Source organism: Polyodon spathula, chromosome 11 (assembly GCF_017654505.1).
Source record: "Polyodon spathula isolate WHYD16114869_AA chromosome 11, ASM1765450v1, whole genome shotgun sequence".
In the NCBI taxonomy this organism is placed as follows: domain Eukaryota; kingdom Metazoa; phylum Chordata; class Actinopteri; order Acipenseriformes; family Polyodontidae; genus Polyodon; species Polyodon spathula.
The window spans coordinates 23,201,193-23,340,165 of NC_054544.1; the positions used below are offsets into that span (position 1 = coordinate 23,201,193).

The 138,973-nt window shown below is 38.0% G+C and overlaps 1 protein-coding gene across 1 annotated transcript; it reads right to left on the minus strand.

The window, feature by feature from the left end:
- Window positions 1-7,426: 7,426 nt before the first annotated feature.
- On the minus strand, window positions 7,427-118,218 carry LOC121323590 (aryl hydrocarbon receptor-like). The gene is made up of 11 exons (XM_041264730.1): window positions 117,715-118,218; window positions 92,994-93,181; window positions 29,547-29,668; window positions 26,527-26,616; window positions 20,343-20,463; window positions 15,103-15,248; window positions 14,663-14,865; window positions 14,234-14,343; window positions 13,872-14,013; window positions 11,665-13,618; window positions 7,427-8,805 (listed from the first exon to the last, which is right to left on the minus strand). The coding sequence occupies exons 1-11, from the start codon at window positions 117,771-117,773 to the stop codon at window positions 8,695-8,697; spliced, it is 3,246 nt and encodes a 1,081-aa protein (XP_041120664.1). The 5' UTR covers window positions 117,774-118,218; the 3' UTR covers window positions 7,427-8,694.
- Window positions 118,219-138,973: the final 20,755 nt, after the last annotated feature.

A 138,973-nucleotide genomic window follows, 5' to 3' on the forward strand; every position in this document is an offset into this window, starting at 1 on the left:
TGTCAGTCACCCAGGTCAACCCTGCTTTATCAAAACAGTGTGAAATTGCGTACACGACCTGCATGACACCAGGTCCTCACCCGGGTAGACCATGCCAGTGTCAAAGGGGCTTTAGATGGGTCGTATAGCCTCCTATCATTAGTAAACTTTCTTATGTTCTTATATTCTTGCACTCTTTTCCATGCTGTACTTCCTGTTGTAGGAACACATCCAGCACATGTGAGTAGCTTCTGGATGTTTGAGACTTGTTTGAGAAAACAATTTTGAACTTTTATTTTTTTTTAGCCAATGACTCTTCCTGAACACATTTTTTGAAATATGTAATTCTCTCCAGAACCCCCCCCCCCCCCCAAAAAAATACATTCTAAATATATGCCATATATTTTCTTTAACAGAACCTGAGCCCCCAGAAAGTAGGCTCATTTCAAGAGACGCATCCTTTAAAGAAAATTATTTTAACATGGTTGGCAAATGTTTTAGTCAGTGAAAATATAATCAATCAGTAAACTCTTGCTAATCCAAAGCAGTTGGTACAAGATTGCGATTTTGTAATTTGTCTAAGGTTTGTTTGATGTTTTCGTAACTATATTTCATCCATAATAAGTAAGAGCCGTTGAGAGTGAGCTGTAAACATATTAGGAATTATGATATGAAGGTTTATTTCTGCAGTTTCATTAGATAGATTGTATTGTGGCAGAGCGGTTTGGATTATAGGTTGGATTAGCAAGAAAGTCCATTGTTATAAAGGTGTAGCATGGTAGAGTCTGGGAACAAGCATTTTAGCCACTATCCAATAGATACACTTGCCGATATGCAGCTTTAAACCTCATCCGATCTCATCCTCAGGGGTCAGAAATGGAAATGATAAAAAGAAACTAAAATCCAATGACAAACATTTTGACTAGAAATAATTTTTTCAATGCCTTGGGGTCAGAATCCATACTGGATTGGTGCATTATAAAATAACTGAAAAAGCTAGGTGTGAAATCTGGTGGCCTCCTGTGGAAGTTTTCTTTCACTTGATCCACTGGCTACTTCACAGCTAACCCAGTGATGACGCAACACATTTCAAACACCAGAACAGATGCTTTCGCACATACAGCGCATTTAGCTAAACCCCTTCCTAAATTGGAAGTTCATAAACATCTTTTATTCACAAACTTGCTACATTTAATAGGCAAAACTTTGGTATAAAGACTCCACCTGCTTGGTGCCATGCTGTTGGTACAACCTGTTTTTCCCATGAACTCCATTAGGCCCTCGAGATGATGACACCCTTGCTTTTTTCACAGCATGCTCTACTTCTTTCCACTTAGGTGCACAGTCCTCCATTTGGTATTCTGGTGGATTGATAGGTGGGATGTCGGAAGGAATTGACATAGGATCCTGCCTTTTTGAATCTATCGGTGTTGCCTCCAAATATCTCTCCAGCTCAAACTCTAGGGGTATTTTTCTCTTTAATTTCTTTGAAGCCTTGGGCGGGTGTCTCCAGCATTCTGTTTACCTTTGTAAACACAGAGCTGGATACTGCTGACAAGGGTAGCTAGCCCTTGCCAGCCCCAATGGGGTCTCTTTCCTACTATCAGCTGTCTCTCCATGTTGTCACAAGGTCTTTCCCTTGTTGCCAGCTGCACTATTCACAGCAGTTACTGGACGTATCCAGATCTTCATGATTTCCATTACATGAGCGTAGATGTTAAAACTTCATGCTGATTTGAACTCAGCTCTTGCCAAGATAAGCACCAACTAAGATGTAGCTTTACATTAAACTAATGTGACCATTTGTGTTTCTTTCCATCTGATGATGCAAATATCCTTCTTCCTGGTGTTGATGGCTGAAGTGTAATGCAGGCTCCAGGGATCAGCTTATTTTGCCTCCCCTGGACATCAGCACACACAATGGCTGCGATGCTGTCTCCGGGGATCAACCACAATGCAGTCTCCCAGCGCATCAGCATGACAACCATCTGGCTTGAGCTAAGTAGTGTACATCTATGGGGTCTTCAAGTAGGCACCTCCCATTCTCTGTGTTTCGTCGACTAGCCCTGACAAAAACTTTGATCAAAACTGACCTGGAGAATCGTTTCCTTAACAATATCAATCCAACCTCTGTGCAACCTCTGTGCAAGTGCTAACAGTTGCTCTCGAGCACCGATTTAAAAAGCTTAAGTTTCTTTCTGATGTTCAAAAAAAAAAAAAAAAAAAAAGAGAAAATTGAGTCAAGATTACATGCATGCAACCCAGAGCTGGTAAATACTGCTCTACCTGGGATTTCAGGTGCTGTTTTGGATTTGAGAAGTGAGGCAACATCGACATTGTTCTGTCAGCAACACTGACGCAATTACCACAGAAAAGACCCGCCGTGGCCAACAGAAAGCAAAACACGACTACAGCAGTTTATTTGAGGACGTAGATGAGGAACCGTACACCGTGGACGACCGATCTGAGTACAGTATTTTTTTGCAAGAACCCAAACTATCTGTCACAGAAGACCCGCTTTTCTGTGTCCCAATTTGCAAGGGTAATGTTATGCATACCGGTAACATTGACTCCGTCAGAGATGGTTTTCCGTTACAAAGAAGCAGGCCGTCTAAGTGCAGAAGTCGTGGATGTAATTCAGTTTCTTAAAAAAAACTTCTTTATTGGTTGGTATTTGTTAAGTACGAAAAGGCCTGAAGTACTGTCGTAATGTCAATAGTATATGCAAGTGTTTTTTTGTTGTTGTTTTTCAGATTTTTTTAGTATCTTTCCACTTAAAATAACTTTTTTCATTTAATGGCTTTTTCAAAATTTCCAAACGAATATCTGAATGAATGTTCTGAATGAAACATGTTCGTCCCACCACTAAGCATAAGTAATCATAATAGCGATATTAACATATCACATTGATCAGGAGAGTATCCTGAAAAGGTGTGAATAGAGTTAATAAACACTGCGGTTTTATTGGCCACAGGATTATAATGAATGGCATTTTTGGTACGCTAAATTCTAAGACTATATTTCCATTGGAATTACTGCTTTGATTTTTGCTTTGTGATGATATGTTGGTGTATGTATGTAAACATTAGGGGTGCTGAATAGTAGAACACAGGTTCAAATGTATGTAACTTGAATTACATGATCGGTTTGTATTTGACCTTCTGTTTAATCTGAATTGCTGAATCTGTTGGCTGGTTCCACAGACCCCGGTTAGCACTAATCTTGAGCTACCAATAGTAACGTTACCCTTGGTAAAATGGTCCAGGATTAATCACAAGTCATTGAAGCTAACAAAATAATTTAATAAATCTTCTGTCGTGCATTTATATAAGCTACATAGGTCTCAACTGTGCAGTTTTGAAAGAAACACATGTTGTAGCAAACATGGATTTCAGTGTATAAACATGATAAAAGGTTCCACACCAGGTTAAATCTCTGTTTGCCATCTTTGCTTTCAGGTAGTCTTGCACTCCCATTGTCATTTCATATATAAACTAAAAAGGTCCCCAAGCCATTAAACACCTTCTTTCCTGTCATTCTCCAATTGACTGACATGCTTTGCAGCTGTGGCCCTGAAATAAGAGTTTAATGACTTAGGAAGTAAAGCAGTAGCAGCAAATTGAAACCTTCTTTAGCCCAGTACAGTACCAGATTTCATCTTCTAAAATGAAAGTGTTTGCTGTAACATTTGTTTCTTTCAAAACTGCACATTTGAGACCTTTGCAGAGAGCATCGTTTGGTGCAATGACTGTGTCTGACACCTAAGGTTGCAAAAAATAAGTGTTACCATCTTCACCTGGTTTGTAAAGAAATTGGGGTATTCTGTTAAATGAAATGTATTAATCCATCTTCACTCATTTGTTTTCCATGCACATTCCAAAGTTGCATCAAACTTGCTACCACATTTCCACAACACAGAAGCATATGAAATTATTTATTAAAAACATCTTTAATAATATCAGGACGAAACATTACGTGACATTAAAGAGCAAAACTACAGTTTTTTTTTTTTTTTTTTTTAATAGATCAAATAAAGCAAAAAGCTACAAAACATTTTTCTTTTCTTTTCCTTTATAAAGCAAGCAGATGAATATGCAGTGTGCTGAAAACTACTAAATAATCAGATAAGTGCAGGGCAATAACAATTTAACTGCTAAGTGCCAAAAAAAGAAAATATTAATAAAAAACATTTAAAAAAACCAAAACAATAATAAGCTGTACATAATACATGGATAATGAATTTCAATGAGGAGACCCTGGATACCCAAAGAGAAACAAACTAAAAGACCAAATCAAATATCCTTCAGCAGCTAACAGTGTTTGGTTGAAGCCAGACCAGATGGATGAATTGAATTGAACTTATATTGCAAAATTATAAAGATAATCACTGTCATGAATGGTAGGTTGTGGTGGTATCACAAGTGTTATTTTCAGTGGGTGGCACACAAATATTACATTAGTAAGGACAATGAACCCTTATAAGAGTTTATTACAGTAAAATCACAGCAACGTGTAATAAAGAGCAGTTAGCATGGTAAAGCACAAGCAAGCTTTGTAAATTACAGTGAGGTACATGTATGGTAAAGCATATTAAAAAACATGGCAAACTATGGCAAATGTATAGTATAACCATGTGAAAAGCATAAGACAACGGCAAAAATACTATATATATGACATGACATGTGACATGTTTTACTCACAAGATGAATTCATTCAACACCCAAATAGATCAAATTGTATTTTTAACAGTAAGGTGTGTGATTCTATTAGTATGGAATAAAATACAATTCACTGTTCATAATCTGTGTAATAACTGGTATACATTATAAGGGCCCCTCTCTTTATTCTTAAACTCTTTTTCCTAAAGCTTCTCTTATCAGCTGTTACTGCCATGACTTCAGACATCTAGAAAATTATATCAATTTAAAATAGCTGCCTCAATGGTGTTTTCACTTAGACTGTGATAGATCCAAAATAATCAGTGACATAAGATAATATTTAAGGAAAATAACTATCGATTTATACATAAATTTGCTTATGAACACTGCCATGCACGACAGCTGCCTGCTTTCTGGCAGGGGCATTTCGTTGTGCACAGGCTCTACATACAATTCCCTGTGAATGTATCAATTATTATTTCATTTATAATATGCAAAAAAGGGTGAAAATGAAAACAATATAGGTTGAGAAAAAAGTCAATATACTCAAAGCAGCAAAAGCCAGTTCAATTCGTTTTTTTTTTCTTTTTTTTATATATATATATATATTTATTTATTGCATTTTATATTGGTACCAGATTGCGCCAGAATCTAAAGGTGTTTTAGGAAATAATAATACAGCCCTTAGAAACACTTATTATTTGGGTGTTTACATAATGCCGCAAATAATTTTTTCCCTTGTTTGAATTGGTCAAATTTGGAGTAAAATTCTGAAAATAATTACTGAATTATAACTGTTGATAATGTACATTGGTTAACATGGGCAACGGTCCAATATTAAAATCCAAAGGGATATTGATTTTTTTTACGATTGTCACGAGCATCATATTACTGTCAGAAATGCCTGCATGTTCAAACTTATATCCTTATTTTTACAAAGTTCATCCTTTTCTAGAAGTTTACCAACTTTAGTCCATGATTATCAGTAGAATGGGATTTGCTGTAATTTTTATTTTTACAATTTAATTGTCCTTTTTATGTTTTTTTGCATCTGTCTGCTATTGGAGAGACATTTCGGTATGTCCTTCCAGTTTAATAAATAAACAATTCAATAGGGTTGCTTTCATTGATACCTTTCATTAATACATTAATGCCAGTATTAAAAAAAAAATTAAAAAAATACATTAGACTGTATAAATGGTATACAATACATTGTTTTTTTTTTTACAGTTGTGGTGTAATATTTTTATATACTTTACTAATGAAAGAAAAAGGAAATTTCACCCTGGATATTAAGAAAACCAGTAAACTATACATTATATTACATCTTCAAAAACATTATTTGGGAATTAGTCTTTGCTTATTTGCATTCATGCTTTATGTACTTAATTTAAGTTAATGTTTGAATTATGAAAAAAAGGCCAAGTATAGACTTATTCCTTCAAACTATGGCAAGAAACACAACCTCTGGAAAAAATATGAAGCCAAATAGTAATACCAGTATAGTATTGCTGCAAATCTAATGTCAATATTTTATTTATTTATATTTTTTAATACAAATAAAATATCTTCAATATCTTATGACATCTTTCTTAGAGATTAAAATAAGTTATGTGGTTAAATTCCAGGTTATATCAGAATTACTGCACTGTGTAATTGTCTGTCAAAAGAACTCTGCCAGCATCAATGTTCCACAAAGTACCAGGTTATGAATCTGAACGATCTGACCCTGCATACATGTGCTGTGGAGTCTGTTCAGTTAGTCCATTAAGTAAATACCAAAATAAATGAGATTATATTGAAGTTGTTACAGAGATATGTACAACAGTGGAGAGAGAAATGGGATGGAATGATTAATGATTATTTTAAGTTGTTGTAAAATGCTTTCAGATTTACATAGAGTAATGACGCGGGCAGGGCAGCGAAAAGATTACCGCAAGATATTTTTCATTCTTATTTATAGTTTGCTTAACTTGCTATTGACTGACCAACAGGTATCAGTAATCAATCCTCCCTGAAAGCATTTGAGGCATGACTCTTCAACTCATACTGTATCCTTTCACAGGCAGTGTCTTTCTAGATATAGTAATCCGATTCTAGATTCTAGGCTTAAGTAATCCGTTCATATTTCTGGTTGTCACATTTGTTTTCACCAGCTTTTTATACGTTTAGCCCTCCCATCGTTTACATCCAATCCATTAACACTAGCCCAGGTGAATCTTCTGCTCTGTAGTGTAAAGCACTTTTTAAATAGCTGCCATTTTACATCTCTGTGTAACTGCAGAGCACAACCTTTAGCTACCTTCACAAAAAACAAAACACAACAGAGAAAACCTACAAAATATTTGCTTTGGTGTATTAGCTTTACAGGTGTTCTATAAAGTCAGTTACATTAAAAATGCAATTCCCATTTCAAAGCCCGAACTACAAATCACTGTCCAGCTAAAATCCACTGTTTGCATTACCTGTACATATACTAGCTGTCTCATTTGTGTACATTAATGGTATTCCCGGCAAAGACTATCCTGGGCCAATGATCTATGTTACAACAGATTATTAGGGTATATAATCTTATTATATAGTGTACATCTATCATTACATTGTTATAGTTTTCAAGTCGAGACTAAAAAAGCACTTTTATAAAATGGATTTCTTATCTTATTGGCTTTTAATGTAACTTTAAAATTGCTGCTTTTATTATGTGTATACTGTTATTTAAATGGGCTGATTGTGGCAGTTGTATGTGTGACATGCTACACAATTGTATTGTGGTTTGTTCTTTTTCTCTGCTATGTACTGTACAGTGCTTTGAGCTACTTTTGTATAAAAAGCACAATATAAATGCAATAAATAAATACATAAATCTGTTGTAACCTGCATTAAACTCATCTCCTCAAAAACAATACACAATAATCAATTGCTTGCTTCTTTCAAAGGGAAATGAGAACTTCATTGTCCAGCATTCTTTGCAACTCCCATCCAATCACCTTCCCATGATTCCAGCAGCCAGGAAACAAACAGCCCGACCTTCTACAGAAGCTGTGTTTTGTTAGATAATGTCAGTTCCACAGCTAGAAAAATATGATATTTAAAAATTCACATTCTTTCATAATCAAGATTTTAAAAATGCAAAGCTAAAAGCATCACTAAATTGGACGCATTGCTCTTTAAAGTTTAAAAGAAAAATTGCATTTTTTTTTTTTTAAAGAAAACATGATTTTCCCTGGTCTTTGAATCCAAGGGGTTTTGCATTTTTAATGTTTGGTCGGGGTGCCTCCTTCTTTACTGAGAGCACGTACACAAAAACACACGCTCACTCACACAACAAGAAGAAAATACCATACAATAGAGTTTCTATGGCTCAAGGGCACAGGTTAATAATTTCAATAAAATGCATACAAAATGCATAAATAGGGTGTGCTTTTTTGTATAAACAAATCAAGATGAAGAACCCACAGGATACAGTTATAATAGCATTGAGATTAATATGATTAGCTATATGGGAACAGGGGCTACATTCACATGAAATCCTGTTTTTGGGTTTCCTCCAAACTTTTCTGCAATAAAGGTCATTCTGGTGTTTGAACCCTTTGTTATTGCTAGGGTATTTTGACCCTACCATAGGTTTTACAGAACGCTGAGACGAATACATACCCTACGCGAAGCTGTTTTCATTCAGCAGAATGAGATTATAGAATTAATCCAGTCCGTTTTGAGTATGAACATCACCAAGGTCACGCCAGCATTAGTTCATCCAGCCACATTGACAAAAGATTTGTTTTCTTCAGATGGCTTTTCTTACACCAAAAACTTTAGACTATAACAAAATCAACATGCTGGACTCCTTTCAAATACTTGGAAATGACATCTAAGTATCCCTTTTGGATTTAGCAGAATTTTGTCCCCCCAAAAAAGAGAAATCTTTCTGTCCACATCAAAAAGGAAAACAACCAATAATAATAATAATTTCATAAGGCAACTGTCGATTTCAGATGGCTGTGTGCTGCTGTTTTTTGTTGTTGTTATTTTTTGTGTTCTAAAATACAGTGATACCCATCTAATAATCACAGCAGTTGGCTTGTCCAGAATGATTTGGAAAATATGTGTTTCCGTTAGGAAGTGCAGTATAGGGTAACTCTCCATTTTCTTCCATTGGATGGCCTGGTTGCTAAAGATACAAAGAAAGAAAGACAGTTGAGGGACTCACAGAAATAGTAATTTAAAGTTACAGTGTTAAACATTATCAGTAATATGCATATGAAATATAGATGTTGGTCTGAGCATGTACATAGTAGTGTCTGTATAGTATAGTGTAAGGTTATTTACTTAATACCATATTCCTTCGAACTTAAGACACCCTCAAATTTAAAGACGCAGACCAAATTTACCACCCTCAATTTGAGGAAAAAATAAAACATCAAATACATATATGCATTTAAAAATATGCCTCAATTACACATATGCAGTTTGCGGCCATCTGCTGCCAAACAGAGCATTACAGTTAGGGTTGCCATCTGTCCGGGTTTGACCTGAACAGTCCAGGAATTGGCATCTGTGTCCGGGTGGCAGAAATTAACAAGCCCGGATGCCCTAGTGTCCTGTTTTGAGTGAAACGCATAAGAAACACCAACCTTCCTTTAATATTTTCTTTGACATAACGTATAATGGGATATTTTGGCGTGGAATTTATTTTGGCTTTATTGGTGGTTTTGGTTAGATCACCAAAAGTACTTCCACCAAAAAGAATGTGGCATACAGTGAGTGATCCTGCCCTCTGACAGACTAGTATGCAGCACAGGTTAAGAAGTGCTGAACAAGGGAAAGAATGTGTCAGCTGTCAAAGTGAATATGAGAATGGCAGTGTGATTAAGCCAATTTTCTTAAAAAAAATTTAAAGCAGACTGGATATTTCCATCAATCTGGAATTGATGATGTGATCAGAAACCAAGGCAGTGTAAACTGCGCCTGCTACTGTGGTACCTGTAGGACTGTTCTTTTTATGTTAAGCAGACAGATTTAATTAAGTAAACATGCATGTGAATGTTTGAATTCCTCAGGAAGTTGGTGACGCTTATTTGAAAATGGCTGTCTGTATGTCAAGGATAATTCGAGATCGGGCAGTAACGTTTTGGTTCGTCTTTTCTCAGCAGTAAGTCACGTTACTGCTTGTGTAGTCTGGTAATCACGTCTTTTGTTGATGAATGCATACATCACTGTACTATACTTTAATTTAAGATGCAGGCTATTTTTGAGAAGCAAAAGATTGTTTGAAGTGTGTTAAATTCGGAGGAATACAGTATTATGTATTTCTTAATAGTTTATTCCATATACACATTAGGACACATGTAGTTTTATACCAATTCATATTGTAGTCATTTATTATAAAATATATTGGGAGTGCTTCTTAATATGAGTTATCTTATTGGTTACCAACATCCCAAAATATGTTGAAGTTTAAACGTTTATTCCTAGAAGTTTAAACCTTTAGTTGGGGTCCTCATGATAACATTTGTATACATTCAAGGGATTATTGGATTATATTCAAATGCAATCTGAAATGTCTAAAGGGGGCTTTGTGTTGAAGTCTGTGATGAGTTTCTGAAGTGAGGGGGTTTGAAGACTGACCCACAGGGCCTGAAGCTGTCTTTTCTGTCCCCACTGATTCTGTACAGTGATGTTCCTGCAACTGACACCGTGACATTACCACAGCCAAGGGCGTTTTTCTTTAACCTTTAAAAAATGATGGTGTAAAAAGCTTTGAAAAAGCTTTCAAAGCATTTACACCAGTCAGTAATTAAATCCTGTTTGTTTATTTTTTTTAAGGAGAAAATGTCTAGTGAATGTTACAAATTTATTTTTATAAGTAGACGATTAGTTTTAAAAGAATTAAATCACAAAGTTATTTCCTGCAATTTTTTGTATTTGTTTGTCCTCTTTCGGAATAAAATAGGGGTTATTTTACGTTCTTAAAAAATGAATCACTCCATTTTATTTTCCAAAGGTTTAAGATTCAGAAGAAAAAAAAAACAAAACACACTGCTGGCACTCTTTGAAGTGCTACATGACGTGGCTATATCCAGGGACAGAAGCCATGTGGCAGTGTCCCTGATTCCAGGATGTCTCTGGGTCCTTTGATTTGGTAAACCATAATCTCCTGATAATTAAATGGTCATTGCTGGGTTTCATCCAAAACGCACTTTTCTTTAAAATGTGATTGCTTTCATTTAATTGCTTTAATGACTGTGTTACAAATTATAGCTGTACATAAAGTTCAAAGGGCTTTGTTTCGTGTTGTCTTTACATAATTTGTTACACTGCTTTACTTCATTCATTTAAAAGAATGTTCACTTCAAAATCAGATGCTATTTGTGAACAACTCCCTGATTGCTTTTGTGATAATATTGTTTCTCATCCATTGTTTTCAAAGGGACATTTTCAAATAATGGGGCTGCTTTTCAAAGATTTATTCCTAAGCTTTTTTACTAAAGTTACAAAACTTGAGATAAGCACAATAGGGGTTTCATTTAGGCATTAATTGAAGGTTATTTCTGATCATTTGTCTACCTTTGAAAACTAATATTTTCACTTTGGTGTAAAGAATCTGTCCCAATGTTAACAGTATTAGCCAGAAATTACACTGAACAATAATTAACCTGCTCCTTAGGGCAAACAAGTTGATTTTTGTTAGTTTTGTGCTATTGCAGTTGTTTACTCTTAAAAAAGTTGCCTGTGCACATTCTACAAAACAGAGGCTCACAATGGAACCCCATCTAAACCTTACGATTTATTTATAAGAAATATGTGGGGACAGTTGGGGTCCTGTTTCGTGTAACACAAGAAGGAAGTGAACTGGGCATGAAAATCAAGTACTGTACTGCTCTTCCATCAAAGTGAGCTTTGGCACTGGAAAACCGGGTTCACCTCACCACAATCTCAGTGAAAAGTCAGGGGAAAAAAAACAATAAGGGACTCTAATGCCAACTAGAGATACCTTGCTTTTTAACATTTAACATAAGCTTTGAGTTACCGGAGTCTGCCCATTGCAGTTTATAAAGCACTGCTCCAGGAGAATCACAGGAGGAAAGCCAGGCTGGAACTGGCATGATGGAGGGCTGATGCTGATGTCTTCCTGAGCAATGACTGTAGTGCCCGCTATGGGTTCGCTAGGCTTTGTCTGGTAGTAGCAAGATGCCTGGAGGGGGCTTTGGTTGGGGGACGGCTTTATGTTACGGCAAGAAGGGGTAGAGTGTTCCATGCTGCTGAACTGCACCTTTTTCATCGGGGGAGAGGAATTGTTCTCAAACATGCAGCTGCTTGTCGAAGGGAGGCCTGCTGACCCCACAGGGGTCTGATAGACCTTGCTTATTTGTTGGGCTCCGAATCCCAACCCACATTGTTGAAACGGATTGCTCCCAGCCAACAGAGAACTTATTTGGGGGATGCTTTGAAGTCCTTGGGTTTGGCTATAAGACACTGTAGGGTGAACACCCACTTGTCTTTCCTGTTGTGGCTCGGTGGGGTACAGCTGTCCATTTTGGATCACCGTTTGTGGTTGCAACTGTTGCATTTTCTGCACTAGATCTGCTGGATGGTGGTGCTGTTTTGGTAGTTGGTTCATCATCAAAGGGTTCTGGGGCACCTGCTGAAGGTTCTGGGTGTAGTTAGTGTTGGATACGGAAGTAACCCATTGACTATCCTCGGTAGAAGCAATAGGATTCAGTAGCTGCTGTGCTGACATCAGCTGGGACTTCTGAAGTGGGCTTTGGAGAGTCAGTGGGTTGGGCTGGCTCATGTTGGCCTGAGGGTTTGGTCTTATTTGATTTTGAGAGAAGCTGCCCACGTTATTCTGGAGTATCTGTGGTTGCCCATGGTTAGACAAGCCCCGGGAGCTAACTGTGCTCTCCTGCAAGCTGTGTCCCATGTGGTTCTGTGTACAGGGTCCAGTCAGCGTCCGGTCAAACTGCAGCTGATTGTTAACATTGAGCTCAATGTTGTCTTGGGAGCTGAAGTGAATGAAGGAATTTGGGGTGTTCAGATTGGCAGACGACTGCTGTTGAAGCCTGGGCTGTATATCGTTTGAGACATTCAGTCCTATGTGGTTTTGAGGACCAGCCTGCAGAAAGCCTTGGAAGCCTGCCAGATTGGGCTTACCCATTCCAACTTGGTTAGGCTGGGTGCTTATCTGATGGGCTGATACCAACTGCTGGTTTAGATCCATCTGGGTGGCCTGAAAGGATTGCAAGGGCGGCTCCTGGAAGTCCTCTAGGGTTCGACCTTGCGACAGCTGTGAGCAAGTTTGATTGCCAAACTGGGCAATAAAGCCATTCAGAAGTTGGCCTTCAAATAAATCTGGCTGAACAACTCCCATGGAATCCATCTGGCTGGCCAGGGAGTTGATAGAAGACTGACCGTTCTCTTTGCCGTTGTTCTTGGGTTTGCATTGCTCTTTGAACAAGGCATCCTCAACATAGGAGAAGATGTCGTTATTAAGGATATCATTGAGCTCTATGGACATTTCACTGTTGTTGATATCCATCTTGAGCAAGGTTTCCTCCCAGTGCTTTAGCTCCAGCCCATCAACACCTTGGAGGTCATTTCCATTGAAAAGCTTCTCCAAAACGTCCATCATGGCCAAAGTCTCACTTTCCTGCTTGATGTTTGCATTCTGTCTGTGGCTTCCTGGAATCCACGGGTCACCCAGGACATTCACTATCATGGTGTCATCCATGGCTTTATCGAGGGAGTACTGGGGCTCGGAGGCCGCATGTGACACGTAGATGGCCTGGTCTTGCTTCAGCATGGCGCCCAGAAGAGAGTTGGGGTCGATGCTCTTCGGTTCGGCGCCCTTCTTGCTTATGGCTGGAAAGACATTAGAGAAATCCCCAGTAGAACCGGTTTCGTAAAGGACCGCCTCTCCAGTGGCGAAATGGAAGGGAAGCTGCAGTGTCCGCTGACGCAAGTGCTCCTCCCCTTCTTCGTTTCTGGAAAATATAAAAATACAGTTATTGCATGTTACAAAAATACATACTGTGCTTCTGTATTAACAGGGAGCAGTTCAGAGTGAGAAAGAGTGAGAGAGAGATTAGAAGGAGGCTATAGAAGACAAGTGAGTGTGAGCTAGTCCAAGCAGGACACAAACGGCTGCCATGCTTTAGGAAAGCTTTCACTGAATCACATTATTGTGAATGGTTTTCATGCAGAAAAAAATAATAAAAGTTGAAGGAAACTACTTACGTCAAGGCTCTTTGTCGGGCAACGATGAAATCTGGCCTTCCTCCCTTATAAATAAGGCGAGCATTTGCCTGGACCCAAACCCAGCTTCCACTCTTGGTCAGTAGTCTGAATACTGTGAGGCCGCTTTCTCCTGTTTTAATCACTGCAATACAATTAAATTAATAATTATAAAAAAGAGCTTAAATAGAATTCCATAATGCACAACTGTGGTGGTTAATTCACAATTATGTCATATTAACTGAAATTGTTACAAAAAACAAAGAATAAGCTGAAATGATTGTCTCAAGGCTCTTAAAATCTCTTAAGCATGAACCCCTTCTGTTTACAGGCCATTCAGACTGTGAGAGGAAACTTTAACGTACTTCTGACATGGTTGTCTGCACAGTGCATCATATCGGCTGCGTGAATAAACTGATACCCGGTGCCTCTCATGCAGAGCTCAGTGTCTGTGTAACCCAGGACCACCTTCCCTCTAAAAGGTGAAACAAAAAAACATTTTTAACATCAGAAAGGAAACGGAGGCTTCTTTTTACATATTGTTTGTTTCCAAATGCCTAAGCGACATAGAAACTTTTTTCTTACTTCGGTTTGATCAAAACGACCTTTGGGCATTCATATGTGCTTTCAAGTACCTAAACACATTCATGTACAAATAAATTGCAGGAATTGCCAGCAGGGGCATTCAAGATTGAGGTGAGTTTCTTTTCATTTGCATGACGTCTGCCATCACCGTGGCTGACTGTAGTAAGCACTGGAAATCAAGCATCAATATTTGAAATTAAAGAAGGTACCTTGTGTCGCATCCCATAGGTGTGAAGTCCAGCTTGTGCTTTGTCTGGAAAATGAGGGTCTTGGTCCTGATCTCCAGGATGGAAGGAGGCTGGAGGGGCGTGCCAATGGCAAACAAAGCGAGCTGAGAGGGGACCAGGGTGCCATCCTCCGACAGCTTGTTCTGCCCATGGAGAAACTTCAACCGGCCTTGGAAATTGAGTGCCTAAATAAAACAAAATGTTAACAAAACCGACCACTTGCTGACATATTTAATTAAAGGTGAATACCTTATAACTAACTTGTTTTCCATTTGAAGAGAGCTAGATTCTTAAAGATTGAAATTGTAAAAAAAAAAAAAAAAAAAAAAAAAAAAACAAACAAAAAAAAAAAATCACCCAATCAATAAAACTAAAGCTTGTAAGAAGTCCTAGGTCCCTTTGTCAGAATTAAAACCACTCACCAGAAAGCCAGAAGAGTTGTCAAGGAGACAGCGGAAGCGGCAGCAGAAGCTTCTCTCCAGGAAGGACGAGTTCTCAGGCGGAATGAGTTGGGGGTCATAGTTCACAATGTTGGAAAGCCCGGTGCTATTGCTGCCACGTTGCATGACTTCAACACAAAAAAAAACAAACATGCATTTTCATCAGGACTTTATTATGGGGTTACTGGATGGCAAATGTCTGAGTATGTGGGTAATATCAGCATCAGCAGTAAAAGGAATGAGACTGAAAGCATATGGGTGATATGACCCATACACAGGCACTCACAGTCTTATAAATCTATTATATACTGCTTTACGATTAACAAAAGTAAACAAAAAACAGCTATATTTGTTTTCCAATCATTAGCCTGCTTTATTTAGTCCATTGTCAATTTCATTGAAAAGAGGGAAAGGGTTGATGAAGAGAATACGGTCATACGTGGCTGAGGTTCATTTTTTTTCGATCATTTTTGTTGTCACAGACTCTGCAGCTGATTGGTGCCTCGGTTACAATTTTTTAAATCAGGTGATGTCAACCGTGCTGATGTAAAAACTAGGAGTGCACCGATAATCGGAAGCCTATCAGCATGGCACAGATATAAGGAAAAAAAACATAATCAGCGATCGCCAGTTTTTGTTATTTTAGCCAATAATGTACACCAGTATTCATGCTTGAATTTCTTCCAGCACAAAATGTAATGTTTGGTCAGGCGTGCTTACTATACTAATGACGCAAGAACACTGAGACAGTCATTTCCCAGTGCTGTGTGTAACATACGAGCACCCTGCAGTAAATATATAAATAAAACAGCGGTGTTTGGATATTTTTTTAAATAATGTAGACAGCAATAGGATAGCGAGTTGTGTGCAGCAGAACAGATTTGATGCTAGATTAAATTCAACAATGAACTGTGAGTAGAATATTATTCTGATGCTTTTTTTTAAAAAAAAAAAACCCTCTCTTCTTTGAATATTTAAGATTCTGGAGTGTTTGCCGGGTTGTTATATATTATTATTATTATTATTATTATTATTATTATTATTATTACACAATGTACTTGTACAGAGTACAATGTAATTTTTGTTTATTACCTTGCTTAATCTGCATTGGTTGCGGGTGTATGTGCAGCATTTTGAAGCAGGAATTGATCACTGTGCTGTCTCTTGCTGAGTAACAAATTCAAGTTTGATTGAATTTTGTAACCATAAATGTAATATTTTTGTGACTTTTTTTTTCTTTTGATTAAGTGAACAATTTAAGTTGTGCTGCAAATTCAAATTTAACAAAAGATGACATGCGTCTACTGTACAGTATAGGTCAAATTTATAATATGCAATGTTTGACAGCAAGTGTCAAATTATACAGTAAATATTTTTTTCTACAGAAGTGTTTTTACTAGTACAAATGCAAAATGTTATTTTTGTGTGACTATGTTGTAAAACATATGTATAATTTGCTGTCAAGTGCACAATTTAGTATTACGTTATTCTGAAGTAAATGCAACAAGTAAACGATACCTGTTAATTTTTGTCATAAATACAAGAAGTACACCTGTTCATGTTTTAATATGTATAATTATAAAACAATTTCAATATTAGCCCTATGTTTTGTTCTAATAGTTTACAATAGCTTACCTGCACTATCTATTATTATCGGTATCCTACCGTTATCGGCCGATAAAGGTAGATAACCATTGGCTATAGGTATCGGCCACGAAAATCTGTATCGGTGCACCCCTAGTGAAAACTGAATGGTATGAATTGGGTATCATGAATTGGGTTTCTCCCCCAGTAGGGGAGAATGGTGTGCTAACAAGGGATGAGCCTTGATGGGTCGAATGGCCTTGTCTTGTTCCCAGACATTTCCTATGTGTCACAAAACGTGCACTTTGATTGGCTGAAAGATCCTGAGCAGTTCATAATAAACATTATCGAAAAACAATTTTATGTTATGGTTATTGTATATAATATGGTAAATATTTCAATTAGAATGTTCAACAGAACGATATATAACAGCTGTTTCCTGGTACCTATGTCGTAGGTGATATGGTCTATTGCTGGACAATTGGATTGAGTTATATCTACAACACAGGAATGATTAGGAATGTTATTAAGTTATTATCATAACCCTGGTACCTGACATAGAAATGTAACCATTACTGCATGGGTATTTACCTCTTAACACTAGAACCGCCATGCGGGTCAGCTTGACCCATTTTGCATTTAAAATGTTAATTACTATTCCATTTTAAATCATATGTGTATGTCCATTTTTTACTTTTCCAAAATATATTAATTAAATATCCTGACTGCGTTTGACAGCCAGAATCACAAAAATGACAAAGTTATAAACAGTTCTACCTAGAACCGCCACATGGGTCAGATTACAATACTTGTCTTTTTTTTTAATATAACGTAAGATATTCTATTTTTTTTGTAAATGCAACAAACAAGACACACCTCCTCCTCCTAGCACACATTTTTTAAATTTTTATTTCAAGCTTGTCTTTGTTTGTAAACTGACTACGAGACAGAGATTGCTGTGATTGTGGATTTGTCAAGATGTCAACTCAGTGAAAGCCTATTGCTTATTTTTCAATGTACCTGGGAGACAACAATCCTTCATTTTGTTCCACAAATGCAACTGGGAATGTATCATAAGGAAATATTTAATCTTGAAAGTAGTCATTTTGATTGGAATACAGCATGCTGCACTCAGATGCATACAGCAAACTGAATTGACAGGTAGGATAACAACTTATGTGCCTAATATGAAACGTATGTTATATATTATTTTTTTATATTACCTTTAAAAAAAAGGTTACAGGTTACAGGTTTACAGGTTGGTATGTACCAGTTTACATGTGTTTACATAATAGTGTTCATTGGAACTGTGTCTGTGTTTACAACACAGCTCCTGGATGCAGGCAGTCAGCTGGACAAGGACTGCATGCATAGATCACAGCGTCATTCTTCCTTCAAGCACGCTGCAATCATGGCCGCAGTGACCTTGAAGGTTAATGGTTACTTTTCTATTTCAGGAACCAAGGTTGTGATAATAACCTAACGTTCCCTTTCAAGTAGAAATGTAACCATTACCACATGGGTAAGTGTACCAAAGCCATTGCAAGGCAAGATTGCAGAATGACTAGGCTGCTATATGGCTCAGATGAGAGGCTGCCTTGTGCGTTACCATATGGAACCTCAGTAACAAGTAGCTAGGGCTAAAAAACTGAGGGAGGAACTCGTCTCTATGCCTATGTTGTAAGGGTCGATTGAGAAGCCACCGTTAACACTAGTTCCAAAGACAGGGTTTTGGGGATCCACGACATTCAGTCTGTATAACCTAGTAGACGTATGGGGAGTAACCCACACTGCTGCAATGCAAATGTCCTTTACATGTGAACACTGGAATAAAGTCCACAAAGTTGTCATGCCCCTGGTGGAAAATGGGCAGTGAATTTTTCTGGAGAGGGCCAGCTCATAGGCAGTCCTGACTGTGCTATCCATTTGGACAGCCTCTGCTTAGACAAGGCTTGACCATGGGATTTAGCCCCATAGTTCAGACTTTTCGTCCTATCAACGTACTATGCCAGGGACTGCACTGGGCAGAGCGTATGGAGCTGCATTCTAGAAAAGAGGTGGACGGAAAGCCTCCAGTTCCACAGACTGGTTGACATAGAATGCCAAAATCATCTTCGGCAAAAAGGCAGGATTGGTACGGAGCATAACCTTTGTCCTGACCGCTGTAAAAATTACGTTTTTGCAATAGAGAATGCCTGCATCTCACTCACTCGCTTTGCAGAGGTGATAGCGAGCAAGAAAGCCTCTTTAAACGATAAATATTTCAGCTCAGCTGAATGTGTGGGCTTAAAATAGCTGCCAAATAGACAATGTAATTTAGTACGGAACCCCAGTAGCAAGGGGATTTCCCCTCGCCCAACAAGTCCTGTAAAAATTGCAGTATAACTGCCTTAGGACAGGTAGTGGGGTCAGACCCACGAGGCAGGCACCACGTCTGAAAGACACCCTACTTCCACCCGTACTGTGTCAATAGCCATATTTGACAGACCCAGACTGCTCAAATGCAGCCGTTCAGCTGCCAGACCCAGAGCGGCAGGCTTGATGGGTCAGGATGCCATAAAGTCCCCCGTGCCTGACTGAGCTGGTCACGGCGCTTGGGCAGTCTTCACGGCTGGCTGCTCAGGAGCTGCATGAGGGCTGAAAACCAGAGTGAGACGAGGGTCTCGTGTGCACAGAGCAAAAGCTTGTTGGACTCGCGAAAGAGACTGGGCAACCTGAGGCCGCCCTGGTGGTTGATGAAAGCCACCACTGTTTTGTTGTGTTGTCTGTACCGTTTCAGTGACTTTAGCACCGGGTCAGAACCGGACCGTACTGGGATGGTGCTGAGTAGGGTCGGTTCGGTATCGGTTCAGTAACTGTAGCACCGGGTCAGTATGGTACGGTCCTGGGTTGGTACAAGCACCACACCGATACGGCACCAGTTGGGAACCGGTACAGTACGGATTCACAGTTTCAAAGTTACCGCGGGTAGCAATGTACAGGGATGCCCACCCACTGGCAAAAACACTCAGTCAGCACCACAGGCAGGACACAAAGCCACTGCGGGACGTAACAAACAACAGGCTGTAGTGTACAATATACGCGTAATGAATATTTAAAACTATTACATCGTAAATAAAATCTGGCATATATTATGTAATTATGATTTTGCAAGCACCTTTGATATATCTTATTCTGGTTTCTGATCTTTAAGAGGTAAATATCCATGCAGTAAAGGTTACATTTCGTACTAGAAAGAGAACCAGGAAACAGAAGAATTCTTTAGTGCTGTATCTGAACAACTGCATTGCTCACAATAAAGGATGGACCAGCGAGTGTTCGAGTCCATACAAGATTTAATAATATACAGTTAGGGTTCAAAATGCCTGCCTGAGAACGAGTGGAACACTTCCAGAAGACTGACATGTGCCCTAAACTGCATTTGTATACAAGTGATTTCCTCCTATTCTGCTAATTACTGCTGCTCAGTCTTCAGCACACCACCAAAGTAAACACATGTGGAATACTAAGTGCATGGAAATGTACTGAATGGTTGTCTAACAGAATATGCTGCCGTTCTGAGTTTGCTATTGCTGTGATAGGGTGTCTGTCTGTCTCTACTGTGTGGGAAAAAGGAGCAATTCCGTCATAAAACTCACGTTCCGTGCCCTGCTCTGATTCAAATGGGTTGGGATTGAGGGCAAAATGAAGCTGGCGCCGGAACATAGCCCGGTCGTCTGTATGGATCAGCTCAAACACACTCTGATGGACCACGTCAGACTGCGGGGAGAAAACACAAGAATAACAATGGATATTAGATCGCTGTTCTACGGACTACCCTTATCAGGGTTATTTAGCATTTTTTTCCATGCTTTTCCCATGTTTTTAATGTTTTCTTTAATTCAATTTTCCATTCAGCCTGCCACCACACAGTATATGCTCTGCCTGTGTAGCAGGTATGAGTACTCACCTGAACCCTCTAATATCCTACAGCTTCAAGTGGGGTATCAAGACCTGTTGCACAGGAAATTAATCTGCAGTGTAATGGCTAGTTTTAAGAGCCCCCCTCCCCCTAGTGGTGTAGCCCAGTAACTGCAGAGAGCAGCAGATTGTATCTGACAGTTGACATGGAAACCCAGATGGAATTCAGCACTCAGCAGGGATAAGCAAACAGCTCTTCAATGTTTATACCAATTAGCTCTGTGAAGCACAGCCTGACTGAACCCAGTCTTCTCTGCAGGAAATGTCTGCCATGGAGCTACATGAATGGGTATTGAAGGACAGATTAAACCAGGGCAAAAAGTTTTGTAACAAGCAAAGTTTGCACCCTTGTATTATAATAATAATAAATAATAATAATAATAATAATAATAATAATAATAATAATAATAATAAATAGTTATGGTATACTGTTATATATGTCTGTTCAGTATTTAGGAGATTGATTCTTACAGCAGTGAGCCAGGATGTAATCACAATATAATTTCAGGGTGCCTCCGGGCAATATCAATGAATATCTTTTCCTGTGTTTATTTTATCCTCTTTTCTGTTTTCTTTTTGTTTTTTGTTTTTTAAATTTGGAATCGTCAATTATTTTTTCCCATTTCATCCCCAATTTAGAAAGCCCAATTATTTTTTATTTCAACACGGCTCAATGCTGCTACTGCCACGCTGACTTGTGAGAGATGAAGACCTAGACATGTGCCTTCCGAAACGTGTGCCATCCGTCCACTTCTTTTCACTCTGCAGACCCGCCATGCAACCACCTCAGAGCTACAATGTCGGAGGACCACGCAGCTCCGGGCAATTTACAGGCAGGTCCGAAGGCGCACGGCCAGTCTACAAGGATCACTAGTGCGCAGTGAGCCGAGGACACCCAGGTCGACCAAAGCCCTCGCCACCCGGGAGGTGCTCGGCCAATGTACGCCGCCCCCTGGGAACTCCCGTCCACAGTCGGCAGTGTGTTTGTTTCTTTTTAATCTCAATTTTTCTCACTGAAGTCACTCTACAGCTATGGCCAAAAGTTTTACATCACCTTATAGAATTAACAAATTTTGCATCATAAAGTCGAATGAAACCTGCTGAACCTGCTACATATTGAATTACATACCGCTTTGTAGTTTTCCATCTACTTCACAAAAAACTGACACAAATTGCGTTAGACTATTGAGAAATCATTTAGCAGTTTGTCACATGATGTTTAATAAAAGATCTAAATGATGCTCATAATTATTATTTTTCTTTTAATTATACTAACATTCTAGGCCATAGCTGTAGTTTCTGACTACCCTTCAGAGGACATGTCCAGTACGTCACAAATGCTTCAGATTTGTATACTAGTTGAAGTGCTCATGTAAAACTGAGGGGGGCTGTAAACTAGACAGAACAGGAAGTGTTGAGTCTATCTGGAGATCAGTCATTTGTATTCGGTATGAATCAAATAGCAACTAGTAAAATGAAATGGTTAAGGAAACCTGTGTATTAATACTACAAAAGCTCCAATATATATGATACTTTAAGCAGGAGCCCTAATTGTTTTGTTGTAAAGGAAAATAGAAAGTGCAATGTTAACTGTTGTTACTAGTTTTATGACATCCTGTTTGCAGCCAGTCTCTGCCTGTTACACATGCTAAATCACTGTGGTAATATCAGCTATGGTCAAGTTTTATAAATATAGCATTTAAGCTGGAGCAGTGCGAATTAAACTGCACATCTGCACTCCCCTTACTATTTGATGGTGTTTGCAATCATTCTCAGTGGTTGTCAGTTATTATTAAATCTGCCTTTACCTAGCTTTAGGAGAAGCCTAAGTGCCGGGACAGAACAGCCTTCCACGTTCCACTCAAATCATGTGACAACCTGGTCTTGTAACACAAGTTGTTTCTTGCCAGTTTTATTCAGTTACAATCATGTCATTCCTCTCTCAGATTTTCCTTTAATATTCTGGATATTTTGTAGTGCCATTGACAGTTACTGCCTCACTCCTTTTAAGGAATGTGTACCTTATCTTCTAGCTTTACTGTACACCTCTATACAAAGCATCCGGGCCCTGGAGACTTCCACAACAAGCCGCCCACTTCTTTTTTTGGAGTGGCAGACATTGCATGACAAATTGTAATAATGTTTTTCCTAAAGCTTTCGAATTGGGCCCCTGGTGCCAGTGCATGTTTTTCCTCGGTATTAAACTATAGGGCTTATCGCTTGGGCTGTCGGCCAAAATAGCCAGAGCTCCATTTCAGAGCCAAATAAAATTTTAGAAGCAAGCTTATGTAACGAGTGCCTCACTTTTCATCCTGCCTCAACAGGTTGTGGGTTAGGAGCCTTTCAGAGAGGCTGACATTCCATCAAACTGTCTTCAGATGGCTAAAAGGAGAAGATGGAGCACCTTGTATGGGAGAACTCTGTCGTGTTATAGTTTGCCAAGAGCAGGGAGTACCAACACATGAACAGAAAATACACACTGCTGATAAGCACAGACCCTCCTTATTAAAACATTCCAATAAAACTGTATTGCACAAATGCAGCAGCTGTATTTGATGAACTATCAACTTGCATGACAACTCTAAATTTGAATTTAGGTTTAATGTTGGTCATTTTGCCTGTGACCTTTTCCTTCTCCCACTGTTGAGTAATATAAGACAAACCCCTTAGTGTTTGTGGAAAATTCTGTTTGTATATTGAGGTTTAATGATGATGAATTCATACAATAATATCATCAGCCAAAAATATTGAAATGCAATTTCCCAGTTTGACATTATTGTTTTATGATATTATTTTTCCTTTCTGTGAGCCAACAGTTAAAAAACTTTTTTTTTATATATATATCTAATTTTGGAGTGTATCTTGCATTCATACAAACCCAATGACGAATCACACTGTTCCAAATTACACCGAAATGCAGAGCTGCATCTAAGAAAAATAATTCTCAGAAATGAAATACAAGCTTATACATGCCTTCTGTTCCATATATTAGACTAGTTACATAAACATAATGCTCCATGAATGCTTGTTGAGTGCTGTGATTATTGTACTCATGAGGATGGCAGTGTTAGTCTAGTTATCCTTATTCATGTTATATTGTAACTACAGTAGTATGAATCTCCATGGTGTATTTCTATTCATTCAGTTCTGCATTTAGGAGGATTATTTCTATCATAAAGCAAAAATCAATTTCTTTCTGATTTTATTTTTGTTTGTTTTAAATCCCTGGCATACAAGGGTAAATAAAATAACAATACAAGATCTTTTTTTTTAACTCTCCCTAAGTTTAGCTATATGGATCTCTGTCACAGCCTCAATGTAATGTTTAGGACTAACATACCCTTCCCAGCACAGGCTTTTAGAGTTAAACTTCTGTGTAACTTGAATGAATACATTTATTTACTCAAACTCCTCCATAAACCTCTTTACCAATTTGTGAAAATCAGGCCCCATGCACACACAATTGCTAAGAGACTGTAACTTTTTCCTTTCCTTCTCCTGTAAAATAAAACATATTCCATAGTGTGTGTTTAACAATACCATTCCTGTTTGTGCATTTACAATTGTGGTCAGCCTGCATCAGTGGTTCCAAGTTGGCCCACCGTAGTCGTCATAGTCCTTGGGCTAAAAGGACATTTCAGTTTCAGTTGCAGTGTGTGTGTCTGTGTTGGTGGGTGTGTCTATTTCTGTTGTGTGTCAGAAAGTGTGTCTTAAGTTATATACGCGCATCAAAAGAAACTTATCACAAAGTATATTAATGATGGACATTGACTAAATGTTTTTGGTTTCTTTTTAATCACTCGTCCTTGACAATGACACGCTTGAGTGACTATGAGTGAAGCATATGCACTTAATCACCTAATTAGTGAGACAGTTGATTGGACACTGGATATGGAGTGATTTCAACTGTTGAATTGCAAGCTTGTATAAAAACAAAAGCAAACAAAGAAAATCACAGAAAAAAAAAAACAACAATATGCCACGTCTGTCAAGAGAGCAGCACCTTCGTTGGACTAGGGCAATGTACTGTGGCTCACCGTCTTGGGTGCTCACAGCCAGCAATTTCAAACCTGGCGAGACGGTGTAACCAGACACACTCTGTCAATGACAGGCCACGAACTGGGAGCCCAAGAGTCACAATACCTGCCCAAGATTGACAGATCATTTTGCAGAATCTTCGTGACGTCAATTGTTAATCAGCACAATAAAAAGTCAGTTAGCTGCAGTTATTTACTTAGCCACAACAAGCTCCTGCAATACACGCTTACTGTATAGAATTCGCAAGCAGCATCTATGACATGTGCACAAAACAAAGTGTATTTAAATGTTATTTTAAATATAAAAACATGATTAAGAGTATACTAAGAGTGTACATACTTGAGCTTCGCTATACAGGGACGTGTGATACTCTCGTGGGTGGGTGAAGAGGTTGGATGTATTCCCACCTCTAGCTGTGTTACCCGAATCCTGCATGCTCTGCACACTAGTTTTCCATCCGCAACTACAAAGCCTTCATTTTTTTCATACCCAAAATATCCCCAGAAGGATGATTATATCCGTTTTGCAGGGGAAAGAGGTCACTTTTGTTACTTGTACGTACAAGTTTGTTTACTATCTGATTTTCATTTAAATTTTTTTGCTGGTTTATTTCAACACAGCTGTTTCCTGCGCTGAACACCACGTAGTTTAATGGGCATCACCACCGTTTTAGGAGCTGGTAGAGATGCAAACACGTGAACTACTTTTCCACATTGTGGTAAACCGTGAACTTGGTAACCATGGTATAAAAAAATGGTTGCGGTTTCAAAACCGTGGCAATCTATACCACAGTATACTGTGAAACCGGTTACTGTGACATCCCTTGAGGAAGCACTTTTTTACACAAATGGAAAGAACATTCTCCCAAATATCTAAAACACTAGGGGCATAAAAATCTAAAATAAAACATAGATTATATCCTATTAAATACAATACCCCAGGTAGAGGCAAATCATTCTCAAACCATTCATAAACATGAAATGTAGCTTGTGGTCCCTTACAGACTTAACACAGTAATATAAGACCAGTTACCATTGTCAGTGTGTCTGTGTGTGTGCATCAGTCTCTGTCTGTGTTTCTGTATGTGTCTGTCTGTCTGTGCATGTGTGTGTGTGTGTGTGTGTGTGTGTGTGTGTGTGTGTGTGTGTGTGTGTGTGTCAGCTGCTGTAAGTTTGTATGTGTTTCTGTGTGGTCAGTCTCTGTGTGTTTGTGTGTGTCAGTTTGTATGCGTTTCTGTCTCTGTCAGCCTGTATGTCTTTCTGTCTGTGTGTGTTTCCATATGTGTCAGTCTGTTTGTTTGTATGTGTCAGTTTGTGTGCGTTTCTGTTTGTCAGTCTGTGTTTCTGTGAGTGTGTGTGTGTGTAAGTTTCCTTAGTGTTCTCTTATTATTGTTATTTCAACATTCAGTCCTTCACGTTGCTTCCTGAGCAAGTAGATTTTTCTAGTTTAATTAAACGTAATTAAAGCCACAATTATATAAACTCAAAACAACAGCTTGTTTTAAACCCCTATTTTATGTATTTTAAGTTATTATTAAGCTTTGTGTCACAGATGAGACACTTTCTTTCTATAGGATTTAAACAGGATAGCTTTACACCAGATCAAAGGGACGTTTCATCTTTCACACTGACTGTTAATCCATGTGAAATACATTATTTCCTGAAAAAGAGTCAGAGCTTGTTTGTTAAATTTAAGATAGAAAGTTACAATTGATTTGCCTTTGCTTGCAATGAAGCGTGGGTACTGTAGCTAAGATGCAGAGAATCTATTTTGTTATAGCACTTCATTTGACCCTGCCCCAGCACCCAGTCTTGTGTTACTAACCTGGTGAAAGCCAAGATAGTCCTGTATGGTAGGTGACGAATAGAAAACGTATCCTTCTGCTGTGACTACCAGGACAAAGCCATTCAGAGCCTGCAAAAAAACAAAGGCACAATATGTCAGAAATCAGAACCATCATACATTTTAAATAAACGACAAACAATACATTACAATCTAAATCTAAATGCTCTCTCTATATTTTTAATGTTTTCCAATAGCTTGCATGTACAATAGGTCAGATAAAGCTTAGAATACAAAAATGTAAACTAGATACCAGCAAATAAATTACTGTGATGGAAAAAAAATAATTGTGAAACAGAAACGATGAGGTGGAGGGGCTAGTCTGTGCAGCGAGTTAATTAACTAGATTCCCAGGCTTTTCACCTCTGGAGGCCTGTGTCTGCCCTCAGAAAAGTTCCTGTGGTAAACTTGCTATAATCTGACTGCTCAGGTCACAAGCTAATGAGTTAGGTGGTATGTTTTACATTTTCATGAAATGTTTTCCTTTTTTATGAAATTGTTTATATTTGTATGCTTTTATTTGTATCAGTGTGTTTATGACTGTTTGAACAGCTTTTGTCCTGTTTGAATTATTTTGTTCATTTTAGATGTATATCTCAAGGGTTAAATTCCAGGTTAAATAAATACATTTGAAATCTGAAAAATTAAATTGCGCCCCATCAGTCTACATCAATACAATTAGCAGTCTCTGCGCCAGAGAGGCCTCAGACTGAATGGCACGCTTCTGTACAATGTGTTTAATTTTATTTGATTTCAAACATCATTTATGCATTGGTTTCCTCTACACGATTTATTTTATTAGTCATTTATCAACAAACACGAACATGGTCCTTTTTGACACTGCAGTGTTTGTTCAAATATTCAATATTCCAGCACTGGTAAATTCACAAGTACGCCAAAAAGACTGGGTCCAAAAGAGAATTTTAGAAGGGGAAAATGACTTAGGCCTATTGGTTCTCAGACATTAGACGTATTACTGAACACAAAACTTAAATCTGAAAATAAAGTAACTGTATCAATACAACGATGTCAATAAAACAGAAAGTGAGCTGGATTGGGTAAACATCCCTTGCAATTAGTGGCTCCTTTGTTCGGGTGTTAAACGTCAGCAAGTAGGAGAGAATAGCCCTTCCAGTCACGCAAAGGACCTTGTTCCCTATAAACAATGCACTTCCAGTACTGCCTGATATTAACAGGCGGTAGGGATCCTTTGACTTTGCACTGCTGCCAAAAACAACCCTACCCCTACCTCAACCCCATGATCCAACTGACACAAACACAAGAGACAGTGGCTGGACAATGCAGCACTTTCATTTCAATCACTTTATATCTTCTACAATTTTATTGTATTATGTCGCTTATCAGTTTAACTTAACATGGCAGACCTCTATACAGGCATTGCCCTCACTTAAATCCAACAAAAGAAAGACAAATCACACCGCATGCTTAAAGCAGATGGACAGTCGGATCTATGGAAAGCTGTTTAATTCTGATTGTAAAGCAACTCCTTTTCCATACATTGTACTTGTTATATAAACAAAATCCTGCATCAACGTTCATAACAGACTGCCGTTAATCAGCCTAATCCTCACTTGTGGAATAATTACACTGTTCCATGAACTGAAGTGCTTGCAACATTCATGGTGTATAGTGTATGGGTTATACTGTCAAGTCAAGTTCTTGTATTTCCATTATTCCAGCACACACAAATACCACCCACTGATAGAAAGGGTTCATTTCTTCCAATAAAAACCCTGAATCACTGACTGCCACTTGCCACCTCTGGCAAAGAACAAATGGGAAACAAACAGCACAATCATCTTACCTACCATGAAACTAAGAAACGCCATTGAAAACAGTTGAGAGACTTTAAAGTCAAACTGAAGCAGTGCGGCTCAAGGCAAGTCAGCAGCACTGGGGAGCAGTGCTGTATTGCACTACTGTATGTGTTATTAATCACAAGAAACAATTCAATATTACATTACATAGGGCTCTGTTCATTACACTTTAAAGAATGTTTTTGGAGCATGTTAAACAGTGGTTTCAATGTAGGTGGTTTAAGGTAGGGATGTTAACAGTTTACAGAGTTAAACATTTAAATGCCAAGTGTTAAACGTTTAGAAATGTGCATATACCTTTTACCATTGTCAAAAATAAGCAGGTCAAATCTACATGTTATCCTTATTGTACAGGGTCGGCTAATTGGTTTCATATTCAATATAAAATTAAATGCTGTACAGTCTTACATACATGTTGCAGTAATGTATCAAACTATGCCCAGGATCGTGTACATTGGAATGGTTTGATTTTAGGTTTTTACTTTATACCACTGTTTTTATGATAGTTTTTGTTGCCAGGACACCCTTGTGAATGAGATGTATATCTCAAGGGTTTTATCCTGCTTAAATAAATACCTAATAGTATATAAAAAATAAAGGTTATGGTTTTCTGATTGGTTCAAAATATCCAGCAAACATCATCTACTTTAGTTAAAGAAAGTTCTCAGTCTCCATGCCTTATTTTCGTGATATCTGTTATGTGTGCACTTCCTGGGACATTTCACCTCCATGTTGTGTGGGTCAAATCATGTTACTGGCTGTAAGCATGTCAGTCAATAGGGGAAGCAGCTGGTTGATTAATGATAGGATAGAATCCATGGAAGGGCTGGAAACAAATATTCCCTCCAATTGCAGAACAAACTGAAAGCATGGCTTGCAGACAGAGATTTCTGTAACCAAGTTTAGTGCCAGTTATCTGTTTACAATCAATATTTTAAAATAAAAATACATGTTTACTATAGAATGTATGCATATTTGAGACCTATATTAATTATATGGGTAAGATTCATGGAATTATTAGATACAACTACATTAAAAATGTTTAGGAAATGAAATGGAAACTAGCATGTTTGTTGTTTGCACTGGGGGTGTGACAGCAAGCCTCACTAGATTGATTTCACTGCAATTCCCAGAGGAAGGGTCCAGGCCTATTCCTGGATTTACCTGGAGCAGGAGGTCTCCTTCAGAGAAGCTGGCTCCGTTAGTCTGAGGCGCGCTCTGTCCGTTCCCTCCGAAAGTCCCTGGCTTCTCCCTGAGCCAGCCCACATTGTTCTTCTTCATGGTGGCTGCAAAAGAGAAAAGAAACAAATTTAACATCGGCACGCAAACTTGAAAGCAATATATGCAGGAATTTGGAACAGTCTGCTTTTCTTTTTTTTTTCAGAATGTTTATAGTCTTACTGCCAAGTTGTGAGATTATCTGATTTTTTTTTTTTTTTTTTTGTGTGTAACCAGCACCACCACCCCACCGCCCCTCACTCCTTTCCATTTAAGGAACAACAGATTGAGAAAGACAATGTGGGACATCTTTTCAATGTGTTTCCTCCAGTCTTTAATGAACTCACTTATAAGGATTCTCAGGTTGGTTTTATGTTTTTTCTTTCTTTTTTCTTTTCTCAGTTTTATAAAGTTAATATTTGCTTTTAAAAAACAGAAGTTAATTACAGGTAAGTAGCTTCAGATGTCTTTGCAATTGCTTTCCCCTTCCCACATTGTCTGTACTGGCTTTTCTGTGACCTGCTGTACTGTGCGGAGCAGTTGGGAGAAAGTCAGTGCTGCATTGTTTTGATTTAGGTTGCTAAAGTCTAGTTTTCAGCAATAGACGTAAAATACCAAAAATGGACGACAAACAAAACAAGCAAAGTATATTTCGGCTGAGGATCGTTCAAGACATTTCCCCCCAAAAAAACTGTACAAGCAGATGGATGTAATTGTATTGCACATCCTGTGACTTAAAGAAAATACGATTGATCGCTATTTAGCTTCAGAATCACACATTAAACAACGGCACAGAGGCTGCTAAAAAGAACGTAAAACAAACAACAGCTTTCAGAAAACAAACTGGAAAGTCAGTGCAGACAAAAAAGTATTCCTGTGTTGGTTGTAGCCAAGTTAAATCAGCACAATAGGTAAAATCAAGCACAGCTACCTCGGTTCAAACAACCTGCTGTTTACTTTTTAAATGCAGTCAGAATTTTAGACCTGAATAGGCACGTTTTCTTAGTTTTTAACTCGGTACTGATAAAATAAATTCCTGGATGGGACGCATACCGCATCATGTGATTGCAGGTTAACATGGTTGGATAGCCGCATAGATGCAATGCAAACAACTCACTCAAACAACACGCCCTAAACCAGTAGAATATGCTCTAAAACATTTACTCTAAAAATCAGGACAAATGGTGTCCCGACAGTACCTCGATCAGGATGTGGGACAAAGTTATAATTTGTATTTTGCCTTTACCTGGCTTTGAACTTGCATTGAGTCACATTATCAATTGATTTGAATGGAATGAGGAAGGCTGTTCTGCTTAGAATTCTTGAGACAATCTCAAGCATCTCATGTCACTGGGAATGTGCCATTAGATCTGACTACTCTGAATCACTGAAAATATAATTTCAGAGATTTTAGCAGTTGTCGTGAACAAGCTCCCTTCACTGGGATACTAAAATCTGTATATTCTCGTATTCGGGTACTCGCAACAGCCGAAGAATGTCCTAATGAAGTTGGACATGAAGTTGAGCCCCAGCAGGACCTAACAGAAGTAAATGTTCCACCTCTACATTCCTTCCCTTGCACCCAGGCGGTAGGCTTAGTAATTAATTCACAATAAATCCTTCACAGAGGGCAGGCTCATTTTGTATTTCCTTGCTTTCTATTTCAATTTTTGTTATTTTTTATCAAATCTGCTTCCTGAGTGCCGGTCCTTAAATATCTTCCCACAGGAGACAGATGTTGTGCAATTATTACAGGAATTTCAGACAAAGTTTAATTGGGACTGGCCTTTCAATAAATTAATTTAACTGGTCAAGAATTGTAATGCCCGTGCCAAAATAAACAGCACTGTATAACCCCCCCCCCCCCCTTCAGGGATAATAGACACAGACTCTATAGGTACATCTCATACCCTGCCTATATGCTAAATAAATAAATACATTAATTAAAACATTGTGTTTTAAAAATATTTTAATAACCAAAGCTTTTAAAACATATTTATGTTCAGAACAAATAGTTTCTCTTTACTTCCTGTGTTATATAGGCAATAGGACCCCACATAGTTTCCTATGTGCAGCAATGAACAGAAGTGCAAGGTTCAGGTGGGATCCTAATACCTGTAACACAGGAAGTGAATAAGGACAGTACTTGCATGAACAGCAAAGCAATAAGGGCCTTTTCAGAATGCCAGGTAAGCCGTTTTTAATGCTCTGGTTATTACAAATTCTTGCAATTATGTGTATTATGTATTGAAGTAAGAAAACTTGGATTCCTGGTTGTAAAGTGAAAATTAAGTGTGAAAACTAAAAAAGTGGCAATCACTTAAGAGTTTATAAATGTGGTGTCCATACGAATTCAAAATAAATAAACATATTTAACAAACACATTGCCAATTAAGCCATTTCTAAAAAAAAAGATATATTATCTACACAAAAAACAAAAACCCCACTCAGAAAAGCAGCATTATTTGAGATCTTCAGTTCTTGAGGGTATCTAGGTTCTGATGACCTACTTTTACACCGCATTGATTGAGCTAGTGAAGGCTATTGGCAAAATTAAACTTTACATAAAAAGTTTTACAAGAAGTTGTTATAGTTACCAAACAAAAGAAGCATATAAAAAGGATGACTGCTACTGTACTGTATGCAAAACTCTGAATGTTAAGAATAACCCTAACAATGGAAAACCGATGTTAATGCCTCCTTTTTGATATGTGACACGTGCAGTTGTCAGATGCGGTGCCAAGCCTGGTCTGATCCCTGCATTCAAAATCAATATGAACAGCCATGCTCTGGTATAAACTTATTTGCAAGAATAAACAAAAGTACACAAACAAATGTGTTTTTGCAAACAACATAAATTGATTTATTTGGGGAAGCCAACATTTTTACCCCCCCAAATTTTTTCCCCTTCTTTTGGTTACTTTACACCTCTCTTGCTCTACAAATAGCATTTCAAAGTTTAATTTTCTATACCTTTTAAGGTAAACCATTCTTTAGAGAACAAAATAGGTTAAGTATGAAATATTATTTTTTCCTTATTTTGAATGTTATTGTAGCCTTTTTAATGTTGTCCCCTGATTTTAAGACTAAAATGTCCTCATTGACATTTGACATAATTTTGCTCAGATCCAAGTTGTTTAAATAAAGATGTATTTATTTATTTATTTATTTATTTATTTATTTATTTATTATTTAGATGAAAGGTCAGCTTTATCTTCAGGGATAGCAACAGGTGCTGAGATAAGGCCTGTCTTGGTGTTCATGAAATTGTCACATTTTACATGAAACCTCAGTGTAGGTTTCATGTAAAATAATAATATATATCTTAATGTCAAGGCCAGATATTAATGGCTACCAACAATAAATAAATAAATAAAAATGAAATGTCAGGTAGGACGATTTATGTTTTTTTTTTTTTTTTTTTTTTTTTTTTAATCTTCGCTGTTCCTTAAGTCTTGTATAGTCTTGAAAACTAAACATTGTGAAGTTTGATAACTACAATTGTATATACATTTTAATATTTTATATACAGAAATATCTATCCACTGCTTGTGCTTCAGTGTGCCATTGTATCTGTATTGTCTTGTCTATTTCTGCTTTTTCTGATGCACTGTATTAGAAATCAGAAGTGTTACTGAAGTAAACTGTAGATTAAGCCAATATTTCTAGAAATCTAGAAGCATCGATTGCTGTGTAATGTATACTTTGCTTGAATATTCTTGGAAAATGTCTGTGTCTTAAAAGTTAACATTACTAGTCTTGTCAGTAAAGGAGCAAACAAAAATTCAAACCTTTTAATCTATTTTTCTAGTCATCGTGCCAGCCAAGCGTACTGGTAAGCTGATAAATCCTGAAAGATGCAGGAGGTATAGAGAGAAAGGGAAGAATGACATGGAAAGCCAAAACATCTATCTAGAGAGTGAAAGACAAAGAAGTGGGAAGCGTTACAGGGACATTAGCCAAATGACAGACAGGGAACACAGGCATTTACAAAGGAAATGGAGGTTACAGAAGAGACAGTAGCTAAAGGATTGCAAGACAGAGGAACCTACAAGTGCTTAAGACATGAAAACTTCCAGTTTAAAATAAACACACACTTTCGACACAAGGTTATCACAAATAAAGCCTGAATGTACACACTGTTCCGAGTGTGCAGTGAAGAAAATCAAGGTGGATGTACATGATCCTACCAAACATGTTCAGTAGGAGTGGACAACAAAGAAAGAAGAAACAGAAAAAAGAAAAGGAGAGATGAAAAATATAATCAGTACTTTTAAACGCAGTGTGGATGCTACATTGATGAAGCTTGTGGCAGAGGTGAAGATGCGCAAAAGATGGAGTACACATGACTATAACATAATTCACCAATTAACCACAAGAATGAACCTGAAACAAAACTTGGGAGCGGATAAAGCACTAATATTAGTTGACTTTTCTGAGAACTACAAATATAAAAATCACTCTCAAGTGCTGTTTGCCCATTTTAGGGCTTTGTGTAAATCATGCACATGCAATACAGTGGTGATTTATGCAGGACAAGAAGATCACTTTCAGGCAGCTTGAGACATGATGAAGCGACAGTTTGGGGCCACCTGATCCCAGTTCTTAGGTGGGTGAAAGAAAATGACCCTTATGTCACAACAATACATTTCAGCAGTGATGGTCCTATCACCCACTACTGAAACAAAGGAAATTTCTACCTGAGGAACACCGTTCTTTGCCTCCACAGTTTCAAAGCTGTCTACTGGAACTTCTCTGAGGCTACCCATGGCAAAGGGCCACATGATGGAGTAGGAGGAACAGTAAAAAATATCTGAAATGATGATCCAGAAACTAAATGATGATCCAGAAACTACAAGATTGAACCCACATACTCATAATGATGATGACTGAAGAAGACATCCATAGTGTTGATGAGCAACTACCCAAGGAGAGTCTGAAGACAGTAAAATGCAGATCCACCAGATTTTTACCAATCAAGCAGGTGTAATAAACTATCGACCAAGAAGCAAGAAGCCAAACTTCTGCAGCTTTTTGGAGTTGTCAGAGACCAAAACATTTCACTAGTGTCTGCATGTATGTCAGATTAAGACTGTGCTGAAAGTCTATAACCAGTGGAAGAAGTCTCATCAGATCTCATTGGAAAGTTATGTGTACTGGAATATGATGGGTATGTGTAATCCTGGAAAGATAATAAGATATAAACCTGTGACATTTAATGCATTCAGATAATGGGACAATTTGTTCTTTCATGTTTCAGATTGACAAGAAAGTCCCTTCATGTGTAAAGGTTGAGGTTCGTAAATGTGATAACATCTTTTTTTTTTTAATACGATGTTGCTTTCTTTTTATTTGATCCATTTTTTATTTTTTTTTAACTAAAATGGACTACAGACATCAAATCAGGTCTTCACCAACATTCAAATGTCCAAACAGACATACACTATTTTACCACAAATATGCTTTTTAATATGCGTAATGTCTGAGAACTACAAATGTAAAATATTTAGTTGCATATGGTTTGCTTAATTATAACTCTTTATATCATTTTTTTTTTGTTTAGTATTTTATATAAATAATGTATTTCATCCAAGCTATGCCATACAGACAGGGGCAGCACACAATTGGCCAAGCACTGCCCAGGCAGGGAGGGGTTAGGTTGGCTGGGGAGTCCTTGGCTCACCTCACACTAGCGACCCCTGTGGCTGGCCGGGCACCTGCAGGCCTGCCTGTATGCTATTCAGAACTGCGTGGTGCTCCGAATAATGTTAAAAAAGTAACAATAATAAATATAATTGTAAAGTGTACAAAAAATAATCGGATTGAAGTCTGTTTCATTAATACTGTATATCTACTAAAATATGCGAAACCTTTTCATTTTAAAACAACATGTAGGTGAATACTTTTCACTCAATTTGCCAATTAAAAACTGCAAAAATATAGAAAAAAGTAATTTCAAGGGTCCCTTTTTTAAGAGTACTACGGTTGTGTCAATTATAAAAAGGTACTTATTTTAACAATTTCTGAACAAAAAGGTGTAAGTGTTGTTCTTTGAATATCGGCATGTTAAATGAAAAATGCCCATCCCCTGGCAATTGTCCCAGTCGTACATATGTGCTTTACAGAGCTATTGTTGGAAGTATGTACAGACATGTTTGCAAGCTACAGCAGAGCAATTCACATTGAAATATGAAATAGTCCATGAACAAGGAAACTAGGAGCCTGAACGCCTACTATACTCATAAACCCTAAAGTACACAAAACTGACATAACAATTCCAGCAATTCTTATCTTATATGTATAGACATAATTTTGCAGGTCTTAAAAAAACAGGATTTTTTAATAGTGTTTCAGTTGAAGCTGTCAGTGAAGAAAATGTCAGCTGCATTCCTTTATGACAGGAAGTGCAGCACTGAGAGTGGGTTGGCTTCGCTAACAGAAGTGAAAATTATAAATTACAAAACACACAACGTAATGTTTGACTTGACATGAAATTCTTTCATTTATGAAAATGCGTGATCCTCAAAGAGATGGTAATACATACTAGGAAAAATTTAGTGGAATTATTTTGTTAACTCCATGTACTCTGAAAAGAACTAAGATAACTGCTTTTTATTTAATGGCAGGGGGAATGCAATACACCAGGCCTTGTTTAGGAGCAAGTGGAAAAGCAGCTAGCTATTCTCATCTAAAGAACTAGTCAATGTTTTGTCAGCTTTGATATCTTTTAATAGCTATATTTGTTTTCATATCTGCAAGGGACTTGCACACCCAGAGAACTGCCAGGTCACTGGAATAAAAAAAAAGAATAACCAAAGAAGATGGGCCCTTTGCTTTATCTCATCTGTTATTTAAAGTATGTTTAGACCGAATACAATTTGGTATTCATGAAACAGTTTTAGACGGTTGTCAAGTAACCCACTTCATTAAGAAGGTGAATTTAAATTGTATTTTAAATATAAAAAACAGACTTTACATAAGAACAAACAAGAGAATGTGAGGAGGCCACTTGCCCCTTCAGTGCTCATCTGGTTCTTGCAGCTGATTGATCTCAAAACTATCAAGTCGGTCTTAAAGGATCCCAGTGATTCAGCACCAACAACATGCCTTGGTAACTCTACCCTCCATACACTCACCAATCTCAGTGTCTCTACGGTTTATAACATCCTCTACTAAGTAGAAGCAATAACATCTTACCAGGATACAGTGGTACTGTCAGTAGGATACGATACTGAACAAGACATAGTGCCCGTTTTGAGGAATGCAAACAAACTGGACAGTCAAAATAATTTTGTTCTGACAAAGTAGAACACACAGAATACAAAGCCTGTTTGTGTTTGTTTTTGAAGAATATAAACAAAATGGACTGTCAATGCAGTTTCTTTCCAATGGAGCACACAGAAATATAAACTATGGGAGGAATGTATTAAACGAAGACCACAGGGTTTAACCTGAAAAGAAAACGTAATTGTATTTTTTTTTTTACGCACGACTGCTTAATAGTGGGTCTTTAATAAATTAGCAGCTACATTACAGAAGCTAACAACTGAAAAGGAGGCGGTGTGGTCCAGTGGTTAAAGAAACAGGCTTGTAACCAGCAGGTACTTGGTTCAAATCCCAGTGCAGCTACTGACTCATTGTGTGACTTTGAGCAAGTCTTTAACTTCCTTGTGCTTTGTTGTAAGTGACTCTGCAGCTGATGCAGTTTACACACCCTAGTCTCACATCTTCTAAAGCACTTTGTGATGGTGGTCCACTATGAATGGTGCAATATAAAAATTATTATTATTATTAAACCAGGGGTCTGGATACAAACATAACAGATTTTTAGTTAATGCAATTTAGAAGATCATTAATTACTTTTTTGAGTAGAAAGAGAGGCTAGTCATTAAGATTCCTGGTTTTGTGCCTGGTTTCTAAAACAAAAACCCTGTTCTTCTCTCCTATCAGTGGACATCTTTTCCTAGAAACGGTATCAACGGCTGCACAGAATTGATTTTTTTTTTTTAAACATTGTGTGATGAGTCAAAGGGGTTTCGGTCTGTGATTCAGCCTCCCGACAGTAGATGGCATCAAACCAACTCGGGACTTCCCTTACCAAGATCTCGTGACCATGGCAAAAGTCATCTTTTGAGGGGCGGCACCTTGGTGAGGGGCGGAAGTACGAGTATGTAACTTCCAGCCACTGGAGTCAAGTGAAGGAGAAGGACACGTGTCGGTTGGGGATTGGTGTTCCACTGACTACAGAGGCGGGACATTACATACTAAAGGGAACGTACTACTGTGTTCGGGGTTGGTCCGAAAGTAAAGTAGGAGGAGTAACGGGTGAAGGGAGAGACTGGTTTTGTGCAGCGGGATTTTTTGAAACACTAACATTTCTTTTGTCTTTTTTTTGTTTATGTATGGTCACCACGAAGACAAATTAAAGACGAGTCATCACAGTTTGTTTTGGATTCCACCCCTGCACTCCTTCCCTCACACCATTTTGTTTTTCGTTTGTTATTTAATCCTTTTGTTGTGTATAGAAAATAAAAATAAATTATTTTATTTCTGTACACATAAATTACTGTCTGGACATTCCATTTAATACACTCTCGCCTCACACATTGCTTTAATTTACAACATATAAAAACAGAGTTTAGTTTTTCTCTCTTTTCTGGCATCTGTCAACTTTCTCTATATGATGAGTGAATTGCAGGAATACCAAAAATGTCAAAAGATGAAGATTTAGTGATTATTTTTAATGCTTCTTAAGAAGGTATGTGGTGGCTACTTTGTTAAATGGCTTCTGCCTCTAGGGGCTTGGGTTCTAAGCCAGCTCAGGTTACATTAAATTAAACTAGGCGACAGTTAGCCACAATCATGTTTATTATTATATTTAAATATTTTTCCTGGATGACTGTTTACATTTTTCCACAGTTTAGCCTTCTTTGTGCTGTACTTACCAGTATGTTTACATGCTAGCAGTTTCAGACTCCCTGGAATACTTCCTGACACTCTGTAACCGCAGTGCTTCCTCCCTTTTTAGGGTCAGTTTTCAAAATGTGGTCCCTTATGAACTGATCGTGTCTGTCTGTCACTCGGGGAACACAATAGGAGGATTCTCTGTATCTGTGTGTGATGGCTATTTGTTTATACTACCTTCAGCAGCAGGAGGTTATAAAAGTGACCTGCAAACAGGAAAACCAAAAGAAGGGGGTTACCCTTACAAGGAAAGTAAAAATTGTTGGGAGATCTGTTGGCAGTGCCGTACAGAGCTGCAGACAGCTCAGCCAAAACCTGGCACAATAGAGACTTTTTATAATCATATGTATAAAGGAATTTAAGTGAAAAGCAATAACTACTTGTAGATATCTAGAAGATATCATCTACTGTTGTAAAAAAAAAAAAAAAAAGTTGTAGTATTGAATACTATAATTATTTAATTTATATATTCCTTTTTCCCTTTGTTTACATTTCTATTTTACTTCCCTACTCTGCAGGGGAGCTTGTGGACGTCATTAACATATTGTTACTGCAGGCACTAATAGGAGCATACTATAGTTGACAGAGAGTCAAGGCCTCTGGAGAAAGAGGAAGCCTGTGTGCCTGCAGTGGAGTCTACCTTTAGGGAATGTAAACAACTGGCAACAGAACTGCCTGACCAGGCCTGTCTGTGATACACAAACAGAGTGTGCAAAAGGCTAGGGGAGAATGTAGTAAATCGTCTCCAAATGATGACACAGAAGTATAAAGGGGTAGTCTTGCTCAGATACAATAAAGAGAGCTCCATTCAGACATTTTTACCGGCTAATGGGAGGATCCATTTGCGCTTATTTGGCCTTGTTGTTAATGACCAGATTACGCACGTCTCGCCTCGACGTAGGAATTTAGTGGGACCTTGTGGTAAGCATTGCCTGACCTAACGTAAGTCAAAAATATATATTATATATATATATATATATATATATATATATATATATATATATATATATATATATATATATATATATATATATATATATATATATATATATATATATATATATATATATATATATATGTGTGTATATATATGTGTGTGTGTGTGTGGGGGGGTGTTTCTTAATGGTGTGCAGTGCTAATGGTTTTCTTCTAAACTTAATTAAGTTCATAAATCACAGAAATACAAGTATGATTGAACTCTGGCACACTGTGTATGTAATGTATCCAGAATTACCAGGCTGAATGTCACGCTGTTAAAATAACACAGACTAAAATAAACAACATTTAACCTTTTCCGTACTGCATATGTTGAAGTTTAAACCTATGTTATAAATGTTATGACCAGTTACAATAAAAATAATATAATATTATAATGACAAACATATTATCCTATACATTAAATAATCTGTATACTATTAAAACATTACACAAAACTACAAACAGTCCCCTAATGTGAAAAAATTAATGTTTTTTTTTTTTTATATTGACAAACAGAAATACACTTTACCTGCAGCTCAGCATCAGCTTTGCTATGTAGTCAACATCTTAAACAAAATGAATATATTTGTTATTGGCCTATTTTGCTATACTTCATAAAACATGCAAACAAGTCAATTTAGGGTTCTCAGTGTGGTTATTCTGGGAAATGTGTTTTAAAAAGACAACTGGTTTCTATAACCCACAAGTTTCAGAACTAACTTTCATCGCGGCCTCATATTCCAACTTTAATTAGAAACAGCTGCTAAGACCAACCCTAATTATAAAACAAGAAAGCCCCTACCCCCCCTTCTTGAAATAATTCATCATTGCAGTCATTGTATGAAACACTTGCGTTATAAAAAACTAGCTAACAAATTAAAGATTAAAAAAAAAAAATCAAAAATCATGAAAAAAGAAATCAGAAAATTCAAAATAATAAAACAGATTTCATAGGGCCCTACATTTTGAACAAAGCCTTCACATAAAAGGGAACCCCTCAGTACACTCCCCCACGCACAAAACTGGAGCTGAATTGAACCATTGTTTCCCAAGCTGGGAGTGTTAGATCACCCGCATTCGTTCTCTAAGCGAGTTCAGGCAAGCAGGTCCAGGCTTTTTGGTTGCACAGGGGCTTACTATGCAACTTTAAGACATTTATGTGCTTTCTAGTCATAGCTACAGAGAGCCTGGGCCTCCTTCCACACTTCTTTCTGTGCACGGCTGTTGTCGACTAAATCACACCCAGGCTGTGTCTTAATGTGCCTACGAGAAGTTTGTGTATCTGTTTGCCACTGTGTAGGGGTGTCTCTGCCTCTTGCAATGTATAGAGAGGACCACAGTTCAATAATTCAGGTAAAACAGGATAACCTGGGGTAGTCAAGCAAGTTACAGACAAACCATTAATATTGATTTGAAAACAAAAAAACCTTAACATGTACAGAACTTAAATATCCCCCTTACTACAGTATATATGCTTTAGAGTTGAGGAGCAATGGCACTGGCTTCAGTTAGGCATGGTGCTGGTAGGCAGGCTGGCGCCGTGAGAGCTTCCCCTCGCAGCTGGACCACCAAACTCATTTGAGTTATGGATTCTGTTTCCAGAGGTAAAAAGCACGGGCACCTTGTAAATTAGCCTGCCATCTGTCCCCTAGAGATTCCAAATGTAACACCTCCAAGTGGAACATGAAATCCTTTCCCTCATAAAACAATTCCAGTTTACACCCCCCCCCCCCCCCCCCCCCCCCCCCCCCCCCGCCCACCTGCTGCAGCACTTTAATTCGGAGAGCTCTGTGTCAGCGACACATGTACTCTGAAGCTACTCGACTGTTGCATGTCTGGCTCACCGTTGAGGCATCTGTGTGCCCTGGAGCTACACAGGTGTTATAGCAACGTAACCAGCAGCCGAGAGGACATGGTGAGAGATGAGCGCACTTCAGCATCTCGGCTCTGGCTCCTTCTCTCTATTAACACCAGCCTGGAGAGGATTAGGAGACCAAAAATAGCTCCAAAGCCTGGTGCCTGTTTCTAATTGTGATCCTTGTATTTACATTAGAATCAGCCGTTAAAGAACAACGCACAGCGTTACACTAGGGTTTTTACCCTATATGCATATCACTCAAAGTACACCTGGATTGGGTCAAATATTACTTTTTATGGTAGTATAAATATATATAGTAACCTTGCTTTAAGGCCAACTTAAAGGCCACCTAAAAATTCAGGCCACTTTTTCAGTCCTGATTTCCTCCTATTGATGGCACTGTAATGTCACCTTCAATAATAAGGCCAACCCCTATTCAGTATTAAGACCCAAACCTATCAAGCCTTTGTTAAATGACTGTACCTCTCTAATAAGACTATAATACTGTATAACTACTCCAGAAACTTGAATACAAAGTGTTGCAACACATTTACAAACAGTATTTCAATAATACAAAAAAGTAAATTAGAAAAGTCTGCATCAAAGAAAACTAAAATAAATAACTGTCTGTCATATATTCCACCTTCGTCTTAAGGCCACATTTTGTATCAAGGGGTTGCACTGAATTGCATTGTATTTGAATGGGCCAGTACTATAGTGCAAATTGAAAATAAATGACCTTACACGCTTGTGTGAAATTGAATTGATGGGGTGCTGTAGATTTAGCAGCATTTGGATACAGGGCTACTGGTGAGGGAGCTGCAGTCAATGGGTGGAAGGTATTTAAGTCACAAAGAATGAAATAAAACTAAAGAATTCCTTTCCTCAGGACACTGGTGACTCACGATTTGCCTAGACTGAATACACGTACAAACAATACAGAATGCACAGTACACTACAGAATATACAGTACACATACATTACACACTACATGTACAATATACGATACACATTACAGGTACTGAAGGAAAGAGAGAAAGAAAAAAAAAACAATTAGATGAGAATTTTCCTGACACACCAGGGCCCCTGCCTGCTGAGATATAAAGAGGCAGTGTAAAGCGACCAGACGTCCTTTTTTGGATGGGACAGTCCTATTTTTGGAACACTGGTCCCATTGTCTCCAGAACTTTTATTGGGATGCTCATTTCATCCCATTTTTTTCCCAGAGCATCATCGCACCAGTAACAGAATATTGTATTTTCATGCAGGCTGCTGTGTTACTACCATACTAAATTATTACAATACAATGACACCTGATGCAACTAAAGGTAAGGTTGAACGACCAGTAGTGTTAAAAAGAGGATGTACAGTGGTATGCAAATCTGGAGAAATACTGAACAGTCAATGTTCATATTTGCAACCAATCACAGAATTGGGGGCAGGTTTATCCACTGACTGTTGCTAAAACGAACTGGCGGCTAACCTTGTCTGAATCATCATTCTCGCTGCCTGAAGAGCTTAGACTACAGTAGTCTAACAATATTGGCTCATACAGGGACCGTTTATATTATGTTAGAATTATTCTCTTCATCCATTCTATTTGTATATCTGTGTGCAAAATACTGCTTCGTGTATAGCTATAAGCGACGACGGCAGAAATCAACATCGTCAGGAATTTGATATTATTGAATAGCTATTGTGTAATGTAATTGTGTAAAAATGAAATTACAAAGACAAGATCATTTATTCACAAAGAAAAGTTCTGAAAGTAAAAGATTCCACTCTGAATATCTCCAGCCTCTGCATTCAATTTCAATATGATATTAGATCAAACATTGCCAAAGTGAAAATAAAAATCCGTAACTTGGAAGTTGGAAGTTGTTCACAATGTTTCCATACTGTCCCAGTTTAAGGACTTAAAAATCTGGTCACCTTACCTATGCGGTTTGGGAAAGGGAGATCTTGGAATTCCCTTTGAGGCCTGATGAACAAGGGATTCTGGTTTTAGCATCTTTTGGAAAGCAGAAAAACCAGAAAAGCTTGTCCAGAGGTTTTTTGTTGTTTGTTTTTCTTTGTTTTGGAATTTCCTTTGTTTTAGTTTGAAAAAACAGAATTCCTTTTGTATGAAATTCCAAGAAAACCAAAACAACATTACTTGTGTTTGAGGCCTTGAGGCCTACATCTTGAGAACACTGTATCTTGTGTTTGTCTAATATAATAGCCATGGCATCCCAAGCTAGTATTCTGTAATATATGAAAGCTGCATCTCCCTGTTCAAAGTCAGTTTTAGTTATGATGAGCAAGATGGTAAAAGCAGTGGTAACAACCATCTTACGTTATACATTCTCTTTTCTTCCTTTCTATTTTGGTTCTTGGAGTTAGTGTCTGGTTTCTTATACAAGGCATAGTGTATATTGCTACATGCCAACTCTTATTATAGATTCATAGCATCACCCTCCCACTAATTAAAAAGCATAGACTGATCAAATTTCAGCTTATAGGTCGACAAACCTGACGGAGTGGGCATTACCAGGCATAATGGACTGTTTGGGTATTACAACCAAATGATCCATAATACCTGGTAATGCTCAATGTGGAGGGTCTTATTGGTTTTATGCTTATGTTACAGCACAATTAATCATGATTTGTACATTTTTTAACTGTATTTTATCTTTTTTTTTTTTTTTAAGTATCCTTCCAATAAGCACTATAAAATGAACATCCTAAAAATGTTGTCCTCTATTATAACAACATTGCTATGAGCGTCTATATAAAATGAGTGTACAAAACAGTGTTTTTAAAACCTATTTTTGTCATTATATTGACTTGCAAGTAAACCGGATAATTTTATCACTCTCATTGGTAGGATCTAGTCCGGTTCATGGATAAAGATAGAAAGCTGGCGGATTCTTCAGACATTTCATTATATATTTCTCCAGTCACTTGATGGGGCAGTTTGGGTCATTGTGGCACTCATACATGTAATCATATTTTGATATGTTGTAAATAAAACATTACCCTTTTAAGTGACTCCTACTTGTTTTATTGCAGTACAGACATGATTTACAGTGAGAGACTGTGTTTTTAGAGGTACAGTGGATGAGATTGGAGAGTGTGAAACAATGCAAGATCAGCTGGCGAGATCTATGGACAATGGAACAGAGCAGGATTAGTTTCCTCATCAGGTCAAAATATAATGTACTCCCAATACCACAGAACCTTCATCTATGGATAGGACAGGATCTGTGGTGTCAAAGAATCTGCTTTGTGTTCATCTGCAGCTACATCAACACATTTTGACAGGCTGTAAGGTGGGTCTTAGCCAAAGACGCTTTACCTGGTGTCATGACCAGGTGCTGTGAAGTTTGGCCTCAGCACTGGGAGACAAGCGCAGCATGACCAACAGGTTGCCACCACTGTCAGCAATATATGACACACGAAGAACAACATTCATCTGTCCTGGGAAGCAAGCTCCAAGAAAAGGAATTAAAACCAAAACTCATCTAGAACAACTGGAAGCTGCTAGAGGCTGGAAAATGCTGGCAGAAGTTGGACAGCTGCTTTTTTTCCACCTGAGATTGCCACCACTAACCTTCAACCTGATATTGTCTTGTGGTCTGGATCAGCATCCCTTGTTCACCTGGTAGAGTTAACACTGCCATGGGAGGATGCTATAGATGATTGGATGAGGCGAATGAAAGGAAGAAACTTCAGTACACTCAACTAGCTGCTGAAGCGGAACAGCAAGGATGGAGAGTCCAGGTTTACCCAGTAGAAGTGGGTTGTCGAGGATTTGTGGCACACTCCACAACCCAGTTTCTCAGAGACATCGGATTCAGTGGTCAAGAGTTGCGACGCATATTGAAGAACCTACCTGAAGCAGCAACTAGCTGTGGTTGAGACAAAAAGATTCTGGTGGGGGATGGGGGGTGTGATGCTGGGATATCAGAATCACTGTCAAGCACTCTTAAGGTGTCGTGTGCTAGTCAACGAAACACCAAGGATGGAAGGAGCCCACATGAAGACCTCAGAAAAGTACCCTACTCAGTCCAGACGGTTGTCATGCTGATGCGATAGCAAGGCCGCACCTTGGTTGATGCCTGGAGCCAGCATTGCAGCCATTGCCAGGGAGGCAAAATAGGCTGATCCCTGGAGTCAGCATTACACTTTAGCCATCAATACCAGGCAGAAGGATATCTACATCATCAGGGACGGAAACGCAGCTGGACCACATTAGTTTACGGTAAAATAAGCTATGTCTTAGTTGGTGAGCCAAGTCCAATATCAGCATGAAGTTTTAACACCTACTCTCGTGTAATGGAAATCTTGTTACAAATAAAACTGACGGAGTGATATTGTGTGATTTGTTTTTGTGATGTGGTTACAAACATTCTAAGGGCATATACTAGACATTATATCTCTCTAGTTCAGCCAATCAGAGTATGTGGAGGCTGTCTGTCACACCTATAAACATATATGTATAGTGAACCCTTCAACCAGTTGTGATGAAACATGCTAAGGACATTCTTCAGCACAAATTATTGAGTGTATCAAAATCTGAGGGAGTCTATAGTTCATCATGGTCCACTTTTTCTTGTTACTGATATTAATTTACAGCTGTGGTGGCGGATAATTGTCACTGATATGCTTGTTAATACTAATAATAGTTTTCCAATTGTCTCTGAGATGTTTCAATTCAAAGCATGCTATTGTGTGACTTGCATTCTGTTATTAAAGAGATAAAGCATAAAGTGTTATGGTTGAGAGATGAAAAGGAAGTTGTGTAGTCAAAGGTAAATGGTGTTTTCCTACTCATTTAAGCAATGAAGTGTTTACTGTCCTCCTGCTCTCCTGTGATAAGTAAATCCTGCCTATATCAAGGGTTAAAGCTAAAGCCGTAGCCACACCAGCAGCGAGCGAGGTGAGCGACTTCACTTTGAGAAAACTTTGCTAGAATAGAACCTGTTTCTATTTTTTTTTTCCGTCGCACGGCTGGAATGAAACTGACCAATCAGAAGCAAGGTTAACACCCTTGACACACGCCTTAAAACAAGTCATGCCTCAAAACAAGTTAATCATGGCCAACGAAAAGTTAAAATATTAGGTGCAGCAATATCCATTATTATATGATTGCAAATTCAACGACTACAAAGACATCCAAAAGAAAGACAATGCCTGGGTGGCTTGCAGGTGGTGCATTTAGCAGCACAGAGACATTTTATTTTTGATTATGCAAGTTACATAAAAATAGGTTTATAAATAAGCAAAAATAAACCAGACTATACATGCAGTCTACAAATGTCTGTGACAAGAAAATCTTTACATATGCATAAAGTGAAGTTTTGTGGAGATTCACCAAACAAACAAAAATATTGTCGAGGCCCTACTATTCTACACATTGTAAAAAAATAAAACAGCAATATGTTTGTATTCTATGTGATACATCCCAACATTACCAAGCTTATAGTTTTGAAGGTTATAAGCCATATTTATAAAGCATTTTCTGTCAAGTTCACCAGACTGTTTTAAAAGGAAAAACTAAATAAAAGTAAATAATAATACAAGCTAAGTGGTGACCTGTGCATAATAACAATAATAATAATAAAAATTAGTATTATTAAATACATAATTATTAATATTATTATATAATATTATATAATTTGCACTTTAAAATACTTTTTATGAATTTGTTTTTCCTAGTTTCTCTCTTTAACATTACTTTGTGTTAACTCACGTCATTCAATAAACAAAAAAGGATCAAAGAAGTTTTATATATATATATATATATATATATATATATATATATATATATATATATATATATATATATATATATATATATATATAAATGTATAACAATAAAATAATTTTGTTGAAAATATAATTTAAACTATACTACTATTGTCCAGCTGGAGATGTACCGGGCTTCAAGATTACTACGACTACTACTGGTACCATGAAAAAAATTAAATAAATACCACAACTACAACTGTACAATTACTGCTAATAATAATGATAACAATAAAACTGTTGGATATATAGGGATGTTCAATAATTCTGTTCTATAGATTTTACAAGTCCAACCGTTATTTTACAACAGAGTTGCCGGAGGTCAGGATGGTAACCTTTTATCGAAAACAAGACCTGTTTTGTAATGGGACAGCCCATCTCTAGCATGTCCAATAGCAATGCATGGGTGGGGTCGCATATTTATCTCCAGTCTTTTGGATCGTTTTCAAATCGTGTCTGGTGTGGATTGACATTTGGTGACTTCGCTCGCGTCACTCTGTCCAGAGTGGATGCAGCCTAAGCATATTATTATATAAAGCAACTTGGGCGCTTTTAACAGGGGTCGGCACCATATCGAGGGGTGACAAAAAAACAAAATATTGTCCATAGACAAACAAAACAGAAGTTATATACAATTACATGCATGTGTGTGTTAGACGTATTCACTGCCACAGACACTAATAACTCTTGCCATGGACATACGTGTCCATGTATGGACAAGTTGCAGACCCCTGGCTTTTAATGATGGGCAGGATCTCTTAACCAGTTACCCATAATTCTGTATGACCACCATAAATGACATGCACATAATCTACTAAGAGCATCTCTGCACACCCTCAGTGCCTACCATGCCGCTGCCAAAAAGGTTAGTTTACCCACTTGTTTTTTTGTTTGTTTTTTCACCACTTCGCCACTGTGAAAGGGTTAACAATAAACGGCACTGTGCTATTGAAGTGGGCGATTCCTCTTAGGAGGGCCACTGCGATTCCAAGTGGATTCCAGTGATGTCACTGTTGTGACTGTTGAGCATACCATGCAATATAATTTCACAATCCTGTTTTTAAGGAAGAGACTAATTTTCTCAGAGGAACAAAAACTACCGTAACAGTAAAAAATAAAAACTAGACACATTTTTCGGCAAAAGCTTTCAGCAGTGACTTATTTGCAGTCTGTTTACATTCCCCAAAGGTAGTTGTAGAGGCTAAAGCTCTCCTGATGAAGCCTGCTTGTCGCTATTGCACTCACTAAGCATTATAGTAAGCAAGCCTCTGGTACTACTTGCAGAAGTATGTGGATTTTAAAAGGTTCGATTTTCTGTAAGGTGGACCAGTGGCTAATTTTGTAAGCATTCATAAGAAGTAAAAAAATTGATTTTAAAGCCTTGTTTCACATTCCTTTAAAGGTGGACGAATGGTAATGTTGCTAGTATACACAAGAGGTAAGAAAATTCTGAAAGCCTTGGTTAGGCACTCCTTTAATGGCCCTGCAGCTCTCTGTAAACTTTGTAAGCTTGTACTGCTGGGGAGCCAGAGGAAACGGGAACTTGAAAAGAAAATGAATACCAAGCAGTCTTTTCCTTGGCTGGCCACTTCTCAGTTAGTTCCCTGCTGATCCTAATTACCCAACTCCATATCCTTGTGTAACCCAACCCCCCCCCAAACCGCCTGATTCTCTGCCAGGGTTTAAAGTTTGCACGCTTTCTCCGCACGCAATGAAAAGGGAGCTTACTGTACTTGAATACAACTCATCCAATCTGAACGGGGAGCCAGGCCCAGGTAAACACAATAGCACTCATTGTTAGAAAGTTGGCAGTTACACAGCTAAAAAAAATAATGAAACAAGCAAGGATTGTCACTTTGATGCTTCTAAATAGGTAAGATTTTTTTCTTTCCTTCTGCCAATTGCCTAATACAGTGCTCCCTCCCTGTTTTTTTTTTTTTTTCACATTTAAAAAAAATCATAATAAAAACAAACTTTGAAAAATTCATGAGCTGGAGATAATCTTAAGCAACAATCAAGAAGGGTTTAATGAAAAAGAAACAGCATTCATGAAAACAGACTTAGTGTTCAGTGTTTTTTTCTCTCTCTCTCTCTCTCTCTCTCTCTCTCTCTCTCTCTCTCTCTCTCTCCTCTCTCTCTCATGCCTCAGATGAACATTTCATTTCCAAATGTAAGACAACATTAAGAAATGCTAATGATAATAATACTAGGGACTGGTTCTGTCTTGTGTGATGTTTGGTTAGCGTATCAGTAAACTGTAAAAATGAGACATGCACCATTTGTTGTAGCCTGCACAGTAAAACCCCACCGAAAACAGTGCAGATTACTTTGAGTGCATCAGACGCTGCTGTACGTAAAGATACCATCTGACAGGCCTCAAATCAGAACCTCCTAACACAACAGCGAACAATGCACAAGAAGGGGGCTTGCGTGCCATTAAAAGAGCTTGCGACTGGACAATACGCACTAGCTATTCTCCTAATATGGCTAGTTTTACTTGCTCAGTTTCCTCTCATCTTTCATTTCAAAACAGAAAGTAAACACATGGAAAACACACCAGTGCAAACAACAGAAAAACAGTCTGGACAGACAGAACCCACCAAGTACTTGATGAAAACTGGCAAACAACAAACTGATTATTTGCATAGACTGTAAGATATCAAATAAGTAATCTAAAGCCAATATCAGACTATAAATAAGATTCAGTTTCATATATAAGAAACTGTTCTAGACTATTGCTGCCTTCTGCAACAATAGTCTACTGTTAGACTGGCAAGATTGGAGATTGAGAAAGACAGAATAATCAGGCCTGCCCTGGACTGGAGGGAGCACTCTGTCTCTTAGGGGGTGAGGGAGCAGTTCAGTCACCAAACCTCAAGCCTGCCCGCGACTGGCGGGAGCACCCTTTTTCTTAGGGGGTGAGACAGCAATTCAGTCTCCAAGCCTCAATCCTGCCCTGGATTGGCGGGAGCACCTTTTCTCTCAGGGGTGTGAGGGAGAGACAGTTTAGTCTAAATGCCACAATTCAGCTGCCTGTCTTTCACATTAAAAGACAGCAACGTGATAATTAATAAAACTGGAAATTGGTAAAATGACCACACTTTTTCCAAAAGGCCCCAGTGTCAGCTGTGTTCTACCAGTGGAAAGCACCACTTACACCATTATTATGGTGCTTTGCAAGGAGGAAATCTATTTACCCAATATTTTCTTTTTTTGTTTCACCTTTTTTACATTTGTGGTCTTGCTTTGCACTGCCAAAAAGGCTACACTTGAGTTTCCTGGTTTGGAAAGGATTGCTTCTATGCAACTGAAAACAACCTTGCTGCAACATTCCTCTCCTTATGATATCTTTGTAATGTTAATATCATTCATATAGATATATATATATATATATATATATCTATATATATATTATATCTATATAGATAGTATTATATAGTCATCGTGTTATATATATAGTATATATATGTAGCACAATATATATTAAAGAAAAAAAAAACGGGAATACAACTAAACAATCCTTTTGTTGCGAAGTGTGTATAACAATTAACAGAATGCTCTCGACAGAGGCTGCCATGCTGGTCTGAGGATTTTGGAAACAGGAAGTACCGCTGTCTTTTTTCTTTTGCTTTACAAGTGTTACTGTTTCAAACACATTATTTATACAGGAAAGTCGAAAGTGCCCATTAGCCTCTTCATACTTCCTGATTATCAGAGATTCATTAGCCTCTTCATATCTCCCTGACTATCAGAGATTCAGTGCCCATTAACCTCTTCATATCTCCCTGATTATCAGATTCAGTGCCCATTAGCCTCTTCATATGTCCCTGATTATCAGAGATTCATTAGCTTCTTCATATCTCCTTGGTTATCAGAGTCAGTGCCCATTAGCCTCTTCATATCTCCCTGATTATCAGAGATTCAGGTTCACCCTTTTAGCATGTTATGTATTTTCCTTTGGGGATTCACTTTATCACGTAATCAGAAAATAGCCAAAAATGCTGTTTCACCCTACTTTCAGGGTAAGGGACCGTATCTACTTGTCAAAATTACAGAAAAAATGAAGACTGTAACCTTTTTATTACGATAAACATTGCACATCCGTTCACAAGGACAAAAATAATTATGAGAACTAAACTGTGTACATAGTCCTCCACCTCGCTTCGCACGCAGTGTGAGTGAGAAAGCCACCATCAGTCACGGCAGTTATTCCTGCCAAGTTAAAATAATGAATATGAAAATGTTACTGTTGATTGATTAGAAGAAATAAGCAGTCAACACATTAAAAAATCTTGTTCTCCTTGTTAAATAACATGGTTAATGAAAACAGATCTTCATGAACTAGGGATGATATTTTTGAACGATTATATTAATTGTGTAATATCTTAGTTACCACCATAGCTAATATTAAAATAAAAATGTCTTTAAAATTTCCTTTTGTAAATAACATGGCTGTTAACTTTAGTCTAACTTGGTTGTTTTTGTACTTGGTCAGGTATCACTTCTTGTTTTAAAATAGCAAGAAACAACTTCAACATTGCAACAATTATTACATTCCTCTCTAAAACAGATCCCAGAGTTGTTGTTTTTATAGAAACACCTGGCAGGTAATCATCGAAGACATTGTGAAACATATGAGGGAGGAACACAACTTTATTTGTATTTTCTTGCATGAACAGTTGGGCCAAAAAAAAAGATGAACATGATTTTAGAGGAGGAAAAGGCTAATTATTTCTGGGGCTCGCTGCACAATAACCATGCCTGTTCAAAATGAGTTGTTAAAAGACTTTTTTTAAAGATTGTAACCAAAGTGAGTTACGTAAAGCTGTGTGTCAGGATGACCATGCAAGCGCAATTAATATGTTTACATAACTGAACTGACTTCAAGTGTGCACAGTCTTGTGTGTTCAGTTGACTGAGTAATGAGTTTCCAGAATGTTTTTCCAAGATTGCATGCACAGCGAGGTTATGCAGACATGTGCTGTGTGTATATATGCGTGTGTGTGTGTGTGTGTGTATCTATCTATCTATCTATCTATCTATCTATCTATCTATCTATATATATATATATATATATATATATATATATATATATATATATATATATATATATATATATATATATATAATGAATTTATTTTTAAACAAAATTTGTGGTGAGGGCTTTAGCCAAAACGTTTGTCAATTTTACTTAAGATATTTTATGACACAATACTCGTTGGTGTGCATTCTTCATAACGATTGTGTAATGCAAGATATAAATAAGTACAAAGTTGACGCCACAAATAAAATAAAAAAGCTGTCATTGTGCAGTAGCAGACAGGAATTTGTAAGTGCAAATTGCTGCACAATACAATTACTGATCACGGGACACTGCTCCCTAAATCACTGCTGTTGTTGGCAAACAGCAGCTTTCCTGGCTGGCTCTGTATGCTTCACGGTTTCAGATATTATAAACATTCCCTCTCTCCCCCCATCTCCCCCCCACCTCTCCTTCTCTTGCTAAATAAACTCTTTACACGCAAGGCCACTGGCACAGGCAGACACTTCCAGACTGCATCTGCCAATTACTGTCAGTCCACAGCTCAGGGCCCGGGAACAGAGAATCTGGCGAAGAGGCTTGTCCAACAATACGCACCCGCTGGCCTGTTTTCAGACAGGCCAAAAAGAGGCTAGCATTGGAGTCCAGAAAAAAAAATTCCAAAAACGATGAGTTATACCCTCAGAACAAAAATATGTTAGTAACATACTTCCCCCATCATGATAGTACATACAAAATACAACATTACAAAAAGGTCAAGGGTCCAGAAGTTGGTTGTTTTGCCTACAAGTGACAGCCAAAAATTATATTTACTATGGAAGTCACCTTTAATGGTGCTACCACAGGGCATATTTGAAAAAATGAATGGGTCTATTGCCACATTCTTATTTATTTTTCTGCGTGTATCAAATCCTACTGTCTAGAGGCCCCTTTGTGCTCACTTTAAGGTCCTTATTTGATTGCATTTATTCCACATTGTTTTGCTTTTACTTTAGTAATTTTTTTAAAGGGCTACGGTAAACTATAGTTAAATGGGTATAAGCTTGGGGAGTGCATGACTACAAAATGACAGCTCAAATTGCCCATAAACATTTAGAATTTTTCCAAGGGAAGCTCTACATTAGTCAACAAGTGCAGCTGTCCTGCTCCAGACTAAACAAATGAACAAACCACCCTCTATAAAATTGTGAATAGCAAAGGAAGGATAAACACTGGTTTACCAGTAAGGGAACAGAGATAAGGCAGAAAGGGAGGTTAGTGTCTAAGCTATTGACCGATGGGGTGTCAACAGCAGAAGGTTCTCTCTTCTGTCTGGCTTTCTCACTACGAACCTCACCGAACTGAAGGGCCTTCTCACATCTGCTTTACTTCCTAATGAATTCAGTACAGTATGTTTGGAAACAAACTCTGAAAAAAGACCAAAACTTCCTTTTGAATTAGCTTCACATGTCTGTGCTTTCTAAAAACCAATCTACAGTGTGGCTGCAGGATTAATATACCTGTCAAAGTGAAAATAAAGAAGTCTGGTAAATGTGCAAACTGTAATAAAGCCATACAAGGCTTTTTTTGCTGTGTAAAGGTCAACTTGTCTATAGTTCAGCCTTCTGTGCACCCTGCTTCACCAGAATACAAGCACTGTTGGCTTAGCAGTTTAATTTAGCTGCAGGCACATAAGCTTCCTCCCTCATTGAAGATGTATGTCCACTCTGAACGAAACAGCTCTCCTCCTGGGGCCGGTTGTACTAATGAGATCAAAAAACAGGATCGGATCTGGATCTTGAGAAGGTTTGTACTAAACGGATCATGAGCAGGCTCCACTGATCCGATTCTGGTGCTGCGCATGCCGTAACTAGGGAAAATGACCAATGAGAAGCGAATATTCATGGCACAGCATTTAAAGATTCTGAATGTCAGAATATCAAGTACATTTAATTTAAAATGACATAAATCCTGTCCATACTGGAACCTATTAAAAGCAACTACTACATTTATAATTTAAAAATCAAATGCATCTATAAACAGATTGAGAACACTAATAGCTGGTTGTTATGTTTTTTTTAACATTTATAATAACTGTTACCGTTCACGGTTGTGTGTATTTTCGGATGGATACATTCACAATGCTGTGTTCTTTACAGCGGTCAGTTAGCCAACAAACACACAAATAGCTAGCTGCAGCATCGGTACAGAGCAAATTATCAACACATTTGGAGCAAATTGAAACAAGGGCTGATGATATTAGCTGCCACTAGATCGAGGAGATCGAGGCTGTCAGAGAAGGTAAGCTCATTAATACATTTTTCAAATATTTGCAGGATTTCACAAAAATATTTCCATCAGATTATTATATGAAAACGGAGATACTTTAACGTTTTAGAAAACGTTAACATTATCTAAGTAACGGTGCATTTAAAAGTAGCCATAAATCAGGATCAGATCAGATTGGGATCAGAGCTGAGTTTTAAATGGAGGAATTACATTATTTTGTTTATTCCTTTGTTCAAAATTAAAAACATTTAATTTCTCCATTTATAAACCGTTCAATGAAGCTCTAATCCCAGACCTTGTTTGTTAATTTAATTATGGTACCCAGTGTTAATCGGTACCATCTTCTTACTTCTTCCTCGCCAAAAACCTCAAAAGGGTTTTGCCTATCTTTAAAAACCCGACCTGTAAGTGTCTGACGGTTTCAAATAAAACAAATTACGTTTAGTGACTTCATTTTTTTAAAGTGGGATCAAGTTCTGATCCTGCTCAAAAGCAAGATCAGGTTTGAGCTCAAATTGAGCACTGATCCGTTTAGTACAACATAACTAGGACCAAGATCAAGATCTGAGCCTGGATCCGGGATCAGATCCCTTTAGTGCAAATGGCCCCTGGTGTTCATGTGCTTTAAAGGGTACATAAGGAACTTTTTATTTTATTGTGTTACATGTTTCCATCTGTTGCTACAACTGTTTACGTAAGTTGTGTGTATAGTTTTAATTTTAATTTTTTAAATTTTTAAATTGCATTCCCTGTCTCAAGATGGCTTCACATGTACCCGCATGGACCTCTCAGAACTACACGTCCCATCATCCTGCTGCTCACTGGTAAATCCACCTCAGTTACATATGTGATACTTGCCTGCCATAGATATATGCATCACAGACTATATCAGACAGCGTTTCTTTGTAGAAGTAAGAGCCAGCACCATCTTCTGATCAAGTAGATTTTTTGCTTTTTAGACAATACACCGCTGAGCACTACATGGCACTGGTGCTTCCCATATAAAAGCTGACCATGGTATTTTTGCAGTTTTCCCCCAAGCTTTTCCCATGACTATACTATGCACAGCGTACCCTGGTTTACTGTGTTTTTAAAATATTCTTTATCATACCTCTCTGGGCTTTACAATGCTTACCTATGCTTTACCATATGTGTGCTATGCTTTATTACCCTTTGATATATTTTTTCTATGACAAACTTTCATAAGGGTTACTAATATAACAACACTTTGGCTCAGAAACATAGAACTGAAAAACACGTCTTAAACTCATAGTAAAAGCACCTTAACTAAAAAAAAAATGTTTACAAAATAAATAAAAAAAAATTGAAAATGTAAATTATTATTTTATATGTGATACAGTCAGAATTACAAATACATATTCAAATAAATATAAATAAATACCTTTGCCATGCTTTTGAGGGTTTGTTCATTGACAATCAACCTGTTTTTTAACCCAGTTTTTATGAATGGATAAATGACTGAATTTGAATCACAGGATCATGACAACGCTATGTACCTGTCACGCTACTTTAGTCAACACTGAAAAATGTACTACAGTCAAAGCTGGGATCTAGAATGAATCACTCTGTCAAGGAAATTCTCTGCATTGCAACTGCCTGTGTGGGGCGGAGCAGTCAAACAGAGAGGGACACTGAAACTTGGAGTAGGAGGACTGGTATGTGAAGTATGAGATACAGTGTGCTGAGGAGGTGCTTCTGGAAAGGGGTTTACAGCTAAGTGTTTAAACATCTAGAAACACACCAGGTCAGCCGTGAGCAATAAACTGACAGAAACTGACAATTCAAAGAGGGAAAGTTCTTATAAAAAGGTACTGTAAGCATTGGCACCCTTTAGGTGGTGGTTTAGGGTCCTATTTACAAAAAATTTAAGGAATGTTTTGTTAAGGTTTTTTTTTTTCTTTTTTACAGTTAAAGTCAAGTTTTCAATTCAGTTTGTCAGTGAATTTTAGTATCTTTAAATTTCCGAAACACTTTTCAGATATTTTAGAGAGGGTTCATTAGCTGATTCGATTTTTTTCAAAGTGTTATTTATAAGCACTCTTCCAAAGTCAGTCCTTTAAAAACATTATTTAAAACGGTCCTTAAAGCTTTGTGAATAGGACCATTACATACTGAACAGCAAATAGCTCCAAAATATAATGTTCTTAGTTTTTGTTTTTAATGTCCTCTTATTTTTTCATGACCATTCTGAGTGGTTTTTGGTGTAATTAATCACAGTTGTTTTTTTGTCAAGTTCAGGGGCTGCTCTTCAGTGTAGATGTCTGGAATAAATATTTAGGTAACACAGGCCAGATCTGCCAAGGTGTCTTTAAAAAAAATAAGAGCCAGCACCATCTAGTGATCTGCTATTTTGGATCTAATTTCCTTTTTGGTGGCAATACACTGCAACAGAGGGTGCTGACACTTACTAACAGAAAGACAATGCTCTGTGTCGGTCTCAGTATTATTCAGTGACGACCCACACACATAACACTTCACCCTGTTACAGACACTTCAGGTAACTTTCACCATCACTGTGGAGAGATCAGATTCTGCCAACTCCTCAATCCTAACCTGGTCCTGACAGTCCAATTCAGTCCCAATTCAGTTTGATCTCAATCTGCTGCAAAGAAATTTAATTTCATAGCCTTACCACTGCTTTTAACTTTAGAAGAAAATCTTATAAATCTGTCAACTTAGATTTTGTAACTTAATAATTTATTCAGTGTTATTAACCCTGATCTTAAGTCCTGGTATTTATACATATAATTGGCTTTTTAAAGCCAATTATATATTTCTGAAAATATTTCAATCAAAACTAGATGCCCAACAGTTTCATAGACTGTGCTTTGAAACATTCACCATTCTTTTCCACACTGTGCACCAACCTTGCGTTTCCATGGCAAAGATTAAAAAGGGCTATTCCAAGTTGTTTGCAGTAAGTGCATCCACAATGGAAAAACTCACAGCGATTAACACAGGATACATACATTTACACACCAGAGGAAACCCATTAGAACTCAAAACTCTCAGCAAGTGAAGTAAAGTTCTAAACACCCATTACCAAATTAGCTGCAGACTTTCCACGTGAATAATCAGAATGAATGTGAATCATCACTCCCTCCAGCTAAGTGGAGGAAATACACTGACAAAGATCAGAGGCATGAGATTCCCCTCAAAGCAATGCTGTAGCTCTTCAGGGATTGGTGTCTGGAAAGACTTTAGTGTAGATACCAAACAGTGACATTTCACCAGCACTGGTACATTTGCATTGATGGCAATTCCTCAAATGCAGTTAACATACATTGTACATGTGCATGCCTTACTCTGGTTTTAGGAATGAAAGTGCTCTCACTCAAAAGTCTGCAACATACTACTGAATAAAGTTGTTAATTGTTGTGTGATGCCTGTGGTTTACTATAAAGTGGGATGAATCTGTGATTCGCGCACTGCCACAGCTATAAATATTAGAGCTAGCAGTATCATTTTACATGTTCTTCCACTGTAGAGTACATAAAGTGGAATAAAGACACTATTATATTATGATACAGTGCTCTAATTTAACCATTCGATAATTCAAACAGTACCAACTATAAATCAGATTACTATGAAATAAACAACCTAGCTGTACCTAAAAGTCTAAATTAAATATCAGTATTTCTTGTTTTGTAGCATTTGTATTGACTTATTTAGTCCTAATTATTGCATTAACATATGTATAAACACTTTAACCCTTTCGCTACAGCGCAGCTAGAAATCGTTCATATATGAACAATGATGTAATGGTGCCCATTTTAAGCCTTATTAAACAACTATTAGTTGCTTACCAAATGATTGACATGTCCAAAGGCTCCAACAACCAATTGCAGATGGTTTTATATATTTTCAAAATGAAAGTAAAGTTAGTTTTAGTTTTTTATTTTCTGTCGGGAGATTCGGCGATCACAAGTACAAGCATAGGCGTAATTTACACCTGGGACACAGGGGGCCATAAACCCAAAAATAAATTAACAAAATATTAACTGTAGTGAAATATGTATGTGACAAAATTCAGGGATAACTCTCATTACCTGAGCGCAAACTAAACTGCTTTACATGATCAAGAATCAAGTACATTTTCAAACTTATTTTTTACATTCAAACTAGGTAAACGTGGGATATTTCATTGAAAACTTAATAATCTTAAGTTTAGAAAGGCATAATACAGTATACTCAGTGGAGATTCGTCCTACTACAACAAGCTGAAAGTTATGTCAGTCAAACCTCAAACAGGTAGAATTTTCATCATGGCGGAAGGGTTAAAGTGTTAATGTTATGCAGGCCTCTGCTTAGGTCTTGGCGTTACCAAGGTTACAGATCTGTGTTTTGATATAACCTTGAAGGTACACTTGGAACCCTCCCTATTGCCACCTCCATTGAGAATATTCCATTGAGAGAAATTGCACTGGCGTGGTGGCTGGGCATCAAGCTTGGGTTTCCCTGGTGAGTGACTGGCCTCCATCACGACTGTAGTCAGCTAAATGGAAAACTACAACACCCTGCTGTGTTCCCATCTGGAACCACAAAACCCTGCTGAGACCTGAACCCAAAGCTGCTGTGCCCTGGAAAGGTTAAAGGATTTCATCTGGGAATACGATGGACTCAAAATGACCTTCAATGACAGCACAGCCGCATTACAATACCATGCAACAGTTTTGTGAAGTGAGAAAGGGTAACGTTAGCACAAGAGCAGATATTGCACCATACTGGTAATGGCATGAACCATAATAGGATCACTGTGCTGGTCCGTTTGTATTATGTTGCCATTGCTGGTAATGCTGAAGTCTGCTATTGGTTATGCTAGAAATTCTTTAGGATGGATTTATCAGAATAAGATTTTTCACGATTCTCAACAATTATCAAAATTTAGACAGTAAATAGTTTTACATTAGCATCTTCAATTAACTATATAAGGCTCATTTTAGTGAATCTTGCAATATCAATGGAACAGTGTATCCTTGTAAAACTAGAAAGGCTGGCTTTGTACACAGAAGGCAATAGGTTGGCTGTGTGGGTACTAACCATGAAAAACAAATACAATGTTTTCATCCTTTGAGATAATCCTGAGCCTCTTTACCTAACTGTTTCGAAAGCACAAAAGGAGCAACGATTTATTCTGAACGAAGAAAATGTAATGGAGCTGCCATTATCTCCTAATGACTACTTCAAAATGTATTATCAAGCTAGCCCAGGGTGAAATGAAAGAGCTTTTTACCAAGAAAACTGCTGGTCCAGAAGCAAGTACATCCCTTAGCAACCCTTACCGTTGTTAACAGTTGCATAACTCCAGTTCACTTACACAAAATAGACATAAATATTGAATTACACTAGTTTACTTTAAAGGTGTCAATGGATTTAAAACTGTTCTCTAAACATTGAATTTTGTCTAAACTTACAGTAACTTTTTAAACTTACAGTAAGTTTGAAGTTCACGTTGTTCTAGTCACTCAAATATAGTTTCTTAAAAATACATCCTTTTATACTACAAGCATTAGAGTGTCACACAAGACAAACTAGGGGTCCTGGGCTCCCAAGCGGAGCATCCGGTAAAGGCATTCCGCAAGGAGCACAGGATGCGCTCTATACCCTTGAGGTCGACAGTTCGAGTCCAGTCTATTCCACTGCCGACCATGGACGAGGGCTCCCAAGGGGCTGCAAACAATTGGCTGAGCGGCGCCCAAGTGGGGAAGGCTCAGGTTTGCCAGGGCGTCCTCGGCTCACTGCGCACCAGCGACCCCTGTGGACTGGCCGGGCGCCTGCGGGCTTAATTGTAATCTGCCCAGAGCTGCGTTGTCCTCCGACACTGTAGCTCTGAGGTGGCTGGATGGTGAGTCCGCAGAGTGAAAAGAAGTGGTCGGCTGACGGCACACGCTTCGGAGGACAGCGTGTGTTCCGTCTTCACTGCTCCTGAGTCAGCGCAGGGGTGGTAGCAGTGAGCTCAGCCTAAAATAATTTGCTATTTGAAATTGGAAAAATCAATTGACAGCTGCTAAATTTAAATTGGCCTACACAAATTGAGGACACCATAATAGAGAGTGAGGACAAGGCCAATACTGACTCACTGAAGAATTAAGGCCATTGAACATGAAGGCAATATGTTTGATTGCATTGGGTAGTGCTTATTGAAAGCAATAAACTTGCCTCTAGAGTTCAACTGCAGGTGGGTCTCTGGTTTGTTTTGTCTTAGCAGCAGAAAGGTTCTTTTCTAAAGGCATCATTTCCATTAATATTAATTAATAGCCTCACTACGTTTCAACTGTCATCACAAATTGATATAGGAGGAGTTCAACAACTTCAAAGTTACCGTATGTCATTATAGATGCAACACTTACATCCCACATTCAACAAGTCAGTTTCCTAAAGACAGTCAAATGCAGTACAAGTTATTCCAGTCTCTGGCACGCTAAAGCCATACATTAATAAACACTGATTAGTAAGACTGATGCCCAACTATGTAGACAGGTGCCTGAAGTTAATTTAAAACTGTGTCTTACAATCATTCAATACTAAAAAAAAAAAAGGTTCTACTGTTTATATTTGACTGTGTTTTTCCTTTTTAATGTTTCTCAAAGCATGTATTAATATGTACAATATTGTGCACGTCATGTTTTGTAAAGAGCCTTCACATTCTGTGCTACTTGCTTTTAAATATTATCTAAATGCGAGGATTGTTGTTGATAATCGGTTTGATGTTTGGTAAGTGATTGCTCCTTCGGCTGGCTCACCTGCAGTGGAGTAACAGCTGTTTTCTAGTTTATCACAAACCCACAGGGTCATCACAAGCTCTCTTTTTAACGAGCTATCACAGGTAGCAATAATTGCAGGCTAAATACCAGACTTCCCAAGATATGCACAGCTTGACATGCTGCTCCCAGGCACCCCCAAAGTTAATATTGTTTTAAGTCTGAAAGGGGCTTCCTTTGGTGAACCAGTCACCAGATGCCTCCTTATGAGCTCTCCAGTCACAGTATTAATTTCAAATGGGTGTAGCAATTTAACAAATCATTTTCACTCATAAGTCTTGCACTGCAGTTTAAGCCATTGTAGGCTTTATGGTGAGTATGTAAATATTTAAGTGTACCTTTTACGTTATTATTTTAAATGTCTGTTTTGGCACTCACACCTAGTATGGGTTTCAGAACCTCCATTATTATGAATATTATTAAAATGACCTGGTGTCAGGAGTTTGAACAATCCGGCCTGAACTGATCACACTTCTCATCACAGTATGAGTAAGTCATACCAGTCTTGAGGTGTATTATAGGAGGTGTTCATGCTTTAACATCAAACTCCTGATTCCTGGCCATTTTGATCAAATATTTCACTGAGGGGAGTTCTGAAACCAGGACTGGGTTCAGGGCTAGTGTAAGTTTCAGTGCTTTTGGTAAAGGGACAATTGCACTGGATACAGTCATACTATGCTTGTTGAATAGTCCACTGGGGGCTAAATTGAGACCAACAAAACTAACTTGAGAGCCAAATCCCAACAGAAACCTCTAGAGATGAAAAGCTGAGTTGAGTCTCTGATTTTTGTATCCTGTTTAAACCATGTTAACCACATTCTGTTCCTATGTTTTAACAATTAACTATCAACAGTCAACCCTGACTTGATCCTCAGGTACCATGGTTACCCATTGAAATGCTTGGTATGTTTCTCCACAGTCAAACCATGTTCAATACATTGTCACTGTCAGTGTTTCTCAACATGGTTGTAAATCCCAGCCAGTCACTGTTATACCAGGAGTGACCAGGAATGGTACTGTGGTTTACAGAAAGCCATGGTAATTACAGCTGAATGTTCCAAGTAATTGAGACACTTTGAGATTTGAGTGTACATTGAACAAAAAATAATAATTTTCAGAACACAGTGTAATTATACTGCAATAATATTTTTTATTCCTTTATGAATCTACTGACTAATCTTCTAAGCAAAATAAAGTTGTTTATAACAGATTTTTTAGGTGCTCTATTTAGACCACTGAAGTAACCCATATTCACACTAGGCTTAAAGTGGTTAAAGATTGCCATGCACATGCATGTGCAGTTATGAAGGAAACATGCATTATAAAAAACTGACATTGGGTATCATGTTTAATACAGCCTGAACTTGATTAGAATAGGCACCAAACACGTGTAAAGATTTAAGAAGTCATTAAATCGAAATAAAAAACAGATGAAACCCTGATATTAACATATTTAATCTGCTTATATAAAACCTGTTGTGGTTAAACATTTAAAAGGCTTTCTTACTGACATTCTGAATGCAAGCTCTACACTCAGTGTCATTCTGAATGCAAGTTCTACACTCAGTGTCATTCTGAATGCAAGCTCTACACTCAGTGTCGTTGCTGTCAGTGTAGCTGCTGCTAACAGGCTCCAATGGTTCATGACCTGTAATGTACTCTGGGACGACCATCTAGTATATAATTCTCGACCTACCCCCTCGACAGACTGTTACTATATCTCCTCACAGACTTGTCCTGTGAGTCTGTGGTGATGATGGTTTCGCAAGCAGAAACTCCCTCTATAAACACGTATAAAGAGGCTATTCTTTGATGATGACAGTGATTAGACCAGGGATGAACACTGTGGTTGTTTTAATGCAAAGGAGGCTGGTAGTGTGCACTGATGCCTATTGTGAATGGCTGAAGGATGTGAAAGGTATTAAACCCCTCCAGGTGAAAAGAACATTCATATTTGCATTGGGTTTCAATTACACAGGTGCAGTGATGTTCACTGCAGTTAAATCCAGTTTCCTGAGCTGAAGCACCAAGCTTATCTTTTTGAATTATACTGTTTTTTTGAAAGACGACATTCACGTTACAAAACTAAAAAGAAAAAAAAAAACTTTAGACAAATTATACTAGTTTGGTTCTAGTTCTGTAAAAGTTGCGACCAATTATAAATTAACTTGTTTGTTTAATTATTGAATTGATGAGAAAACAACCAATCAGAGATAAGTATCCAGTACATTTTGTTCCTATGTCATCCTGTGCATGGCACCTACATTTCTAAATTTATAAGAAGGTAATCAGTCATGTGGACATGTGTCTCTTGTTGTTATAAGAGATGTAATTTCGTGCAGTTTGGGATTTATTTCATTTTGTGACTCCGGAAAATCATGTTTCTCTTGCTTTCAGAAGGCCATTATGAATTTCTTATTAAAGTTGGTTTGGTTGACAGACTGTGCCACCCAGGTTTCTGTAGCAACGGTAATACTGGCATTAATCCTGGAAACTATGCTGTGTTACACTGGAGGAGGTGTCTGACATATTAATTGCCATTGAACCTCAGCACTGAAAAGTGGATTGAAATTACAAAATCGTCTGAGCTGAAGGGTGGAACTTTAAACTTAGGCTCTCTAGCGCAATCAACATACATACAGCAATTTAAAAAAATGACTGGAGAAACAGGAATGAGGGGGGGATCTCTTTGATATGTGCAAAAAATATATATATATATATATAAAAAGAACAAAACAATAAAAGCACATCTGGAACTCCAGGTTTGCATGACACAAGCTTGTCTCCCTCTAACTCAGAGCTTCTGTCAGATAGTATCAAATGGGCATGTTTATTTCAGAGCGGGAGAGGGAGAAATTAAAACATGCCAGCTATGCAGTGGGATATTATCTTAATCTGAAAACATTTAGTTCCAGCAGATTCTACCAGCAGATTCCTGCTTGCACGCATGGGCTGGGGTGGTCATGTACGTATTACAAGAGATTGACACAGCCAATCAGTACATGAGTCAGGGAGCCTGTGCAATTATAAACCACCCTCCCACACATACTTCTTCCCTAGGCTTTTAACCAGAAGTTACAAATAGCCAATTTTGCTACCAGAACCACTGTTTACTACAATGGGTAGGGCATTTGAATGACTGCAAATATATCTTCTCTAAGAAATTATCAATCTTCCTACAAGCTTTGTTTACCCTACTCCCAAACTAAGTATACATTTTCTGGTTTAGTACCATGCAGTACACATCCACAGATACAGTATATCTGCATATATTTACGTACAAATGTATCCATCTGGCCTGAATGTACATTTCCTAACAACGGTTTGATACAGAGAATAATTTCCCTATATATTATAAATAGCTAGGAAAAAATGTATATACAAATGTGTTAATTTAAACAGAAATATCCCTTTACAGTGTCAAAGAAAATCACCTTTTCCTGTAATAAACTGCATTTATTACAAAAGCGTTAAACAGTGCAGAGTAAACAGTAAGAAACTGGTAAACTGGTTTCAATTTTGAATTAATACACTACATTTGCTCCCAACTGAGCTAGGTATCATGTTTACATATTTCACTCAGTTGAAAGAGAGCGCCCAGCAAGTTGGGAACCTGCTCACACAGGCCCATTTCGCCCCAGACGAGAACTTCACTACAATAGCTGACTTGTGTTCTCTTCTCTTCACAAAAAAGCTTCCATTAATCTAGATCAGGGGGAAGAGCATGACAAGCATCTGACGAGAAACATTAGGGGTGGCTCCTTAGACTACAACTTGCTGTTGCTGCATATGTACTACTTGTGTTGCCCCCAGGTCTGGATACCCAAAAGTCAGCCTTGCTCACCTGGATCACCACCTGTGCATTTCAAGTTTGAGTGATAGGATGGCCAGTAGTGCAATGGATAGAAGTTGGAGAGATGGCGTAATGTGCGCACTGTGAGAAGACGTCTCTTGCAGAATGGTTTGGTGTCAGAGAGGCCTGCTAAGAAGCCCCTTCTGAGCAAGAAAAACATCAGAGATCGTCTGAACATTTGTCGCACATACAAAGACTGGACCAAAGTAATTTTCCCTTTAGCTGTTTTGGAAACTGAGGTAGATTAAGAGTTTGAAGACAGAAAGGAAAAATATACAAGCTAGAGTGTACAATCCCAGTGATGATGCATCTAGAAACTGTTCATATCTGGGGATGCATTTCTGCCAAAGGCACAGGATCCCTACACGTTTTACCTAAAGGGACAACTATGACTAAGTACTAAATACTACTTTTATCGATTCCGGTGGACTTCTGCAATAACATTTTGCAGTTTCTTTGATTACATAATGTTAAATAAAATATCTAAATTATGTTCATATAATTTTTATTTCTTAAATTTTGTCTCAATCCTAAATTCTAGGGCGATGCTAGGAGCAATGCTAGGAGTGATGCTAGGAGCTCAGAGGCTGGGAGCTCAGAGGCTGAGCTAGGCAGGAGTGGGAGACCACATTAGTACAACTGTTTCCTCCAGGAAGACATGAAAAGAAGACAAACACAACCAGCTCTTGTTTCTCTAGGATTACTGGAGTCTTACAGAAACCCATCTGACCAGGACGAGATGAGTGACTGCCACAAACCTGTGAAGAGCTCAGTGTACTCACAGTATACTGAAAGTGAGATGAGGTTGGTATGTATCCCTTTATTTAAAACATGCACTTCCTCAGTCATTCCACCTGGAGAGTGAAATTTCTCCACCCTTTCAACGCCTTCTTTCCTGTCATTAATCGACCAGCCACTCCCCTAATGACAGATATGCTTTTATTGCACAGCCACATGTTTAAGGACCTTGTAGAAAACATATACAACTTTATATTTAATTTGAGTTGCCTGTCTGCCCACTGTAGGGGTTTTCCACAGTATTATTGACAAAATTAATGTAAATGTGACATATACCTCCAGATTATGACACTAATTTAACTTAAAGAATGTTCTTAGAAAGTTTAATCAATATTATTTCTTTAACATTGTAATTTTATTATTTTGATGAAAATTTTTTGGTTCCAAACAACTCAAATACAAATAAAACGTAAGTTCACTTCAGTAAACAATCTATTCCCTAAAAACTTTTTCTCCTCAATTTCTTTAGGACTTAAGAAAGAGTTTCTCAACACTGTGAACCTGAAATATCGGGGCGTCGGTGGTTAGGGAGTTTTTAAAAAAATATAGATATATATATATATATATATATATATATATAATATATATAAGGTATATATATATATACAAGCGCCAGATTGTGACACAACCTGCTTGGTTCGTTTAGTCTAGCCCCTACACATTTCCCCAGCAGCAGGTGATCTCAGGGAACTGGAAATAAATTTAGACTCACGATGCAGTTGCGACCAAACAAATCGTTCTAAATAAGGTGTTTTACGTTTCGCCAGTTCACATTGGAGAACAATTGTGTGCTAATTGGAGAGCATCCTTGGAAACCACTTGGGAATCCAAACTATGCGTGACAACTGGTTAACCCCCACCCCCCTGGACTGACACACACACACATACACACACAAACCCACATCCACTCACACACAAACACGCAAATCCACAAATTCCAAACCTTTCTGGCTTTCTGGGGCCCATTAGCTTTGCCTGCCCATGTTGAAAGAAGCCCTAGGTTTGTACACTAACACCTGATTACTGCTGACAGAAGAGGGTATTCTGTCCCAAATGGAACACAAAATCAGTGGTCTAAGGCCAGTGACACTGGCACATAAGGGGGGCTGACGACAGATCTATAGCTCTCTGTCATGCATCTATACCTTGAGGTGGGAAAGGAGATTAGCAATGATACAGAGATTAAAACATTTGTGTCACTTCTTTAAATAACTACGAGGCTTTGTGACAAATCACCAAACCAGCCAATCAGAGTAGTATTTAAGTTGTATAATGCATCGGTGAGAGCGCACTCAGAAAACTGTTTTCAATTGTGGTCCCCAAAATAGGACACTATGGCGTTCGAAAAAGTCTAGCAAAGACTAATCCCCAGGGCCTAAAGGAATGAGATATGATGGTTGAGGGAAATGAATCGATTTAGCTTAAAACAGGGTTTGGGGTGGGGACGGGGCGACTAGATTTAACCCCAACCAATACTTGAAACTCAGCACAGAAACCATGACACAGTTGGAAATTAAGTGGAGACAGACTTCCGGCACACGTGGGACACTAAGGATTGATGAGCACCACACCAGTGAAGCACTAACATTAGAGGAGAACGTTTTGCTGGTACTGTATGGGCAACACACTGACATTATACTAGTATCCTAAATGGTGTTTAACAACTATTTGTAAAACCAGCTAACCCACAATCTGTGTCTTTCCCCTTGGTCTACATTTGCCAGGTAATTATCATTTTGAATGAGCAGATTAGGATCTGCATGAAAATCTCCATTCCTCTGCATACAAGCCTGATTATACAGTGCAGCCTCGTTAAGTTGTCATTAAGTGAGCAGACAAAACCTCAAACCCAGAACTTTAAGTGAAGGTGATGTTAATTAAAAGAAGGTAACAGCTTTGAAATTATAATTTAAAGAAGGGAGAAAATGTACAATTTAAAGCGGCACTAAATCCGTTCAGAACGTTGTGCTTTTTGTCATAACATTCCGCAGAAGTGAAGCAGTCACAGCCTCTTGAGACTAAAGGCCTATTCACACCGGCCACGTTGCAACAAGCAAATCTGTAGTATCACACTGTGCCACGACAGAAAAAATAGAGCATGTTGTTTTGATACGAACCAGTCACACTGCCTGCGATGCGATGGGGCGACACTAAAGTGATGTGAAAAAAATAGGGTTATCGTCTATTTTTGAGATTTTGTCATGTGACAGCTAGGGAACTGACCAGTGATCTATCAGATGAGAGTCGCCTATCAAATCATGCGCGCCTGTTGCCACTGGTGTGAAACATCGTATCGTTGTGAAAGTATCACTTTATCACAGGACAAATCGCATCGCTTTCTTTAACCAAATGCAGTGGCAGGTATAATGACTAAAGAATAAAGACTTGAGATCTATGTGGCAAATGAAATTAGAAGAGACTTTTAGAATTATTTTGTAATCGACAATCAATTTTACAAGTAAAATAGCTGGTTTTCCAGCCCTATGATTTTTCATTTTTAGCCCATTGGCCCTCACTCACCATTAGCTACTTTCAATTTCCATCCCTAGTTTCTCCTTATCATTTATATGCCAGGCAGCTGTAGAAGTTAATGTTCCTGGTCTTAACGGTTGAATAACAAAAGACCCACACCTGCCTCAGGTGTTACTTCAATCAACAGCCCAGATGCAAACACTGGCTTAGCACTGGCAGGGCCTGCTACTGCAAATGATACACCAAGCAGAATGCCAGGAACAGCTCCTCGCATCTTAGAAGGATGTGCTCCAGATCTCTCTGGCAGAGAGCATTAAATCAGCACACACACACACACACACACACACATACACTCCATACATCCCTGAGCAACATCGCCTCAGGAAACTGACAACGTTTCAAGGAAACTGTTCAAACAATTCCTGCCAAAAAAAACTAACTCAAAACAACAAAGCACTTCCTGTCCCTGCTGGCTATACCTGTTACAAAAAAAAAAAAAGTTTTTTTTTTTTTTTTTCAGTGTTAAATAGTGTGTTATGTACTGTAAATGTGCAAGTCATCCGATCATGGTCATACTAAAAGTGGCTTCCAAAATATTCCACTTTGTAAAAGTATTCTTTGTGTTACAGTAGGTTTGCAATCATATCAGCTCTTTGCAAATTAATGTTTTAAAATCCTCTCCTGGGGTTTATAGCGGAGGCTGCCGTATAATTGTGACGAAACTTGTTATTGAGTGTACAGTGTTATAGTCTCAGTTTATTTGGAGGATGTATGTGACCCACTGTCTTCCTTTTTGATATGCATGCATGATATGCATGCATGGGATCAGTATTAGGTCCTCTGCAATTCCTAATATACATTAATGATTTAGATTCTGGTATAGTAAGCAAACTTGTTAAATTCGCAGATGACACAAAAATAGGAGGAGTGGCAAACACTGTTGGAGCAGCAAAGGTCATTCAAAATGATCTAGACTAGATTCAGAACTGGGCAGACACGTGGCAAATGATATTTAATAGAGAAAAGTGTAAGGTACTGCACGCAGGAAATAAAAATGTGCATTATAAATATCATATGTAAGACACTGAAATTAAAGAAGGACTCTATGAAAAAGACCTAGGAGTTTTTGTTGACTCAGAAATGTCTTCATCTAGACAATGTGGGAAGCTATAAAAAAGGCCAACAAGATGCTCGGATACATTGTGAAAAGTGTTGAATTTAAATTAAGGGAAGTAATGTTAAAACTGTACAATGCACTAGTAAGACCTCATCTTGAATATTGTGTCCAGTTCTGGTCACCTCGCTACAAAAAGGATATTGCTGCTCTAGAAAGAGTGCAAAGAAGAGCAACCAAAATTATTCCGGGTTTAAAAGGCATGACATATGCAGACAGGCTAAAAGAATTGCATCTATTCAGTCTTGAACAAAGACGACTATGTGGCGACCTAATTCAAGTATTCAAAATTCTAAAGTATTGTCAATGTCGACTCAAGGGACTTTTTCGACCTGAAAAAAGAAACAAGGACTAGGTGTCACAAATGGAGATTAGACAAATGGGCATTCAGAACAGAAAATAGAGGCACTTTTTTTTACACAGGGAATTGTGAGGGTCTGGAATCAACTCCCCAGTAATGTTGTTGAAGTGGTGAAGGAAGAATGTCGCTGCCATGCTTCTTAGCCCATGCAACACTATTGCTGATTCCCCTTTAAAGGACTGCTAACCAAGCCATTCAAATTCATTGTATTACCTCTTACTGTCACTAACGCCATTACCACAAAAAGCAATACTGTATACAGTACATTGGAAGACACTATAAATTGGAACATCACTTCTCCCTTATATGGTTTTGTTTTGTCACGTGCCTTAGAACGAGAGATGAATTAAATGGAAACCCTGTTTCCCAATTTAACACTCATTAAGTTATTGTGTAATCAGAGCACAGTATCCAATAACAACTAACCTCGTGCCCACTGATGCTCCACTAATGAATTGTTCACTCTGCTGTTCTTAATATAGTGCTCCCTCAATATCAAACTGGCCAAGCGGTAAGCACATGTGGTATTTGTATCACGATGAAATAAATGCAAAAATCTATGGAAGACAAACAGCCGGAAAAACTCCCAGTGCTAAATAATGTTAATACCAACTGTAAACAATGTTCAAGATCTATGGGAAAATATAAAGTGCGACATACGGAGGGGGAGATAACATAATAGAAAAGCAAAGAAGAGTAGCGTATTACGTACAGTAGCCCAGCTCTTCACAGTCCAGTCCCACCACTCACACTGACAAGAGAGTACCCGAGTCTCTCACACAACCCTCCACACGCAGCCTCCACAAACTGTCGGTTTGATTTCATTGACATTTCATTGTGTCTCTTTATACACACCGTATTGTTTAGGGAGTGCAGTCTCATTCACTGTTTGTACGACTGTGACACCAAAGAACACATTTAAGATAATAAAACAAGGAGGCTTTCACTTTCTACCTGTTCTAGACTGAGGTCGCGAGAAGGAGAATTCATTAAAAAAAGAGCACATTTTAATAGTTTTGATACTGTTTACCTTAATTTCTACTACACTTCACACTATGCTTGTATATCCCACCCACAAACAAACAACACATGTCCTTGGTTATCCTTACCTAAGTAACAGTAGGTAGTGCTAACAAGTATGTCAGAACTATACATCCCTACCACAGCAGTACATTCAAAAGCTATATCCAAAGGTTTTGCATCACCTAGGATTGAGACAGAAAAAAACCCCAAAACAAACAAAAAAAAACTCTATGAACATAATTTATATATTTTATTTCACATCATTTAATCAAAGAAACTACAAAATGAACACTGGTTCTCATAACAACAGGTAATAGTACATATTATAACTTGTATCTAAGTTTCTATTTTAACTGTACTGAATAAAGTCTCTTGGCAGAGAGGCACTTTTTCATTTCAACTGCTTAAAATGGGACTTTTCTTTCTGCAAGGTAGTTACTTTAGCCAAAGTGCAGTTGGCTGAGTGATGTGAGTTTTAACTGACTGTCTCTAAGAAGAACTCTTAAGCACCCTCACGCCAGTTTCATCTGCCATTTCAAAAGCCACTCCACATGGACACTGGAGCCCCCTGCTCTCCTGGATTCCCACGAGGTCCTTCACCGAGGCTTGAACTCCAACTAAATTAATCATTTTCTCAGTTGTTTGTTAAAGAGGCAATTGACCAGCAGTAATTCCATAAAAAAAGTATTATCTTTAAATGCACTGCCATTGTGTTATTGTGCTTTACCATGTGGACAATAGTATACCTCAAAATTACTTTATTTTCTGTCAGTGTTAAGGCTTCACTGCAAGTTCAGGAGCTGTTCATAAGGTTTAGACGCCTGCCAAAAATACATGTAGCATAGGCTACAGCAGTGCCATCTTGTGATCTGCCACTTTGCTTCATTTTTTTTTCTTTTTGCAAAACACTGCTGTGCACTAGATGGTGCTGCAGCTTACTAATATAAAGACGCATTGGCTGATCTAGGGTGTCGGGGGGTCACAGGAGAGATCACAGGGGGTTCACGAGGGCATCACAGGAGAGGTCACAGGGGGTTCACAAGAGCATCACAGCGGTGTCACAAGGTAGGTTACAGGGAGGTCACTGGGGGCTACAGGGGGGTTATAGAGGGTTCACCAGGGCATCACAGGGGTTCACAAATAGTAGCTTTCCATGAGGGAGAGACACACCTCTTCAGATACACACATACTGCAAGATTTTTTATTTTCACAAAACCTGTATGGAGGCTTGAACCAATATGAAGAGTAAAGCCTATCAGATCTTTGCATTTCAAAACTAGCAGAGAAGGGGTTAACTGTGATCTCTTCATCCGCCCATTCAAAGAGGTTTTTTAAATAGCAACTACAGGTGTTTCAGATTAAATTGACTTCTTAAAAGCTTTTCTTCAGTAGAAAATAGAACTTCCTGTTATCAATACCATATCAAGCAACACATCTAACAGGTTTTCTATTAGGAGTGTCAAAGAAGTCTGTGAGTACGCTGAGAATCAATGAAGATCGAAGTTAGGGTATAGCAACAACAAGGTTTACTTTAAAAGCACAGTATATAAACTCATACAAACAAATATTTTATTCTTTGGTTGTTTTTTCTTGTGATATAACCCGTTTTTTCCACTGGTTTTTAATGTTTTACCATACAGTAACTAAAACAGCAAACCTGATCAAAATTGGTCAAACCCCGGAAAAATCGTATTTTTTTTTTTTTTTTTTTTTGAAAAGTATCTCTCCAGACAACTTAATTGATTGTCACAAAATGCTATAAAGCAAGGTTATTACTGTACAACCATTTTGGCTAACACCTTCATCATCAGTGTTATGTTCCCTATCATTGTACCTAACAATCACATGTCATGGATCTGCAGAGCTGGTCTGCATTGTCCTGATTAATGACAGTATGAATTAGTTATTGTGGTTTTAAACGGCTCGGGTTTCAGAATTGGAAACTTGATTCCTGAAGAGACAGGAGATAAATCTCTGAGTGCTTCTCTCCACCTCAGGGCATGCTGACACCTTCCGATATGTCTCCTTTTACTGGACTTCCCAATCCCATGGTGTTCATTAAGCAAACTCTCAAGAGAAGATTTTCATTTCTCTTTTGTTTTGATGTATGTGGACTCTTCTGGGTTCACAGCTCGGCAAGCCAACAAACAAGCCATATTCCTGTCCTGAACATCCCCTGTCAGTCATTCCAGTACCTCCCTCAAGCACAGAATAGTGACAAAGTGTGTTTTTTGATGTGGATTCAAACAACGAATGTGAGAAGCATGAACCGGCCTGCTATACACTACACCACCGGACACAAATATAAACGCTACATACATACTGAGGCTCACTCGCCAACTCAATCCCTAGCCAACCCAGCCAAGTTCAAAGGGTAACTGTGAGTTTTACCAGGTGAATCGCACCCACGGAAACTGAAAACAAGGAAAACCTTTACAAAACGATTGGATATCATTGTCCATACGTTAGCTGGTAAAGGTTTTCCTTATTTCAAGCAGATGCTAGGACAATGTAGTGTGGGTAAGGTAATGGCTGCAGATACCAGAATATTTGAAAATTAATAAATCATAAGATAGTTAAATTTAAGAAGAGAAAGATGCCCCCACTCCCCCACAGATTGGTGTTTCTGTTACTGGAGCCTGTGATCTTGCAATAGTAATACTCCAGTTCTGCTCTTTTGTTCTTTAAACGGTTTGCGTTGCATACTTCTTTCCGCAGCACAAAACAGAAGAATTTGTTTTATTCAGCTGAAAATCGCAGCCGTCTGTCTTATCAGCCCCTCCTTATCAAAACAATGTGTAATCAATCCAGGATGCTCCTGCTCTTTCTGTTCTAGCCTTTTGCACTTTCCCTGAGCTCCAGATAGAGAGTGCAAACAATAGACAAAGGGCTGGGTTCTTCAAATAGGCCAAGGGAACTCACTGAATTGGAAAGAACTGCCAGCCTTTCTGAAAACACTAACGGATATCCCTGTACTTAAATCACAACATACCTCTGCCACTGTGCTGTCCTTTTAAAAGTTTTCCATGTACATTTCTTTGTCATTTTTGGTCGTACAGTAGTCTCTGGCTAAGAGAACACCCCTCGGGAAGCAACCAAAGTGTTCTTATAGCCAAAGTGTTCTCTAAGATGGAGTTAGTGACCAGACACAATATGAATCAATAAATATATATTACTTGTCATGAGGCACGTGTATCAACATATGAAATTAACTAAATAAGTAAAAGAAAAGAAGTAGGCATGTGTATGTTAATAAACTATAATAATAAAGTAACAGACAAACTAACATTAATAAACTGTCAAACTACATTAACACAGCACCCCTATTTGAATAACCCCTACACACGTTATTCAAATGAAAATCACCTGTGTGATTTTTATTTGAATGAAGTCATCTAAGTCCTGCCTGACTTACTACATTGTTTACTAATTCAGAGTCACCTACACTTTACTTTAACAGAAAGTTTACGGCCCCCCAAACCCTTTCAAAAGTATTCCATGGTAAATTTGCTTGGCAAACGTGTAGGTTTTCCATTGGAATACTATACTTTTACCATCATTTTCCACGGTTTGCCAGGCTTTTACAATGCTTACTTATGATTCACTATGCTTTCACCGTGTTTTTTTAGACGTTGCTTTTCTTTTACTATAGGAAACGTTTATAAGTGAGGATAAACAGTGCTTTGTGCTCCAGCCCTATGACAAACCGAATAGCCATGTTCCTGACACTTTTTGCATCTTTTTTTTTTTAATTTTTTTTTGGGGGGGTGGGGAGGGGGGGGTGGTGTTACAGTACATTTGACAGGAAACACCTAAAAAGCTTTTTATTTTCAGAATGGACTTTTCAGCCTTGAACTGTACGATACATGTTTTTAATGTTTTTAAATCCGTACAGAGTACTGCAACATGAATTTAAGGCCGTAAGTCTGAAATTGAAACCTGTGGGTCATAGTGTGTCAGACATGGTCCAGACGTTCTTGTAGTCAATAGTGATTTCATATCAGGTTGGCAAGCTAAAAAAATGAAAGAGCTGCATTTTATCTTGTATAATTGTGTGAGACTACACCATTTTATGAGGTAATTTGTTATCCAGTTTGTATCGTTATGTTAGGTTTGTTTGTGTCTTTCTGTGTTGCTATGGCCCGTATTTGTTTGTGTCTTTCTGTGTTGCTATGGCCCGTTTGCCGTTTTGTTTTCTCCTCTGTACGCACTCAAAAAGCATTTATTTTTCATTTTAAGTCAGCTTTGCACATCAGAATGTTTTGTTTTGAAAAAGGGAATTTGAATGTCGGCATTTCAGTGCTGTTGTTTTCTTGTTGTGGTTATGCTCATGTAAAAGGGAAAAAATGATATACCCTGTAACAATTTCAGTATGACATATTAGGCTTTATTCACCAACCTTTAAGGTCGGTTTAATAAAGAATTTATGTCTCAGTCTGAAGTAGTACAGATATATGTAAAAAAAAAAAAAAAAGGTTTTATCCTGTTCTCATGTATACTCAATTGAGTTCCTTTTTGAATTAGATAACTTAACTTAATTTTGTATTCTTCAGGCCAACAAAAATAATTCAGGATTGAATGGGTTAAAAAAGTTTTGAGTATAGGGCCCATATTTCAGCTGTTACTTTTTAAACCAAAATATGCCCTGAATCTGTTCTACATTCCTTTACTTAAAATTACTGGAGAACATTTCTTCAAATTATTTTCTCAGTTCAAAATTCTTATCAGATCTCTAGGCCTGTTCCTGCATGACACTTCAATCTTCATGTTTTGACTTTGGTACTCTCAGATGCTCCCTGACTGTCTTGATGATCGACAGGATCTGATCATATCAGAAACCGGTTAGGGTCGTCATATATATACGTGTTGCCGGGAGTACAAAGTAACTTGTTTTTCTTTATTGAATGCCAGCAGCCATACTCCACAACAGCATATTAACAAATTCACTAAAAGTAGTATAGCACTCAGTAGTTTTTTCTGATCATCATTTTGTTTCCGTCGCTGTTTCATTACCAATCAAATCACATTCATAATCATATTGGCACTTTAACAACAATCTGCTACAGAATAAAAACTTCACTGATTATTTTGAATTGTTTTGGAAAAATTGGCAAAATGAAAAAAAAATTATTTTAGTAGTTTAAGACAGTGGTGGGATATAGGGAAAATTCAAATAAAACTTTTCTGTCAACAATACACACAAAATGTCACCAGGTCAGTGGAAGCAGTGGTCAGTGAGCTGGAGAGAGAGATTGTTGAGTTTGAGAGCGATGAGGGTGCGTATCAGGGCCTGCAGGAGAGGATGAACTCCTGGGGAGCCTGCTGGAGAAGAAGGTGAACGGCTCTCTGCTCAGAGCCAGCTTTACTGATCTCAAAGATATGGACGCCCCCACAGCCTTCTTCTTCGGCCTGGAGAGGAAGACAGCGGAGCGCAAGACAATGTGCTGTCTGACGTTGCCCGGGGGGAGAGAGGTCTCCAGCCTTGCGGAGCTCAGGCGTGTTGCAGTGAGCTTTTATACTGATCTCTACAAGGCTGAGGGCTGCGACCCAGGAGAGATGGAGCCACTACTCCAGGGTCTCCCCAGACTGGACAAAGAGGACGGCAGCAGATTGGACACTCCGCTGGCATTCCCAGAGCTTACTGTTGCCGTGGCGCAGCTCTCCAAAGGGAAGGCTCCCAGACTGGATCGACTGCCTGCAGAATTCTACAAAAAGTTCTGGAGCTGTGTTGGTAAGGACCTGTACCAGGTCCTGCAGGAATGTGTTTGGGATGGGGAGCTGCCTCTAAGCTGCTGCAGGGCAGTGATAACACTGCTACCCAAGAAAGGAGACCTTGGTGACATCAAGAACTGGTGCCCTGTCTCCTTGCTGTGCTCCAATTACAAACTGCTTTCCAAGGCTCTCGCTAATCACCTAAAGACCAACATTGGATCAGTGGAGCACACAAACCAGTCGTATTGTGTGCCCAAGAGATTGATTTTTGATTTTTGATCATTTGTTTTTCTTGAGAGATTTTTTTAATGTATCCAAAGTCTATAATGTTGACTTTGGTTTAATTTTGCTTGATCAGGAAAAAGCTTTTGATAGTGTTGACTATGAGTATCTATTTTGTGTTAGACTCCTTTATCACAATGTTTTTAGTGTTGTGATGATTAATAACAGTCTGACTGTCCCCTTCCCTGTGCAGACAGGGATACGGTAGGGCTGCTCCCTCTCAGGGATGCTCTATGCCCTCTCAAAAGAACCCCTGCTACATCAGCTGAGGGGGAAACTGTCTGGACTGGCAGTACCAGCTGCGCCAAATGCAACCCCTATTACGCTCTCTGCATATGCTGACGATCTCAGCATGTTTGTCACAACTGACTGAGACGACGCTGTGCTAGAGTCATGCATTAGAATGTATGAAAAGGCAACCTCAGCACGAGTAAACTGGGCAAAAAGTGAAGCTTTTCTTGTTGGCACTGGGAGAGTACTCCCCCTCCATTACTGCCTTCAGTTTTAAGCTGGAACAAAACTGAAGTCAAACTTTTAGATATTTATTTTGGGAATGAGCAGTTCATGCAGCAGAACTGGGAGAGGAATTTGGAGGCTGCAGAGCTGGCAGTGGCTCCTCTCTCGGCTCTCCCTCAGGGGCAGGGTCCTCATCATTAACAATCTTGTCGCCTCCATGCTTTGGCATAAGCTGGTGTGCCTGGATCCTCCCCTGATTTTGTTAAACGAGATACAGAGATCCATGGTGCAGCTTTCTTAGAGCAGGCATCACTGGCTGCACCTGGCTGTTTTGTATCTCCCCCAAGAGGAGGGAGGGCAGGGGCTCATTGATATCCCTAGCAGGATGGCAGCATTTAGGCTGCAGTCTGCCCAGAGACTGTTGTACACCCCACAGCTGAGCTGGAGAGACCTGGCATTTTGTTTATTGCAGAAGGCAGTGAAGCTGAGTTTTGACAGACGTTTGTTTTTAATATCTCTTGATTGTTTTAGTGATACAGGGTTGGAGGGTTGTTATAAGAATCTGTTAAATGCTTGGAGACTTTTAAAGAGCACACAGTGGGTTTTTGAAGATAACCTGTTTTTTAACCCCATTTTTTCAATGGGAGGTTTTTAGCACTGCTTTTTTATTCACTTTGTTTCTTAAAGTTGGTTTTACTAAACTGGGGCACTTGATTGATTTTAACCTTTTTAGTTGGAAAGCCAGCAGGGTTTTATCCCCTGCATTGAATATTAGATTACAACTTTTCCTGGAGAAGGTGCTGAGTGAGCTCCAGGCATATTGCCTATTTTAAAATGGTGCACGACCTGGACAGTTCTGAGAGACATTGGTGCATTGGGGAGGGGGTGTGTGCCGTGAGTGAGGAGGGACTGTTTGTTCTGCTCATGTGAGAAACACTCTGATAGACTGAGATCCCATTGAACTGGAACTTCTGAAACTGGAATGAGAAATGTTGGATCTGTATTTTTGTTTGTTTTGTTTTGTTTTGTTTTTAAAGAGTGGCTTTATTTAGTTTTTATATTGTATTTTATTTTATAGAATAAAGGGATTTTAAAACTCTCTCTCTCTTGGTATGAGGGGAAGCTCTGGTGGTTCCTGTCTGCCTGAACCAAGGTCACTGGCCAGATGAAATATAGATTTCACATACATATGCATTTGTACATAAGCAGACAGCTATGTAAGTTAAGAGACTGTATTAAGAAGCACTTTAAAAGGGCTGGGCTCTGTGTCCACTGTGGTGAAGGGAAAGATGAATTCCTGTCTTGCTTACGCCAATGTTCAAGGCTGTATTTTAGTGGTTGTTGAGGCATAGTGGTGAAAAGCCTGACATTGGCAAACCCAAGGTCATTCAGAGTTCAGCACGGCACGCCCAGTCGCTTTCTCTGTTTGTTCCTTCTTATGATCCTTTTTTTTTAAACCAGCTTCCTTTTCTTCTTTATGGTTTCAGTTTTGTCACACACAGAAGTACAGTGTGTGGACAAACACCTGCCACCATGGGCTGTCAGAATGCCACTGATTTGGTGACGAATCTCTAAGCTCTTTTCTTTTAAACATTCTTGAGGGATTCGTGACCATACCTAAATAATAAACCAGCCTCCAATTCAGGGAAATAATAGAAATCGTGCCATATGTTAATAGGAAGTAGTGCCACAACGGGCAGCCATGACAGTGACTTGACAGGTAACAGGGGTGCAAAGTGTTCTTTCTATGTAACATTCCTCAATGATACCTCTACAGGGAAGTCCTGAATCCAAGACTGGACAAAAGTGGCTTGACAGGTCACTGTGGATAACAGACTTCACAGCATATTTCACACATCTCTTCATCTTATATTTAACATATTATTGTTTTCTTTTTCAACAAAAAGATGAGTATTTTTCTATTCTTAATATCTTGATCATAGATATTAAAATAGTTAACAGTTTGTGTGATATGTCTAGATATGTTCAAAAACAGAAGAAAATGGCACTCCATAAAGTCCTGCTATCCAAACTTGGTTGGATTCTCTATAGAATAGGAACTTTTTGTGGTTGTCCTTGTCATTTTATTGCTTAGCTAACATCAGTTGACGTGGTCAATCCACCTGTTTAATGCATATTTCTTTTTAATCAAGGTTTTGGTTTTTGGATTTCCCTTTTGTGGATTGGAATGTTTGTGATTTATATATATATAGTAGTAGTACAAATGTTTTGAGGCATATAACTTTGGCTATGGAATCTAACTATAACCCCAGTGCATTACCCTGAAGAATCCTGAGCAGAACATAAGCAGGCCACAGCATTGCCAGCAATGGCAACACAATGGATTTGGAACACATTGTGGTCCTGATACAGAATCATACTGTCTTGTCAGGTACTTGCTTGGCGCTGCAACAGATTAACAGTGTGTCAATTGTGAACTGCTACTGTCTGCACTGCCATTAATGACCATTTGGGAAGGGTGAACCCTAGCGGTAATGCAAAACTAATAGTGATAATAGGTTTGAAGAGTTGATTCTGTTTATTTGATTACTGTGGTATGCCAAGTATTTTCTTCAAGTGGAAATGTAAAGAAAACTGATAGGAAATTAGGTTTTGAACCTTACTTTAAACCACCATGGCAACAAACAATGATTAGAAACAGCAAAGCACGGGTACTTCCTGTGAAAGGCTTTGATCTTTCTGTTGTTTTGTCTCTGTTGCTAGTTTTCTTATTTGGCTGCCTTATTTTTCCAAGGTATTTTTTCAGTTTTCCCATGCTTTTCTCATGGTTATACTATGCATTTACCATAGTTTACCCTGTGTTGCCATGTTTATTTATAGGCTTTATCATACCTAGTTATTCTTTACAATGCTTATGTTGCCATGTTTTCGCTACGCTTTTACTATGGTAGTTTTATAATGACAGTTTGATGAAGTGCATTCTTTTGACACACAAAGTAATAAGCTCACACAATTCGGTTGTCTACATGAATTTGTGTGCGGGGCCTGTCTGACAGAGAAAGCCTCTGTTATTTGATGTGGCTAGTAAAAGATGTTTGATAATGCACCATTAAAAGACGTTTCTTCAAAGCCAGGTTAAAAATACTCATAAAAAAGGCAATACAATTTAATTCCAATATTGCAAAAATGACCAAGAGTAGGAAACACCTACCTCACACAGTCACACACAAACCCCTCTCCATTTAATTAAAATAATGTCAGAGATTGGGAAGGGTCGTGTCCCCAAGCTAGGCCTCAGTCTCAGGGAGGGGAAAGGTGACACTCCCCAGAGAAGGCTGTGTGTCTGGCTTTCACTTCAACCCATGCTCCAGGCTTATATTCAAACTGAACTCCACTCTGCTTTTCTTTCCTACTTCTGCTGCCTCCAGGCTGTGTAATTAACTCCTGCAATATCTGGGCTAATGCTTGATTCACTGTATTCAGAGAATGAAGGTCAAAATTTGTGAAATTACACAGGCTTAGTCAGTGCAAAACAAAGCAGGACTACTGGCAAAGCATTTATTGGTGCTATTTTGATGATGGGAGAAAAACAGCCATTAGGATTACAAAACTAACAACCCTATTAAGACAGTGTATTTTCTTCTTTCAGAAATCAAACTACTTTCTGTTAAAAGCTTTGAAAATGTAGAACAACACTGAATGAATCTGGAAACAAGCAGAAATTGCATGAGCCGATATTGACATTGTGTACACAGTTCCACTGGGAAGTGTGAATCTCTCTCCTTGCAGCTCTGCTTCACTTCAGGTCACTGAACTGAAAGGAATTCCATTAATCCACTCCCAGCCCTGCTTAGAAGGTCATTTCTGCAGCAGTTTTTTTTTTTTTTTTTTTTTTTAATGCAGTGGAAATGTTTCCAATTAGTGAAATTTCTGTATATTGGCATATCCATAACGTGTGTACTTTAAAAAAAAAAAAAAGTGTTTATAAATTTAGAGTGCTGATTATTTTACTCCTGATTTTCTTCCTAATTTAGAATGTCCAATTATGTTCCCTCACCGCAGCAATTCCCCACACAACTCTGGAGAACTGAAGGTTCAGTGGGCGTCCTCCGATCCCACGGCCAAGACAAATGTGTTACACCCAGCCACTCGGGGACTCCTTTACACTGGTTACTTTTAAACAACATGAAAACAGGGTCTATTTCTATCTATCTCAGCCGTTATTTATTCATGTTTCATCAAAATACAATCTTAATTTAAAAGCTGAAAGTGGAGCTGTGGGCTAATTCACTAGCACCCATTAGACATTGGTCCCCATCACAGAACCATCAGAAAATTCAGAACAATTGACTTGAGAGAGACCCAGGTTTGAACTGCAGATGTTCAGATCGGTTTCAGTGCTCATTATAGAGCCAAGCACTCATGGCATGTTCTGGCACTGTTCCTGGCTATAGCTACGGGCACTACATTTAAAAATGTGTGTAACATTGGAGACATGTTCCGACACACATCAGGCCCAAATCATAGGCCAATAAACTTGCATCATTGACTGCGACCTTCCTCAAGCATCGAGAAGCAAGCAGCCACCATGTTTATTGCCAGCAGCGCCCACATCTAGTGCCCCCATGCTCTGGAAACTATGAACAAAACATGCCCACCTGAGGAAGCCAGAGATGGGAGGAGCACTGATCAGGTTACTGATACAGGGCTTTGAAAGAGAGTCACAGAGAGGAAGAGAGAGAGACATTGAAGGGAGGCCAATGACGAGAGTTTAAAAAATGTGCTTTGTTTTTGCATATTGCGATGACTTCTTTTGAAATAAAATTACATTAATCTGAATTCCTGTTTTAATTTCTTGTACCCATACATTTGGTAAAGCATCTATTCCTTCCCGGGCACTGCTGGTATAACAATGACTGGTTGTGATGCGTAACTGTGTTCTGAAACTCCATGGTCTGATGATGAATATATACCAAACATGGTCTGGTAATGATTTAATAAATGAAGCCAAATCATGGTTGGATCATGGATTAATAAGGGGGAATTACATGATTAAAACAGGATAAAATTAGCGCAGGCACATTCAGATTGTCCTCATAAGCGCATTGAGTTTATCAGATTATAGCCAAATGCATTCTGAAATGTCTGTAGAATGCTACGATTGAATAATAAAATATAAGTTTGGTGAAGATTTGTCCAAAATCAAAGCAGTTCACCATGAGGAGTGTGGGTAACTATTACTGAGTTAAAATGACATAAATTTACAAAGCCTCATTAGTAACTTAAAAGTTACTTAAAAGTTATCTATAAAATTGAGTATAAATTAAACCTGAAATGAAAATCTAACAAGAATTTGCCTGTCTTAAAAAACATAAACATGTTTTTGCTTTCCTTGTTTGCATTTAGCTCCGCTTGGTTTAGCGTTTGTTAATGTATCCATTCATTACATGAAAGGCCCTTTTCTTGTTTTTTTTCTTTCCATGCTGGTTGTGTGGTGTAGGGTTTTTACTTTTATCTTATGGTGAGAGACTACAGGCTTGTCTTCTTCTGGGTTGTCAGGCCATTGACAAAGTATAGATTTTTTGGTAAAGCATTAAAATATTTCTATAATACTCAAGTTTATTGTAGTAATACTAAAAAAAAAAAAAAAAAAAAACAGCTTGTGTTTGTATGGATAAGCTATAAAGAAAAGAAAATATCCTAGCCTAGTATATGGGCCTTGTGACGACCACATTTGATGCCACAAACTGTCAGCCAAGAATAAAACTGCACATTCTTCTTAAGTAATGTCTTTTTCATGACACAATAAATAATTGTTCACTGGAGCCGTTTGTCTTTAAAAGTCATACACTATACTACAGTACTAAACATGGATCTTTTACCTAAGGGGTTATGTGTGTCGAAATGAAATCATTTGTATGACATAGTATCTATTTGTTTTCCTTCTTTGGTGTTTATTTTAACAGTCTGTCTAAATAGTACTGATCTTTAATTCTATATTAATTCAACTGTTACTGTAACGATACACTAACATCGTGATATGATATGTATCACAATATATGTGATAATCCTGATGAGTTTCTTGTATCATGCATAATAAGACCAAGTGTTAAAAGGCAAACATTAAATGGGAGAGTATGTATTTATATTATAAAGAGAAGGGGAGTGTGTGGCAGATATATTATTAATTATCAATCCCAGTTTGTGCTACGAAACCACAGAAAACTGTCGATTCGTTAACCAAACCAGTCAGAACAATTCAACAGAAAAGCAAATACCATTTAATTACGCAACAATCCTTTCAACAATTAGTTAATTATAGTATAACATATTTCAAACGTTACACTTAGAAAAGGGCTTGCAATTTCAATTTAGCCTTCCTTATTTTTAAAGAAAAGTAATACGATTATACAGTAACATAATTTGAAAAGTTTTCATAATTACAAATACACTTCCACATAAACACCCCAAATTTTAATTGTTATTTCTTCACTCTCCATTCCTGGTGCATTTTAATTTTGCTAATGCCATGTTCACACTGTAAATCAAAAACATAGTCCTCGCTCACCATCTTCACTTACAACAGACACTTTGTAGGCAGGATTTCTCAAACGCAGAGGAACTCCCAACATTCCCACAATATGAGAGACAAACATTTTAACTGTTTGAACTAAGCGGAACAAAAGAGCAAAAAACAAATCCAATTACCAAATTAACAATCAATTGAATTTCATTATCGAACAAGTATCAATTAGGAAGAAATGTTTTAAGTTGTATAAAGAACTCAAAGTACAATTATATTTATAATTTGGAGGTAACATTTACACTGATGAAGGCATCAGATGAAATGGTTGTCCCCTTACTTTAAATCCAATTGTTTAACTAGAATATTTACCTGGGAATTGACAATACATTTTCATATTTAGGTGGAGCTACCTTCCCAAACCAAAAAAAATCAAGGATTATGCTAGGATCAAACAAGACACGAAAGGCTATACAAAGCAAGTTTAAAGCAAGTGCTATGTAATGATGATAAGAAAGGATTTCACAGACATTTGTATTCAGTTTACACATAACAGGTTATACATCTGGGGAATACGTTTCTCACCTATGTCTTGTTCAAATTTCTTTTTAGGAGTGTACCCAGAACATGCTCCCTCCTGCAACAATGCTGCCTGTTTTCTATTCCCACATGCTCAATCAGAGCACCAACATTGTTGCAGAAAGAGCAATCCTTACTAAAGAAATGTCTTAAAAAGATCCACTGAATTCTGGAGGCAAGTAAGAAAAGAAAAGGAAGAGAAAGAAAAGTGACTGTGACGCTTTGTTTGGTTCCAGCAGTGCCTTTCATTTCAAAGCAGGTCCAGATCTCGACAGAAATCTGGACCTACTAAATACAGCCAAACAAGATCCAGCAAGCTCCTCCTCACATTTGGCACTGAACTGACGTCTGGCACTCAATTGTACCTCACTTGTTCTCAGTATAAGAACTTTAGCTGTAAACCTACAATACATTAAACCTATTTACCATTTAAATATTCTTACACAATTTGAATAGAAAAGTTAGCATTTATAGAAAATGTTATCTTTTACTTCTGTTTACTGTTTAAAAGTTTAAACCTTTACAGCCTTAAACTTTAGCAAACAAAAGTTGCTATTCAGTTTGATTTAAAACAGAATGAGGTAAAACTTTCTGCTAGCAATCAATAACATAGGAGCCAAAAGCACCACAGAAAAGAGAAAATAAGCAAATAATAAAGCACCACTGTATTTTTTACTGAATCCACCCTTTTGGACTTTGTAACCTGTGTTATTTGTCTGTTCGATGCACTATTCAGTCACAGTTCCAGACATACAGTACAGAAGGACATCATGTCTCAAACATAACATGGGCTAAACAAGTAGAAATAGAACATGGAGCTGTATTTTTCATTGACTCCTCCCTTTTGCTGGGATAAATATTCGAATATTCGAACAGACACTGCTTGACATGTATTCTGTGGTAAAAATGACCATCTATGTACAAATTACAGTATCAAACATATCGTGCAAAGGAAACCAATGCATAAAATACATCAGAAATAAATAACACTAATACTAAAGCTTTCTAGTTTACCTTGTAAATATAAAATATGACTATTCTAAATGGGGAAGTACAAAATATTTAACTGCCCTTATAAAAATGAACCATGGTAAACTTGTAAATGTGACGTTTTCCACAGTTTCCCCCATGCGTACACTATTTATTTACACTTTACTACTTTGCTATGCTTTTACACTGATGTACTGCAGTGAACATTTAGAAGGTTTACATACCCTTTTCTTTTGAGAAAGTATGCCAGTTCAGCTGGCCCCCTGATAGTGTCTGTTATGAATTATTGCTATTTTAAATAAAGATTGAACAATATGAGGAAACCATAAACCCTGACTCACGTTGACAGACTGGCAATGCGGCCTTGTCTGCCCTGTCTGCCCTTCTGAAAAGCTTGGCTAATTAAACCTCAAACAGGGAAGGGCATTGAACCCTTTTTGCTGCTGGAAGTCCCAGGCATGCAACCAAAGAAATTTGATCGGATAAATCTGCAAACAATACTCTCCTTACTTCCTGTCAGGAAAGGGCAGCTTCCCTCCGAACCTGTGACTGCCTGGGGTCAGAGCTTCTCAGAAGACTTATTTCTCTATTTAAAAAACTCAAATTAAAAAACATCGGGCTTTTTGGCAAGTGAGTCAGCCATAAGCCAGTATGTTGTTGTTTTTTTTTTTTTAAACTGATTGTAAGATTTATAAAGTATTGAAACATTTTTATTTATTTCAAATGTGAATTTACTTCTGAAAGGTGTGAGACAATGGGACTGGCTTCAGTTGGAAGCAGGCAGACAGATGTCATGAGAGCTTCCCCTCAGAGAGAGACATTTCTTAATATTCAAAAAAGAGCAATAAAATACTGGGTTTATTTAAACCACTGTGACCCTCATTGGGGCAAACAAATTAAAACAAACTTGAATGTTATCGGGCCCTAAAAAGAGACTTTACCCTGGCAGAATACCTAGTCAGCGTGAAAGACACAAAGCATTGTCAGATCCTGACCAAGTACAGATTCAGTGACCACCACCTGGCCATCGAAACAGGACAAAACAGACAGTCTTGGCTGCCCAGGAACAAGAGGCTGTGTGGTCACTGTGAACTGGGAGAAATCGAGACAGAGTTGAACTTTCTCCTACACTGCAGTAAATACAGCCAAACAAGGGACACATTCTTTAAAAGAATTGTAATTTGTCTCCTGCAATTCCCACACATGAGCAGTGCAGAGAGAGTGGCAGTCCTACTGGTTGAGGGACACACAGCCTCACTGGCTGCCCAGTATGTGAGTGCCTGTCACAGGCTGAGACACACAGTGAGCGCTCTGCACAGGAGCACTGAATTGATGTTCATAATGTTTATGTCATTTTATATTTCTGTACTTTGTAACTGCTGTGGCAATACAGCTAATGTCACGCCAATAAAGTACAGAATTTTTATTTTAATTTGAATTTAATCACATTTACTAAATTATACAGAAGTGTGTCCAAGTTGACCTTCCAGCAACAAAAAATGGCCCCAATTGCATTTTGGAGTAAAGACCTTGACAAATCCGGCCCCTAAACTATTAATACCCCCAAAAACAGAGTGCACAACTGCATGCGAGTGAGGGACTCAGATCTCTCTTTAAATATGCACTGTCTCCGGTGTCTTCACAGTGACGAGAGCCGGGATGCTGGGTTTTTAATTCTAACTCCAAATTTCAACGCTGCGGCAAAGTTAAACAAACAAGGTTAAACAAAAGCTTTTACATTCTTAATGTTTCAGAGGCAGCATCTTGAAACATTCATACAGCATTCAGCGGGCTCCTTTCAGTTTCCTTTAGCAGCTGTGTTTAAAACAAAAGGCTTCTTTCTTTTTCCTTTAAATTGTATTCCTCTTCAAAACAACACAGCGTTTTTATTGCATGCTTAGGTCTAGTGAAGTAATAAAAGGGGAAATGACAACACCTCCCCCACTGTGATAGACTAGCAGAGTGACACTATTAAAACATGATGTGATGTGTGCTGCTGTGAAAGACCTTGTAGAGATCAAATCTACACTACATTCTTACAACCTATTTTCTGCAGAGTTCATCTCCAATTGAATACAACTGTGCACACAGACACTGTAGCACCATCTTAAATACCCCCTTGGAATGCCGTGCCTCCTTACAGAACGTCACCTGTGAAGTTTATGCAGTACTAGTTGGAATTATTTATTTTGTAAAATGAAAGCTGCTACACAACTAGCAAGAAACAAGTGTTACCTATAATGCTTACTTAACCACATGTCTGACGCAACAGTCATTACCTGCTAGATAGCTGATCGTGACAACAGTTAGATGGCTTGCTCCAATTGTGAGGGCATTTAATGAAAGACTAGATGAATTATCCACAGGAAATAATGGCTGTGAAGGGTATTAATGCTATTACCAACCAATGTTTTTTGTGAAGACATTTTTTTAAATGCATTTTTCAGTTTTATTTTGAACTGGATTGCTTAATTTGATTTGAATTTTTGAGGGCCTCCAGTTGTGGGATAATGACCACTCTACTGGGAACCAGACTGAGTGAGATCTGATCTGTGACGTTTGTCATTTATGAATATTGCCCTAATTCTATATTTTTGGGAGACATTTTTCTGTATTTTTTTGGTTTAATATTGTTCAAATACAAGTTTATTTCTCTCTGAAAAATTACTTTTGCAACAAAATAGCACCCAGTTTATAACATTTTAGAAGTCCAGCAATATAACCTTGTGTTGAATCAAAAAAGCTTGGCCAGGCAGATGTGATCATTATTTCTGGTTTGTGCTTCACACATCCATAATTAATTAGTAGTCTGTGCTTCCTGACCCATTTTTATACACCTGCTCTGTGCAAATGCGAGCTGTGCGATAGTTTCACCCTATAGTAACAACCATCTCTGCTTTGTGATGAACTAATCTGAATTTTAAATCCTAATGGTTTCAATTCTTATTGAAAAAAAAAAACAGTTAGGATGACCAGTGAGCAGCGGTCCTCAAACCTGTCCCCATGTGACCAACGTTGTGCCGAGAAGCAATGTGACATTGGGCCAGATCAAATCAAAGTTAGCACTTAGCGAACAAGGACGCGAAAGCATTTGCTGTAATAAAACACAAGAAAAATTTCAAGCGAAATCTCGCGCCTTTTGTTTTTGCGATCTCGCGCTATGTAACACATGTATCATAGCTACGTTTGTATTTGTGACAGGTCCCGGGGCCCAAGCCCGCCCTCCGTCTGTGTGTGAAATTAACGGCCCGTGTGACGCGTTAACGCAATTGATTGCTTGCTATTATTATTATTATTATTATTATTATTATTATTATTATTATTATTATTATTATTATAAACTGATTTTTATTATTATTACTAGTAATAGTTGTATGTAATGCATTAACTGATATTCAAGCGAAACAGTTGTACAACACTGATTTTTTATTTAATCTGTCTTTGCCGCTGTACTTACAAAGGTAACATGAAATTCTCCTATCAGGACACTGCACTCTGACTGGCTATCATATTATTGTTAATAAAACAATGAATAATCCTCTCCCTACACCGAAACCCTAACCTTAAGGTCAGTATCCTATACTGCAGTCATTACACTTCTAAACTAGTTCATGTTTGGCGGTGAATAAGTGTTTTGGTTACTTTAAAAAAGAAAGTGACCGGAGGTGCTGACTTGCTCAGTTGTCCTGACAGGAACATTTCGTGGTACCTTTGTAAGCACTGCGTCTTCGCCTGCCTTTTCGCATGTTACCGCCTTGTTTCCGCCCCTTCAAAATGTCACAAATACCAGATGGGGATTGGTCAACAGCTGTTTTCATGTTGCTTTCGGTGGTCCCTCCTACTCCTGTGAAACTTTGATTTTGAATTAGCTGGAAAAAAGAACTACAATTCGTACCATATTACAGCAAACAAAAAAAAATCTCAACAAAACAGTGCCCCATCAAATGAGCTATTAGAGATAGTGGAGAAACACTCTTCTGTGCAGTAGGGTGTTATTTATTTCAGACATCATTGATGCATTGCTTTCCTTGCATGATATCTTTTTGAAATAGTCATTTATACATTCTGTAGTTTGAATACACTCGCTGAACACAAAACTGGTCCACTTAGCTTGTAAGACAGTTTCTGAGTTCCACTTCCTGTATGAAAGCCCTTCTTTTCTTCCCCTCCTGTACAGCTTGCTGACCTCTACTCCAGATAACACTGAGGTGCTTATCATCTCTAATCTCTCATTTGCTCCCTTCCCTCTTGGGGGGAAACTGAGGGGGCAAAGTTTCCCAGACACCCTTCCTGTCGTCTAATTAAAGAGGCCCCTTGTATTCCTGTCCCGCCATAAGAGAGACCCAAACTCAAACAGGAGACAACTGGATTCATAGAAACGAGAGCAGGGGTCTGAACAAAGCTTCACATACAGTAAATACACCCTTGGGGCTTTAGAGAATAACTGAGTTTGTTTTTACTTTAGAATATTGTACACTTTATCCAGAACAGAACTATAGATATTATAAATGTTTCATACAAGTGACATGGTTCATAACTACATTTGTATAAGAGTTTTTTAAACTTGAAATATTATTGTTTTTACAAAGAACAAAAAGAAAAAAAATCTAAAATATACTTTAAGCATTATGGAAACATGGAGGTCCTTAAATGCCAGTTAATGGCTTACACAGGTGGTTTAAGTCTGAAGCTTTTAGGCTTTATTTAGGTTTTTTTAACTATTAACAAACAAGCACAAAAAACGGGTAAAAATCGCATTATATATTTAAATTAAGTTTCTCATTTTTCTGAATAAATATTGAAGGTCTCTTGCTTCTATTTGTTGTGAATACTAACAGCTGCCTTACAAACTAGTGTCTTGAAAAAGTACTTCACTGTGACCTACAGCACACCAACAGCATGTAGAATCTCACTACAAAAGACCACATCAAAAGCATAAAAATGGTTCTCAAGATATTGCCTTTAACAGTTCAGTCAATGAAATTAAAGAATTGTGTCGAACGACTTGAGTCCATTTGATGTTTAGTCCAATTCATTCATATAACACTCAGCCATAAGCCACTTGCATTTGTCTTATTGTATTAGCATTTCTGTTTATTAGTTCTGTAAATTAAACATGTTTTCAGAGTAATATTTATTTCACACAACCTTTTAGCTTGTTTTACTCTGAATACTGTAACACAATCCTCACATTTAAACACTTTGAACACGCAAAACTTACAAATAGGTACTGTAGGTCACCATGACCTATATTCTGACTGATTCTCAATGATATGTGCTTATGAATGTATACCGTTTATATGCAAGCGAAGGTGCTAAATGTTAATCTGTATGTCCTAATCCTATGAGAGGAGAAACAAAACAGACTGAAGACTAAACTCACCCCCGACAGTTGTACCTCAATTAGTCATCTGTGGAAGTGTAATAAAGCACAGGGAAAGCAAGGCAAGGCACAGACAAATCAAATAGTCTAGAAGTCAATAAGTGTGAAAAAACACTGGTCAGAAAAAATACGACTAATACAAGCAAAGGGAAAGAGTGGGAAACTGTAAAGCTACTTAACAAATGTACCATGGTAAACTGCCATGATAGCTCTGTGGAAAGAGCACACTGGAGAGAAATGCTGCTCTCTCTTATTGGCTGACAGGGCAGAGGTAAACGGCGTACATAAAGTATATATTTAAATTATTATTTATTATTTATAAAATAATAATAATAATAATAATAATAATAATAATAATAATAATAATAATAATAATAATAATAATAACTGGAACTGCCAGGCAGTTTTAAGGCTCTCAAGCCCCTGTAACAGTACCAGTATAAGCCAGTTGAGCATCATATGGCCATTTAGGTTTAACTCCAGTTTCTTAAAAGTCAGTTGTATTTCTACAGTGTCAAGGATGATTCTTGTGAAGTTTGGAGTTAGTCAAGTAAACTGTTTGTCAACTGAGGCAGTTTTAAATTTCAGATGTAAACGTACACCTGGAGGCCATAACCATTTTGACATATTTGTATTCCATTGTTACTGGAACAATAACTACCAAGTTTGGAGTTTGTTGGTCAAATGATGTTCAAATAGCAGCAGTTTGCTGTTAAGGGCGCATTTTGATAAGATTTGTGGCAGCCATTTTGACATTAAAATTTATCACAACAACTTCTGCTTCGCAAACTTGAAGTGGGTTTGGATGTCAATGACATATGCCAAGTATGATATCAATCACTTCACCGGTTCCCAAGAAAAAGATTTCGAAAGGTTTTATCAAAAAATGCGTCAGGGCGCCAACTGCAGGGATGCAGCAGCACAATTTTTGCAGCATCTGACAGCCAATGTATCCAGCTTGTTACCTGGCAAGAACCGTGATTAGTCACACAGCTTCCAAGCAGCTTCCACCTCATCATCAGCGAGGGACAATTATGAGGAAACACCTATGGAATCCACATTTCTAATATGAAGCTTTTAGCTGTGTAAAAACTCATTTTAAACCAAGAAAGTATGTGTCTCTTTGTTCTGGATTGCCAAACCCTGCATGTGCCCACCTTCAGACAGCAACCTTGACAGACACAGACCTCATAAATACTTTTTTGCAGCACCATGAAACCTGAAAACCACAAAATGGCCCCCTGAAATTGTCTAGCATGCAAGGAAACAATGCTGCCCTTTATTGAAACTTGAGGCCCTCAAACAGAAAGGCTTGATAACTGGCAAACAAAAAGAGGCTGTCATCCACCTTTGCATTCAATAACATAAGACACCCATTAACTTCTCTACAAGCCTGATATCAGAGGTGCTGAAACATAAATGATGCCAGTACTTCTGTTTACCAGCTCTTCCAATAGCAATTTCTATGAGGGTACCAGCTGGGTGAAAGCCAGTGCTTTCAAAACACATTTTCGTAATCAGCATAACAACATTCTAACAAAGACCCTTGTCCATTTTGTTTTCCAGACCCTTCAATTTAGGCTTACTCACAGGATATGGGGGGCACTTAAACCTGCTACAATGGAATGAATTTAATTTACAGTGTGGTGGCAACATTAACTCGCTCCACTGTTCTCTTTCACAACAAAGGGGGACTGAATGAAGTAATATTCCATTGCCTACTTTTATTATGTGGCTCACAACCCCTAACAGAATCTCTGTATGAATAATAGAGGAACAAAACATCCGGGAAGCAGTGGTGCTGATCCTTTTTAGCTTTGGATAATTGTCAGAAACACGATTACTGCTAACAATACTATTAGTGGGGAAAAACATTCAGCACAATAAAAAATCAAGACTTAAAAATTCTAGATACTACCATGATACACTTCTCCAGGCATGCAGCACTATGTGGAGTGGAGAGGTGTAACCGGTGACCTCGAACACCACAAGCAAGCGTCTTAACCGCTATGCAAATGAGCCAAGCTTGTCTACATTTGTGGTTATAGAGCTTTTATCTTTATTTCACCTCCCCAACAGGGGACAGAATCTATAACAGCAGTGCATCGCACAGCACTGACCGTGACACAGACTCAGGGTGCTTACCATTGAAGTAGCTCTTGACTTTGAGATAGCCCACACTGAGCCGCAGCACAGACAGCTTGTCGAGGCGGGCGCGCACATCCTCCGAGAAAGGCAGCAGGCTGGTCAGCTTGTCCAGCTCAGAGTTCAGCCTGTCCCGATGTCGCTTAGACGGGTTCGATTTGATTCCATCTGTGGGCAGGGGCTTTGGGCTACAGGACAAATAAATAAACATTAATTATTGATTAATACAGATATTTATATAGACATTGTAATAATCTTAAAACAATTTCATCCATATCTTCAAAATCATAGATTCTAAGGTAAAACACAGCTAAAGTTTCTACCGGACATATTGTATGTAGGGCCTGATTCACAAAACTGTAAAACCCTTCTGTAAGAGTTGAAAAAACAGTTTTGTGAACTGCAAATTTCATTTAATTAATCAAAAAACATTCCTTAAAACAGCCCTTAAAGTTTTGTTCACTATCTTCTTTTATTATTTTTATATACAGCATCTTTGGTTTTTGCGCACACACGAGAGTAAATGGACTGACCCTCACAAAACCTGACTAATTCATTAGTTATACAAATCTCTGACAAGGATTTTGTAATACATAAAATCTCCCAGCTTAAGTTCCAAGAGGGCTCAAGTTTGTAGGCACTCAGTTGGCACGTGACACTGTATTCAAAACTGCACTTATATCTTTGTGCCCAATACTTTACATTTTTTAACATCTTCCTTATTTTAAGTGTGGTGTCCATATCATCAGTGTGTTGTGTGGTATGAACCTTAGCAACCAGGTTAGCAACACAAACCAATATGACAGACCACAAGGGACTGCACACCTTTAGCCCAGAACATCATGGCCTACAGCAACACAATGAGACCACATCATTCTCCTTTTTGGGTGTTTGCAAATACTGGACAAGCACACTGAACTTTGCCCAGAATAACCACATTCATGTGTTTTATCAATGTCACCAAAAAACAGAGACGTACAGAGAGTGGACTTTGTTATAAGTAGTAAATGATTACATGAATTTGTATGGTTTCACATTCATATTAAATATGTACTGTATATAACTTGTTGTTGTTTTCATTGTTGTAACATTTTATCTGAATATGTATGTTCTTCTTCCTCATAAAGTAAAATAATTTGAAATCTGCTGATGTTGATGTTTGGTTTGTACAGCTGTTTTCAGTTGAAGTCAGTGAAGATGTTGTGTTTATTAGCTACAGTTGGCACTGCCCAGTCATATTAACTTACAGAGGAGCAAAACAATTGCAAATACTAAGGCTGTAGTTTATACTACAGATAACAACTCCTGTAGTTTATACAGATGTATACATTTACAACTAATTAAAAACAAACTCATTTTGCAGTTAAACGATAAACTTTTTATTTGAAATGAGTTTCATTCTGAATGTTTTTTCAAAGTGTTAAATCAATGTAGAAATGTTCTCACTCAACTCATATATTCTTAAGTGTCAAAACAAAGCCAAGCAGCCAGACATGTGAGCCAATGCCTTTATGAGGACAAGAACAGCACTCACAAAGGTGTTTGCTGCAATGCGTCATCTTGTTTTAACTAGTCCAGCAAAGACAGCTTGATGGGACTTTAACTCCCATTAGAAAATGGAAGAAAATGGTTCAAGAAATGAGTAGTGAAAATTAAAGTATTAAAGACAGTTAGACAGGAGACTACTTTTAAAACCTGAGTTACAACACCTTTCAGTTGTCTAGTACATATTACTCATGATGTAGTGCATGCAGTGTTATAATGAGTTGGTTATACAGTATCATGGGACAGAAACCAAAGAAAAGCGCATTAAGATATAACTCACAGAATTAGACTGGATTGTCTATTGAAAATACTCCATGAACATCTGTGATGTTTATAAGTGTTCATGTTCATAATTGAAACTTAACCAGATTACAATTATTTAATTCCAAAGCAAAAAATTGCACGCACAGTAGCCTCAGCGTACAGGAACACCTCTAAGACAACACTTCGGCTAAGAGAACAGCCTTGTACTGAAACAGATTTTTCCCATTGTAAATGCTCCGCCTAAGAAACAGGAACTTTGCTTAAAAGAACGTCTTTGTGGAACTGATAGCGACTCGTTCATAACTAATACAGTACTGTTTTGTAACCTGATAATTCATCATCATCAAACTTAAATTCAAACGGTTTATTCAATCTTTCCAGACCCGCCGTCATTTATCATTGCCTTTTGTAATGATTTCCACGAGTGCACCTCATCGCTACACGTCGCTGAGCAATTTGGTGTTTCCTATTCTGGCGAGTTGCTTCGCCATTCTGTTAAATCATGCTGTGCATGTATTCATAATTTATCTAGAGCTGCTGCTGCTGTGATTTTTTAAAGTGTGTAGGGGTGCTTTGTTAATTTAGTTTGACAGTTTATTAAAGTTAGTTTGTTTGTATGGCAAAGTGCCCTGCCCGTGTGTATTTTGTGTTGTATGTTGTGTGTTAATGTTGGTGTATAGTCATTGGTACACGGGATATAAACGGGTCTGTGTAACACAAGTGTTTAAAATGTATATGTGTATTTAGGCACGAGAATTGCACAGCACTTCAGGTTCAAGTAAAATGTAATAATATGCGAGCATGGGGAATTGCACTTTATTAATTCACGTGCAGTTGTACCGCGACTCCAATTGAATGATCAATCGGTTGTTGTGTTCGGTGAGTGGAGAACGGGATTGGAGATGGAGGTCATAATAATAATAATAATAATAATAATAATAATAATAATAATAATAATAATAGTTAAAATATCAGCTCACCGTGTTTGTCTGTGTAGTCAATTTGGTTTGTCTCTTTAATTTGGCAAAAGTGCCGTGTCGTGTTTTTGTTTGTTACAACCTTTTTATTTCTGTTCATTCACTAAATGTTGAGTGCAAGCAAGCGCTCAGCTTCCCCAAAACTCCACCTCTCTGTTGTTTATTTCCTGGTTCCTGGTCTGACGTCACCCACTACAGCTGTCTTCATGACAGTTTGTTACTTTATTATTTACACTTGCCTATTGCTTTTCTCTTATTCTGTTAATTTCATATGCTGATGCATGTGCGTCATGACAAGTAATACATATTTATTTATTAATTGATTCATAGTGTGTCTGGTGGTCAACTCCTTCTTAGAGAACATTTAGGCTACGAGAACAATTTGCTTGCTTCCTGGAGAATACTGCATTAAACTTTTGTTACATTTAGTTATGTAAGGCAGTCACTAGCATCAAACAGCAGATTTAAGATATTTACGCGGTTCAATGTAAAAAACAGTATACCCTCCCCTGTCATAATATCCTTAGTTTCAGTATTTGGTCAAAGACATTCGTCCAGTAATACCAAGAAAGGATTTTTACAAGATGTTCTATACGGTATACAATATAAGTCAGTCAGATATATATATATATATATATATATATATATAATATATATAGATTATATATATATATATATATGATAATTCTCTCACCAAAGCTTGATATAATTTCATACACTCAGTCATTCCCACTTGACATTTTTACTTTTTACTTTATATACATCGGTCACTGAGCACTTAATTCAAACTTCTACTTACTCCCAATCATTCTTCATTTACAGCTATAAAGCTCTCTTACTCCAGTTGCTGGACCATTTCTCTACAATGTACATAGTACAGTAATAGTAGTACAATTAGCTGTTTATTTTTATTTGTTATTATTTAGTGTGCCCAATTATTTTACCCCTGATTTTCTACCCAATTTGGAATGTCCTATAATTTTGTCCCCTCATCACAGCGATTCCCCCCACAGCTTATGAGAACTGAAGGTTTGGTGGTCGCCCTCTGATCCCACGACCGAGCCAGCTTCCTCTTCTACACCCAAGAGCTCAACAGCAGATGTTAGCGAGCTACCGGCCTCCGGAGGACAAAGGCCAGCCCTGCAGGTGTGCGCTTGAGCTCACCGGTACCTGGCCAGCAGGGTTGGCTGTAGCGTGACAAGGAGAAACAGTCTGCCGGTTTTGCCTACCAAACCCACTGGCGCGCCAGAGCCAGTGCGATCCTCCCTTTGGATTTCTCAGTGAAGTCTGGTGACTTTGCACAGCCAGGATATGATCCTACACACCACACATTTGAGCTTTTACCGGGTGAGCCACTCAGGGACCCTTGGTCGTATTTTAAAGTGTGTATGTGGGTGTTTATTTCACCTCACATACTTTACCTTTATTAAACACTTGTCTATGTGGTATACCTGTTGAACCTTATAATCAAGTACCAACCATATTTTTCCAGACACTGCCCTCTCCTGAGTCCTTGCACTGCAACAGGATTATACTGTGGTTGCCACAGCAGACTGGGAGTCTGGACTTTTATTTGTTGAAATAATGTATCGTTCTACCTTTGTAAAAGCTGAAACAAAACGGAAAGGTCCTTTTGTATTTAGAGTGCTGCTGATTCATTGCAAGAGTGCCTCATTTGGTCTCTGAGTTCAGAAGAGCTAATCTATTTGATCTGCCTTGAACCACCCTGACTGGCTAATTACACCCATGGAGACTCCCCCACCTGTACCTGTGGCTACAGCAGAGAAGACATTCGTCCTGCCAGTGTTATTGTTGTCAATAATAGTATGAACTAGGGGCAGAACGTCTACTAATTGGACATGGTTGAATAGGTCGAATATGGATAAACCATTCATATTTGATAATGTCTGGTGCTCTATTTATGAGTAGACTGTTTGCTGTTTGTTATGAACTGCTTGGAATTTTTCTTTATTAATGTTCTAAAATATAATTTGTGTGTGAATGGATTGCAACTGTAACTGCAGTTCCATCCTTCAGTATGTGAACTATGCATCAACAACTGCTACTGCAGTCACTTACAATAGGACCTCTATGTTAGGTCTCCTCCAAAGTACAAGGTCTGTTCATTAATAACATTCCTTGTCAGTGCAGTTTATTACCCTGTACATGTACAACACATTGTAATAATTAAAAACATAAGAAAGCTGGAAACATCCACATTGCAGTGTTCTGTATTACATAGTGTGGTGCCATACCTTACTTACAGTAGAACCTTTAAATACTGTATAGCAACCTACTTAAATGTAAATCCTCCATGTCATGCTTCTATTTCCCAAAGTAGCTGTATAGCTGCAAAATGTAAATGATCCCTCATAAAAGTTTCAGATTGTAAAAGCACAGCAAAGTAGAATTTTGTACTTTTATTAGGGCTAAACTTGTACTAGGGACACACTTTTATTAGGGATATTAAGTGCTATATTTACAAAGGAGATATTATCTAGAGCTTGTCCCCATTTACACATTGTATTCTGGTCAGGAGTGATATTAAGTGGGTTTCCTTGTATTGATTAAATAAATCATTTAATAAATTGTACATGTGACTAAAAATTATTATGCCAATGTGAAAGAACATTATACTAATAAAACTTGGTCAAACTATTATTACAGGCATATGTGGCAGGGGCACACATATATAAGCCCATTTCACACAAAAATGCCGCTACTGAGCCATCTTAGAGAAGTAATTTTTTTTTTTTTTTAAATACCCATTCACACAGCACGAAACTGCACAATCTATGCCAGTATAATACCGTCATAACCCTTTCACCCAGCCAAAGAGTCATGTCCAGTCAGTCATCAGATCGTTTGACTGGCAACGGCCATAATTACAGCATCACGCACCATCCTTCCTCGTCAGCCCGTAAAGTTAACAATTCTTTCAATTATTCCAGGCTCCAATTACTACCTCATTCTTGATCTTGTAACACCAACGACAAAATACCCAACGTGTCTGGTATACATGCAGTCACATGAGATGTTGACTTTCAATCCATGCCCACTATAGCGTTTCAGTGCCGGTTCAGTGCTGTCTCTGAATCACCTCGCGAGGTGGTTCAGAGACTGCATAAAATATGACGGCTCTGTGACGGTATAGGCAATTCACACGTTCCCAAAATGCTACATCAGTGCCAGTTCTGAGCCGTGATAACTCGTCTGTGTGAAAGGGACAAGAGACAAAACCCTTTGTGTGGGGAAAGGGTGTTTAGGTGAGTGTGGGTGAGTGTGTATACATACTGTTTATTGAATGATATCATGAAGGGGAATACCCAGCCAGTATTGTTCTTGTGTAAACCTTTTGTTTTGGTCCTTATGAATTTTAGAACCGCCATGGCAGTCATTTTGACGGTTTTCACATTTAAAATTAAAGTTACTGTGTGTGTGAAAGATACGCAGTTGTCTGTTCTTGATTTTTCCTAAATACATGTATTAAATACCCTGATGGGACTTGAAAATCAATTTTAAAAAGTTATAATCCCCTCTATCTAGAACCGCCAGAGCAGTTATTTTGACTGCCTTTAACAATACATGTTTTTATTTTATTTTTAAATACAAGCCTGTTATCTCTACTGGACCTGGCAGCCATAAATTATTTTGTTTTGTATAAGGAATGCACAGGAGAAAACATCAGTAGGAGAGATTTCATCTTGAAGCTAGCCACAGCACTTCGGCAGAAACACTCCGATCAGAAAACTGCGAAGCTCTAGCTGCTGCACCGAGTGACACACGCAAGAGAAAACATGTTACTTTAGTTTTAAACTTAAAACTCCTTTCATTTTTACAGTTTTGTATGTACACACACCTGTTTACACAGTAGTTTCTTTTGAAATGTTTATTTTATTATAGTGTTTAATTTTTTGAAGTACTGCTTTACATGTGGTAAGTTAGAAAATAAACCCTTTTATGTTTAATTGTTCATTTAAATACAGGATTTCAGCTGTGCAGATGTTTTATATGATGTGCTTGAATAAAACTTTGAGTTGTATCCGATAGTTTGTCTTTCATTTTAATATTGATGTTGTTTAAAATGCAACCGTCATAATGCCTGCCTGCAGCAGTTTTAGGTATGAGTATAACCACAGCGGTTCTAGTGTTAAATAAAGGTGTGCGTACACAGTGAAACTGCAGCTTCTTGACACTGAGTCTCCTTCCTGCTGGTAACAGCTTGGGCTGTGACACTAGCCTGCCACAGCATTTTTGGGGGTAAAAAAGCTCTAATTTGTGAATTACGAGGTGATTTACAGTATGTGTCATCTGATCAATAATATTGCAAATTACTGCAGAAAGTGCTAGATGATCCATATACAAAAGTTTGTGAAGAGCACATTTATCCATGCAAATAACAATTGTAAAATATTCAGATCCAGCTAACTAATCATTTCTGCCCTGTAACAATCAAAACAAGGAAAAAAAGCATGAAGTTTAACATGGAAATGTACTGTGACTGTCAGTCCAGGCAACCCATATAAAAATTTAACACAGTAAATCTGCACAGTAATCTTGCAGGTTTCCTAAAGCTTTTCCCATTGCTATGCTATGCTATGTTTTTTAATATGCTGTGCCATACCTCTCTGGGTTTAACAATGCCTTTTCTGCTTTCCCATGCTTTCGGTTTATATGCGAAGCTGCTGTCTAGATCTGTTTACATACCCTATACTCTATAATGCACTGTTTTTTTTGTTTTATTTAAATCATCTTATCAACAGTTCATAAAAGTTAAGTTTGTAATTCATAAAAATTATAATGTGGCCTTGAATATCTCAAACATTACATTGTCAACACATTAGCACTAATCTATTACATACAAAAGTTTCAACTAACAATAATCAATCACAGTTGTAAAACAGTTATGCAAAATGTATTTTTATGTTACTGCTACAAAAAACATACCTTTGGCCACAAGTGACACAAGGTGCTAAACTGTATTTAGAGGAAAGTCGTATAAACATCAGTTAGAATATTATGTTTTGCATGTCTACCTGTTTTGCATTTAAAAAGACAGCTTCCCCTCACAGGTCTGCAAACCAGAGAGAGAGAGAGAGAGAGCGCACCTCAACTCTGGCCAAGCAGAGACTGTGTTGAATTATAGTGTGATGTGGATTACATTTAAACTAAGAGCTAAGTTGAAACCCCAAGTTCATGTCACTTGTTACCTGGCTGACTGGATTCAAGCCCTCCATCAAAGGTTGCCACTGTATACCACCCCTTAGACAACTTTGACTGTACTGCCAACAAATTATTTTTAACCAGAATTAAAATGCTTGGCCTTCAGAGGTCTCATTGGGACAAAAAAGTCCTTTTAAATGTTTCTTTAATCAGTGTACATTTGGGTACTCCAATAAGAATTGCATCATTGTTGGCAATCTTTATGGGCAAGCTCATGCCCTATTTGCAGAGCTGCCCTTTACAAAGAACGGACAACATCAAGGCTTTTTCACTCTAACTGGCTTCCATTCAAGATAAACATCTCCTTCCGCAACAAGTACAGCTAATAGTGTTATGTAATAATTATTATAATAATCCTAAATGCTAATATAAAAATAATCATGTTGCAATTCAGTTTTAGTCATGGGGAATAATACTGAAACTAATAGTGTTTCAATCAGATGTGCAGATTCGTGTTCTGTAACCGTTCTGTGAATGGGGTACTGTATTGTTTGGTAAGTTACATGTAATATGTAATTAAACATAAAAATGACCCTTGCTACCTCCCGGGCACCCCTGTAAACATGATGGATCATTTCAATGGGTCTTTCACAGTTTTTAAGTAAAAATTAATACATTTAAAGAAATACAGTTAAATCATTAAGGTCGTCTCAATATTTTCACCTCAAAATTACTCTTTACAAATCTGGCAAACCTTCAGTAGTAAGACCAACTTCCATACTAAGACCACATTTGGTTATTCTCTTATGTGTCCTTAATAGCAAGTTTTTACTGTATTGCCACTATAAGGATTCCAATGCTTGACTTTGCAAAGACACTTTTAAAATGGAACTTCTGGGGGCTCTCGAGTGGTGCATCCAGTAAAGGTGCTCCGCAAATCCAGGCTATGTCACTGCTAACCATGACTGGGGGTTCCTAGGTGGCTGCACGCAATTGGCTGAGTGCTGCCCAGGTAAGGAGGGCTTAGGTCAGCAAGGAACAGTTCACCACGCACCAGCGACCAGTGAATTAATAATAATTGGGCATTCCAAATTGGGGAGAAAAATAATAAAGAAAAACAAAAAAAATGGAACTTCTCATTGTACGCTTTCTCGTCCTAACAGGTAAATACCCAAACACTTAGCCCACGTAAGTCCCTGAATTTTACCAGCAGCCCTTGAGTCTCTTTAGGGTTGGAAGTTTGCATAACTGGCTCAGCAAGTCTGTCTGAGGAGTTGTTTGATGTGTTTAAGCATGCGTCTCAATGACAGAGTCTCATTCACTCTCTTACAGATTGGAGTGTTCCTGTTCCACCTATAAAATAGAAACCTGAGCTGGAAAATGTTTACTTTGATGCTTAATTATTTATATAACATAAGCAACACGTAATTGCCATGGAGATATACCTGCAGAAGCTACAGGTTCCATTTTGATTTATTTTCTTATTGAATGAAAAGATAAAAAAACATCCTTCAACTGAACTTTTTTTCAGATTTAAGATGTAGTAGGCAAATTGTCACAGGGATCAAAATAATTTTAACAGTTCTACACACCAACACACAACAGAGACTGAGATTCAAATGTAGCTTGTAGGTTCAATTCAGATATTTTAAAAGGAAGTAGCTTCACATTTAAATGCATAGTATAACCACAGGAAAGGCAAGAGGAAACTGCAAAAGTCCAATTCACATTCACTGTGGTCGAAATGCATAAGGGTTTTTATTGCAATGACTCAAATAACTGTATTCTTTTAAGAAGTCTGTGTCAGGTGTTTTTGACTACACAGTAAGTTCAGGAGCTTTACTTGCCTCTTAAGCCCTGGACACACTGCACGATGCAATCAATAGCGACATGATCTTTCAATCGCATCAGGCAGTGTGTTATGCTTTGTGGTGTGATTTTTCAAGGATCGGCATATCTATCATAAACATGTTTCATATTTTGCAATATCATTGGTTAGAGTGTCGCAAGTCTCAGTCAGCAACCAATGACTTCATTGCACTCAGTCATTTGACTGGAGACAACACATGCATGTATTCTCTCTCTATTAAAATACACACACACACATACACACACACACACACACACACACACACACACACACACACACACACACACACACACACACACACACACACACACACACACACACACACACACACACACACACACACACACACACACACACACACACACACACACACACACACACACACACACACACACACACACACACACACACACACACACACACACACACACACACACACACACACACACACACACACACACACACACACACACACACACACACACACACACACACACACACACACACACACACACACACACACACACACACACACACACACACACACACACACACACACACACACACACACACACACACACACACACACAGAGAAAGGTATTCCATTGGTTTGTATATAATGTCTGTGCCGATATCTTTTGAAAACAAGCCCCAACATCCTCATAAGCTTTGTACTTTTAAACTATTAGACAAAATATTTACTGCTGATAACCATGACTCCTTTATTCTTAATAGCGTTTTCATTCAATTATACCAAATCATATATTTATCTACAATGAAGGGGAAAGATAATACTGTACATGTTTTCAATATAAGTAGTTGTGCGACACAGTATGTTCCCTACATTGTAAATAAAAACATGATTTGGTAGAATTTAATTAAAACACTATTAATAATAAATGAATTATGGTTGTAGCAGAAGTTTACTCTGTAAATATTTTGTCTAATGTATAGGGGCTGTCAGGGCTTGTTTTCAAAAGATACCAGCACAGACATATACAAACCAATGGAATACCGTGTGTGTGTGTGTGTGTGTGTGTGTGTGTGTGTGTGTGTGTGTGTGTGAATATATGAATGTCTCCAGTCATATGTGGTTTTCACAATCATGCTGCCTTCTAACCAAAATTGTATAAAGTAATATTAATAATATATTTATATAGCACCTTTCATAATGGACCACCACAACAAAGCACTTTATAGGCTGTGAGCTGTGCATTATATGCAGTCACTTACAATAGGACATTGATTTAACATCTCATCTGCAGGATGGAGCACAAGGAGGTTAAGTGACTTGCTCAGGGTCACACAGTGAGTAGCAGAGAGGTGGGATTTAAACCAGTGACCTTCTGGTTATATGCACTGGACTTTAACCACTGGACCACACTAGTCTTCCACTTGACTATGAAGCAGAACAGAACAGAGACTTTCTTTCATCAAGCACTGATTTGTGATTAAACATAGTATATGTTTAAACATTATATTCAATTTCCTTTACCAGAGATTAAGGCCTTTGTATTGACCATTCAGGATAAAGGACATTTTCTAATACAATGTTATTGCATGGTTACATGGTGATCTGAAGTGCTAAATGGTAAAATCAGAGAAACCAAGGTTTTTACAGGTGAAAAAGTGAACACACTCCACGTGTCCTTTAGGTATAGCTATTACCTGCAACACCTTGTTGTATTTTTTTTTTCTTCTGGATTTGTTTTAAAACGTTGTTTGAGCTACCAAAACATCTGAAAGTACCCCCGCCCCCCCCCCAAAAAAAACACATCTAAAAATAGTAACGGCTCCCTGCTACTGCTGCTAGTGCTTGTTGTGATAGCCTATGTGCAGTGTCTGGCACCCTCTTGACTCCTTACCCAGTGTGTTACGGTTAGTGTAAGAATGCTAGACAGTTTGTGTAACTACAGAAACACACTACTTCAGCCTGCTTGATTTCTGATAATGACAGGGGAAGCATATAATGTCTCGGGAATGCTCTTGGACAGTTATCAAGGATCATGAAAATCAGATATTGTGATATGTGAGAAAGATAAATGTTGTTTATGTGAGGTCCTAATCAACAGGAACAGATGCATTGAAAACTCTGTAGTATTCAAAAGCAAGGGACAACTATTAATATAAAAGCCTTTCAATACTAATAAAAGTATGCATGTGCACATTATTATACAAAGTAATATAATATGCACTTCGAGCAAGAGATACAAAAATGTACTCTTCACAAAAGCCTCCAGATACAATTGTATGCAGGAGATAGTAATATAATATAAAATTTCAGACTCACCAGGGTGATTAATCGAAAAATGTTTAATTTAGGCATGCAAAATAAAAGCCACAGGGATCAATCACAGATTCATAGAACTGATCTGGGGGATCTAGTGGCCTTGAAGTAACTGTAGGACTGTGTTGTTAAATGAACACTAACACTTTACAAACTGACTTTTCACATAATTAACTAGAATAGCCAGTGTTTTGTCATGTCTTACATTGTTATTCAAAGGAAAAAAATGAAGGTGCCATCCTTGAATATTGGTGGATGAGCTTATTTTAGCAATAATATGAATTAAAATCCAGTATAGGTAAACTGCTTAAAACTGTATAGCATACTGCAACATGTCAGCTTTGCCTGGCAAGTGAGAACTTGTTTTGGGTTCTGTTATTCCTCCCCCACTGTTTGAGGCGCAGTTCTTTCATGCAGGCTCTGTCTCTGCTTGGGTTATTTCCTTATAACACACAGTCCATCAATCACTACCACAGCTGTGGACCTATTTTTGGTGAAATAAAATACGCTCATTATTCCAGGTACTGGAACCAGTGCCGCCCACCAGGGGGTAACCAGGAATTTTGTCCCGCGCCCGTACATTCCGGGGGGCCCGGACTGGCTGTTCTTTTTTTACAGCTGAGAAGAAAAAGTAATGCCGAAAAGAGCCTGACTTAAACTGCTATTCCACTCGTTCTATACAAATAAATTAAAATGTAACTTATTTTTGTTGTTAGATTGCTGGCTGCAAGTAATGCTTACTGTGTATAAATTAATGTTTAGAGGAGTTAATGAAATAATTAAATATAGCTTACCTCTTGTGCACTTCCATTCATTATAGAAAAGTATTGTTTTCACTTTTTAAAAAAATGATATGGTGTATTGTTCCATACTAAAGAAAAGCACGCCGTGTTTTTACAGGGCGTGAAATAACCAGTGGCACTGCCACTTGCTACAATGCCTCTCAAATTTACGGCAAAAGTTGCCTGTAAGCCTGTCCATCATTGCCGCCGGTATCCGTCAGCTGGCCTGTGCTGTCACAATTCAATTTAATTCTGTCTAATCTCGTCCTGTCAGAAAATGACTGTATTATTGTTGCCATTCTTTTTACTGTGCACCACCCAGCACTAAGCCACGAGAAAAACGTACTGTATCTATGGGCGTCCCTAGAATTAATTTACATCAACAACTCAGACAAGCTAAAATCTATGAAAACCAATAATGTAAATGTGCCTCCATTAGGGTTCGTAATTTTATTTGAATATAGATGCTCAGAAATCGTATCCTGCAGAGGAGTAAATTACAAAAAAAAAAAAAAAAAACTGTGCACAGTGGAGCTTTGAGAGTAGCTCATACCCAAATGGCAATGAAATGTGGTAACCCTGGCCTCCATATTGACTCTGATTACCAAATTCTGACTAATGAACGTCAAGAAATACAGAGTAACATTATTTAATCTAATTAGTAATAAGGTACCTTACTGGTCCAGGCTTCTTTGCGCTCCTGGTTGTTTGAATGTGTGCGTTCTTTAACGTCATGCTGCCTTTCTCTCCCTGTAGTCTGCACACTGAATGCACAGGTTATTTCCCGCCAATGATAAAAAAACAGTCCCGCCCAAGAATCTCTGGACAGCCAGCTTATTAAACGGTGCTTTCCTATAGCTTTCAAAAACATTATATCATCACCCGATTAGATGACTCCTCTGTACTACTGCGTACCACTAACACAGAATTCAGGTACAGCTAAGGAAAGGGTTTACAGACAAAAAGCAATAAGGTGACCTTTCAATTTTATAGCTTTAAAACATTTCTTTACATCTATTCTTTGAAACCAAACAAAAAAAAATGTATACTGCCAAAATATTAAGATATAATGAATTATATGCAGTAAAAAGCACTCGTGAGTAAGTGGCAGTCAGCACACGGAATTCAGAACTGTTCTGTATATATGTGTGCCTCATAGTTACTCTGTGTTTTAGGAAGTGTTAGTCCATTCAGTCCATCATTTTGACCACTTTTTACACTTACAGGCAGCACATTTCGTGTTGACATTGTAGCAGGATTTCTGAACTGCTTGCTGTATAGTGCTGTTTTCTTTCAGTGTATTTTCTTGCATAAAAATCCCAACAACCCCTTAGTCACCTTGAATGTTAACTAAATGCATTTAGCAGACGCGGGTCCTCCATGCATTCTTTGTAAAGTACCCAGGAGTTGATGGCTGCTAGGTCCAATACATTGTAAAAACCTGAACAGACCACCGTGGGGAGCCAGCTTTAGCGGAATAGTTCTGTGCCATCTGATCCACAACATCAACTCCATATTTTCTTGCATTGTAAAACTCCACGGTCTCTGGTATTTATTTTCACTAGTCCCAATGCTAATTGACTGACCAAAACAGTACAACTGGCAAGCAGACGCCAGCCTTTGCAAAGGATGATTGAAAAAGAATAGACTGTCAGTCATTCACTCAGACAGAGAGTAGAGACTAATCTAATTACACCAAAGGTGTGCAACCAAACTTTTATCAAGGGCTGCACATCCAGAAAACTAGTTTAACCTAATGTGTATGGTGGGCCGCACATTACTAAAAATTTATCACCTTAGCTGCAATATACATATGCATATACAAATAGGCAATTTCCCTTAGAATTACTGTTAATTTTATTTCGTACTGCACGACACACATCACAAACAAAATATACAAAACAATTAAAAACAAAGCATTAACATCGTACTGCTATCATATACACATGTATTGCACAATAACACAAAGCAAATTAAATATCTACTTGCTTAAGTGGTTTTTATTTTAGTTTATTTGAGTTATTCAATTATACTAGCAGCAATGTAGCCAAAAGTCACAGGGCAGTGAAGTCACTTCCCTAGCAACAAGCCTCCTATGTTAACTTAGGAATGGGCTCTTTCAATGTAGCGGGTTTGTGCATTTAAGAAAGAAGAGAAATACACATGAAATTAGTTGAAAACAAGCTGATGAGAAGCAAGTAGCCTCCGTAGTACGAATTAAAATGGTATGCTGCTTTTTATGCGAAAATTTTGAAGAAGCAAGTCAACAAAGTTTAAAGAAATATTTCCGATATATATACACGTGTGAAATGGAATGAATAATCAGGCCGCATGCAGCCCACGGGGCGTGAGTTTTGTGTCCCTGAATTACAGCTAAACACATGGCGAACTGGAAAATAAAAATAATAAAAGTAGAATTCTGTTCTGTACAACCAAAATACAATTGTTTTCTGTGTGGCCGTCAATGTGACTGCTCCTAGGGCTTTTAGGTATAATGTAATATATGTCCTTTATTTCTTCACTCCCACGTTTCATGCTTTGTGAGAATATTTAATACATACAACAGAAAGATACATGAACGTCCAGCCCCATATGTGTTACACGACTGGAGAAAATTACATTTTAAAACCAAAAAACGGCAAAATGACTGCCGCTGGGGTAAATATACAGTAAATGATATAAAACATACTTTTCTAATATCAAAATATACGGTTAATGTTATGTAAACTGCTAAATGTTGAAAGAGGGTTTTTATATATTAAAAACAAGTTTTAAAAAAGTTTGCATTTGTTTAGTAAGGCTAAATTACTTTTTCATCAAAAACAGTTGTTACACACCTTATAAACACTGCTTTGTATTCGCACTGCAGCTCATTTGTTTACATTTGTGACTAACAGTGTCAGAGGGCTATTAAAAAATAAAAAAGAACCCCCCCATTTTGGCAGATTTCCTATGTGAAGCCATGATAAAGGACCTGCGATCCGTTTGTTGTTTTTTCTAAAAGTATGAACAAATAAAATAACCCTTATAATACTTAATTTGGTGTCATGGACGTGTTCTTGTTGTATCTCAAGGTGAGCAAACTTTTACCACAAACTGAGACCTTAGGCAACCAGAACTAAGTACAGTCTGTACCTAGGTAAAAGACTCTTGGGAAGACATCCCACCAGAATTGATCGTAAAGGCTTTTAAGATGGCATGTATTTCAAATCAGCTGGATGGTACAAAGGATGACATGACATGTCCGAGACAGATTCACACAGTGAGGATGACATGGAAAATATCTATGATGATAACCTTACAGAGGCAGGTCTTGCTGTGTTTGAAGACAGCAAAAGTGACTCTGAGTTTTTTGGTTTTGAGTAAAAAATAAATTAATAAATTAATAATAAAAAAATGGAATGCTGTGTTACATAAAAAATGAAATAAAATATTGCAGAATCCTTATTTCAAAACATGAGTTATGAATTGCCCTTTACTATTAATGTTGAGCAAAAACATAGGCCTAATTTTAGGTGCTTTGTTGTCTCAAAAAGTGGGGGGCACTTATACATCGTGCGACTTATACAATGTTGTCTTTTTTTATGATAAATAACTTAACCATCTATAAAAGTTCCATTCATATCAAATTGAGATTTTTAAAAAATAGAATTCACAAGTTAAATCGTTGTGATCAGGGCCCCACAATTCCTGGAATTAACAGACTTGGGTCATATTTTCAAAGCATCCAGTCTTTGACTAATTTTTATTCATCTTAATGTTCCAACACTAAGAAACAACCACATTGAAAGCGCTTATGTGAACTTTAATTGTATTTATTAGCTGTTTGGTTGGCGTTTAATATAAATTAAAAACAGCTGTAAATCAAAGACTGGAGTAAATGCTTTGAACATACAGCAAGGCCCTTTGAATTCTTTCTGGGATTCTTCTTTTGTGCACAGGTGCATTGAATAACAGATTGAGAGTTGCTGCTGCGTCATTGTGGATGTTGTACAGCAACGGTACAAACGTCACACAGAAGAAAGTTGGAGTTGACAACAAGCCATCACCACAAGCATTTCTGACAACCTCATTTGGCACCCATGAGAAAGTTACTAATTTACGACGCATCAGGTAGGCTAATAACCAAACCAGAACAACAGGCTTAAAAGAGAATTAATTTGATAAATCTTTTTCCAACAATTAATCAATGTTTTATATAGTGCCTTTCACAATAAATAGCCTCAAAGCACGTTTCAGATAAACCTAACAAAACAATGTATAATATTATGACAGGCTAGCGCCGGTTTCCGCCAGAAATTAGACTCAGAGAAAGAAAGTTCAGTTTTAAAGCACTGTTGCGCACTTTATTAAACACAAAAGAAACAAACAGGGCACGCGGGCCAAAACAAACAGTTCAAGCAAATGAACAACACACTTGTAGGATTGGCTGCTGCCTTCACTACAGTTCAAAACTCACAGCACAAACTCTTCCAACAAAAAAAGGATGTTGCTTCTTTTTTTATACATGTGGCCACTCCCCAACTAGCACTCAGTTACCTAATTTGGGAATGGCCACACCTGTGATTGCTGGCAAGGACCTTACATTCCCACACACACGCACACTACTTACAGCAGTAGGGCTTTCATCCTGCCACAAATATAAAAAACTATTTAGAGAAATAGCAGATAAAATACCCATTTAAATGACATACATTAAAATCATTTTTAAATGTAAATGCCTTTAAAGAGCAATGACAAAATGTACATAATTAACATATGCAGTCAATTATTTTCTGTTTTATATTTGTAATTAATTTAAAACAATTTGTAGTTTTATTTTTCACTTTGACATTATGGACTTTTTTGTGTTGATCAGTGGCAAAAACTCCTAATTAAATCCATTCTGATTCCATGTTGCAATAAAACGTGGAAAAGTCCAAGGGGGGGTGAATACTTTTGAGAGCCACTGTATATTCAGACCAGGTTTCATCCCAATTCAATATGCAGTTCTTTAATCATACAGATAGGCAGTTATTCAAACATATACCTCCAGCAGACATGCATCCCCAGCAGAGGCCGGTAAGTGTCTCCGTGTAACGGTAGTTTATGGCAGTTCCTGTGCAGGATAACAAAAATGTGGGATGCATATCCTTGAACTATGCAGACTTAGTGGAGGTGTCACATTTTTGGTTAATCTCAAGAAATGCTTATGCCAGAAGTGGTAAGAACCTTCTTTAGTTATTGAGAGTATCAGTTGCTTATGTAATGTTGTCTTTCTAAAGGGGGTAAATATGACCAAAAATCACCTAACAGTAATTACTGACACTGGTGAGTTCTGAAAAATCTGATGCGGATTCTTTGTGTGACAGTCATAAAGAAGCATGACTCATATCAATTCAGAATGGTAAATGCTTGATGTAAAAACAGAAAACAAGAGCAGCTTTTTTTCTTTTTATTTGACCAGCATCTCTACTAGGAACCAACCCAGCCTTTTCAGAACCAACCCAGTACTGTCTCTTTTCTCAAGTGCCTTTTCATTCCATGCTTTTCTTACAGTATTTCAACCTCTTGTTTGTAGTGTAGGGACGAACAAGCGTTTTTTTTCTGGCCGTCTAGAGTCTATAAACTGTGTTTCCCGGCACAGTACTTGCATATATTATTAGTTATAAATGACACACTCGAGACGGCTGCTGTGGCTTCATTAAGATGTAATCTGCTTTCTGTTTTCTGGACTCTTAGTTACTGTGAAGGAGCACTGGCACTGTGTTTACATTTCAACTTCCTTGTTGGTGTTTAAATGACTATGCTACATGGGCCCTATGCTTTTGTATGCCCAATTATTTAAGTCATGTTTCCACACCCAATTTAAAATGTCCAGTTATGTTCCCTCACTGCTTCAACCCCCACAGCAGCTCAGGTGAACCGAAGGTCAGTGGGCATCCTGATCACAGCCAAGCCAACCGCCTCTTTACACCCAGGTGCTTTACAGCGGGCAAGCTACCTCCCCTTTGTGGACAAAGACCGGCCCTGCAGGTCTCTGGGCTCACCAGGCGCCTGGCCAGAAGGGACTGCTATAAGTCTGATGAGCCAGTTTTGCCTCCATAATCCACTGGAGTCAATGCAACGCTTCCAATGGAACCCTCGAGGAAGATGGTCACCTTCATACAGCCAGGATGTGAACCTGCCCTCCCCAGATGGTGTGAGCCTTTACCAGGTGAGCTACTCAGGGAGCCAAATATAACAGAAATGAAAGTCACTGTAGTTACTCTGGAGTTAGAATAAGGGATAGAGCAATTACCATGACAGGAGAACTGTATGGCAAAATAAGCCACAACTATCCTTATTGTCATAAACCCATACGAATTACTATGAAAGTCCTCCATACAAAAAATTTTGAATACATCACTATGAAACTCATAAACTGTCTCTCAGCCTGTTTACACTATACACTATACGCTTTACACTAATAATAATAATAATAATAATAATAATAATAATAATAATAATAATAATAATAACACATATAATAATATACTAAACAGGTAACAGGCTTTTTAAATGCTGTACCAGACTAGAAACTTTCCATAAAGTAAGTCAGAGGTTCCTTTTGTTAACCATACGAAATTGTTCAGTCAAGAGTGTGCAACATAAGGCAGGTATTTTCCATTTCCTGTCTATTACTGGGTGTCAATTCATTTTGTTACTAAACATTGACACTGTTTCATAAAAGTGTCTGGGGCCAGAGTATGTCTGGTATTGGTTCACCCCAGTTCACCAAGTTTTTTTTATAGTTTTATCTTTAGCTGAGACATTACCAAACGTGTCTAGCATTTTTCCCTGTAACGCCGATGAGGTCCACTCAATTGAGCTAAACGGTAGGGGACTTTTGCGGACAACAAAAAATGAATTATATGAACATATCACATTTATTGCAAGCCCCTTCTTCATTATAACTTTAAAGTGGTACAGACCATTTAGCATGACAGCACTGTACTATAAATGCACCCCTTTGCAACACAACTAGCACCCCACATCCTGACACCACCACTCTGCAGGTTATATGGACTGCGTCTGGGTCATGTTGAAAATAAACCTGGAATCAACAGAATTCTGACTTACTGTTTTAAGTGACTGTAGCTAATAAAATATTCCATGAGTCGTATTTGTTGTGCCTTTCCATTTGCATTACAGGTATCAAATGTGTGCTTCCTTGATCATTTGCTCTGGAGGGTGAAATTGTCCCCCACCACTTCAAAATCTTATTTTCTGCCGCTAACTAACTAGCCACTTCTTCAAATGACTGACACGATTTCAGCCAGTAACATGCTGTGGCCCAGATGACACTGCTGAGGTGAAAAGACTTAGGAAGTGCACGTGTAACAGATTTCCTTTCTTAACTTAATGTTGTACAAGAAATCATATTTTAAAATGAAGAGACAAGCTTCTTATAACATGTGTTTCTGTCAAAACTGCAAGGCCTACAGTGTGCAGATAATGGAAGTGCAGGACAGGTCAGATTTATGGAATTATTTCGGTAGCAGTGTGAGGAATGACATGTAGCACACTGACTGATACTGACCTAGGCTGGGACCAAATCAAACCTTTGACAACCCACTAATTGCTTAACAAAACTATACTTAATAGCATTTTCTTTTTTTTGTAAGTATCTTATTTCTTCTATTCATAAAAAGAAAACACTATTAAATACAGTTTTGTTAATTGCAATTAGCGGGTTGTCAAAGTTTTGATTTGGTCCCAGCCCTAATGTCATCGGCTCAGACATTTCAATAGGGTTTAATCCTAAAAGCTGATGACTTTTTTAAGCCAACGATTTGTGGATATAAAAGTGGCTTGCCCATAACTTAACTTTAAATAGCACTTTACAGATGTCAAAATATTTATGTATATTCATTGGGACTAAGCCAAAGCTTATCAGAGAGGTTTAAGTGGTTTATATTGCCAGTGACATCCTCTATTCATCTTTGCAAAGCCCCAACTCACAAACTCCTTTAAAATCCGAGAGAAACAGTAATTTCTGGCAACGACAATGTGATAAACACGACAAATTTGGTAATGGCACAGAAAGAGCACAGGATGCGCTGTTGAGACCCATACATGTAATACACGGTTAATTAACTTTGTAAAATAAAATGTAAACAGCAAAGTGCAAATGCTTGATAGAGTTGTTACACAAGTTCAGTACAGAGTGTGTGCTCATAATATAGAAAACTATAATGCAAACTCTTCACTGTGACCCATAGCGGGTGCTCTGCATCCACAATTTATTAAATTAATTGAACATCACCTTATGGGAGTCAAAGTGAATGTTGTGACAAAATGGAGCTCATCATGTGGCAACTATACCTACCAAATGTCACTGCTATGATGGATACCTTTTCTACACCCTCACTGCTTTTTACAACGCTCTCAATTAATTTGAATTCATGTAGTGATGACACAAAGCAGGTGCTCCAGGGCATGCCAGAAAAACGTTTGGTCATAAAATCTACCATCCTGAAACTAATTCAAAGCAGTGTATATCTGCAGCTGCCTGTTTCTGAGGGCTCCAACTGCTACACCAATGGCCAAATCTCTCAGTAACCAACCCCTGCTCTCCCTATGACTGTGTTCATCAGATCTCTTTTTGCATAAGTACAACAGTGAGCTTTTGGCATTTCTTCAATAATATATTTTTAAAAAACACTGAAAATTCTAAAGGAAATGTTTTCTGCTAAAATATCAAGCAACATATGTCTGCTGTTATGTCAACTTGACAATGCTTTGAAATATACTTCTGAATGAACCACACTCAGGATGAAATTAAAAACCTCTGGAAATGTGTGAATGGGACCATTTCAAGCCCCCACGTACTACATAAAGTACACTGATGCAGCACCTGCTTGCAGGGTAGCAGACCCTACAAGCTAGCAGGCCACCCTCATGCAATAGCCCATAGAGATTACTTTTAAGAATTCCACTTCTATTTACTGAATGCCTTCTAGGCTATGAATGCAATTACTGTAAGTGCTTCCTTGCTCGCTCACTGGCTATGAATTAGAATGAGCCTGGGAAATGAGCAGGACAGATTTTCACAGAAGTGAGGTCTGGAAATGATAAGAGGAACAAATAACCAACAGTTACACGGGGCAGTATACAGATCCCTGTGAAAAGGACACTAACAGTGTGGTATCCTTATCAAAGGCCTTTAATATTGTAGCGTGCACGGGGAAAGGCAGCAGCAGGGCTATATGCTCCTTGCAATGTAGCTGGCTCTTTTGTACAGCGGTATCGGCACTATGCTTTACTGCGAGAAGTCCCGGGTTCGCACCTGCCCTCCGCCTGTGTGTAGATTGCCTCGCCCTGTCTGAGGCTCCTGCTTGCGAGAACCAAGATCACTACAATATTATACTACTGTAATGTAGTTAAAGGTTTCTTAAGTTAAAGGTTGCAGTTTCTTACTTGTCCTCAATCCCTTCCATGGTTGTAGTGCAGTTTTAGGAAAATGAATCATAATATTGTATGTGTCTACTTAAAAAGTGTTTTATTGAAACTTTATATACACGACTTCTGAAATTGGAATTGTTCCCAGTATAGCTAACTATCTTCTGAAAAAAAAAAAATTAAATTGAAGAAAATAAAAAAGATATGCTTAATTATGCACTGAATAAAAAACACAAAAACAGAAATGTGCTAATTAAATAATTGTCAATTGAATAATAAGCCTAGCTACTACAAGGCAGACTTCAGGTGTTTGGTATTAGCAATGGCTAACAAGAGCGAGACTCATAAATCTGCTGGTTTTGAGGTTTTTAGAAATCTTTTCTGAACTGATTTCTGTCATTTATACACATATTTCATAAGTCGTTTCTTAATACCAAATTACGTAGTTTTTTCTCTTTAAACTTTTATTTATTTATTTTTTTTGCCTAAGTGAACAGTCTTCAAGCCAAGAGGATTGTGTATTTTTCTTACTACATTTCTCCCCATAGTTCAACCTTCTTTGCACTGATTTGAAACCAGGCTTGGTTGGCTTACCAGTTTGTTTACATTAGCCATGGTAGCTTTAGCTGAAGACACCCAAGCTTCATTCTTTTTTGGCGCTTACTGGCCACTCAAGCACTAACCCGCAACCATCTTGGTATCAGCACTTACCATACAGAACATTTGTTACAGCCAAAGAAGTGAAAAATAAGTTAGACTGACAAACTCATTGCAGGAAACTGTAACAGTAATTTGGATTTAGGAGGTAACAGCCTTCTTAAATACCAGTAAACAATATGCATATTTAAACGCTTTACTGGACAGTACCTATTCAACTGATACCAGAAAAGGAAATTATTTAGAGTGATTTAGTCCCCCTGCAAAATAAAACTTAATCTGCATTTGACACAAAATTTGCAAACGCAACAGTAATAGCAAAAGCCCTTTTCGCGTCGCTAGTCTGGAAAACCCAAAAGTTAGAATTTGAATACTCTTGTAAAACAGGAAAAAATGTGTCAGTACAACTAAATTATTCACGTGCTGGAGGATATTATTCTGCGTTTCAAAATGCGGTAATAACGTTCTAAAATAACTAAAAACACAGATTCGACTATATATGTCGTGTATTTTATTAAACGCCAAGCGGTGCAAGATGAAAAAATTCAAAAAAAAAAAAAAAAAAAAAAAAAAGCTTGTTCTAATATGACAAGAAACCGTGTATCAGATTACAAAAACACACTTCAACTTCAAGCCCGCACCCCCGCCTCTCGCCCTCAGTATGCATCGCGTGAGAACAGCTCCAGCTCTCAACTTGATTAATGCAAGCGTACTATTTCCATGCCAAACCAAAACTACAGTATCTGCTTCTTAAGGTGACCCTACTAGAAATTAAAAGACGCCAACATGCTTTTACCCTATAGGTCCTTACAATATTCCTCGACGACTAGAAACACTTGACATTACATTTAAAAAAAAATGCCAACCAGTTTTTAGCAACGTTTTAAAAGCAACTTTCGAGAGCACTGGTTTCTTTCGTCCTGCCAGCACCATTCAAATACTGATTTTGTTCATTACAAGAAATGCAAGCAATTTGTTGGCAGAATAAAAATTGAAATCAATACCGAAGCATGAAAATAATTTAAAAGTAACTATTATGTCAAAATACTAGTTCACTGTGACCGATTATTTATAACTACAGGTAAAAGCAAATGTGCCAGTTAACACTTACAGTAACGTAACACGTTTGGAAAGATGTATTAGTTTTAGTTGTTGGGTCTTTGTGATCACATACAACACGGTAGTGACTTTTTATAGACTGACTGAGTCTAAGTAACACCTTCGTCTTTTACATTTTTTACAAATACATTTTAACTATACTGTTAAGGTTTTAAAAGTTTTTGAGTAAGATGTATGTTTTCCAAATTTATGGTTCTAGATGTTGTATTGTTAACACCACATTTAGTAAATTGACATTAGAAAAAAAATGTATAGGTCCTACTACGCAGCCAAACTGTATGGAATGCATTTCCTACTCAAATACTGAAAATGACCTTACAACAACGCATTTCATAACCGTATCAACACAGTTCATGTTTTATATTCATTAAACATCATGCTGCCCTTTATTAAAACATCGGTTTATATATGGATTGACCAGGTTTTAGTTGTTGAAAACGATTTAAAAGCATAATTATTAAAACGTACAAATTATAAAAAATCACCTAAAGGTTTTTTTTTTTTTTTTTTTTTTTTTTTTATGTTGGTGGTTTCTGTGATTGCTTAAGCAATACAGAAAGCATGCGCTTATGTAAGCAAATCATATACACAACACACCTTAAAACATTAACGTATTATTATATAGACATCTTACATTTTCTGTATCGGCTTCTTTCGTTTTTTGACAGCGTAGATCCCTCCGGTGGCCAACATACTCTTCTGTCAAGTTAGTGTAGCTAGTGAAGTTTCTTTTCACTGCATGCAATTTTCAAAGAAATGCGATCAAACAAACAGACAAGTAAAATCCCCAGACAATGCATTTAGTCGACATTCAACCACCTCAGCGGAACTGGCAAATGCGAATGCTAAAACAAATGAAGAACGATCCGAGACACCCAGAAACCCAAAGAACCCTTGAAAAGGATTCGGGAAAAGCTTCCTGTTACACAGTGAATAGTAATGGCGTGATCAGAACAAATTTCCCTTCTTCTTTTCAGTTTTTTTTTTTTTTTTTTTTTTTTTTTTTTGTAAAGCTGTCACTCTATACTGCCCCCAAACAAAGTTTCCTTGTGTTCTTTGGTGCTGTTTTCACTTTGCTCAGACCAATCCGGAGTACTGTAACAGTACCGAGCTCCAAACAGGTACAGTATTGGTGCGCCTATTCTGCGCCTCCCATTCAGGAAATAGTACATTGTACATAACAGTGCTTTTTAAGGTGGAACGAAAGCGAGAGGGAGTGCGCAGTTAACTGATCACGCAACTCCCTCCTCCGGTCTCATAGATGAACTGTACTTCTTATACAAACTGGTAGCATGAACCCACACAGGCATGCGGGATTCATGATAGACTAAGGCTGAGATAAAAAAAGTAAAAACTGCACAGGTAGACCAGACCGAACCCCTCCCCCCTTAAGGAGCCTAAAGATACATGTTCTTGAATTCTAGTTGTTATCTAGGCCCACGTTTAAATGTGTACTGTCCAGCTCTGTTCATCAGCCTTAAAAAGTATGTCATGTTCATATTAATTAATTGGTTTAAATAAATAAATAAATAAATAAATATGTGACAGCTCTTTACTTTGTTCCAGTAAAAACTACAGGTAACACAATTGCTAACCTTTGATTGACCAAATATATGTTGTAAGGTCTAACAATGTACATATCAAAACAAAACTGTATTCAATGACATTCTATAAATCATTATTTTAAATGAATATAAATATATATATATATATATATATATATATATATATATATATATATATATATATATATATAATATATATACACATACATATAAAATACATTTCATAGCATCATAATTTTGCTTCATTTGGGAGTGCATTGGGTAAAATGGAAAGTATTTAATATAGTATGGCGGGATTCACTTTTCTTAAGGTTTATTTGAAGTGTAGTCTCTTACTCTTTTTAGCCACAGAAATCCCATTTACTGAACAGGACTGAAAATAGACATACGACCAACTATTACACTATCAAGCAAATCACGTCTGTTAACTTTCTGAACGATTCCCATTTGCTACTGTACTCATGTGAAATGCAAAAATTAAAAAAAAAATTTAAAAAAAAACATCATTAGGGGTTTTTAAGGGTGCAGGGAAAACAGTTGTAGAGAAATGAGGGCCTTGTTGGAAAAAAAAAAAGTTTAAAAGAAGTAAAAAGGCCGCCTTAGTCAAGTGAAATTCCTCATAAATCAATACACTCACGATTCTTGTGGCTGCTCTGGGCTGCTAATCTCATCAACAATAGACACATTGCCATCAGACGTGACTTGTATAATTCTTATGAACATATCATATTTCAGAACTGTCATATTAATAGCAGGAACTGGCCCTGAGTTTTTATTTGATGTCATGTGCCAGTTAAGAACTAGAACCCATTTTAAAATCCAGCCAGTTCACCCAGCTAAGGCCTCTGAAAAGACAACAAAGTCTAGTTAATCTGGATTTGGATGTACAGTACAGTAGATGCTAATGCTTCTATTTCCTTTCTGTGTTACAGGCAATAGGATTAAATAAAGACCCACAGTTTTCACATTTAAACTTTTATAATCAGTTCACAGTTGTTACTGTTCAGCCTGAATATAATAAATCTATGGTCTGATTTTCACATTTTCTGTTTTAACCTGTTACATATTTTCCTACATTTATGATTTGATACATTTTAAAAATAATAATAAAAAACTACGATTTGGTCTTTTTTCATGCTGTAAAAGTCACAAAAATTGCACAAAATGTCAATATCAGAAGTAAACTTTACTTGGGTACCCAGACTTTTATCTATACTATTTTTTTATTGTTTTCTGTGTAATTTGTGGGATGAGTTGTTTTTGCACATATGCTGTACATATATTTCACCTGAAAAACAAGCAAGAAAAACTTAAAGGTTTAAAAAAAAAAAAAAAAGTTTAAATGTTAAAAAATACAGTTTTATAATAATAAAGCTGATCTAAACTGTTTCTGGCTTCTTTAAAAACGTTTACAGTTTTTATTATGCATGACAAAATAATGACAGTCTTGCACAGTGAGGTAGGATCTGTGTTTTATACAGGGGTTACAGTATAGCTGCCAATACACATGGAGAATAGCAGTTTAAATTGCACACAGAGTGACTAAGCAAGATTTAAGATTTGGACATTAAAGCTGTGTTCAGACTAGGTTAAAAAAACAAGCCAAGACTGACTCCAATCTGATCTGACTGTCGAGACTAATCCTCAGATCAGAGTGACTGGTTAAACAGACTGATCTGATTGTCCAGACTCACCCTCAGATCGGACTGAGACTAGTTAAACAGACATTCTCACTGTCCAGACTAATACACAGAACCGAGTGACTGGTTAAACAGACTGATCTCACTGTCCAGACTCACCCTCAGATCAGACTGAGACTGGTGAAACAGACAATCTCACTACCAGAGTGGCTGGTTAAACAGACAATCTCACTGTCCAGACTAATCCTCAGATCAGACTGAGACTGGTGAAACAGACCGATCTCACTGTCCAGACTAATCCTCAGATCAGACTGAGACTGATGAAACAGACTGATCTCACTGTCCAGACTCACCTTCAGATCAGACTGAGACTGGTGAAACAGACTGATCTCATTGTCCAGACTCACCTTCAGATCAGACTGAGACTGATTATACTCAGGACTGCTGGGGAGTTGTTTCTCAGATCTTCACAAGAAGAAATACAAAAGTAAATAAATATCATACAATACTGTAATAGAGGTATCTGTTTGTGCAGTTGAGGCACATTTTCATGGTGGTTCATTAAGGACAGGGATTTTTAAAAATATCAATTTCATATCTCTATAAATTATAGAAGCATTTTGATATATTGAGAGCCGAATACAATTTTGCAAACTACTACTGTGATACTTGTCGGGGAAGATCTACAAACATCAGACAACTGTCACCATAAAGCATTTCTCATTTTTGGTTTTTCAAATTGATTAAATAAAGAGAGTGAACAAAATCCATCTGAGACCGGTCTCGTCAGAACAGTTCTCTGGTGAAGTGGTCTGAGATCTAACAGCCTGGCCATCACATATCATAAAAGTGGATTAAAAGAAGAGAGACACACATTTCCTTTTCCTGCATATTCTAAACAGGGAAACTCCATCAAAATGTGCTTTACTTTAACGCAATATGCGTGTGTTTTTTTTCCCTTACTAAGATTCGGGAGATTCTGACGATTCTTGTCTTTTTTGTTTGTTTGTTTGTTTGTTTTAATTAAACAAAGCACCTAACAATTCAGTGCTGGGATAAATATTCAAATACCCCAAAAAACACTGCAGTAAATATATTCAGTCAAACTGACCATGTTCATGTTCTGTAACTTAAATTATAAATAACTGCATCACTATGCAAAGGAATTCAATGGAGAGATGACATCTGAAATTAACTATGCATTCTACTGTTTATAAAGTCATTTGATAGGGTAGTGGATGAAAAAATCTATGTTTTTTTTTTTTTTTTTTACTGTAATATGGTACAATGTTATATACAGCATATTCCATACCATACATAACATGAAAAAATCCGTAATGAGTCATTCTTGTACAAACAGTGTTTATTTCCTTAACGAAGTAGTTATGCAACAAGCTAGTTATTTGCTATTGGCATGACAAGTACTTTAACTGCAGTTTTTATTTTTAATTAGTCTATTTACAGTATGGCTGTTTAATTTTGAAGTACATGTTTTGTCTCTTTGCTTATAATGTACACTATTTAGCAGGAAGCGCAAAGGTAAATAAATAAATAATAATACATCTGTGGAATTCACCAGTCTTTATTCGAAAAAAATTGGCAAGATACAAATTAGTTGCATGCAGGAGCAGTTGAGCTCAGTAATTAAGTTCAGAAAATGTGCCCTTTGAAGTAGTCCACATTAGTCTCATTTGCTTAGTTGATAAAGTTGCTAAAACGGGATACGCCACCAGTGACAGTACCGTGCCAGGCGATACCTCAGAATAGCAATACATTTAAACACAACACAAGCAGATATCCACTCCATCAGGTCAGAGCAGCCAGTCACTCTGAGTGAGTCAAAACCAGTTTGTATCTTGCACAGCAAAAATACCTAGTTAAAAAGATTGTTTTATTTCTAGTTTACAGTTGTGGACACATACACAACATCTACAATACCCAGATCAGTAGTTTTTTAATAACTGATTGCACTAATGTGATGTGTATACAGCTATGGCTAAAAGTTTTGCATCACTCTACAGAGTAGAGCAGGGGAAAAAATTGACTCAAAATAAAATACATTATTTTCAATGTGGACAACAGTTGCTGTGCTTGGTGATCTTATTGTCAAAGTGGAATGTGTAAATGCTACGGTAGATCACTGCGTTTTATTTCTATTTTACTGTATGTTTTACTGTAAATAGTCATGCACACAATTTGAAAAAATATGTATCGGTATTATAACTGTATTTTTATACTTTATTAAAAAATAAATACAAATTTGATCACAAAAATAAATTAAATATCTTGTATGTATTTCAAAGCACACTGATGTACTTCTTTAGCTGTTCCCTACAATAACATTGAAAAAATATATACTTAAAGTAGTTTAAGAAACTACTTTCTTGGCATAACAAGTGGACAAGTGTTTTAACAAGATCCTATGTGACAAACAAGGCTGCTAAGAGCTGGAGGCTCTACAATTAAAAAAAATAAATAAATAAAAATTTACTAGTGAGTGCTTTGACTGCACTGTGTATATATCTCCACCAGGGGTTATGAGATCAATTACTGGGTATATGTGTACTTAACAAAGAGCTTTTAATTAAACTTTCCATTTGAAAGGCACATGTAGAGCTATTATATAGTTTATATGCATCCCAAATGACTACACTGAACTAAATTAATGAGATCTATGGGCTCTGAATGATACCCACAAAATAAACTGCATTATCCAGGTGGATTAACGAGGGACATGTTGTTATCTAACTCTGCTTTGTAATTTTCAATTTTATTTTAATAATTACTAGGGGTGTGCAGATACTCATATTTTTTGAGTAAGTCCCTTTAATGAGTTTTAAGTTGTTAGGTATTGATAAAATTGAATACAATGTGTTAATTACTCAACACAAATCAAAGCCAACCATTAGCTGCCCTTGTTCACACAATCGTTGAGTACTGACCAATAACAACGAGTGTAACCTATCATAATCAAACTAACTAAAACCACTTATATTTAATTTGCTAATACTTTACCTTTGATCTTTTTGATATAAAATCATTTAGATTTTGCATTGCTTGTTTCCTTAGAAATTAGGGTTTCCATCAGCCCTGCAGTGAATTGTGGGATTGTAGTTTAACTGATTAAATCTCCCAGTATACACTAGATAATTCTGTACAGCAGTAAAAATGATGTGCGTTGAACCACGTTCCGGCTGTGATTCTGTATACTAAGCATGGTCTAGCAATGGTAAATGGGAGTTGACTGTGTTAATGGTTCATGAATTAACCATGGAAAAGCATTGTGTAAAGGAGTGACAACTCTATTTAATCAGCATTCCCGTATGCTGTAACTGTCTGGTATTCCGCTTCAACCCAAAGGTTGCAGTACTTTTCCTAGTTTATTAAACAGCAAATTTAAAATGATCTACTCACTGCACATTTGTCAAATAAATACATTAATAAACAACATAGACCAGCAACATCAGGGTTCTCGTATTCCCAAAAACAGGAAAAGTGAAAAACAGGAAATGAAGGCAAGTCAGACTCCCAGCAGGGGGCAGCGTGGGGTCAGATAGCAGTATCCCAGCGGCAACAGGGCTACAGGACAAATAAACTCAAAGCAAACTGACAATATTAATTCTAAAGTAAGATACACACACAAAGGTTTCCATTCATGGTGCAGGGACTATATTCTTCCTCAGACTGACATCTGTCATTTCTAAGGTTCAGTTATTACATCCATATTGGTTTGAATAACTCAAATCAACAGGGATCCACAAACCCATCTCTATTTCATTATCCACTCACTTTCCAGTTAACAAAAGTCATCTGAAAACCTATTTTAATTAAAGCAGTTGATTTGGCTTTGACAATGCCTTATTGAAATGTACAAAGTAAACTAACCATTAACAAGAAATATGTCTTTAATTGTCTAATAGAAACGTATTTATTGTTTTTTCCACCAAGCTCTGCAATAACTGTAAATAATATTGCCATGTTTCCATCTGTGACAGAGTTGAAAGTGAATTCTTATGGCAAAATAAGATGCAATGGAATGTTCATCTATCTGGCGTTTGGATTTATTGAGAGTTGCTTCATGACTTAAAATAAACACTAACAACCCCATATCAGTTTTAAACCTGGTACCTCAGCGCTATTATAGGACATATTCATCTTGCTGTACTTCGCTGTGTTTCCAACGACACACAACTGCTGTTGTTTAAACATGTAAAAAGCACTACCCCAACCACAAACATCCTCATGGCACACCCAAGCTGACACTTCAATGGGGTTTTGATGATCAGATCCGAAACATCCCTGAAGGCGAGTGTCACAGTCAGGTGTTACATTGCTTTTGTAAACCAGTCATGTCTGTAACTCTGACCCACTCCTCCTGAAACCAGAAGCAAGGCTTGTTTGTATCAGTTCCCCCAATCCTGCTTGCTTGCCTCTTGTGTCACATTGGCACCAAAATCTTTTTAGACGGCAAGATAGTTGTACTAGTATTTAACTCAACTTATTCAGACATCACTACGTATTCAGGGTAGGGCTTGAATTAAATAAAAATGTATCACACTGCCACTGATATACTTTACAATGCTATACGTTTGATTTAATCTGGGCCTAAACTGTCTAAAGAGTAAGAATCTTCACATTGCATTTTTTTTAAATATTATTTTTTTTAAATATTATTTTTTTTAAATGTAGTAGTCGCCAATTCGTTTTTTGTTGTTTTCTCCACAATTTAGTAATGTCCAATTATTTTGTTTTAGGCTACCTCACCGCTACCACCCATGTGCTGACTTGGGAGGGGTGAAGATGAACACACGCTGTCCTCCGAAGTGTGTGCCATTAGCTTTTTTACACACTGCACTTGGTCAATTGTGCACCTCCCCTGGGATCTCCCATCCTTGGTCGGCAAAGGAATAGCCTGGACTCGAATCAGCGATGGCAGACTATAGGGCGCATCCTGTACTACACAAGTGCTTTTACTGGATGTGCCACTAGGGAGCCGGTTCTAATTGCAATAACTGTTGTGCTTGTATAACTATTTTTTGCTCACGTGTTAGGGTGCTTTCACTTGAGTTCAGAAGCTTCGTGTCAGCTCAATTTGCCTATCACAGATATATGCAACCTAGGCTAGATTAGCATAAGTCTCTATAGAGGAAATTGTCAGCACCATCTAGTGATCTGCCAATTTGGATCAAGTTTCCTTTTGATTTGCTTGAATTAAAGTACTATATGCTAGATGGTGCTGGTGCCTAATAATTTAAAGACACCTTGACAGATCGAGCCTACATTGCATACCTCTATGGCAGGTAACTTAAACTGAAGAGCACCTTAATACAGACTTATCAAAGTATAAAGAAAACAACACAATATTTGCAAGTACTTGCAAAAATAATAAATAAGAACAATTGCAAACATCATAAAGAGAAGGGGACAGAAATTGTTCTAACCCTTATATTTTTATGATGTTTGTAATTTGAAGCTAGTTAACCTTTCCTGACACTTTTGTTGTGTTACTTAACTGAATTAACATCAATCGATGACCTGTCTAGCTAAATAAAAATACACTTTCAGGGGTGTATTAGCAATGGCAAAACAAATGTAGCATAAAAAAACATTTATGATAGAAATAAGTTGTGGGTACAGTAGTCATAAGGGAAGCAAATTTTACAGCCAGATTTGTGTTGCACATTGATATACTGCACCACAACCACAAATTTCCATTGTCTGACCATAGAGTTTCCGAACACAATATGTCACAACCAGCTATTATTATATCTGAGGGAGCAGGAAGTCTTCACAGGCAACAATGGAAATGATAAAAAATGGAATGTAACACCTTGGTTGTCATTCCTTTATCTTCACCATTATTACTGGAGATTGGTGCACTGTAGTGTGTCAGAGTTAAGGCTTTGTCATTTTAATAGAAAGGCTCTATTCTTTTTGGGGAAGCCCCGACAGGTTTCACAGTAAACCACGCGTCAGCTGAAAGCTCATTTTGCCTTCTTCCACTGTACATTATCACTGAGGTCACAGGAAACTGTGGGGAGTCTGTTTCTTAGCTCATTGACAGTAACTCAGCTGTAAGGATTGCAGCACTGTCACTCAAAGGGGGTGTGTGGTGTCTGACAACCTCCCCATTGGTGAAATGTGAACGTTTCAGAGTAATGTATAACTATCGTTATCTAGCAAATGTGTTGTACACACTTGTGTGGTAGTGCCTGCAATGGGGGGGCCAGAAATATACTATAATGAAACAACTTTATCAGTTGTAGTCGGTCTGCACTGATGCAGGGATTAGGTGAAATGTTTACCAAGTATTTATTGATTAAAATAACAAGGTGCTATTTGGGAACTTCTCTTTAGTTTGAGTTACCTGACAGAGACATGCAATGTAGACTAGATCAGCTGAAGTGCCTTTTTTAGAACTAAGAGCCAGCGCCATCTAGTGACTTTCCACTGTAGCTCAAGTTTCGCTTTGTTTTTCTGGCAATGCACAGCTGTGCACTAGATGGCGCTGGTGCTTACAAATGAAAAGATACTTGGCTGATCAAGCTTATATTACACATGCTTATTACAGGCAAGTAGAACTAAAGGTCCGCTCTTTTTTGATAATTCCTCAACACAGAATTATCAAAAAAGAAAAAGCACAATATTTATTCAAATAAGAACCAGTGAATAGAGAAGGACCCATTAAATCAGCAAATAAAAAAGCAATGAAAATATAATCTGAAGTTATTTACTTCTATACTTAGAGACAGAGGTCTTCACGGGTCTGGGTGGAAGCGACTCATACCGGAATAGGCTACGAGTAGAAAACTGTTGGTCTATTCAATTAATGTTAACATCTTACAATGTATCTCCAAAATGTGAATCAGCTATGCATTACAATTAAAGAAAGGTGATTATCTTTGATAATACTTTTTTACTGTTGATAAACATTTCACAGTACCACCATCGTGCCAAATTTTGCACCTTGCCTAATTTTGATTTCTTTTGAGATATGCACATGTGTGTTCCAGTGTTGCTAGTGAGACTGCTTTTAGTGTTGCAGGTGTACAGGTGTACCACCACAATAGGTCCACTGTGACCTGAGGAGTGGACAGAGTACACTTTACATTTCTAAGAACCCCCAGAAGACATGCATTTTCCACAGTTATAACAAACAGTTTATCTAGCCGTGGAAACGGGTGTCTTTTATGCCAGGGTGCATTTAAGGGAGTCCATGCCATTTAATGTAAACCTGCAGCAATTTCTGGCAATTATAGATGTCAAAATGTTCCACCTTGTCAGAAACTGGCACCCTTGTTTATGCTATGGGAAAAGGAAGTAGTAAATTCTAACAAGTCATATTGTGGTGTCAGAAAATGCCAGACGTGTATATTATAAACAGCAGCAATCTTCTCTTCCACTCTAAAGAGAAATAATAAAAAACGTGTATCTTTTACTATCTTTTAAATGGGTGTTTTACAGAAATGTAAAGCAGAAACTATGGCATCACATAGTTTTCTTACCAATCAGGAATATTCATTACCTGTGTTTAAAATAGTTAGCTATTGCTATCTCTTCACTACACTGGTACTTATTATCTCATTTAAGTCATTATAATAATTGTGGGATATGTGGGATCTCTGTAGTAGGAAACTGGTCTTATTATTGAAAAAGTATTTTTTAGCTGCTTGCTATTCTTCTCCATTTGATTAGGCACTGCTGCTTGTAATGGTCTACTGGGGTAAACCCTCATTGGTTCAGCTAGCTCAATAAACCCAGAAACACATTGTGTTCTCAAACAGTTTATTGCAAACATCCCAGCTTGTTCAGGATTGGAGCTACTCTCCTGGAACAAGCAGCCTATTATCTGCTAAACATTTTAAAATAACAAAGAGGGAGCAAGAGTAATATATAGTAGACATACAGCTAAGTAACTTAAAGGTAAGATAAAGTAACTTACCATCAAAAGTGATCAAACAAAACTGTGTTCATGTCTGAGAAAACCCTAATCCACTGAATTATTTGATTTATTTAGTTTGGCAGGAATTATAGTCAGGAGGCACTGGACACAATGCTCCATTTTGTATGAAACAATAGAAAAAAACATCTCAAATAAACTCATATATATATATATATATATATATATATATATATATATATATATATATATATATATATATATATATATATATATACACACACAATGCCTATAGTAAGTATTCAACCCCTTTGCTATGAGATTCTTAAATAAGATCAGGTAAAAACAATTGCCTTCAGAATTCACACAATAAGTTAAATTGAGTCCATCTGTATGCAATAAAAGTGGTTCACATGATTTCAGATTAAATACACCTGTCTCTGTAAGGTCCCACAGTTGGGTACTGCATTCAAAGCAAAGATACTACCATGAAGACCAAGGAGCTTAAAAAACAACTCTGGGATAAAGTTGTGGAAAGGCACAGATCAGGGGAGGGGTATAAAAAGATTTCAAAGACATTGAATATCACTTGGAGCACAGTCAAGTAGATCATTAAGAAGTGGAAGGTATATGGCATGACCCAGAATCTACTTAGAGCAGACCATCCTCCCAACCAGAGCATCCAGGTAAGAAGGGCATTGATCGGAGAAGCTGAGATGGGATTAACTGCCCATGTGTCAACAATAGCTGAGGTACTCCACAAATCTGGCCTGTATGGAAGAGTGGCAAAAAGGAAGTCATTTATGAAAAATCCTGCTTGGAATTTGCAAAAAGGTATGTGGGAGACTTTGAAAAGATGTGGCAAAAGATTCTGTGGTCCCATGAAACAAAAACCCAACACAGCACATCACCCAGGTAACACCATCCCTACTGTGAAGCATGGTGGTGGCAGCATCATGCTATGGGGATGCTTTTCATTGGCAGGGACTGAGAAACTTGTCAGGGTAAAGGGCAAAATGGATGGAGCTAAATAAAGTACAACCTGCTTCAGTCTGCAAAAGACCTATGACTGGGACGAAGATTCACCTTTCAGCAGGACAATGATCCCAAGCACACAACCAAAGTGACACTGGATGGGGATGAATACTTCCTATAGGCATTGTGTGTGTATATATATATATATATATATATATATATATATATATATATATATATATATATATATATATGTGAGGCGAGAGTGTATTAAATGGAATGTCCAGACAGTAATTTATGTGTACAGAAATAAAATAATTTATTTTTATTTTCTATACACAACAAAAAATAAATAAATAAATAATAATAAAAGAAAACAAAATGGCGTGAGGGAGGGAGTGCTGGGGTAAAATCCAAAACAGGTAGTGAAAAACTCATCTTTATTCGTCTTCCCAGCGTATCCGGACATAAACAAAAAAAAGACAAAAAAAATGTTAGTCACCAGTTTTTCAAAAACCCAGCTACTCAATTGTGATTTCTCCCTCCGCCCTAAACTCCGTCTATTTCCCTTCGGACCAACCCCGAACACAGTAGTACGTTTCCTTTAGTATGCACCGTCCTGCCTCTATAGTCAGTGGAACACCAATCCCCAACCGACAAGTGTCCTTATCCTTCACTTGACTCCAATGGCTGGAATTTACATACTCGTACTTCCGCCCCTCACCAAGGTGCCGCCCCTCAAAAAGATGACTTTCACCATGGTCAAGAGATCTTGGTAAGGGAACTCCCGAGTTGGTTTGATGCCTTCTACTGTCGGGAGGCTGAATCACAGACCGAAACCCCTTTGACTCATCAAATATATATATATATATATATATATATATATATATATATATATATATATATATATATATATATACACACACACACACACACACACACACACACACACACACACAGGAAAAAACGAAAAATGACAAACCCTCAATTTAGGAGTCGGGTAATAAAATTTTACTACTGTGTACTGTGACTAAGTACTAGTGTACTGTGTACTGTGTACTGTTTACTAAGTACTGTGACCCCTCTTCATTGCTTAATGTCTGCCGTATGGCTTTCTTCACTTCTGCTTCTGTGCAGTTCAATGTCTTTGTGTCATTGTAACAGGGAGAGGATCTCCGTACAGTTATTTATTTATTTTTAGAACAGGGTCTCCCCCTCTGCCCCTGTTTTATTTTGTACTTTTGTATTATGATTTATTATTTATTATACTAATAAATAATCGGGAGATGGTCACCTGCATAAAACCCTGCAGTTTTCCCTGCTCAAGGTGACTGTTCAGAGGAGGAACGGGAGAGCGAGAGGAGAGATGAAAGTGGAACTAAAAAATAAAACACAAGATCAGTGAAAGCAATCTGCTCGGCCTGACCTAGGTTTTAGTGTACGAGATTTGTTTTGCTTTAAATATTTATTTTCTGTGCTCTGTGAGCGTTTATTTTTGTTGAAATCTTTTATTTTATTGTTGTTATTTTGACACTGCTCTGCAGCGTGTTTTCCACTGCAGTACGCTGCAGTATCCAGTCGTCAGCTCCGCTTCATCTGGGGTCGTCGCCAGCTCCGCTTCTCCTGGGGTCGTCGCTAGCTCCACTTCGTCTGGGGTCGTTGCCAGCTCCGCTTCATCTGGGGTCGTCACCAGCTTCACTTCGCCTGGGCAAATCACTGGCAAATTGCCCTCACCAAGTAAATGTATTGCATGGGCAATTTGCCCACAGTGGATAATCGGGCCCAAAATCTTTTACTATGAAGATGACTTATGTCTGTTAAATTCAGTTTCATCAATAATATTAAGCCTTTTTAGCTCATTTCTAACCCTACACCCTTAAAGTACACAAGGAATTGAGTGGCTGTTCAAACATTTTCTTCTAAAAATACATTTGAGAATGACTCAAGTTTAATGAGGAAACTGACAATTAGGATGAGCAGATCCAACCTGTCAGTATATTTTAAACCCTGTTTTGTGTACCTCATTGCAAAAATAAGAAAGTTACCATAATTTGTATTTGAGGGACATAGATGTCCCTTGTACCTTAAATGTTAAGGGTTAAGGTTGAACAATACAGGCTTGAACCCTCTGAAAGAAGGGAAACATAATTGAACATTGTAAATTGGGGAGAAAAAACAGGGATAAAATAATTGTGGACAATAAATGAATAAACAAAATATTTTCAGAAGACAAAGGAAATTGAGAGTACAAATGTTACTGGCAGCTCTAATGTTATCTATACAACTGTGTCACTGACACATGTGTTTTTATTATCACTGAATACAATTAAAAGAAGAAAAAAAAAACACACACACCAATATTCCAGAATCTATGGCATATTTTATTTTCACATAGCATATGATGTGGAATTTCTCAATATGTAAAGATATTCGTAATACAGTATGTCTGGCAAACAAAAAACACTTTTATAAATGACAAAAATAATAATGAGATGCTGAAATTACTGTGATAAGATTTTTTGTTTTAATAGTTGAGTTTCGCTGTAGTGTTCCATGCATGGGATGATGACAAATACACTAGAAAAGATGGATTCCAATTTTGAGAAATTCTTCAATTCATACATGTTATAGTATTCATTATTATTATTATTATTATTATTATTATTATTATTATTATTATTATTATTATTATTATTTATTATTTATTATTATTATATTATTTATTATTATTATTATTATTATTATTATTAGTTATTTGGCAGACACCTTTATCCAAGGTGACTTACAAGGTGACACTGTCACGACAAAATGTCACGGCAACTTGTTGTACCCCATGGAATTCAAATCAGCCTTTAAGTATTAAAATGATTTATTATTAATAATCCTTTAGAAATCCATAAATTCAACTGAAATTACTTTATTAGTTATAAAGTAAATCAAATCTTGCTTGTCTAGACTTGTTTTCTATGATGTGCCATATTTGTGAAGAAACATATTTCAGAGCATGTGTGTGCTAATTGTGCGTACACACTCCATTCTTCGTTATACATGCAATGACTAATGTTAAAGGCACGCAAAAACCTCAAAACTCAGTCACCACTGTAAGCGCCAAGTTATCCAAGTTTGGTACCTTTACTTCTCCCTCAACATGTAGAAATTTGGCTTGGTAACACAGGATGATGTCATATTTAACTTGGCTTGGTAACACAGGATGATGTCATATTTCCTGTGTTATATTTAACAGTCGTTTGCAATGTTATTGTTTTCAATTTTCTGTAGATATTGTTGTGCCACTGTGAGTACATTTCATTGTGTAAGCCATTTCATTATATGCCATTGGGAACTAAAATACAATCTAATTTGCGCAGGTTGTTAATTCTCTAGACACGACTGGTACAGTACAAATGATTAAAAGCTCAAACATGTTAAAGAATCTGAATTTGCAGAATCATTTTTTTATCTGTTTATCTGCTTGTTAAATAAAGTCACCAGCGCACAGATATATATATATATATATATATATATATATATATATATATATATATATATATATATATATATATAAATTTAGAGTGACCAATTATTATTTGTCCAATTATGTTTTTTCTACTCATCACAGTGAGTCACCACACAGCACAGATGTTCTGAGGCCGTATGAGCATCCTCCAATCTCAGAAGCCTAAAGCCACAATTGCTTTTAAGATCAGCAATCCAGAACATAAGTGGACAGGCTACCGATTCCAGAAGACAGAGATCAGCTTCTTGTCCACTCTGAATATTCTCTGTGTCTGGCCAGTAGGGTTTGCTGCTGCGCGATGAGGAGAATAAGTCCCTGCCAGTTTCCCATCCCCCACCCCGGAGAGTGTCAAAGCCAATGTGACGCCCCGCTCGGGGTTCCCAGAAAAAAATCAGCCTCTTTGGACAGCCTGGATGCAGAATAGCACCGTTCAAGCTGTATGACTCATCCAGCACTCCATGCAGCAGCGCCTTAAATGGATGAGCCACTCGGGGACCCGTCACCAACATATAGTGACTTTCTCGGAGCAAGGTATATGTTTTAATGAGTATAGAAATGACCACTATGGCCCCCATGAAACAATGGGTTTCTCAGACATTTTGTTTTGTAAATATTGTAACATCTAAAATGTTTAAAATAGGGTCTGTAACAGGGCGAGTATCCCTGTTCAGTTATTTTTAGAACGGGGTCTCCCCCTCCGTGCCTGTGTTATTTTGTGTTCAGAGGTGGAACGGAAAAACGAGAGGAAAGAAATTTAAAAACGAAACTAAGGAACAGTGAAGGCACTTGCCCAGCCAGACCTTAAGTTTAGTTGATTATTTGTGTTCGTGACTTGTTTTTGTTTGAATATTTATTTTCTGTGCTCTGTGAGTAGTTTTTGTTAAAACCTTTTATTTATTTTTTTGTCTAATAAAAACGGCACATCACGTGTCTTTTTGCCTGTAGTACCTTGCCTGTTTGTTATTCTTCCTGCTTCTGGCCTGACGTCACCGCTCAGCCATTTCCTGCAACATGTGGTATCAGGAGCGGGATCACCAGTGTCTCCTGGACTCAGGCCGGATAAGAGTACTGCAGTTTTTTTTTCAGTTTTTTTTTTTGTATATAACTTTTTAGAGTGAGGATGAGGAGAAAAGATGGGAGGAAGAAGAGGGAAAAGGAGGAGCTGGTGGAAGCAGCAGCAATAGCTGCAGCAAGTCTGCCTGACATGCTTGAGGGCGGTGAAGTGGTGTTTTAAAGTTGGCGAGGTCAGCCATGTGTCGTCTGACTGCTACCACACTCCATCTCAGGAAGAGGAGGTTGAACCAGGGCTACAGCCACAGGATGAGGTTGGCTGGGAGGCCCTCCACCATAGAATGGGAGTACAGTATTGCTGCTGCATCTGTGGGGAGTGGGGGCATTTCCCAGCAAACTGCCCCCTCCCACCAGAGGAACACCTGCTGCGTCCACCCACACTACAGCCTGAGATGAATGTCCTGAGTCTGAGTGGGAGGAGCCCGAACGTCCTGCGCCTGAGTGGGAAGAGCTCAAACGTCCTGCGCCTGAGTGGAAGGAGCCCGAACATCCTGCATCTGAATGGGAGGATCCCGAATGTCCTGTACCTGAGTGAGAGAAGCCCAAACATCCACAGCCCAAGAGGGGGGAGTCGGTGCGTCCACAGCCCAAGAGGAGGAAGGCTGAACGTCCATCTGAACTGCTGGTTCCACCTCCAACACCGTGGGAGGAAGGCCTGCTACTCCCACCTCCACCAGCAGAGGAAGAATACCAGTTGGTTCTACCTCCATCTGCGTGGGGGGACAACTTACCCCTTCCACCTCCACAAGCAGAGGGTGTATACCTGGTGGTGGCCCCTCCACCACCGTGGGAGGACTACTTGCAACTCCCACCTCCACCAGCAGAGGGAGCATGCTTGTTGGTTCCCCAACTGCAGCCAGAAACGGAGGAGCCCCTGCCACCTTAACCATCTTCATTCCCATCACCTCCACAACAATCAATCCCAACACGAGGAGAAGAGCAGGAACTGCCTCTGCCTCCGCCAGTAGAGGGTGCATGCCTGCTGGCTTCTCTCCTACCAACAGAGAGAGAGAGTCTGCTGGTCCCATGTCCGCCAGCAAGAGGAAGAGACCTGGAGCAGAAGCTATCCTGCCTCCAGCCCCACCAGCAGAGGGAGGATTCCTGCTGGTCTCACCCACCATCACCACCTGGAGAAGAGGATGCCTGCCTTGCACCGCTCAGGGATGCCACACCCACATTGCCTGGGGCTGCCTGTTGCTCCGCATCTCCTCGGGCTGCCTGTTGCTCCGCATCGCCTGGGGCTGCCTGTTGCTCCGCATCGCCTGGGGCTGCCTGTTGCTCCACATCGTCTGGGGCTGCCTGTTGCGCCACATCGCCTGGGGCTGCCTCTTGCTCCGCATCGCCTGGGTCTGCCTGTTACTCTACATCGTCTGGGGCTGCCTGTTGCACCGCATCGCCTGGGGCTGCCTCTTGCTCCGCATCGCCTGGGGCTGCCTGTTACTCTACATCGTCTGGGGCTGCCTGTTGCGTCGCATCGCCTGGTGCTGCCTGGTGCTGCCTGGTGCTCTGCATCGTCTGGGGCTGCCTGTGTCTCCTTTTTATCCCCTAGGGTTGCTGACAGTCCAGCTTTGCCTGGAGTCGCTGAGGGTCCCGCTTCGCTTGGAGTCACTGAGGGCTCCGCATCGCCTGGAGTCACTGCCGGCTCTGCTTCACCTGGGGCTGCCTGGCTTGCGTCGCCTGGGGCTGTTGCCTGGCTTGCATCCCTCGGGGTCGCTGCCGGTCTTGCTTCGCCCGGGTCCGCTGCTAATCCTGCAGGACTGCAGAAAGCACCGGGGCTGGCACCTCAGAAAAGGGGGTTGCCGACTAAAAAGAAGGGGTGAGAGGTCATGAGACCAACTCCCTGAGATGCACTTTTGCGGCAGTGCTGTGGCCGGAGCCCTGCAAAGTGGAGGTGCCGGCCATGAAGAAGGGGGGGGGGGGGGGGGGGGGGGGGGGTGTTCTGGAGACCCTCTCCCCTAGCAGCATTTTTGCTGCCAGACAGTGTGTGGGGGAAGCCCCAGAAGAGGGAGCTTCTAGCCAGGAAGACATGGGGGGAGGAGAACTACCCCCATGGATTATTCCAGACCCCTCTTCTGGGACTTTGAGACTGAGGGGGGAGGTGGCCGTGTGCTTCCGTTGCGGCCTGTGTGCGTTGCACAGGGGACGGGTCAGATTCCGTATACATTGGCGAGCAGCCCTGTTTCGTTAGTTTTTAGAATGGGGTCTCCCCCTCTGCCCGGTTGTTATTTTGTGTTTATTTTATTTTATAAATAACATATAATATATATATAATATATATATAATATATATATATATATATCTATAATATAAAATGATGACTTTGACGAAAGCCGTGTGGTCTGTTTATTATGATTTATTTATAGTTGTATTTGTATATGACAACGAAGCGCCATGTGTTTTATTATTGTTTTTGTATGTGTTTTGCAGCGTGGATGGGAAGCCCCATCCACATTTAAAACCTGTGCAGAAGGTGGCCATTTCCCAAATGAATTAAGTGATTCATTTGTTGCTAATCGGGAGATGGGCATCTGTATAAAAACCCTGCAGTTTTCCCTGCTCGTGTGTGTGTTCAGAGGTGGAACGGGAGAATGAGAGGAAAGAAATTTAAAAACAAAACTAAGGAACAGTGAAGGCACTTGCCCAGCCTGAATTTAAATTTAGTTGATTATTTGTATTTGTGACTTGTTTTTGTTTGAATATTTATTTTCTGTGCTGTTAGCAGTTTTTATTAAAACCTTTTATTTCTTTTTTTGCCAAAAAAAAACGGCGCACCACACGTCTTTTTGCCTGTAATACTTTGCCTGTTTGTTATTCTTCCGGCTTCTGGCCTGACGTCACTGCTCAGCCATTTCCTGTCACAGAGTCCAATATGGCTGAAAACTAAGAATTAAAGATAATATAAAGAACAAGTAGCTTGACTTCCTTAGATATATCTAACATAGGCTAGATCAGCCTACGTTTCTTTATAAAAGAGACAGCGTCATTTAGTGATCTGTCACTTTGACTTAACTTTCATTTTGATTTACTGATGATAACACACTGCTACTGTTTAGCCTCAAAGTTGCTGCAAGACTTTTCTATTTTTAACAGTATAATTTTCTTAGGTACCTCCCTTTTTGCGTGTTGTGGGTCGCCAGATTTTTTTCAGCCAAGTCTGGGCAGGTAGCTTTAAAATAAAAAACCCATGAACTGAGCATGTCTAAAGATTTAGACATGAAATATTAAGGGGTGTCTCTGACAACAGATTAGGCCTTGTTGTTTACAGACATGGTTTCTACAGAAACTAAATAAACAGTTGTTCGGTCTGTTTAACTAAGTCTTGAAAATCTCACTGAGATATGAAAATTTGATAAAACCCTAGAGTTGCTGGCTAGCAGTCCACTGAAGCTTGGCTGGCAGGCCCAGTACTGCTGTTTTCAATATTTTGTTGGCACACTTCAAAGTAAAACAGTGCCTAAAGCTTGTCAGCTACTGTTTTCGTAGAAGGCATTAACACTAATAACTGGTATAATTATATGTTACAGATGTCATTAATCAGCGGCTTTTGAAGTCTTCACAATAGTTTTTGATGTGAGCTTCCTCTTATAGTAATGGTTTGATCACATGACAAATAGTAAGACAAATAAACTTACACAATCATTTTTTCTTCTCTCTCTCTCTAAAATCATTTGAACTTATTGCGTCACGTGTAGGACCTACTTGTAAGTACTACTGCTGCTGAGAAAAACACAAGTAGTTTGCAGTATATAAGTTGTAGTAACAAAAAAAAAGAAAGAAAGTTTAATTCAAGTATAAAACTAGAGTGAAAACTTTAGTCAAACCATAGTCAAAGATGAAAAACTTAGGTTGTTTGTCTGAAACTGAAATTTGGGGACGGTATTTAAATTAGATGAACTGAACAGTTTTCATGTTTCACAAACCTAAACGTTTTAAATACTTTAGTAAGTTGGGATATAATTTCAGTTGGGTGAAAATTAGTACACAAAATGTATTTAAAAGACTTCATTAAATTGCCACAAACCTTTGTATAATTAACGTTAGTTTGTATTATCTTTACTAATACTAAAGTTTATAGAATCTAAAGTTATCTGATCTTTAAGTTCACCCAACTTTGTCCCAATGTGCTTAAAGTCTTTAAAACATTAATTTGTTTTGAAAGGACGTGCCCTGTAGTTTTAGCTGACTAAATCCCACTTTAAGGAGCTCCAACTGGCTTAGAAATCTATTTTGTAGCTCTTACTAGCACTAGCAGCATTACCACTACTCCTTTATTTTGTGTTGAAAATCATTTGATTATTTGCTTGTATTTTATACTGTAATTTCAACAACATGGCTTGGAAACTCATTCCACACTCACCACTCTCTGTTTAACCCGAACCCTAAAATTGTGTACTATCATGCAATGGCTTCATTTTGTAAACGGGTAATTTATTTTACAGCTTGTGAGCTGTTTGTTTGAAATAAAAGTACATTATCAAAATAATACCTAATAAGAAGAGCTTCTACTGTAAAAAAAAAATAAAATAATAATGTTTGTAGAAACACGAGACTTAACTCAAACACCTTTTCAGCAATTACATTCATTTCACTGCAAATACTTTATCTGATCAGCTCCAACTCCATGTATTTCACCCCGGGCTTACTCCCTTCTTTGAAATGCATTGTGGTTACATTTTCATATTTGACATTTTCTTATTCACCACATACGTGCCAGTGTCTACTCTGCTGGTTATTGGTTCACTGACAGAGAAAGGCTCCAGGAACATCATCTAATCCATGCGTTTCTACACGCAAACTGAACATCATTTCTGTTGGATTCATCCCCTTTAGGCTGCAAAATAGATTCTATAATTAGATTTGCTGTGCTGTAAAATCAATATATGGGAATATTATGCATCTGTACCCTGCGTGTATTGTACATGACTGAACAGGTTACAGCCCTTGTATAATGCCCACTTTCTTGTATATTAGCTGAGGCGATATCTCAGGACATTGTCAATACTCTCTTTAAACCATATTTTTGTTGTTTGTTGTTAATTCCAAATTCCAAGATCAACAAAGAAATTAGCCTTCGTAAAATGTGCAGTTAATTTAGATCCAAAAGGCGCTTTCTCATGATCATTGACCGTTACTGAAACATGGAATAGGTGAGAAATGTCATCATGCAATTAACAATTTTTTTTAACAGGTTCCTTTCCATTTTAAGCAATGGGGGAATTTGGAGA

Excerpts from the sequence above, each read along its gene's own strand:
- LOC121323590 (XM_041264730.1), bottom strand. The coding sequence starts at position 117,773 with ATGTTGGCCACCGGAGGGATCTACGCTGTCAAAAAACGAAAGAAGCCG. Across the intron at positions 93,182-117,714 it reads AAGAAGCCGATACAGAAAAT|CCCAAAGCCCCTGCCCACAG; the intron begins GTAAGATGTCTA and ends TTTGTCCTGTAG. Across the intron at positions 14,014-14,233 it reads TGCAGACAACCATGTCAGAA|TGATTAAAACAGGAGAAAGC; the intron begins GTACGTTAAAGT and ends ATTGTATTGCAG.